This window comes from Phocoena phocoena, chromosome 6, assembly GCF_963924675.1.
Source record: "Phocoena phocoena chromosome 6, mPhoPho1.1, whole genome shotgun sequence".
Classification (NCBI taxonomy): domain Eukaryota; kingdom Metazoa; phylum Chordata; class Mammalia; order Artiodactyla; family Phocoenidae; genus Phocoena; species Phocoena phocoena.
This window is the reverse complement of record NC_089224.1, coordinates 73,545,185-73,689,363: the sequence shown is the minus strand read 5'-3', so window position 1 is coordinate 73,689,363 and position 144,179 is coordinate 73,545,185. Positions and strand designations below refer to the sequence as shown.

Below are 144,179 nucleotides of genomic sequence, written 5' to 3'. Positions count from 1 at the left end.
ATCTGTACATAACAGATCTCATTAAAGCTTTTTCTTTTTTAATCTCCTCCAGGGTTTGATTCCTGGCTTTGCCCTTATTTTGGCTGTGTGACCTTAAACAATTGCCTCAGTCTCTGAGATTGTTTTGCATCCATCAGATGGAGATAGTACCTACCTCTCAAGGTTGTTAGAGGAATCAAATAAGAACGTAAAATGCCTAGCACAGTACTTGGTACACAGTTGGTGCTTAATAAATGTGCATCTTCTTTCTTTACCAAATATATTGACATCAAATCCTTCTGGAAGAAGCAGGCATATCTCTAACCCCCACAATGCTGGCACGTGCTGTGTCCGTCATGGACTTGAAGTATTTGCTAAATGCACGGATGAATGAATCATCAATGCCCTGCTAGACCCCTGTCCCTGAGCCACACAAATCCAGGGTAGATGACCCATGACAATGGGACAGTCATAAAATGGGAAGAGTTCTGGCGCTTACAGCTCGATATCTAGAAGAATAATTTTCACCAAACCCCCCCAATAGATATTTAAAGGGCAAGGCAGGGAGATGTAAGTGTTCCTAATCTTTGCTTAAGGATACTGATGACATGATGTTGCTTTCCTAGTGCAGGCAGTTGGACGATCCTAACTCAGAAAGCATTAATGCAGAGAGAGCAACCAGTACACACAGAAAACCCAGCACTTGGACCTTGGAACGAGGCCACAGGGGTTTGAATCAGAGTCCGGTCAAGTGTGACCTTGACCTCCTCACCTCTCGGTTCCCCGTCTCAGCACCTACTTGTAGGGCTGCGGTGAGGATTCGAGTTAACAAATGAGACGTGCTCAGAGCAATGCTTAGATCATAGTAAGCAAGCAACAAATATGGACTGCTATTATACTCATGGTAATTGACACTTATTAATGCCTCATCATAAACCCTTTGCAGCCCTGTTCCAAAAGCCTTCTCTCATCTAACGGTCCTCTAATCTCACAGGTGAAACAGAAGAGACTCAGCCATGCAGGAGTTACTGAAGAAACCTTATTCACAGAACAAGTGTGAAAATGTTTTTTTATTGGTATTAAAAGGGAATTTTTTTTTTTTTTTTTTTTTTTTTGCGGTACGCGGGCCTCTCACCGCTGTGGCCTCTCCCGCTGCGGAGCACAGGCTCCGGACGCGCAGGCCCAGCGGCCATGGCTCACGGGCCCAGCCGCTCCGCGGCACATGGGATCCCCCCGGACCAGGGCACGAACCCGTGTCCCCTGCATAGGCAGGCGGACTCTCAACCACTGCGCCACCAGGGAAGCCCTAAAAGGGAATTTTAAGGCTGTAATACCAGCTCTTCATTCCTTAAAGGGAAGCAGTTACTATAATGATGTACTTGGAGCCACACGGCTAGTTAGCACCTTCCCTCTTCATTGGGGGACTATGAAATCTATTATGTTCCCTTAGGAGGGCAGTTTCCAATGAGAAATTGCTACATTTGTAAAGAACATACTGACCATGATGAAACGATTTTATCCACATCTACAGGATGATGACAAAATTGGACATGACTAAAAGGTTTGGGTAGCCCAATTCTCAGGAACAAAACCTAGGAACAAATGTCATGATACCCATAAAAATGCCTTGATGTGTCACAGGACACCAATCTAAGCCTTTAATTCACATTCCAGTGCAGATGGCCTCAAAGGTGTTTTGAATCAGCAGGTTTTTATTTTTTATTTTTTAAGCAGAACAGCCCTTTTCTCAAAATGTTACATGGAAACCAAATATGTAAACAAAAAAATATATTGCTGGGCCAGTCTAGGCTGAAAATCATAGGATGGCAGTTCTACCCAGCAGTGGTCCCTGAGCTCCTCAAAGAATTTTCCAGGCACCATTAGATCTCGTGAGCCCCCATGAGCCCCCCTCATAAACTCTGATACTAAATTGGAGAAGATCAGGAAATTGAAGGAGGGGGTATGGCAACAGAAGAGGCTGTGCAATTATCTCCCAAAGACTGATCACACTCTAAAGGGACTTTACAATTACTGAATCCTACCAAGTTCTAAACCACATTAGACTTCATAGCGTTCGTTTTTTTCCTTCAACCTGGTAAGTGGGGCTCTTGAGGAATATCAGACCAGCTCTAAGCAAATTTAAGAAACATCTTCTCTATAAATTTCAGTAGTAGTTTCAGTAAATTTACAACCTGTGTGCTAAGGATGTTCTCATTCTAGACCTGGCTTTCTCAGCCTCACCACTATCTGCACTTGGGGTTGGATAATTGGGGGGGGTCGGGGTAGGAGCTGTCCTCTTCATTCTAAGATGTGTACCTAGATGCCAGTAACAAGCCCCAAGTTATAACAACCTACAGCACTTCCATACGTTACCCAGTGTCCCTTGGGGGACACTATCCCCCCACCCCGTGAGGATTCTGTTCCGGACTCACCCCTTCCAGACCATTCCTCACAGTGGCAGGCAGGAGAAATTTAAAACGAATGTAATCAGGGGTCTCCCTGCTTTGAAGTCCTTCCTTTCGTTCCTTCAGCCACGTGGTAAACACTTGTGAGCACCTGCTGTGTGCACGAACTTGCGCTGCTCCACGTGGCCTGCAGAGGGCACCCTTCCCGACCTAAGCCTCCTCCACTGACACTTCCACCCGCAGCCCTCCACCACCCGGCCATCACGTAAACCTGGAGATCTGTTCATACTCCTGCGACTCTGTACTTGCTGTCCCCTGTGTCTGAAATTCCCTTTCTCAACACATCCACCTCCTTGGGAGTCTTTTTTTTAAACCACTGAACAAAGCTCCGTCTACGCGACGCTCCGGGGATAAAGTTAGTAACCCTACACAATCCCTGCTCTGCCAAGTCTTAGCCACCAAATACAATCAAACACCTCTCTGAACCTATTGCAGCTGAGGGCTGATCATCTGCCTCTTTCTAGAGACTGAAACTCCTTGAGGAGTTCCTATATGCTCAGCAACCATTGCAACTGTTAGAAGAGTAACTTTAGTAGGATAATAGTTTCCTGTAGTTCATCAAAAATTTGAGGGCCACTCCAACAGTGTTAAATGCCACTAGAGAGGATAAAAAGCAGAGAAACAATTCACAAAGGAATATTCAATAGGAAAAGACACTACGACTTTTTGTAATTCATTGTAAGGACAGCAAAACAGCAACAGATGTTTGAAGGGAAAAATGGGTAATCGACCAATTTCAATTCTACTGATTTCAAGATTGCTGGAGAAAGAGAACCCTGGTTGAAGCTAATTTTGAGCCCTCTTTTCAAAACCTTTGCACCAGCCAAAAGCTGTTTATTAGGCTAAATCTCCGCTGGCTTCTCTAAATTTGTGTCCAGACAAATTGGAAATATCACACCAGCCAGTGGTCACTGTGAGTCTGCTTTTCACAGGCTGATTGATTTTATAATGTTCCAGGCAATTTCAAGTTGTCAGTAAGAACTAATTCTGTCTCATTATTGCCTTCACTCTTGCCAGCTCCGTGACCGCTTATTGGTTTTTTTTTTTCCTTCATGTTCATTTTCTCCTGCTAACTCTAAAGCCTTGTGTTCCCTCTCTTGCCCCATTCATAGGTCTGAAGCTCTAATTATAGGGAGCTCCCCCAGCACAGTTACAGGTGAAAGCATCAGCCCTTCTCAGAGGCTCCAAAGTTGAACCCTAAAGCCCCATGAAACCTCCTGCCAAACCTATTACAGCCTGCAAAGCTGTATTACGTCATCAGTCCAACAATGCTGTAGCTAAAGCCCTCTCTCGAGGTGATATTAAACCAACTTGTCAGTCTGTATTCATGGAGTTACACACACTCAACTTACACAGCTGGGGAATAGAAACTGGCTCTGGCACGGCTCTCTGTGTATCATCATACAATCTAAAATAGGAATCATCTGTGAACTTCTTTACTCAGAATCCATATGGTGGGTGAAGCCTCAAAGTCATGAGATCTCAACCAGCACATTTCATAGTAGCCAAATTATTAAATATACTCCTAGTAGGGCGTACAGACTCGGAATCAAATTCTTGCCATTAAGCAGAAACATAGGCAATTACTTCCTTTGTATCACACATACTTCTTAGGCAGTGGAAACTGCTGGAAGACCTGTACTCAAAATAAACACTAGTTGCATAGCATGCCAAGTATTATAAATAAAATGCTCTATGCCTTTTCCCTAGTTGATGAGATCTCTGTTTTAGCAGGAAAGAACAAGTCTCTAACAACCTTATATACATATCTTACTCACATGATTACCAAGAACCAATCCTTTAGCCAGAACTAGTAAGATGAATAAAATATGCTTATGCCCTTGAGAAACTCAAAATCAACTGAGGCTCTAAAACTGAGGCAATGCCATAAAAGCAGCATAGGCTCTAGGAGTCCATGAATGAGAAAACCATGGATCCTCCTGGGTGTGAGTGTCAGGGAGAGTCCCACAGACAAGATGAGAAAAGAGCTTTGCCCTGCACAGGGAGGGCCCTGTGCAGAGAGGAGGAACGCGTAGGAAGAGGTAAGGCTGCGCAACACTTTCTAGAGTGGTCCAGACACAGCCAAGAGTGCTGGGGGTATCAGTAGGCCTCAGGAAGAGGCAGGGTGGATACAGGTGAGGCTATAGCAGACTAGGAAAGAGCCTTGATTATCCTGAAGATGTCAGAAATCTAATAGGAAGATGATGTATCTGTTTTAGAAACTGGCCAAGATGGCCTTAATCCCCTCAAGCTGACTAAACTTGAGATAGGATTCTCCCTGACGTTAGGTCCCTGACTTCCCTTTTCTTAAAGCATTTTCTTTAGAACACTTGTAAATTCTCTCTGCCCCCTTTAAAAAGTACCTACATCTTTTTTAAAGCCTCTTGGTTTTCAGCCCAGGACTGTCTTTCTCCAGGTCCTGGGAAACTTCTCTTGAAATACAATCCAAGGGGACAGCACGTTCATCACCCAGTTTCTATGAAAGGGTAGGAGCCTAACCTCAGTGGGCACCTTGCTCCAAGTTGTAAAACTCCCTCCTACCACTGAGATATGAGAAGTTTGCTTTTCCTTGTGGTAAAACCAATCAGCAAACATGGATGGCCTACAGCTCCCTCTCACTACAGCCCTTAGAACCCTACCACCCTCTGCTTCAGCTGAGTTGGGCTCAGACTAAGATCTGGCCTCTCTTCCCTATTGCAATAGCTTGAATAAAATCTTCCTTGCCCATTTAATTTTGCTCAGGATAATTTTTGCTGTGACAAAATCTTCTCTTGGACCCACCTTCCCCTTCAGCTACCTCCCCATTTGTCTTCCCTTTTACAGCAAAACTCCTTCCAGGATTGTCTAGACTCACTGTCCCTCTCCTCTGCTCCACTCTGACTTTTGCCCTCATCATTCCACCAAAACTTCCCTGTCAATCCCATAAGTGACCTCTCCTTGCTAAACCCCGGGTCACTTCTCAGTCCTCAGTGGCATGTGACCCAGCTGATCACTCCATCCTCCTGGAAATGTCTTCAGCTTCCACCATGTCTTATTCTTCCTCTTCCCTCTAGCTGCTCCTTCGCAGGCTCTTACTGACCCCTGATCTGTGAACTCTGGGGCATTCCAGGACTTAGTCCTTGTACCTCTTCTCTTCTCCACCTACCCTTAACTCCTAGGTGTTCTCAGCCAGTCTCACTGCACTTAGTATGACGGATTTGCTGACTACCTCTTCAGCCTGTAGGTCGACCAAGAACTCCAGATGTGCATTACGAGGGGTTATACGTAAGTGACTACTAAACATCTCCACTTACATGTCTAACAAGCATCTCAAGCTTGTCCAAGACTGAGCTCCTGTCTGCCCCCCCAACCTGCTCTTCCCAGAGTCTTCCCCATCATAATAAAAGGAAAGTCCATCCTTCTAGTCGCATAGTTTAAAAAAAGCTTACAATCACCCTTGATCCTACATTTTCACATAACTATGTCCAATTTGTCATGATATCCTGTCACTATCAAAATACAACTGGAGGGACTTCCCTGGTGGTCCAGTGGTTAAGAATCCGTCTTGCAATGCAGAGGACGTCGGTTTGATCCCTGGTCAGGGAACTGAGATCCCACATGCTACGGGGCAACTAAGCCCACACGTCACAACTAATGAGCCTGCGTGCCACAACTAAGACCCAATGCAGCCAATAAATAAATATTAAAAAAAAAATACATCTGAAATCCAGTCAATTCTCACTTCTCCCTCTGCAACCACCCAGGGTCCAAGCCATCATCTCTTGCCTGGACTGCTGCAGTGACCCGCGACTGGGTCTCCTCTACTTCCCTTCCAGCACCACCTCCATAATCGACTCTCACCGCAGCAAGCAGACACATCATTCTAAAATATATGTCCATTAACGTCACTCCCCTGCTCAGAACTTCCGTGACACGTCCCACCTCCATCAGCACAGCCACGTCCCTGCAGGGGTCCAGCAGCCATCACGTGGCTGGTCTCCAATCCTCAGCTGACCACAGGCCCCACTACTTCCTCTCCTCCCTCCACTCCACTGATGCCCTCCTTCTCATTTTTCCACAAATCTTCTCCCTTCAGAACCTTTATACATGCTGTTCTCTCTCCCTGGAGAGCTTTTCCTTGGGCCTCCACCTAAATGTTACGTTCACAGAAACGCCTGCCATGAAACTCTATTCAAAGTTGTACCTCTTCTCCCTTCCTTGTTTTTTCTCCAAAGCTCTAATTCTCTCCTATACTGCATATTTTTCTCTGTATTTTTTTTTTACTACTACATCGCTCCCTTGGCTAGAATATAAGCTCCATGAGGGCAGGATACTGCTGTATCCCCAGCAAGTAGAACAGAGCCAGCATCCAGCACGAGCTCAGCCATAAGTGAATGGAGGTAACATGTAAGATGAATCAAAGACAGTGGGGAATAAGGGGATGTGGGGATACCAGAAATAAGGCTACTGCAGAGGTCCAAACGAGTGAGAAAAGGGGTCCTGAACAAAAGCAGTGACAGATGGAATGGAACTATAGACACACAAACTGTTCCTCTGAGAGGGGGATGTCATAGGAGGGATTCCCAAACTTAATTGGGCATGGAACCCTTCTAGGTGGAAGTGACTTACAGGCCTCCAAGTTTCACTGAACCTAACGCAGGAAACCCAGGATTCGAAGTTCTCTAAAGTTGTTTCCCCAGCACTAAAGTCCAATGATCCTGTGTCAAAAGTCAGGTGACTCAGTACATTTAGGCCATGTGCTCTCTTGGTTACATAATAGTCACAATAATGGAAACCCATCTGTGATGGGGGCATCTAATCTCAAAGACGAGTATTAAAATGCTGCATCAGGGCTTCCCTGGTGGCACAGTGGTTGAGAGTCCACCTGCCGATGCAGGGGACACAGGTTCGTGCCCCGGTCCTGGAGGATCCCACGTGCTGCAGAGCGGCTGGGCCCGTGGGCCATGGCCGCTGAGCCTGCGCGTCCAGAGCCTGTGCTCCGCAATGGGAGAGGCCACAACAGTGAGAGGCCCGCGTACCGCAAAAAAAAAAAAAAAAAAAAAAAAAAACTATAAAATGCTGCATCAGTTAGAATCCCTCCATTCTCCAGTAACAGAACCAGAATAACACATGTGATAAATACATCTAATCGTCTCCTGGAACAGGAAATCTGGGAGCAGGCAGTCCAGTTTTGGTAACAGCCTGCCAGTCAGGCTTCACCTGGTTTCTCTGATTTTCATGTTTAAACTTAGGGTTGTAAATTGGCTGCTACTGCTCCAGATATTGTATCATCACAACAGCATTCCACCTTGGGAAGAAGGAGGGGCATAAGGCTACTTCATTACGTTCTGTCTTTACATGGGATTTTTTTTTTTTGGCTGCGTTGGGTCTTCGCTGCTGCGTGCGGGCTTTCTCTAGTTGCGGCGAGCAGGGGCTGCTCTTCGTTGCGGTGCGTAGGCTTCTCATCGCGGTGGCTTCTCTTGCTGTGGAGCATGGGCTCGAGGCGTGCGGGCTTCAGTAGATGTGGCACACGGGCTCAGTAGTTGTGGCACATGGGCTTAGTTGCTCTGCAGCATGTGGGATCCTCCTGGACCAGGGATCTTACCTGTGTCCCCTGCACTGGCAGGCGGATTCTTAATGTGCCACCAGGGAAGTCCTATATGGGAAATTTTTAAAAAATGTTTCCTAGAAACCACCAGACTCGTTGGCCAGTATCGCACTGCCACTTGAAGTTGTATAGGAGGATGGGTTTGGGTTTGGGAATGGGTTTATAATAACTGGCCCAGACCTCCATGCTTCATCCCTTAGGATTAAAAGAGGGGCCCCTGTTCCCTAAGATCAAGGGTTCTCCACCCTACCTGAACAAAAGAGCAGTCTCTTAAAAAGGGAAAGAAGTGGGGATAGCGGGTAATGAACAATGGGCCACGGCTGCTGGTGATTGTGTCTGTTAGCTTTAAGGCCACCACATCAGTCCCAGGAGTTTCTAACAGTACATGGGATGCCTATCACCCAACAACCTTGACTGACTAGCAGTGGCACCCTGGAAACGCTGTGTTGGGAAGTACCTACCAATGAAGTACTTGTAGGACCCCAGGAAAGAAGAGCCGTACTTTACAGCAACGGCTATGACCCAACTAGCCAAGGAGGTAGCAAGCAGCATGGTATCTGTACCGCAGATCTTTCCTTGTAGCTGGAAAGCCCCAGCCTGTGATGACAATTCCTGTTTTCTTCCCTCTAGAAGATCAGTCCCAACCGCATTACCCCTGCTTCTGCTTCCTCTGAGTCTGAATGTCATCTGCCCACACTGAGGAGGAAAGGAGGAAGCCCAGGAGAGGCGTAGGCAGGAGGAATCCCACATTCCTCCTGACATCTGATCGAAGCACAGGTAAAGTAAGTCTTATGCTGTCCTCACCGAGTTCTAAGTATGAGGGACTGTACTATACACACAACCCCAGAATAAGAACTGGAGGTCAACCAACTTACAAACTTTTATCTGAAAAATCGCCTCAAATCTGAAATCACCAGTATTTCTACACCATCTTTAGTATCTATTTTTATGAACCAGTTTTCAAAAGCACCATCAGAAACAGGTCTAGAGCGTTTATTTCCAAACCTGAATATTTTTAAGCCAACTTTTCGTCTTCCTTAGCTAGATGAGTTCAGGAAAAACATTTCATTTATTAAAAGGGCTGCATTACAAAGGTTCGCCCCAAGAGAACACAAGCTCCTCGAGAGCAGGGATTTGGGGCTGGTTTGCTCAGTGTCCCCAGCATCTACCCCAGGTGTCCTCACATCAAAGCATTCCATAAATATTTGTTGAAGTAATGCCATCAGATGACCGTCCTTCTTGTGCTGTACGATATGAACTGCATGACTTTCTCCCTGAGGATTAAGATACTGACGGAGCATCCTTCAAGATCCATGGCATGCCCTAGATGAGAGATAGGGATGTGTAGGAGGAAATCTCGCCAGTCAAAGCTATCTATCTATTCAGTCTTAAGTGGAAACTCAAAAGACATGCACCACGGGAGCTGGTTGTAGGCCCAAAGTCACAGCTCTCCTTAAAAGGAACTGCGTCATGCTAGGAAGTCACTTATCAATCCTAGCAGACACGTATATAAGTGTCAGGCCCTATTCCCAGTGCTTTATATAGATTACCTCACTTAATCTTCACAACAAGGAGATAAAGCAGATTCTGTTACCATCATGTCCCTTTAACAGATGAGCAAACTGAGGCACTGGGTTAAATCACTTGCCCAGTGTCACATACAGAGCATCAGAACCAAAATTTGAACCTAGCAATCCGGCTTAAGTATCCGTGTGAATAACACCTGCATTGTATGGCCACCTTGGCCTCCCAGGACCTCCGGGATTTCAGTTTCCTCGCTGTCTGGGGGGTCGGGTGCGGACAGTGAGGAATGATGGACACATCAGGAGGTTATCAAACCTTCTCAGCTGCTTGATTGCTTTTTTTTTTTTACATCTTTATTGGAGTATAATTGCTTTACAATGGTGTGCTAGTTTCTGCTTTATAACAAAGTGAATCAGTTATACATATACATATGTTCCCATATCTCTTCCCTCCTGCATCTCCCTCCCTCCCACCCTCCCTATCCCACCCCTCTAGGTGGTCACAAAACACCGAGCTGATCTCCCTGCGCTATGTGGCTGCTTGGCTAGTCAAATTCTTAGAAACAATGTAGGATGGTGGTTACCAAGGGCTGGAGGCAGGGGAAAGGGGGAGTTGTTATTTAAAGAGAATAGAGTTACAGTTTGCAAGAGGAAAAAGTCTGGAGATCTATTTAGCACCGAGTACACTTAACACTATTGAGCTGTACACTTAAAAACAGTTAACAAAATTTTCCATCTTATGTGTTAAACCACAGGAAGGGAGGAAAGGAGGAACGGATAGAGGAAATGGACGGATGAAAGGACTCTTACGTGGCCACTCAAGAAGTACAACAGAGGCGGAACTGCTAAATCAGTGGGAAAAGGAGCCTAAGGTCCCAGCCTCTCGGCTTCTCTCCCCAGATCCTCCCACCAGAACAGCCCCTCCGGGAGACCATCAAAGCAAAGGTTTAAAACCACTAGACAGGACAACTTCTCAATTCTCTTTAAGACAATTTCAAAAGCCTCAGGTCAAATCACAGCCTCAAAAGTCTCCAGTTGAAAAACCCTCCTGGCCCCTCAAGGCTGAATGGGTTCACACTCACCACCATGGTCCTTGAGATCGTCCACAATGGAGCCCCAGTGTGAGTGTCCAAGCTTACAGAGCACCGCCGTGGTCCCCTGTACTCAGAGTTACTCATCACGACGGTCTCTTGAGTCTCTGTGTGCTGCCTATTTCATCCTTGTTTGTGAAGTGAGAGCTGTGTGCGTACCCGCCACCCCAGCTCAGAAGGCTGTTTCTACTCCCACCTTAGTTATGGGTGAGGCGCTATATCTATGCCACTGTCACCTGCACAAGGTGCCCAATTCCCCCACCTTGCCTGTTCTGGGGGCTTAACAAGTATCCAGGACTCTCAGATGGAAGGGTGGAGAGGGAGGAATTCAGAAGAGACTTAGGCACAGGGGAGCATGATGACACCCCATCCCTCCCTATCCCTCAACCAGGGTGCTGAGCCATGGTTCACGATCAGGGAGAGAATGAACTCTGGGAAAGCAGCCAACGCCATAAGCAGCTTGTAGCAACGAGGGCCAGAGAGCTGAGACGAAAGTACGTGGGGGCCATTGGCGCATACTGGTCAGTTAAAAATTTAAAAAAGGGATGCTTACTGAAGGACAGAACGATTATTATCTTTGACTGTAAACCTCTCTCTGCATCATCCTTGGGCCCTAAAGCGACCTATTTCCATCACACATGCATTCCACCAGCAGCCGAAACTCGCCTCAGCACCCATGTTATATTCTGACCCAGTTTACACGGAGCTGACTGAAAGGCAAAGAATAAGAAAATGAGGCATTTGAAAGGGAAATCCATGCTTCCTCGTTTAGAGCTGCACGAACTCCTTTGCCCACCACAGGACGGGATTAGGCTACTCAAAGCGAGTAACCCGTTTGTTTGTTTGGGAACATGGTGATTATACTCAGACGGCATAAATAAAACAAGGGACCCACGCATGCTAGATTTTTCATTTGGCAAGCAGAATGAAAATCTGAACATATCCCTGTGGGAAAATAATTTTTCATAGACTTGTTATAGGCTTCACAAGATCTACTGCACACATATTTTTAAAAGAAAATGGCTTTTTAATGATACTTAAAATATATGGCATGGCAAAAATTATTTAAAATGTGTTTCTGAGGCCTGAAGTTTGGTACTGCCTGCTAAAATATAGATGATTTGGACAAGTCTGTCTTCTCGGGATAAACGTGAGACCCAAGGTCATCTTATTATAAAGCTAACAGGAAGGTTGGTATTCAGGCAGTTAAGTAATTGGTATAAATCCCCTGAACTCACAACAGTTAGCCGTTGTCCATTGGCCTGTGTGCATTAAATAACTCCTCTTAACCCAGAAGCCAGCAATACATTGTTCACATAAAGTCAACACAAAGCAGAGCAAGAGGAAGCAGAGCTGAATCCAGGAGAGATATGACCACGACTCACCCAACAGGTGTTTCCCGAGCAGCACGCCAAGCCTGGGAAAGTGGACACGTGATTCACGTGGTCTGGATGCCCAGTCCCCACCCACGCAGATTGGCTCCGGGCCTCTCACTGTTGTGGCCTCTCCCATTGCGGAGCACAGGCGCCGGACGCGCAGGCTCAGCGGCCATGGCTCACGGGCCCAGCCGCTCCGCGGCATATGGGATCCTCCCGGACCGGGGCACGAGCCCGTGTGCCCTGCATTGGCAGGCGGACTCTCAACCACTGCGCCACCAGGGAAGCCCGACCGGCTCCGTTTTTATGAGCCATCAGCTTGACTGACCACATTGGTGGGCACGCTTTTCGCAGGAACACATCTCGGTTCTGAGCTGAAGGCTATGCCTATACCTGGGACCACCCCTGGGTGAGCGTGTGTACGTGTATATGTGCGTGCGCGCGCATGCGTGATTGAATAAAGTTTTTTCTACATAAAGCAGATCTAATATATGAAGATCTCCGTTTACAAAAAGGCTTTCATTTTTTCATCACGCAAGTCACTGAAATGTTACACTATTTTGTGTCCAGCATCTCCCTTCAAGGAGCTATGAAAACATGAAGCATCACTCATGTCAGAAATCACAGCCTAGCTGAGAAGACAAGTGACAGACCCGAAAAAGAGACCACAGCAAATGTCTGACACCAAGTCTAAAAGCTTGAGGAGTTCACAAAATCCAAAATCGCTGAAAGCCCAAGTTGCTGAGAGGACTTGGAGCAGTGGGCATTAAGAAGGGCAGGAGGGCTTCCCTGGTGGCGCAGTGGTTGAGAGTCCGCCTGCCGATGCAGGGGACGCGGGTTCGTGCCCCAGTCTGGGAGGATCCCACTTGCCGCGGAGCGGCTGGGTCCGTGAGCCATGGCCGCTGAGCCTGTGCGTCCGGAGCCTGTGCTCCGCAGCGGGAGGGGCCACAACTGTGAGAGGCCCGTGTACCGCAAAAAAAAAAAAAAAAAAAAAAAAAAAAAAAAGGGCAGGAAAGATGGTAGGCTTTAGATTACTAAAGGGGCAGAGGTGGCATTTCACGGAGGTACAAAAAGCAGAAGCAATGACTTAGAAGCAAAAATAAGCTTTCTGTTTGCCGGTAGCAGTGACAGCACCTGCCCTGATCAGGGCCACGGGAAGCAGGGCTCATTACAGTGTGGGTACTCGTTATGAAGGGGTAACAAGCTGCCCAGACAAGTTGATTTGTTACATTAGGGAGTCATTTTAGGATCCTGAATAGGAGTAACCAGGTGTTCCTTCCGTATGGTGAGAACTCACCCCAGGATTCCTTTAAAGAGCACGCTCCCCTTGACATTGAGTTAGTGATTTCATTTTCACTCAGCTTTTCAATATCCCTTCTCAGTGGTTCCCAACTTATGGATCACAGAGTTATAGCAGAGGTCCCTGAAGTCAGATAAGCACTGCTTAGAAACGACTTGCTCCTGGTATATTGCCACTGTATCGTTCTACTATCTGTAGATACCGTGTGAGACACAAAACGCAAATTCACCCCAAAGCAACAGTCACCTGAGTTGCCCCAGGCGCCAGGGCTACACATGGAGTCATTTAAACAATAACCCAAATGTCACTAGCTCCAATCTCCTTGCTGTTCATGCAGGACTTCAGCCTCCAGTAAAATGCCCCTTAAGCATTCCTAGGAGTTGCCAGGAATTTGGTGTCTGTGCCTGCAAACAACGCCGTCATCCTCTCAGCGGCCACTGGGCGGCGCTGGGTCCACACATCTCCCTCTCGTGCGCCTTCAAGCACCCCGAGGCCTCCGCAGGCCAAACTGCAAGATGGTCCATATGGAGTGGAGGAAACATCTCATTCCTGCTGGGAGCTACCATTCCCAAAGCAGTCACACTGGTGCCATACACGATAACTTACCGAGGGTATTTTAGAAAAACAGCTCTTACGGTTTTTACTTACAGCCCTTAAGCTGTAAATGAAAACTATGTGAAGGTGAATCTAGCGCAGGTTGGGCAGGAAGAAAAATACCAGGGACAGAGCCCATGCTGTGCTCACAATCAACCTTCCCATAATGTGCTATCAAAATGCACATCCGGGCTTCCCTGGTGGCGCAGTGGTTGAGAGTCCGCCTGCCGATGCAGGGGACACGGGTTCGTGCCCCGGTCCGGGAAGATCCCACATGCCGCGGAGCGGCTGGGCCCGTGAGCCATGGCCTCTGAGTCTGCGCGTCCTGAGCCTGTGCTCCGCAACGAGGCCACAACAGTGAGAGACCCACATACCGCAAAAAAAAGAAAAAAAATGCACATCCTGTTTGATCCAGCAAATTAAACTTTTAAGCACACAAGGAAGTGAAAAGTGTAGGAGGATTTTCAATGCAGATTATTTCCAAGAGTGAAAAAGGAGAAACACACATCTCCTAGTACAGAATGGGTTAAATTATGACACACTGACAGGATAGAATATAGGCAGCTGTTAAAAACAATGATGTCAGCTTGTTAGTACCACTGGAGATCTCTGCGATGCATCCTTAAGTGACACAGTGCCAGTTAGAACAGGGGTCCACAGCCTGTTGGGAACCAGGGTGAGCGGCGGACAGGCCGGCGAAGCTTCATCTGCCGCTCCCCATTGCTTGCATGACCACCTGAGCCCCCAACCCCCCCTCCCCTGTGGAACCATTGTCTTCTGCGAAACCTGTCCCTGGTGCCGAAAATGTTGGGGACCGCTGAGTTAGAAGACATTAGGTCTGTGTCTTTATTCCTGTCTTACCCCTAGGTTCTTCATGACATTTTTTTCTTTTTTTTTTTTTTAATTTTTTTAAATTAATTTATTTTTAATTTATTTTATTTTTGGCTGCGTTGGGTCTTTGTTGCTGCGCGCAGGTTTTCTCTAGTTGTGGCGAGCGGGGGCTACTCTTCGTTGCAGTGCGCAGGCTTCTCACTGTGGTGGCTTCACTTGTAGAGCACAGGCTCTAGGCGTGTGGGCTTCAGTAGTTGTGGCACATGGGCTCAGTAGTTGTGGCTCACAGGCTCTAGAGCGTAGGCTCAGTAGCTGTGGCACACGGGCCTAGTTGCTCTGTGGCATGTGGGATCTTCCCGGACCAGGGCTCGAACCTGTGTCCCCTGCACTGGCAGGCGGATTCCTAGCCACTGCGCCACCAGGGAAGCCCTTTTTCTCTTCTTAAATTCCATATGGGGAGGGGAAAGGGTGAGCTGTGACAGGGCGAGAGAGAGTCATGGACATATACACACTAACAAACGTAAGGTAGATAGCTAGTGGGAAGCAGCTGCATGGCACAGGGACATCGGCCCGGTGCTTTGTGACCGCCTGGAGGGGTGGGATAGGGAGGGTGGGAGTGAGGGAGACGCAAGAGGGAAGAGATGGGAACATATGTATAACTGATTCACTTTGTTATAAAGCAGAAGCTAACACACCATTGTAAAACAATTATACCCCAATAAAGATGTTAAAAAAAAGAAGAAGAAGACATTAGGGACAGCGTGATCGCATTACAAAAATGTGGAGGAGGGGCAGGGGAGATGTACATATGGATATTATGTGTCAGGAACAAAACCTATGGAACTATTGACAACCTTTCTCCCTCACACCCATTCCTGAAGGGGAGCCATTTTTTTTTTTTTTTTTTTTTTTTTTACCACTCAGATCCCTTATGGAACTGATCTGGGAGACAGAGAGATACAAGTGTTAAGAGTCCTCAAATGGCCCAATTTGTCTTCTTGAGAAGAGATGGAAGAGAAAGTAGTGGATGAGAGAGGCAGGCAGCCAGCCAGCCAACCAGGAGATGGAAGAAAAGAAGTACCTGGAGTTTTTAAAGAGGGGGGAGGGGGAGGTCCTGGAGCAGCTACTGAAGACTTGGTGTACGAGAGGGAAAGCTGGGTGACATAGGTTCAGTATGTTTTGCCATATCATGTGCTGTGTGACCCCTCTAGAGCCTACAAATACACCCATGACAAAGATCTAGAACACGCATGAGGTTTTGAGATCAGACTGGTGTTTCTTCCCCATATTTCTGGGCTGCCCATGACGTGAGAACAAAAGCTAGTTTAAGGTTGTACATGTATGAAAAATGCCAGGAAAGACACCCCAGAAATTGTCCCAGTGGTAAGTAAGCTCTGCCAGGGTTAATTAGGTACAGGTGGACTTTGTTACAACAAAAGTGTATCACATGTGTAATTTTCATGGGCTTGTATTTTACTTTCACTCAGGACAGGGATTTGGGTGAGGCAAGCAGGGTGACTAGAGGGCAAAATTTAAGGAGTCCCTGACTCTCAGCGTCTTGCTGGTTCAGAGCCGCATGTAAACACCCCCGTGAGGGAGCGCCTCCTTCACTTAGCGCCCTGCCCACCCTGCTTGCCTCACCCCATCCTGGCTCTGCTTGCCTTGTTAATCACAGTTCTGAATCTCCTTGAAATTCAAACTGGGATGCTATCTGCCACACACACAGAGTACATCGCCATTCCGAAAGCACTTTCACTGGCTCTTCATGACAATCTCAGAGGAAAATGAGACTGCTATTATAATTCCCATTCTACAGATGGAGACCAGAAAGGTTAAAAGACGTCAGAGATCACTGCTAAGTGACAGCAAACTCAGCTCAGCTGACTCTAATGATTACCATCCCCAAGTATTTCCACGATACCACCCACATACAAAACAAAGCAAACAAAAATTATCACTCATACCTATCAGGAAAGCAATGAATCTCCAAAGTGAACCTAGCCCAGATATTCATGTCCCCCATCAAATAAGGCCCTGCATCTCCCACTTGCCCCCTTGGAAACCACGGAGACAGAGCCCACAGAAGATACAGGCAGCCTCTAGCCAAGATGGTGCCCCATTAGGAGCAGCTCCTCTGAAGTCTCTGTTAGCAGCAGGTTTTCAGGATTAGCAGCAGGCCTTCACGAGGGCCTACGGGCAGGTCCGTGGCTGCTGGCTGGCACCAGGTGTGAGCCATGGGAACTCTGGGAGCTTGGTGGGGGGGGGGGCATCTGCACAGGAGACATGAGCCTAAGAGAATCTCTCAGCATTGGACATCCCAGAAGGGGTGCATGCAGCTACTGGCGGTCAGCACTTCAGGGTTTTCCCCTTGAGGTGAGCGGAAAGGAATAACACGGCATCACTAGCCACTAGCCTGGAGCTCAACCAGCTGGCCTGGCAACCTAGAAATTTGCTTAGGGAGTTAATCCAGGCAGACCCTGAACTACCCTGTTCATCCAGCTGTGTTTTAGGGCACAGGACGGTTCCATGACCGCATTTAATAAAAATGAAGAATACCCCTCCCCCTGCCCTCTGCAGATTCGTTTTTCTCCGTTCCCACTGGTACTTTCTTTTAAAACTAAGTTTAAAAATAAAGAAATCAGCAAAGCACACTCACTTGCCAATTGTGCTTGTTTTCCTTCCTTCACAAACCTAAATCATACCTGGCAGAATTCACCCTGTTCTAATTTACCTGTTCCTCTAAGAATATGAATCCATTTCCCTCTAGCCTGGGTTTTAGGTACATTGTTTAGCCAAGCCTTTGCCTCCCTCTTCTGTTAAAAAGAGGAAAAACATACAGCAAACTCAAGTTCTATATTCCTGAAAACGTTAAAAGGAAACTACCCTAGGATGTTTACACAAGCTGTGTAAAGTGGCTTTAAAGAGGCTCTAGTATTCCAGTATTACCCATACTACATTCGAATTAATACTTCCCAGAAAAAGTAAACTTTAAATAAGATCAAATCAGGATCAATTGCACACCCACCTGAGTTGCTGAACAAAATCAATGGAGCAATTCTTTAGTCATCGGACTAAAAGATTCAAGATTGATTTTTTCCCCCCTTTTAGTAAAATATGAAACTCCCTGGTAACATGAAGTATTATTGGGTCCTGTATCTTGCAAGGACTTATGGGCAATTTATCTAAAAACTGTCTTTCAACAGCTACATGAATGGCTGAAATTGCTTGATCTCGTCAGGCAAAGATTTTTTAAAAATATTAACCTCACAAACAGAATATATATAAATATATATATATGTGTGTGTCTCCTGCTAAGTACCAGAGTTTTCAATCATAAAATTGAATATCCCTTCGCAAACTCAGCTATATCCTAAAACAGCCAATGATAACCTCTTGCAATACTCAGCATTCTGCGGAGAAGTGAGTTTCTAAAGGGCCTTATACCGTCCTGAACGTAATGGGAGATTCCTTTAAGGGAGTTTTTCCTTCTGAGGAAAACAGCTACACACCGTGGACTACTGAAAAGCCCTGCTGGGCCTGTCTTATTTAGGAGATGTCTCCACAGTGGGGTCTTCTGGGTTTACACGGCACTGCTCTTCTTACGGGGGTGACCACTACCGAGCATTGTATTAGGCTCTCAGCGTATATACACACACTGCCAACCGGGCACCGTTACCCTCATTTCTCAGCGGAGGAAACAGAGTTAAAAGTCATTTACCTGAGGTGGCGAAGTTTAGGGAGAAGCGGAGCTGGGATGCAGTCCTAGCATTGAGATCGCGAGGCCTGGGCCCTCCAAGGCAAACTGCCCCCAACCCTACCCCCACTGCCTCTTTTAAAACCTCCTCCTTAACTGGTAGGCAGGCACACCTGAGACCAGTAGTTCCCTGAGGATAAGAATCACCTGGGAAGCTTGTTTACTCTACCTTCCCAAAGCCCCTACCCTGGAGATTCTGACTCAGGGGTTCCAAGCTGGATCCAGAAATTGTCTTTTTAACCAATGATCCAGGTGATTCTTATCATCAGAGGACTATGGGAACGGTCTTAGATCGGGGGTGGCCAGGGCCAGGGAGTTATTTTTGGCTTTGTGGGCTGCTAGGTCTCTGTCGCAACTACTGAACGCAAAAGGAGCCAGAGAAAATTCATGAATGAACAGGCCTGGCTGTGGTCCAATAATTTATTTACAAAAACAGGCGGCTGGCTACAGTTTGCTGACCCTTCTCTTAGACCATTCATCATACCATTAAAAAAGAGACATTAATGCCTGCTATTTGTCACCTCACTAAGGCGATGTCTCAATCAGGCAATTGACCCAATGAAAATCTTCCCAACACCATGAAACATCACTCTCATCAAGGGATAAAGTCAAGGTTGTGTCTTCCCTCCCTCTTTAGGGAGCAGCACTTTTAATGTCAGATGCAGGCTTGTGACATCCTCTGTCACATAGGGGAGGACGTAAGTCAGGCACCAGCAGATGAGCAAAGCTTTCACTTTGGCACTGGTGAGTGCAGTAGGTGGAATTCTAAGATGGCCTCTAGGATCGCCATCCCCTGATGAATACACACCTTCCTCCAATGATCCAATCACACTAATTTAAGTGCTACTTTGCAGGGATTTTGCAGATGAAATTAAGGTCCCAAATCAGTTAACCTTAAAATAGGGGAATCACCCTGATGGACCTGATCAAATCAAGGGAGCCCTTTAAACCTGAGTCTGGAATTCAGAGGTAGAGAAGTCAGAGAGAATTAAAGTGAGAGGAGGATTCAACATGGAGGAAGAGTCTCCATTCCTGGAGTTAGGGAGGGGCCATGTGGCAAGGACGGTGGGTGACCTCTAGGAGCTGAGAGCACCCCTGCTGACAGCCAGCAAGGAAAGGGGTGCTCAGTCCTACAACCATAAGGAACTGAGTTCTTCCAACCAGTGTGAGCTTGGAAGCAGACACTGAGCCCCAGATTAGCACTGGAGCCCTGGCCAAGGCCTTGACATCAGCCGATGAGACTCCCAGCTCAGCAGAGAATTCGGCCATGCCATGCCTGGACTTCTGACCTATGGAGACTGTGAGATAATAAAGTTATATATGGCAAATTACTAAGCTTGTACTGATTTGTTACAAGGCAATAGAAAACTATTACAGAGATGCCCAGGACTTTGATGTCGGAATTAACTGCTGGGGACTTTTAAGTCCAATAACTTCTGGGTTTAAACATCGATGGATGTGTCCCTTTAAATCTATATTCATTCATTCTGTCTGAATTCCCATGTGGCTCAGGCCAGTGTGCACAGCCCACCTTTCAGGAATGTGATTATCAAGATACCAACTGCAATAACGTTTACCCAAAACCACCTTGCAGGCTTATTTCAACACGCCTGTCATATGCAAAGCATCAAACCGGATATTGGGGGTGGATGGGTGATAGGGGATGAAAAGATAAACACGTTTACACCTTGGAGGAGGGACAGACGTTTGGAAAATTAACTGCCAGGCAGGTATTATAATGGAAGTGTAAGAAAACCATATGGGAGCTCAGAAAGCAAGAATAGATGGAATTTACATGAGAGGATGCAGTCTAAGCCAGAGAGTAGAAGCACACTGTATTTTAAAGGACAGGAATGAGGTGGTAAGTATAAGTTGTTGGTGGAGATTGTGGAGGGTTTTCTTTATGCAACGGATCTTCGAGGGCCCCCAAAACTCTTCCTGCATCCTGGCAATTAGTAGCTCGGACCACCATACCTATTGTTATATTCTTTTTTTTACTCCCTCATGAGGATGACTGATGCTCAGCTGTATTCAGAGGAGTGTTTGATTTGCCTGCCATCCTCTGGGAATACCCCTGCTAAATGCATAAAAAGTCGCTCAACATGAAAGATCATTCAGCCACGGATGTGAGAGCTACTGTCACCTTATAAATCTTACAATAGCCAGTGTCCTCTTAAAATTTTCCCCAGTGCAAGCTACAGAGGTAGGGAGGGCTGGAGGGAGCACGGGTTAATACAGTGGAATTTCCTTTGGCACCAGCTCCAAGCAGTCTTTTAACAGAGATGTTTAATTGATCTTTATTGAGCAGAACCTTCCCTTCTGCTTATAAAAGAAATGATTGCTTTTCCCTCTGGTTCTATCTGGAGAAGTTAATAGCCCCAGTTTTCTCTTACAGCAGAGATAGTTAATGACTGGGAGACTATCATTAATAGAGTTTATTGTCCAAAATACAAACCCAGTTCTAAACAACCTTCACACTGAGATTGCCTTGCTTGTATCTGTTGATACTTGGAGGAGCTTTTCCCAACTGACGAGCACATTGTTCTTTCCACTCAGGGTCTGCTGTCCAATTAACAAATTGGACAGCGAAGTAATCTATAGGCCTTTGCCAAAGACTGCTGAGGATGCCCTAACGTGTATCAATTTGATCCTCACATGCAGTAGCTCCTAGATGAGGCCCGAGAGCGGAGCCATAATCATTTGTATACATGGTGCAGGAATATTTTGCAGGTGTGAAGACGATCTTTGCAATACTTCCAGGATACAGAGACACTTCTGGGATTCAGTACAAATAGAGCCGTTACTGCTTGGTAGCTATGAAGAGTGATGGAAAAACAAAAAAGAGTAATACTTACCGAGTTCCTTTAGCTCATTTATAAAGGGCTTTATTGATATTAGCATTACTTTTTGAAATAACTTCCAAACACAACAAGCAGGTATTAATATTTCCGTTTTACAGCTAGGGAACTTTGTATTAAATGTTCTGATGGCTGTGCTACTTGAGGACTAGATTTAGCAGTAAACTGGAGACTAGGACCTGCTGCTACAGCAAACTATTATTATTTGGGAATTTATTCTAGAGTTACGAATTTCCTGGGTCTTTTTCTTTGTTCTCTCCTCCTTCTGGCTGCTGGCTTTCCCCATCTGCCTCTGGCCATGCCCTCCCCATCCCTCCAAGTTGCCATCCCGGCATGGCAGGCACCATGACCATGACTTCTGAACCACATTTTGGAACCTGTGGTATGAAAAATACCAGCGTTCTTAGGTGGACAAGAGGACAGAATTTTTGAAACCACGATTGTTCAGAAAAATCTGAGATATGTGATCACTCTTACAGTGTAGCTCTAGCATATTCCCCAATGACGAGCAAAGGAAGGTGTGGAAGGGAAGCAGCTACCATTTACTGACACAGTTAATAGGAATATAATCAAGGCAGGTGTAAGGCCCGGGCCTGAGGTCTTCCCGGGAATGTGAAAGGGAAGGAGGAGGGAGGCTTTATACCTGAGGTATTGGATTCCTTTTTCCCCCCCGTTTTACTGAGATATAGTTGTCAGATAATATATTAATTTCAGGTGTACAACATAGTAATTTGATATGTGTATAAATTGCAAAATAATTACCACAATAAGTTTAGTTAACATTTATCGCCTCACATAGCTACAATTTTTTTCTTGTGATGAGAACTTTTAAGATCTACACTCTTAGCAACTTTCAAATTAAAAAACAGTATTGTTCGGTGCTTTGTGTCCACCTAGAGGGGTGGGATAGGGAGGGTGGGAGGGAGGGAGACGCAAGAGGGAGGAGATATGGGGATATACGTATATGTATAGCTGATTCACTTTGTTATAAAGCAGAAACTAACACACCATTGTAAAGCAATTATACCCCAATAACGATGTTAAAAAAAAAACAACAACAGTATTGTTAACTATAGTCATCACGCTGTACATTACATCCCCAGGAGTTGTTCCTCTTATAACTGCAAGTTTGTACCTTTTGACCATCTTTCTCATCACGCCCCACTCCCACCTCTGGCAACCACTAATCTGGTCTCTGTTTCTGTGAGCTCAGTTTTCTTCGATTCTTCATATATGTGAGATCATACAGTATTTGTCTCTCTCTAATTTCACTTAGAGTAATGGCCTCAAGGTCTGCCCTGGCTTTTTTTGCATCTGGTATTACAGTTAAACATTCAGGATCATGTTGGTGTTGTTACCAGGTCCTTGTCAGGTGTCATGGGCTGAGTTGTGTCCCCCGCAAAATTCACAGGATGAAGCCCTAACCCCCAGTACCTCAGCATGTGACTGTATTGGGAGATCGGGCCTTTAAAGAGGTAATTAAGTTAACATGAGGCCATTAGGGTGGATCGCAGTCCAATCTGCCTGGTGTCCTTATAAGGAATGGAGATTAGACATGCAGAGAGACACCAGACCTGCCCAGAGGGTAAAAACCACGTGAGGACACAGGAAGAAGGCAGCCCCTCTGCAAGCCAAGAAGAGAGGCCTGAAACAGGTCCTTCCCTCATGGGCCTCAGAGGAAACCAACCCTGCTGACACCTTGACCTTGGACTTCCAGCCTCCAGAACTGTGAGAAATAAATTTCTGTTGTTTAAGCTACCCACACTGTGGTGTTTTGTTATGACAGCCCTAGCAGACTAATACAGATACCAAAACATAACACAGAATGAGGCCTGGAACACCTACCACTTACATGTTGTTTGCTACATGCCAAATACATGCCAAATACTAACTCGATCCTCACCATAGCCCTATGAAGTGGGCACTATTATTCTCACCCCCATTTTACAGACAAGAAAACAGAGGCACAGAGAGGTTCAGTGAATTGCCTAAGGCCATACATCTGACATGTGGAAAAGCTGGACTTTGAACACAGTCACCAGTCTCAGAGTTCTCTGTCTTGTCTCAATTTTCTACCTGTTATCCCCCAATTGATCATCCACAAACCTTCCAAAATTGGTCCAGGAGGCAGCGTGGAAGGCAAACCTGAGGATACTGTGCCCCACTCTTGAGAGGCAAGGACTCACAACCTGGGAAGCTTAGGAGAGACAAGGAATGCTGGTTCATCTCAAAGGCCCATGGATGGAAGGAAGAGACACCTGGGTCTGGTGAACTGAAGGCCTGGAGGCAGGAAGGCTTTTCCCATGATGGCTGTCACCCTGATCCACAGCTCTGCAGGACACAGCTCTGCCATCAGGTAGCCTTGGGTTCCTCCAGGCACGTTGGCCCTATGTATACATGGTATACTACAGGCTGCTGGAGCATATTGGATGTAGAGTCAGAAATGGTTCACTCCCTCTCCAGCAGTCATTTCTCCAGAACAAGCAGGGAAAAGATACCAGAGACAGGGAGATTCACCTTCATCCTCTAGACCCGGGTTTCTCAGCCCCAGCTCTAGTGACATTTTGAGCTAGTTAATTCTTTTCTATGTGTGACTGCCATGTGTGCTGTAGGATGTTTAGCAGCATCCCTGTCCTTACCTACTAGATGCCAGTAACACATCAGCTACTTGTGAACACCAAAAATGTCTCCAGATATTGCCAAATATCCCTTAAGGGACAAAATCACCCCCACTGAGAAGCACTTCTCTAAGAGAAACAGAAAAAGGTACTTCCTCAAGACACTATTTCCATCTGTCGGAAAGTTGTCCTAATAATACATGCAAACGTTCTACATTTCTGGTGTTGTACAGTACACAACCTGCCCAACTGCCCATGGTCATCCACCTCCTTCCTCCCTCTCCTCAAGCTTCACAGGAAAATGGGGCTAATCTGCACTACACTTTATCATTCCTTTCTACTTTCCCATATTTCTGAGATAATATAAGGAACCCGAGGGCTTCCTGACCTAAACTTGGGGTTCAGTTTGGGATTGACCTTTCTCCACCCTGAGGTAAGGATGAAGAAAATAAAACCTGTGCTGACCCTTCTGATTTTCTCGTTCAGCCATTAATGTGACAGGCACGAGGTGCTGATAACATTTTTTTCTCCCTCATTGCTGAAGCAATATAGCTGTGTCCTCCTATCCCTAAAGCAGGCGGTATTAATTAGGAAATAAAGCAATGACAGGGTGTGCGTTAATGGGCTATTAATGCCTGCCGCGGGTGCCCGGCACGGTCTGAAGCCAAAGGCCAAGCGATTTCCACCACCTGGTGAGCACACTAATGGCCAATTAAAGTCAATCCTGAATCGGCTCTTTCCTCTTGGTCGGGAGTTTTTCCAATTTAAAAAGTACTGAAGTTTCCAAGTATGCATAGGTTTGTTTTAAGGCAAGAAGAGGTGAATCCGCCCACAGAGGATAAGGGGGAGAAATCAAAGAAAAGACTGGAGTGACAGGGACCGACACACTGGCCCTCAAGGCAGTCCCTTGACCCTGTTTGCTAGAGGCAAGAGGCGCCTAGTGTGGGCTTTTTCACTCCACCCATTTCCTTCCTGTGTGTTCAAGATGCAGGAGGGAAGGAGGCTGATCTTTCTGCAGGAGCTTTTGTTTTAGAGACTATTTAGTCTTGTTGGCACCGTATCTTCTAACAATACTGGTCTCCTAATAAAAATAAGCACGGAGGTAACACACACTGGGTGTCTCCCGTGTACCTGTGCATGCATCTATATCTCACTGAACCCCCATAACAGCCCGCAAGAGAGGGACCCTGAGTGTCCCCGTGCTGCTGGTGGAGAAAGAGGCACAGGAAGGTTCAATAATCTACCTAAGATCACACAGAGGGTGGGAGAGTCCGTTTTTAAACCATCTGCCTCCGATTCCAGGTGCCAGGGGGCAGACTCTCTTCTGCTCGCCTGGAGGTGAAACCATGTGTAATGATTAGTCAAATCCTGTCTTCACTCATCAAGGTAGCTTGAAGACTTGCATGTCCTCCAAGTAGCATGTAGCATAAGCAATAAGATGTTTGCCCCGGGTATTGTCCAGGAGCTTGGAGTCAGCTGTGTCTAGTTAGGCTGAGCTGGTTAAGACTGGAGAGGACCACCGACCCTCCAACTGGGCAAGTGCCTTTTGACCTCCTGCCATCAGAGGGCCGAAAACTCCAGCCTGAGAATGTGCTGAGCCCCGTAGCCTAGTTACGCCAGCTCAGAACAATGATGAGCACACCTTTTTCCAATCACCTTTCCTCATGCTCGCCACACCTCATGCTGCCCTGCTTCTTTATTCTTTACCCCATAGAAGCCCCAAGCCCCTTGCCTTCGGGGAGGCGGATTTGAGACCTCTTGTCCGGGCTCTTCCTCGCTTGGCTGCCTTGTGGATAAACCTCCTCTTTGCTGCAAACCTCAGCATGTCAGTGTTTTGGCTTGCTGCGCCTCAGACAAAATGGTAGGGAGCAGTGGTACAGGCCCCTTGCTTGTGAGGGAAGCTGGTTAACAGTAGTCACGTTGCGGATGTTTTCTCCTCCCGGGGGGCAGACGTCCTGCTCTACTAGAAAGAAGGGAGAAAGGCAGGAGCTGGGCCCTTGCTCTCAGGGTCACCATCACCTAGGGGCTTGTTAGAAGTACAGAATCCAGGCCCCACCCCAGAACTACTGAATAAGAACGTGCATTTAACAAGATCCACAAGAGAGGCATACCTATATTAACGTTGGAGAGGCACCAAGCTGGAGTCCTAGTAGCTCATCCCTAGGGTCATGTTCTTCTCCGCAGCTAATTAAAAGGAAGCAAAGATTCGTCCCGAGCCTACTCTGCCTCAGTCACTTGGGTATCCCATGAGCTCATTTAATCCTCCCCAGAACCTGCAAATGAGACTGAGGGTCAGAGCGGTCAAGCACCCAAGGTTCCATAAAATAACGTGACCGGGGCTTCCCTGGTGGTACAGTGGTTGAGAATCTGCCTGCCAATGCAGGGGACACGGGTTCGAGCCCTGGTCGGGGAAGATCCCACATACCGCGGAGCGGCTGGGCCCGTGAGCCATGGCCGCTGGGCCTGCGCGTCCAGAGCCTGTGCTCCGCAGCGGGAGAGGCCACGACAGTGAGAGGCCCGCGCACCGCGATGAAGAGTGGCCCCCGCTTGCTGCAACTAGAGAAAGCCCTTGCACAGAAATGAAGACCCAACACAGCCAAAAGAATAAATAAATTAATTTAAAATAAAAAAAGAACATGACCAAGGCTCACTGGAGCCCAGACCGCCAAAGAAGAAGGCCCCTTAGCACAGCGTGGCACCACAGCAGCCCAAACCGTGGGCCTGGAGGGTAGGCCAGGGTCCCCACCCAGAGTTCACACCATTCAACAGATGCCCACAGCAGACCACAAGGAAATGTGAGAAGTAAGTTCTTATTGTGGAATCTCTGAATTTTGAGATTTAAAGAAAAAAATCTGGTTTTCTGGGCTGGTTAAATCAGTTCTACTAAGGAGTAAAGAGAAGGCATCTCAAGTTCCCTTCTGGACTTAGGATTTAATGCCTATTTATTGAGAACCTCTCTGTGCATTTGCTCAGTCCTACATCCAGATGAAGTTGTTCTCTGTGCCCCGAAAGCTTACATTCTATAAAGGCCACAGAAATGGGTGAGACGTAAAAAATGCCAGAACAATGCAACAGCCTTAATCAGACTGTCTTTGCTTTGCTTTGCTTAGAAGTCATTGACTTTAAATTTAATATAGTGTCATGTCTTTATTTTTCTTGAAGTCTTTTTTTTTTAAAGATCATATAAAGATTTTCTTCCATGGTAAGACTTTTATATTGTATTTTTCTTAAAATGGAGTATGATACATTTACCCTTCATCAGATGATTACTTATAACTCACCTTGCTTTATTAAGAATACCGCTAGAGGCTTCTATGCCCCTAGTAATAAAAATGCATTTTCAGGCCCATTCAAACCAATGAAAATCCAAGTTTTCAGAGCACAAGATAATGAAAATTCTCTAGATCTGTGTCTTTTACTTCTTTTAATCTGTTAACAGACCCGAAGTGTCTCAGATGAAAGGTACTGTAGGGTGAACTGCCATCGTTAACAGCATTCCATATAGGGAACTCTTGATTATTCCAATTTCTCAAAACTTTGGGCACTTTTACTGCCTGTATAACATCTCTAGGGTGTGTGAAAGAAAAAAAGAGGCCTGTACAATTTAGTTCTCAAAATATACACAGAAATATTTTGCACATACAAACAGGGAAACCTTATAAATAATGTATGAGGAGCAATGTAATGTCGGTAACGGAACTACGTATTTCGAAAGACAACACTGTCACCAAGTGTCCCTTCACCAAAACTGATTGGGAATTTTTAGGGGCCGCCAAACCAGAGGTGGAGATTTATAGGAACCTGGGATGTTTGAAAAACGGTTTTGGACGACCTCCTCGAGGAAGGCACCAAGCGCCATCCCAAATTGCAAAAAGGGCTCCAGGTTGACTCCTTGGGTCCTCGCTCTTTCAATGTGACATTCCAACTTCTCCCATCAAGAAGTCGAGTTGATTTCCCCACCCTTGAACTTAGGTGACTTGCCATGGCCAATAGAAGGCAGCAGAAACGACGGTGTGCCAGTTCAGAGCTAGGTCCCAAGATGCTTCTACTCTCCCTCTCGGAGCCCTGGTACCCCCATGAGCACAAGCCCCAGTTACTAGCTGGGGCATAAGAGGCATGTGGCCCAGTCAGGCCCCCAGCCTGGCTGACAGCCAGCCCCCCGCTGACCCCACAGGTGTAGGAGCAATTCCAGCCATGATAAGCAGGGTTGTGAGGAAGAATTAAGAGCATAAGCATATGCTATAATTTATAAACCACTCTGTCAAGCTACGACACTTTTTATCATTGGTATAATTATTGGTATACCCTCATTGGTATAATTAACTCAGGGTGGGCTCATTCAGGCTGCCAAGTCACTTCCACCTGTCCATGGAGTTGACAGTTACTTGCTCACAGTGAACCAACCTCTCTGGACCTAACAGCTACTGCAGGAGGCGTTAGTGGAGAACAAGGTGACGACAACGACCAGATGCAAAGGAGGAAGAGACGCTCAGCGGACCGACTGGGTGGATTGACGGTGTGGGGTTAAGTCTGCAGAGCTAAAGGGGCCAGATGTAGAAAAGGGAAGGGGAACCATGAGGCTATAGTCAAGCCATATCGTATGGATATTTCATCCATATGTTGTATACAAATTCCATTAAATTTGCTCTGAATGAAAAAGAGAGAACAAAATTATCATTTAAACCATGTCAGTGATTTTATTTACCATATCCTTTAATGAGCTCATAGCCCAGGGTCAGAGGGAAATGGGAGCTGTGAGTCTGCCAACTCTCAGGAAGTCTCAGGCCTCAGACGCCCCTCATAGCCAAACTATCTCACCTTTTGCACTTTTCAAGCAACATTATTCCTAAGTGCGAGTCATCCTCTTCATAGGGTTCTCCAAGAAACAGCAATCTCTCCCAATGACAGAGGAAGAATGGGCTACTTTGGCTTTTTGAGAAACAATATGTAGTTCTCCAAAATGGTACCTGCCTGGGGGATTTTTCAAGAATATTAACCATCAGTAGTGATTTGTTTGTCTTCACAGAATGTATGACCCAGATGTGCTGAGAAATAAGAAAAGGACGAACGAATCAAGGGCAGCTGATCCAAGGAGGCAAGGGGCAACTTCCACAGCCTACGTGGAAAGCTAGAGGAAGGGAACCTCCAGCTGGTGGGAGCTGAAGACAGCGGCCAGTCCTCCTCGGGCTCGGGATGCCACCCCCTCTTCCTACATCGTCACGCTCTCCTTCTCTGTTGGCCCCTCCCAGCCATATTAAAGAGCCACAAGGAAATGCTCTCCTCCACTCCATTCTCCTGTCCTCCTATCCGTCCCTCCCTTCTTTCCCTTTGCCATCAATTTCTTGACTTGCCCCCCCCCACTGCTCCCCTCCCATCTACACTGCGACCTGGTTTCTGCCCCACTACTCTCATGAAACTGATTTCCTTGAAGCCCCTGATGATTTCTCCGTTGACAAGTCCAGGGGACTACTCAATCCTTATCTATGTGACCGCCAAGCCGAGTTATATCTTAAACTACGTCTCTGTCTTCAAAATCTCTTTCCTTGGCTTCTGCGCCACCCAACCCTCCTGACAGTTTTCTCTCTCTCGGCACCCTCCCAGTCTCTTTCTGAGCTGACCTTCCTAGGGGTATTTCTCGGGGCTCTGTATTAGGCTCTCTGCTCTTCATCTGCTATGCCACCTCCCTGCAGGACCTTATCCTCTCCCCTAGTTTCAATTACCAGCTAAGTCTGTCTCCATCTAAGACCACTCCCTGCACCTTTCAATCTATATATGACTTCCTACTAAACGTCTCCATTTAAATCTCATAAGGCACCTCCAATCCATCACATCCGTATTACTGAATGTCCACTCAGAAAAACAGCCCGTGACAGTTCAATACGACAAATTTCATATTGTGATGAAAAAGCTAAAAGCCCAAATGGGATGGTGAGACATCCCAGAGAGTCACAGCAGAGGAAATCACACCCACCCCACTGCTGGGCTGGGGGGCAAAGAAGGAAGTGGTATTGCCACAGCTGCCAGGCAGGAGCTGGAGGCACAGAGGGAGTGGCTTCCTGGTGGGGCTGCCACTCAGAGCAAAGCGGCCACCAGCCCCGCTGCAGCTGCCCGAACAGAGAGCGGAGGGCGACGGAAAAATACGTTGGCTTCCCCCAGCCCCCTGCCCTCCAAACTCCGGCCAATGCTTTCCATTGGCTGAACCTACCTGGAAAAGAGTTGGCGAGGAGATCTGGGCGATGGGGTTTGCAGGATCAGCCCTGTGACGCGGAGCAGAGCAGTGGAGAGGCAGGGAGCCAGTCTGAGGCAAACAGGCAAATGGCACTGCAGTACCCACTTCTCCCTACCTCTCCTGTCCCACTGAGTGTACCATCTTCATGCGCGACCTTTCTCTTCCCTCATCTCCCACATCTACCCATCCATCCTCTAAGTAGCTCATCCATTCCTCTCTCTTCCTCACAGCCACTGCCATCACTGACTATCGTTACTGCAGCAAGCACCGCTCTGCCTCCTCGTGTCTCCAGACTCCCTCTTCTAATCAGTCACTACACTCCAGCCAGAAGGATTTTTCTCAAATGCGTATCTTACATCACTCTGCCGCTTCAACTCCTACGATGGCTGGCCCGTTGTGCTTAGGATCCCGTCCACATTCCATGGCAGGACTTCATCGCGTCTCCAGTCTCCCCTTCCCTGACATACTCCTCCACCTTCCACATTCCCACATCCTGAACCTCAGGCCCCTGAATTTCCTGGGCCGGCTCTCAAGTCAGGGCCTTCACACGTGCTATTCTCTGTCTTCACAGAGCCCTCCCCTATCCTGCACCTCTGATGACTTAACCCCTCTCGTGTTGGCCTCAATGGCAGTGCTTCTAGGAAGACTTCCTTGGTCCTCCTCACCTGTGTTCCCTTGCACACAACACTTTCCCCGGTGGTAGGGTTATCAGATTGTTTTTTTTTTTTTTTTTTGCAGTACACCGGCCTCTCACTGTTGTGGCCTCTCCCATTGCGGAGCACAGGCTCCGGCCCAGCTGCTCTGTGGCACGTGGGATCCTCCTGGACTGGGGCACGAACCTGTGTCCCCTGCAACGGCAGGCGGACTCTCAACCACTGCGCCACCAGGGAAGCCCCGGGTTATCAGATTTAACAAATAAACCATGCAAGTTTAACCGGGTGTCCTGTATTTTATCTGCAACCCTACCTGATAGGCACTTGTCCCAGAGTATGACAATTGCATGTGGACATTTTAATCTCCCTTCTAGGCTCCGAATCGCGTAAGGATAATGATCTTGTCAATATGATTCCCCATTTTGCTAAACAAATAGGTAAAGTTGGATGAATGGATCGGTGACTTGTGGATGGGAGTTTTTACTTGAAATCGTATAGAACTAGACTTCAGTCCTAAACAGGAGATGCTTAAGAGACTAAAAGGAGGGTAATGACAATTACTCACCCAAGTGGAGTCTCCTAGGTTAGTTCTGGGCCAGCCTCTCAGGGTGTAAGAGAAGAACTTGGAGGTGGAAACTGTACACTCAAGGGAAATGACCAGAAGGTATGACTGGAAATGATTATTTAAAGCTTTCAGCCTGCACAAAGCTAACAGACTAACTTCAGCTGGTTTGGGCATTGCTCTGGCTCAGTTCTGAGTCCTTCACACAGCTGGAAAGTTTGTGCTGCTGGGGTTAAAACAGTGGAAAAGGCCAGAAGGGGGATGCCAAGGATCATCGTACTCTTTTTACCTTGCGATGGTTTTCTAATAGAAAGCTTAAATCTTGCTATTTTCAGACCCGGTACCCAAGGGCCAGTACCTAACAAATATGAAAACAGTGAGAAAGGTGGAAGAAAGGCAAATTAGAGCACACCATCTAAAGAGGCAGCCTCTACTGGCTGCAGACAAACCTCCATGCTGAAATGCAGGCCCAAATCTGCTCCCCCTTCAAGAAAAGACAGGAATCAGGATGTTAATGCTTCATCTCCTGATTTTTTTTTAACATGCCCATTAAGTTAATAAGTATTAAATGGTGCAAACAAAACACAACTATAAGTTTATTACTCCGTGCGGGCTTCCAACACTGTAGCGTGGAATCAACGTGTGTCTCCAGGCTGAGATTCCCCTCAACCTGCAAACCTCAGGCAGATGCTGATTCAAATCCCAGAAGCCTCTAGTTGAAAATCAACGTCTAAGATGCCCTGCGGAATCTAAGGAAGCATTTGCTAATTTGCTCTGGGGCGAAATCTTCTATCGATATCAATCAGGCATGAATGTAGATAATTTTCCCATGCTATCAATATAGTCATCTATATGTTTAGTCAACGTTTATTGAATATCGCATACCTTCCGCATACGGAAGGTTTGCTGGTCAGTAAATAGTGGAAAGAGGCCCAGAAGAACACGGTACAGTCAGGCTTGAAATCCAGCAGGGACACGTCCCTGCTGCCATACCAGTTATTTACATACTTATCTACTACTTCCATCCTAGTTGGTTAACAGTCTCTGCCCCATCCCTAGCCCTGTGGGCCTCAGACCCCAGCAGTGGGCCACTCATCTGTGGCCACCTACGGCGAGCTGGTGCTTTCCTGTAGTCATCCTCCTTTGGCCACTAGTAACTTTGGCCTCTCTAGGGTACCACACTAGTTGTTCAATATTTTGAGCAACACACACCAACTCTCTTAAGAGAAAGTAAAGTGATAAATGTCTCCCCAAATGCTCACGTGGCTTTTGTCTCTCCCTAACCTCTTTTCTTGATTGACTCCTGCTCGACCATTCAGATCTCAACTCAAATGTCACTTCCCACTTCTCCGTCTGGACTGTGTCCCCCTGACACTTAGTCTCACAGCTCTGTTCTTTTACTTCATATCTTGTATCCATTTGCTTATTTGTTTGCCTGCCTCCCTGACTAAGCTGTAAGCTCCATAAGGGCAACAAAAAGCAGAACTTATTTGGCAAACTGCACAGGCTTCTATATGGTTTAGGTGGGACTGGCCACCTACCCAGCTCCAAGGATGGGTCCTATTGTATTCCAGCCAGTTAACATGTCCCTTCTTCTGGGTCCTACTCATTGGCAAAGGAATGAGAAACTGACCTAAGGCAGCCCAAGCAGAGTGAGCCTGGACACTGGCGGGGAAAGCAGAGCTACGGACCTGTTCTGAAGAGGCAATGTCACCAATGTGGTTATCATGAAGCGTGACACGAAGGAGGACAAAGACGCAGAGTCCCAGAAAGGTGGTTCCAAAGAATACGCACCACGGGACTCTGGAGTAAACTAGACCTGGGCTGTCCCTCGTCTTTGGACTTTTCAGTTACGTCAACCAATAATTCTTTTTTTTTTTTTTTTTTGCTTTAGCCAGTTCGGACCAAGTTTTCTATGTACTGTGACTAACGAAATCCTAATTGATATATCTTGCCTCTGTATCCACAAGAACCTTGCTCATGGAGGACACCATATCTTGAACAATATGCCATTGGGAGAACTGGGGATGGCTTAATGGGGGAGGTGAATGGGTAACATCAGCTGGAGCCTCAATTTGAACATAGTTCTTCAGAAAATATGTTAGACTGCCCTCGATTTAAATGCATCAGAAATTCAGGAGTGTTTTCCCCGGTGTGTTTCACAGCAGAATAGTTGCTACCTGAGGTTATTAACCTGCTCACCTGTCATTTCCTAAGAACTCCTAAAGATTTCTGCTTCAATCTCTGGACTTTCAACCTAAAGAAACTATGGTTTTAAACTGGGGGAAGGGAACAGGAAAGAATGATTCAGCCTCTAGCCGCTTTTTACTCTGCTGGATAAGATCATTATTTTTTTCCCCCAGAATGACCTGTAACATTTCTTACGTTTCAACTTCATTTCTTACGTTTCAACTTCAAGTTTCATTTCTCGGGATGCCTACGGCTTTTCACCTGGCTAGATGGAAGCCAAGATTTTACATTTCTCTTGGGGGCTATTCTGCTAGGCTAGAGTCATTAGAAGCAATTTTAACTTTAGGTTGTTATATATAGCACATCTTTCAAAGCATAATCAGGCTCTGTGGTTCATGATCTGGTTATTAGATTAAAGGTCTGTGTGGCCAAAGGGTTGTACTTCTAAAACTATTGAGAAATAAACAAACTAGGCTAGAAAGGGAAGGAAAAGTCTACAAGTTGGTCCCTATATCCTGATCAGGGGATTCTTTTCCTCCTTCCCTGGTTCACCAAAAAGCACACTTGCCCATACTGTTCACATTCTCAAAATATGTTTGTTACTCTCAGGGCTCCTGGAATATATATCCTCCAACGGTTGCCTTTTGACTTCTCAATGACTGTTCTGCACACGCCTGCTTATATTTTAGGATTCTTTTTCCTTTGGGAGAGAGAAGAGTGGCTTGTAAAAATACTAGTGGAAAATAAGCATTAAGAATCACTTCACCTTCTCCATCAAATAAATCCACCTGAATTACTGGTTCTATGAACCAGTATGTAATTCAAAAGTTTGATGAAGAACAGAATACTCCAAGTCTCAAAATATCTCTCCATAAATTACTTATTAACTACCAAGGGACAAATAAAAACTTGACAGTGGAGAAAGTTCGTGGGCACCACCTTAACCAAGATGCTAATGAGACAGATGACCATGACGGGGCTCCTGTAAGGATGCACAGAGAGACACACCGTCACCTCTGTGGAACCCCATCCAAAGCACAGAACATGAAAGAACCATGAGGAAACAGAGGACAAACCCAGACCAAGGATCATTCCACACAACAACCAGACTATACTCGTCACAAACTCTCAATAATATGAAGAACAAAGAGGCTGGAGAATTATTTCATATTTAGACCAAAGTGACACGAGAACTAAGTGCAATGCATGATTGTAGACTGGTTCCTGGGCTGAAAAAATTAGCCATTAAGGATGTTACTGGAATAAGTGGCAAAATTTGAATATGGATGGTAGAACAGTATCAATGTTAAATTTCTGACTTAGACCACTGTGCTGTGGTTTGGTAAGAAAATGTTGTTTCACTTAGGAAGCAATCACTATTTCTAGGGAAAAGGGCACAATGTCTCCTTACCCTTAAAGGGTTCAGGAGAAAAAAACATGTATATATGGAGAGACAGTGAATGCCAAAGCAAATAAAGCTAAATATTAATAATTGGTGAATCTAGGTAAAGCATATACAAGAGTTCTTTGTACTAATCTTGCAACTTTTCTTTAAGTTTGAAATTGTATCTATAACTATATATCTACCTCTATATAGATATGTAAAATAAACACACACAATTTAAAATAAATACATCAACCTAAAATCCGCCTTATTCTTCAGGTATTGTTAGGCAAGCTGAAGAGAGACAAAGGCTAGGATACCAGCAGGGATTGGGTCAGTAGATTCATTCATTAGGACCCTGAGTACATGTCTACTAACTTAAATCACGCTTTCATTTGAATAAAACATTTTGGACTTCCTTAAACTCAGTGCCAATTACTTATACATTTAAACACTCAAAGTATGAATTCCATACTTTTCCCCAAGTGAGGCGCAAGGCTGTCAATTTTCTCGTGTGCTAACAAGGAAGCAAGGCCAATTTCTATAACCTAACTATAGAACCTCTGTGTAAGTAAACTTTTTCTAATATGCCCAGTTCCCTATTTTCTTAGAAAATCCAATTTGCTCTGGGATTTCAAATACCAGAGGCTCTTGTTTTTGTCACAACAAATGAACTATTTTATTCTTTAGCTTCTTAGAAAGAAATTCAATAAATCTTTGCTCACCGCTAGCTTTTCTAGCTCTCTCCCAGTATCTCTTTGATCAAGCTTTTCCACCCACTCTGGAATAATCCAGGGGTAATTAGAACCTCTTACCTTCTTTAGCCCAAAAGGAGACCATTTATCACAAACTGTCATGGATTCCGATTCTAACTTACCAAGAGCCCAATTACTAACAGAGGCAAGGAATCTTCTTTCCAATTAAAGTGATTGATTTCTTTGCAGACACGGTAGCATTTTGCTTTTTAATTATGTTCATTCTGGTCAAGTGTGAGAAAATTCTTCTTCATTTTATTTTCCTTCCAAAGAACACGATACAACAAACATTAATCACACAGTGATACAAGGCCAGACCTGCAAGTGCCTTTGGCAGAGCTGGGCATCTATCAACGGGTCTTGTCCATTTTACGGGGTCTTAGTGGCTCCTTAAGCTCTAAAGGGGAAAAAAGGGAATATTTGTTACATCACATAGTTCACCTGAGGGCTTGCCAAAACTTCCAGCATCTGCTAAGTTGTGACGAGACAGCATTAGATATTTAGATAAACACCGACTAGCACGGAACAGAACAATTCCAATTTTGTTTCTTGTGCAGGCAAAGAACAGAGCCGCAGTGCTGGGGATGAAGCAGTGTGTGCAGGTAAACATAAGCAACGTGGGAACAAATCTGTTTTTTCTCACTTGGGTGGTATTAACATGATTATGTGTTGTCAAATCTTGAAAGAGAAAAATAGTCAAAATCAGTTTGGGAGGAGGACACTTTGGAAGACCTAAAGGAAGATGAGGCCACCAAGCCTTACACAGATTTCCCAAGGCCTGAAAGACACCTGTCCGTCCACTTTGCTTTTAATCTTAAAGACTGGCCAGTTGTGGCTCCCGCAGCCTGTTGACCCGGGGCCTGCATCCTTATCTCCCCTTCCACCTCTCTCCACGTGGTCAGCAGACTGGCGTCCGTTCACTCACTTGAGACATTCAAAGGTCAAGGTTTTCGCTCAGTGAGTATCTTCCAGCGATCTGAGCTCCAGACAACAGCGACCACCCTTTTTCCTGGTATGAACGCAGTTGCTCACCGTTTTCCAAGCACTTTCACACAAATATAAAGAAGAGTCTGGGAGCCCTCCAATATTCTAAATTTTAGTAAAAAATGAAATTACATAGTAAGCTTTTGAAAAATTAAAATATCTACGTATGTGAGATTGTACCTCTACCTTTACTGCAGGCTGTTTGCGAAATTCAGGAAGCCCTGCCTTTCCATTCATTAAACGGACAGTCGTTGAGCTCCTCCTAAGGGCAAGGCAGGATGCCAGGTGATGGAGGTGGAGAAACAGCGCTTGTTCCTTGCTCTGACAGGGAAGGCACATAAGCAGACACCCTTGGCACAGGAAAACGCAGAATGGAGGTGCTGTGACGGGATAAAAGGGTCACGCTTATAAGAACAAAGGAAAAGCGCATCCTTGCAATGCAGGAGACACAAACAAGGTCAGGAGGTTGGCAGGTGTCTTGAAGGAACGTCAGTCTTGCTGAGCGGGGGCAGGAACTCCAGGCTTACCCGACGTAGCATGGGCATATATGCACGCCACATTCCAAGAGCCAGAAACACAAGAAAGAAGAAGCCAGACCAGACACCACAAAGCTGTGACCGCTGGGCTCAGAAGCCTGGGCTTTTTTATGAACCAAGGAGGAGCATGAAGGGGAAGTGATGGTCCAACGGGCTGTGCTGGTAGGGGCAGGTGGGAGCAGATGAGGCTGCTGAAGTGATCCGCTGAGGGCTGACAGAGCTGGCTGTGGCAATGGGAATGGAAATAAGTGGAGATTCAAGAGATCTGGGGCCGGTACAAACCACAGGGACTTGTCACCATCACATGAATGGATGAGGAAGGAGGGAAAATAGACTCTGAGAACTATTATATGTGAACACTTGGATGGCGTCCAAGCACTGGCTGGCTTTTGCCATTTAAAAATTTACTGTGGTTTTCAGTCACATCCTGCATTGAGCCCTCGTTTTAAGCTCTTCAAACATCCCTGAGATAAGTGGGGGAGTTATTTCAATCCTCCTTTTCACAGATGAGAGAACCGAGATTGGTAAGGCTTAGCCCTAAGCAGGAAACCCAACTAACCCAACTAATCGGTGCAGAGCTGGGACGAAAGACCAGGATAGTCCTCATTATACATCCAACGAAACACGAAGATAGCTCAGAACTGTCCTAGCGGCATGTTTCCAGCCTAAGGGGGACAAAGTTCATAGAACTTTATACCGTGCGCTGTGTTGTAAGGTGGTTTGTTGATACTGTCCATTCCAAAAGCCAACGGAAAGCTACCAGTATGCTGAATCATTAAAAACATGGATGTACAGGACTCGAGTCTTACCTTTTTGAAGAAAATACCCTTCACAGATGCTATTTTTAGACTCAAGTTTTCCCAACATAAAGTTTTTAAAAGAACAATCTGTCTAAAAAGCAGGTAAAGAAACTCATTGACAAAGGTTTAGATGTTTTAGGACTTTAATGTCCTTCGCACGGTCAACATAAAACACTGACAATGGATAAACAAGAGGGGAAAAGACTCTTCAGCAAAGATCTTCCCGAACTCATGGCATCACTGGTCAAACACCAGAAAGAGAACAGTCACGTGAAAAACAGTAAGGGAGTTTAACAGAGATTTTTAGTTTAACAGCATAACTGAAAAACAAAGAACCAACCAACCAACCAACCAACCAACCAACCAACCGTTCTTCTACCCACTGAAAGGAAAGTAAAAGTGAATCAGGGAGCTTCCAAATCTTGTGAAGCAGCTTAAAAAGGGAGAGGGGAGGAGGAAGGGGAGGCACACAGCTGTTGAGAACGTAACACTCTAATGCACAAGGTCAAGGATCCCAACAATTTCTCAAAGTCTCAACATATATCAACAAGAAACGTATTATTAGAAATATAAATGCACAGAGATATAAATGCATAGAGATATAAACTATTTGGTATTAAAAACAGACCTTGCTATATAAACATATAGTATGCCACTTTTATCTCTTTATGAGAATAACGGTATAAAGAACGATCTCCAGTTTGCCTCTTAGTCTGGAACATCACAACACGGTCGGTGGTGACCTGAATTAATAGCTGCAGAATCCGGAAGACCCCACTGCTGTCATCTTGCAAAGGATCAAAATTCAGCACCTAGAGGGCTCCACCCACCCTCCATGCTGTGTGTTTGTGTGTCTCTAAAAATAATAACCTGCAGTTTGCATATAATTAAACTCATAGGCAGCTTTGAATATGAGATCTAGGCAGAAAAAGTAGCAGCAAAGACAACAGTAGTTAGAATTTGGTAGAAAAGCAAGAGAAGACTTTTTAAAAGCTTCCAGCTCAAGTCAGAATTAAGGTTAAGTTTCAACAGCTTGGGATAGCTGTGGATGTTTGCTGTTCTCTGGAAAAAGAAGAAAATCTATCAGAAGCATGTTCATTCAAGAAAAATACTGTGTCTGTTTAGTTTTTTAGCCATGCCCAAGTGACTTTCAATTTTGTACATTGTTCAAGGGCAGAGTGTATATTGGTTAGGATGTGCTCATAGCTGGTGCATCTCCAAAAAATTCTTCATGAAGGCTGCCAGCTTCTGGACATCTTCGATGGTGACAGCATTATACAGAGAGGCCCGAATGCCTCCCACGGACCTAGAAGAACCACAGATGCAGCCGTTAAGAACAGGAGCATCTGGTTGAGCATCAAGACGACCCTCCTTCCCGTCACCAGCACCTGCGAGAGTCATGGCACCTGAGACTGTTGTGTCCAACCTCCCACCTGAAAGCCCCCGCGGGTGGCCAGGAGCTTCACACATCTCAGTCATTAAAAAATTCCTTTCCAATGCACTGGAGGACCGTCACGCTCACATGGAACCTAGGTTAGCTCAACTCTTTGATGAGCCTGCCATGCAGGGGGCAGGGAGCGGGCAGCTATTCTCATGCGTGAGAACATACATCTTCCATGGAGCTCACAGAATTAACTACTCTCTCTGACGTTCGGGGGAGCAGCAGTGTCTGTTCTTACACTGAACAGGCTGTGCCAGCTGCACCAGAGCTGGGATGGCACCCTTTGTGCTGTCAGAGCAGAGATTTTCAAAGGTAATTTTGACCAAAGCTCCTAGAAGATGTGCCCCGCCCCCCCCCATGCTCTTGGTCGTGGAATCATGCTAAGGGGTCCGTAGCAGCAGCAGGAGAACCCCCGTAACAAATGGTCTTTCCCAACTAGTTACAATAACTGCTACTCCAGGATGGGCAGACTCCTAGATGTGTCTCCTTCAGCGTCTGAAAACTAAATCAATTCTCTGACAAGCTTCTGGATGGGACAAGTACCCACCTATGCCCTTTCAGGGAGATCATATTGAGTTCAAGAGCTTTGTCGAGAAATCTTTTTTCTAAAGCCTCATCTCCTTTGATGTTGCCAATGCGGAATGGAATATTCATCCTGCTTCTATTCTGGGGCTCCACTGGACATCTGAAAAACATGTTTTTTGTTCCAGCTATTTTTCTGCAACGTGCAACTGCCATTAACAAGGCAACAGAAAAAAAAAAATTTTTTTAATCCAAATAAACCCATTTATATATTATATTTAAGCATTCAGTAAAATAAGAGTCACATAATTCCAGGAAAGTGAATATTATTTAATAAACAGAGAGGGATAATTGTAGTGCTGTATAGGGAAAATTGATTTAGATCTAAAACTTATACCCCACATGAACTCTATGTCAGTTATTTGGTTATAGAAATGCAAAAAGAAAAAAAAAGTAAAGCATTAGTTACAAAAAATTAAGTTATGCTAACATATGAAGAAACATCATAACATTGGATTACTTGGACATTTTTTGTATGTTTGAACTATTTCCTTAAATCAACTTCCCAGAGTAAAACTGTTGGCGTGCGCACACACACACACACACACACAAAACACACAACACACATCTACATGGTTCTTTTTTTTTTTTTTTTTTTTTTCATTTACATGGTTCTTGACAGGAGTTGGGAATCAAATTCAGAACATATGTTTTCAAAAAATATGAGAGTACATATTTAGAGATAGAATTAAACAAAATACCTGAACTAAAGCCCATCCAGAACATCATATATTCTGTAATTAATTACAACAGGTAAAGTTAGAAACGACCTACGTCCACCATAGAAATAAAATAAATTATAACATTTCTTTATAACTAAATATTAAGATGCCACATAAAAAGATAAAGATAAAGATTAGGCTGCAAAATGGAAGTGGTTTATGATCTAATAAGTGAACAATTTTAGATGTTATGGGTACTCTAGTTAGAGTATAAATGTGGATATAAAGATTCTAAGGAAGCATAGAGAATAGAAAATATTTGTGTTCAGGATGTGAGAATATGGGATGATTCTATGTTCCCTTTAATGTTCTTTTAATAGTATGTTATATATTTAAACATCATAATGGAATATACTGAAATGTACAGGTGATTAGAGTAAGATTGTTCCCATCAACTTGCAATTCTATTGCCACTAGTTAGGGTGAAAGTAGACTATGAAGTAAATGTAATAAATGTGAACTGGATGCCCTAAAGCACAGCTGCTATCTAATCCAGTTTTAATTGTCAGCAACAGAAAATTTTTTAAAACCATTTTCCACATGCAAACAAGAGATTAAAAAAAGATCTGCGCCAGGACATTTATAATTTACTTAGGGACATCACTCTTGCATATGGAACAGTGAGTTAACATTCTCTTATACGACTCATACTTAATTTCCAAGAGCCTCAGTTTCCTTATCTGAATATTGGGAATGATAATAATATCTCCATTTCATACTAGTTATGACAGTTCAGTGGTACAACATATATGAAGCTTCCAACCCATGGCAGCCACACAGCAATGTGAATGACCCTTTCTCTACAAGGCTGCAGAGAAAAAAACTTAAGTTGGTCCGAACAGTGGCTGTAAGATTTAAAAATAATGAGTAGCAGCTTTCAAAGCACTTTAAACACTGTACTGTCCCAAGCTGTGTGACCTTGAACAAGTTACTAAATCTCTCTGTTGTGCCTCTCTGATGTGAGGACTAAATGGCCACAAATTCTCTGCAGCCCTCCCAGCAAGAGGTGGGGTCTTGTGCTCCACACCTTTTGAATCTGGGCTGGCCTTGTGGACTTGCTTTGACCAAGAGACTGCAACAGGAGTGACGCTGTGCAACTTTCAAGCTGAGGCCTCACGGGGTATGCGGCTTCTATACCTGCCCTCTTAAAACATCACTGCCATGTAAGCAAGCCCGAGCTAGCCTGCTGGAAATAACAGGCCCAGCCAACAGCCAGCCAGCACCAGCTGCCAGACAGACGAGGGGGGCCATTTACACTCTAGGTGGATCACCAGATGACTTTGGTTGAATAAGTGATCTCAGATGAGACCAGCAGAAGAAACCACCCCACTGAGCCCCGCCCCACCTGCTGACTGAAAAGAATCCTGAGCCAAAGAAATGGCTGTGGTTTTCAGTCACTGTCTCGAAGTGTTCTATGATGCAGAAGTAGATAACTGATGGAATTCAGAACAGCGTCTGGAACACATTCAATGCTATGGAAATAACTATTGAAGTCAATACATTTGTCTTTTTATTCTCAGCACCTTACACAGGGCTCACAGACTCTCAAAAATGAATGAGTCAAGTTTCATCTAGGACACGTTAGTATTTGACTTCAGTTTCTGATTTGGAAAGTAAGCAAGCCAAAGTTATCTTCCATTGACAACCAAAGGAGACAAACAGAAGAAGAGATGACATACTACTCTGGATTACAAGGAAGGTATGTAATAACTCTCTCCATTTTCTCAAGCACATCCTATTTCATTCTTCCCCTTCTACAGGGTGGGATTCATTAAAATTAAACAGCAAATAAAAGCAGTGTGAGGATGCCCCCATTAAAAGCTATGCTCGCCCCTCAGGGCACACACATAATTCCTGTTAGAGTTAATAGGAGTCAAGTGCACATCGATGGACAGAAGAGACACAAGAAGGGAAACCAAGTATCTGGTAACAGGCTTTGAGCCTGAATTCTGGGCCCCCCTTTGCACAGGTAGTAGTTATCCTGGTTGACATTTAAATTAAAAATTTAGTGTCTACCCTCTTTGATATCCTGCTGCCTCAGGCTCCCCAGGCGAGAGTCCAATTATAGAGCTGGAGCAGCAAAAAGGACACGTGATTTAAGGGGAAAAAATATTAAACAGGGGGAAGAATTAAGAACCTGGATTTACAAAGAATCTGTATTTACAGTCGTCCCCCACACATTTACTCATCCTATTGTGAACGTAGATGGTATCGTGACAGCAACTATGTCATAACAACTAGAAATTGAACATTAAATTTGCACGGTGCCCGAGAGTGTCCCTGCTGTGGGGCTGAGGGAAGGAAGAAAAAGATGAAGGGGAATCAGCTGCTCCCAACCTAGCAAGATGGCTGTGGAGGGAATTCAAATTCCACAGGACAAGCGCTGTGGAAGCACAGAGCTGAGCAAGTAACTCTGCCCGAGGGAAGGTTGAAGGTTTCAGAGGAAGGGAGGTGGGAGGGGTTCAGGACAGGGGGAGACGAAGGAAGGGCATCTGGCAGAGAGCTGTGTCTGCCAAGGCACGGGGGACCCCAGCAAGTTCTCTGCAGCACCTGGGGTGCTGGGTGCCTGGCTGGGGGCAGGACTGCAGACCGCGGAGGGCCCTGCAGACACGCTTTCCTGGGAACTGGATCAATTGGATCCTGGAGCAAAGAGGAGTAATCAGGTCTGCGCAACGAGTTCCGTGTTTTAGAAAAAGCACTACGACATAGGGGCTGGAGGGTGGGGACACTGCGGGAGAGCCCTGCTAGAAAGCTCCCACAAAAACTTTCTAGGTCAACAGAATTAGGCCTGATGACCAAGACAGGGACACTGGGGAGTTTCAAGCATGGGCAGCAAATTCAAATGCCAATAGGGACCCAACGGTCATATAAATGAGTATAACAGGCCCAACATGACAGACTCAGCACAAACTCCCTACGTTACCTGTTAACTGTGAGGGCCTGTTCTTCCACAGAGAAACAGTCTCCCTTTTGCTTGAAACATACGGCCCCCCCAGTCTGTTTCTCCCACTTTCAGAGACACGGGGATTATGAAATAAGACATCTGGATTTAAATAATCTTCACATGTTCCAGTAAGGGCTCAAATTGTGTGTTTAAAACCCTGTGAGCCACACCGAGCACTGCCGTGAGCTGTGCTGTGCTGGGCCACCGCTCCCAGGCGTTATCACTAAATCCCACAGCGGGGGCAGGGAGAAGGTGCCAGACTGACAGAGCGCTAGCAGGGGGGGGGGGGGGGGCCGGGTGGGCGTGGAAGCAGCGGGTCATCCTCGGACTGCAAAGCTTCCAGGACAGAGTCTGAGCAGCGCTCCCCAGGGAGTCTATGACGGGAGCTGATAAGGATGGTTGTGACTGGAAAAGCGGTGCCACAGTCAGTCATAGAAATTTAGGAAATCCTGCATGAACAGGGCTACACGGGTTTCTTGACTCAACTTCCTAGAGTGTCTCAAGAGCTCTGGCGAATCGTGAACTCCCAAGAGGATAATTCATACAGGAACAGAGCTTTCCCCAAATGCACGTGGCTGAAAAACCCACTGCATCTCTTGGTTGAGTATTCTAGAATACCCACTGAGAAATCCCGGGACTTCCCAAGGTACCAGAGGGGCATGTGTGAGGGGAAAGGCACCACCTCAGCATGAAACAGCGTCTCACAAAGGTGGCGAGGGTTAGGAGGGCGCAAGAAAACCGCAGGCAGTTGGCAAGCGAAGACAAGACGCTCATTTCAGCGGTGTCTGCTCCAAAGACAAACCAGAAACAAGAAGGGCGAGAAGAGTGCATCCTGAGGTGAGAGAAGCCCACAAAAGAGTCACCAGGCCTCTCCTGACTGCCTTTTAAATAAAAAACTAATTCTAAATTTGCACACGATTAGGAAAACTAGAGTAAAAATATGAAGATCTATTCCCTTCCACAGAGGTGGCTGCCATTAACAGTCTTCGGCGCATTTTCAGGATCGGATACACAAATGTGTATACGTGTATATATGCGTGTTTCCATATGTACATATATACACATATCGTATTTACAAATACAAACACTGTGGGTTTCTAAGTGGAATAACAGACATGTCCTTTTCTACACCTGCTCTTTTTCCTTTTGACCTGATATCAGGTCATCTTCCCAGTTTGCTCACAGACCTTCCCCGCTCTCCACGTACACGTTACTCCATACTACGGGTGGATCTTAATTTCCTTCACCAGACCCCTCCTGAAGGACATCCGGGTTGTCTCTAGATTTTCTCCATTACGTAAGTATCCCTCATTGGACTTGCGGGTGCCTGATTTTATGCACACTTTTGTGCAAGGCAGAGTACCGGCAGAGGGCAGGTGCCTAGAAGTAAAAGGCTTTGGTCAAAGAGCAGCAGAGTTTTGGACTTTGATGGACGCTGCAAACCTCGCTCCAAAATTGAACACATTTTTTTACTTAACATACCCAAAGTGTGTTTGTTCCCCTGCCTACACCAGATGTTATCAGTCTTTAGAATTTCGGCTGATCAGAGGGGAAGAAAATCCCATGGTTTTAATCTGCATTTCCTAAAGAAGTTGGCCCCTCTTCATTCATCTATTAACCAGCTGTGTTTCTTCTGAGTTGTTTGCTCATACAGTTAGAAACCACCCCCTCTGCCTTTTTAACATTTGGTTATCCTTTTTCATTTATTTGTGGGTTCTTCTCTATATCAACAGTACCTTTATATGTTAATATGCTACCAAACTTTTGCGTCTGTCATTTTGTTTTGTTTATGTCTTGAACTGTAGAAAAGTTTTAAATTTTCATGTAATTAAATATCTTTTACTTTATGGCTTCTGAGTTTTATGGCTTATTTAGGAAGGCTTTACTCCCTGTACAGAAAGTCTCTCCTGTATTTTATATCTGCTACTTGCATTTAGTTGCATTTGCATCTTTTCGATGGACTAGAATTTGTGTATGCTGTGATGCAAATATCTAATTTCTGTTTCAATGAATTATCAATGCTTCAATCAGTCAATTAGACAAAAAGTCACGTTAGACTTTAAAACTGTCTAAGTTAAAATACAATTCTCAAGTAAACAGGGACCAGTTTCTGGACTTTTCCACCTATCTGTCTTTCCCTCTGCCAGTGGCTTTATATGTTAATAGATCATATGTTAGCATTTACATTTTATTAATGTTAACATGTATGTTTAAAATGTTTCATCTATCCTTTTGTACTAACTTTTTCAGGTGAACACTGAACTGACTTCTAGATACTTACTAATTTCTGTGACTACTGCGAATGGGATCTTTCCTTGCTTTTTATTGTTATTTCTGAAGTATGGGAAAGTAACTGACTTTTACATATTTAGACAGAACTGATCACAATTCTGAGCATGATCATTTCTAGTTTTTCCACTGATTCCTGCATTTTGAAATAAAAAGTCATTATCATTTGTGATTTTTGTTGTTTCCTTAGTAAAGGCTCTGGAACCAGCACCCCTGACTCTCCCCATGTTCCTATCCTGCCTGATCCCACTTCCCCGCTGCACCTGACCCTAACCTATCTGTGCTGCTGTAAAACACTGTCTGTTCACAGGGTTGTGATGACAATAAAATGTATTCATAGCTGTAAAGTGCCAAGGGCTCTGCCTGCTTTATTTTATCTTGGGGTTGTCACTAGACACATCACATGCTTCCCTCTCTTTCCTAAGGTCTGGACCCCACATGAAAGTGAGAAAAGGTGACCTCAGATGTAGATATGGATTTGATCACTTCAACAGCTTTATCATATTAAAATTAATATCTAATACACATTAAACACTATGTGTCAGGAACATCCTAGGTGCTTTCAAGAATAACCACAAATACTATTAAGAGCTAACCCTTAAGGAATGCTCCCTATGTGTCAAATACGGTTTCTGGTGCTTTACACAAATTACCCAGTGCAAGAGCCCATGTTCTTAACGTCTACATTACATACTCTTTATTCACATGCATTCTCATTTAACTGCTCACCTCCTCTTCGGGGCCATATTTCCATAGCAAAGAACTTCCTGAAAACCCAAGTGCACACAGAGACAACTAGTGAGCGTCCAACTGCTAACATAGAGGAGAGAGGGAGCAAAGCCTGCTACTGACCCTGGTAACAAGGTCCCAGAGGTACACCATGAGCCGGATGACCTTTTCTGGGCAGGCGGACCGGGGTGGGGGGGGTGAATGGAAGTTCCCAGAAAGAGGTTTATTCGGAAGAGGATGCAAGTTCGGGGTCAAGGCTGTTCATAAGTGAATGAGGAGTTTTGCATGGGAAGGTGATGAGATTCCTCAGGAGATGACCTGCCTGCCACATTGGCTTCAACAGGCTGCCTTCTGGGAAATGCCAGGTTGGGTGCTTGCAGTTAAAGGATCTCAAGTGCGGGGAGAGAATTCAGGGGACTCTTGATGTTCCTTCTATGCTTTATTTTGTTTTTAATTTCCTGGATTTCTTCTGGAGGCATCACCATGCTTCCTGCCCTCCCATTTTGTGCCTTCACATCTCCCGAGAAATATACAGAGCCAAAAGCTCATAGAAAATTGGTCTCCCCTCCACAATAGCTGCCGTGTGCTCTTACTCACGCTCAGATCCTGGTCACTCTTATGGAGCCAGGAAAGGTGACTTATTCTTCTGGGTATCCCCAGAGCCTGGAATAAGGCTAGCACAGAGGAGCGTTCAGGCGCCATTGGATGGATGGATGGACGGACGGACGGACGGACGGATGGACGGATGGATGGATGGATGGATGGGTGGGTGGATGGATGGGTAGATGGATGGGTGGGTGGATGGGTAGATAGACTAATGGATAAATGAGCTAGTGAATTAAACATGTCTTCAGACCTTTCCAGACTTTCTTTTCAATCCCAGCACGAGCCGCGCCCTTCAGGTAGCCCACTCTCTGCTCTCCAAACACACTACTTTCTTCCCTCAGTGCTTTGCAGAGGCCATTCCCTGCCTTCCTAAAAATTCCTAAAAGTACTTCCGCCTTCTTCTCTGCCTAATTCTTACTCCTGTCCAAGGCTCAAGCTCATGTAAAAGCCCTCCCTTCGCCTCCAGCCAAAGCAGTATCTCCCTGCCCCCAGCTCATGGCTCATTATTTAGCCCTTGGCCGTGAACTCCTTGGACCATCTCCTGCTGATCATGCATGTTACAACGGCTCCAGTAAGTGCTAGGGGAGTACCCTGGTCTCCTCTCTCACACGTCAGGCTCTAAAGTGGAAGATTCCCCAGGGCCAAGCCACAGAACCACAGAGCAGGCAGAAATGCACAGTGTGTACCCCTTCCCCCAGATGGCATGTGGAAGAAGACCCCAAAGGTCAAGTCGTTCAGCCAAGCCAGACTCCCTGAGGGCTTGTGGCTGGGGTGTCATCACAAGCCAAGAACTCATAGGAGCAGGCAGGCATTTAAGGGCAGAGGGGACAGCAGCAGTTAGGCTTGTCCCAAAAGTACAACCCCACCCATGGATGGTTATGGAGATGTGTTAGCAAATCTTGGGTAAAACATACAATTCTAAGGCAGGATTGAGGCACCATTTTTTTGTCCTACAAGGCCCACTAAATTCTTAAAAGAGTGAAAATTCCCTTGTTATTGTCAGTCAGATATTTTTTCTTACAACACACTGAACTCCAAAGAGTAAAGGCCGCTAAGATGGGGGTCCTGGCGTGGCAAATGAGTGTAAGTGTTTACGCACGTAAGTGTATAAACACACGTGCATACAGAGCATAAAGTCTGGTCCTCCCACAGCTGTCCCCACCTTGAAGGAGGGGAAAAGCAAATGAAAACATCATCTGTCAAGCTCCTTGTGTGCCAGGCACCGTACTAGGTACTTTATATCTGGCATTTTGGTGACAGGCCTGTTGTAGGGGGTTGAACGGTGGCTTCTGCAAAGGTTTACCCACGTGTTCACCTCCAGAACCTGCGAATGTGACCTAGAAAAAGGGTCTCTGCTGATGCAATTAAGCTAAGATCTCTAGATGAGCCCAATCATCCTGGATTATCTGGGTGGGCCCTAAATCCAATGTAAGAGACAGAAGACAAGACACACAAGAAAGGAGGAGGCCATGTGAAGGCCTCTCAGAGGCAGAGACTCGGGTGAGGCAGCCACAAGCCAAGGAATGCCTGAAGCCCCTGGAAGCTGGAAGAGGCAAGGAATGGATTCTTCCCTGAGTCTCTGAAGGGAGCAAAGCCTTGCTGACAGCTTGCCTTTGAACTCCTGGACTCCAGAACACTGAAAATAAATTTCTCTTGTTTTAAGCCACCAAGCTAGTGGTACTTTGCTCTGGCAGCCCTAGGAGATCAATACAAGGCCCATACGCTCTCTGGTGTTGGTCCAGCGGTCAACACATGTTCATGAATCAATTAGTCACAAAAACATTTACCTAGGAGTCAACTCATACCAGAGCCAATTCCATTCACCAACTGCAGGCCTGGGATGGGAATGTTTGTCCTGTAATAAGTGAAAGAGTATACTTTCCTAAAAGGGTAAATAACCCAGAGGAGGGGCCAGGAGTGGGTGTTTATACCAAGGGTCTCCAGTGAGTCCTGAGGTAAAGCTGAGAGCTTCCAGCAAGTATGTGTTTTGTCCCCAGGGGACATACAGAGGAGGTGAGGTTGGGGAGAGGGGTCTGCCCCGGGGTCTGTGGTGTGAGAAACGTTACCACCCATTGGGAGACAGGTCCCAAAGCCCGGGATTCCTGGGAATGGGAGGCAGGAGAGAAGACTTACCTAACTCATGCTCCTGAGGAGTTCGGTGTCTCAGCGAAAGGTGGCTGCATCCATGTTCCAAAAGGACATGGCATATACACATTCTTAAATTCACAAGAGGCAAAATGTGAGATAAAACCCCATCAACTTACACATAGAATCCTTGAGAATTATCAACAATATCATAAATCATTTGCGATTTGATGGAGCTAAGCTTCTCCATGGCTGCTGCACCGCCGTTGTTCTTAATCCACTCCAGGACCAAGCCCATGACATAGATGCTGAAATAAAGAGTAAAAAATACATATATCCACGTAGAGAATGGACTTGAGGATACGGGGAGGGGGAAGGGTAAGCTGGGACAAAGTGAGAGAGTGGCATGGACATATATACACTACCAAATGTAAAATAGCTAGCTAGTGGGAAGCAGCCGCATAGCACAGGGAGATCAGCTTGGTGCTTTGTGACCACCTAGAGGGGTGGGTTAGGGAGGGTGGGAGGGAGGGAGATGCAAGAGGGAAGAGATATGGGAACATATGTATATGTATAGCTGATTCACTTTGTTATAAAGCAGAAACTAACACACCATTGTAAAGCAATTATACTCCAATAAAGATCTTAAAATATAAATAAATAAATAAATAATTTTTTAAAAAATACATATATCCATTGAGTTCAGCTTTGCACAAGTGGAAAGACACCCAAGCAAACAGTCTGAAGTCGTACTAAAACAGACTTAAAGACACCATTAGACATAGACAAGATGAAAGTGGGCCATGTGTACACCAAGGACAGGAGCGTGTCACGGAGCAAAAACGAAGATCAACCCAAGTCTAGGCCCCTGGGGGCCATTCAGAAAAGAGGGTTAATTAGACTCTTCATTAGAGGTCACATCGGTGCCCACCAGTCCAGCCCAAGCCCGAACGCAAACTCTTCATGACACCTGGAACACAGCTCCCTGTCTCCACCCCTGCTGACATTTTATCCCTGCCACAAGCATCCTCAGACACCTAGCTCCCCACCCCCACCAGTTAACTCTTCGCTTTCTGAACGCCCAGAGCCCGCTGCCCACACTTCCCCTAGTTTTTACCACTGGCTCTTTATTCTCTATTCCTGGGCGCCCGTGTCTTGGACGCTGCAGCCCTGGAAGGCTGGAAGCACAGTGTTCACCTTTCCTCCCGCAAAGCCCCGGCGCATAGCCCACCACCGGGCGGAGGCAGGGTGGCAGAGTGCCCAAAAGCCTGGGCTCCAAGTCCTAGTCCTGACTCTAGAACCAGTGCTGCCCCAACAGATTACCCAGGATTAGTCACCCCAGGGATCCAAACCTCGACTTTCCCACCTGGAAACAGGGAGGCCTACCAACCGATGGTGGACACCCAGCATTTCAGCTGCCCTGCCCTTCCCAACTCCACCCAGCAGGAGGACCCAGCGGGGTCCCTTGCTTCCCTGGTTTCAGAGTTGAGCAGGGGACTTAACTGGACCAATCAGAGCCCTCCATAGGCTTTTCTGAATTGGGAATGAGAAGAGGCAGAATTGTGTGTTGGTGAAACGGTGAGTTATGAGGTAAGGGCGACAAGGAACATCTGAAGGAGGCTCATCTGAGACACAGGAGTGCAGACGGGGTGGGATGCGCTTCCAGGAGGACCCGCTGCACCTCGGCCCTTCATAGAGCTTGGGTGCATCGTTTACCGAGCCAGAATATCAACTCTGTCACTTAGAGACCTCAGTGCTCTTGGGGGGACTGCAGGAAATGGGTTGGGTGAAGGGCTTAGTGCAGGGCTGGCGTGTGGCAGGTGTACTATGTAGTATCTTTACTAGTTAAGTGCTCTAAACTAAGCCCAAAACACAAGACGTTGAAGAGCAGCGGATGGTTTTCCCAGTGATCTTCTGAAAGCCCCTCTGCTTAAAAAGGTGCTGAGGAGACTTCCCTGGTGGTGCAATGGTTAAGACTCCTCACTTCCACTGCAAGGGGCACAGGTTCGATCCCTGGTCAGTAAACGATGATCCCACATGCCACGCGGAACAGCCAAAAAAATAATAAAAAATAAAAAGGTGCTGAGAGCTCTCTGTGCACCTTACTGAAAGCCCACGGGACAGGAGCAGAGGTCTCCCGGGGAAAAGAGACCATCCTCCTCGAACTGGGAGCGTGGAAAACGTCTGTGCTCAGCTACGGCCTCTGTATGAGTGGGACAAAGGTCCCCCATAATAATCTGTGCAAACTTAGTTGCTGAGCATCAATGTCCCGCAAAGACCTGGGGTGGGGACCCCCAGGCACAGCTGCCTCCTCGTTTACTTACTAACATGACAGGGTGGGGAGGGGGAAACGCTCGAACACCAGAAGCTTGTCCCAGAGAAGCCCAAGATACCTGACTGGCTCGTTCACTGCCTCCAGGTGTGTGGAGAATCCCGGTGTTTCTACCCCAGAAGGTAGCAGAGCCCACACTGGGCTGCCCAGCGGGCACTGGGCAGGGAACAGCCAGCACCCAGAACCACGCAGTAGCCCCGGTGGAAGCTTCCCCAGCCTGGCTCCCCAGACAGCCCTGGGAGGAATGAGAAATGGCAGCTAGGGGCAGCGGCAAGGGAGCTCAAAGCAGAAAATCGCCTCTGAATAATTTACAGCCTCGGCTGGAGCTCTCTGTATAAGGACTGAGAAATCAGAGGAGCAAAGGAGAGAGAAGAAAGTAAGAGAGGGGAAGGACTGTTCAGCGGTCCAGGACTCTCCCTTATATTGATCAAAAAAATCCGAGGCCAGAGCTGCCATTATCCCACTTTACAGATGAGGAAACAGGCTCAGACAGCGTAACTTGGCTAAAGTCATCCAATAAGTGGCCGAGAAAGCCAGGATTCCAACCCGAGATGGTCTGACTCCAAAGCCCCAGCTCTTTCCACAGTAACAAAGGCCTCTGGTTTACTAGGGGCTCCAGGACCCTCACCCACTCTCTCACCTGCCAGCGGGGCAGCCAGGCTGGCACCAAGCCACAGACACAGCTGCTGAGAGCAGCCGCTACAGGGGCATCACAGCACACGTGCGCGTGTGTGGACGTGTAGGCATGTGTTCCAGATACGGTGCTGCCCTCCCACTTCTCTGTTCCGTAAGGTGCTCTCGAATTTCCATCTAACCCCAAACTGCTCACTCCCCCACAAACCACAGCAACACACCCCGCCACATGATCCAATCACAGCGAGCCACCTGCGGGTGGCTGCCGGTTCAACAGCACTTTCTGGAAGCCGAGCTTCACTTCTGCCTACAGCTCTGTTACCCCAGGGTTCCCAAGCTGCTGCTATTTGATTCATCAAATCAAGGCTGCAGCAAAGGCTCAGGCCAGATCCACAGTCCCAGCCAGACCTCAGCACCAACACACTTCCCTCTTGCTGTGTGACTCACCCCTATGCCCAGACTCACTGCCCACACTCTCTGGCTAATCTCGTGTGTGTGTGTGTGTGTGTGTGTGTGGTACGCGGGCCTCTCACTGTTGTGGCCTCTCCCGTCGCGGAGCACAGGCTCCGGACGCGCAGGCTCAGTGGCCATGGCTCACGGGCCCAGCCGCTCCGCAGCACGTGGGATCCTCCAGGACCGGGGCACGAACCCGTGTCCCCTGCATCGGCAGGCGGACTCTCAACCACTGTGCCACCAGGGAAGCCCAGGGTTAACTTTTAACTGAGTACGGCTTCACTTCTAAAATGTCCCCTGCCCCACACAGCGCAGGTACACTGTCTCAGCCTGCGCATTAAATGACTACATGAATCACAGCAGATCCATTCTCTGGAATATCACACAGCAATTCAAAGGGGTAAAAAAGGCAGGCGTCTGAGCTGACAAGGCAGTGTTCACAGTACGTTGCTGGATAGAAAAAAAGAATTCACAGAACAGCCTATATGGTAAAGTTCCATCTGCATAATTAAACAGACGGCTCTGTTTGCATATGCCCTACACAGCAAGCAGTTAACAATGGTTACCCCGCAGGCTCTGCTCGCCTCAGGAATCTTTGCCAAGACCATGTGTTAATTTTTTAAGGCAACAAGAAATACTCTGTGGGCACTAGGGATTAGAAAAGCACACCAGAAAGTTCCCCGGGAAACTCTCCCTGGCTGCTCTGAAGTACTAGGCCCCCTTGGCAGCCCACACTCCTATGCTGATAAGTAAGGCAGCCTGGGTCAGTAGGGTCATTTTGTTTCTTATTAGTTACTTTACCTCACACTACAGCTAGTTAGTCGTAGTAAGTAAAACTGTCTTGTGGGCTTAGAAGGGAAGTTTAGGCATTCGTTTGCTTGTCCATGAACTGGGCTTAGTGCCCAGGACGCCCACGCCGTCCTTTATTCCACCCCAATTCACTGCTCAGGGCTACAGGCAACCACAGGAAGGCTCAGTTCAAACCGCCCAGGGCCTGTGGTCACTTGGCTCCAAGTTTGAAAGAAAAAAAAGAGCTTCTTTTCAAACTTGGGACATTTTCAAGGGCTTCCATGTAATACAAAGTTGCAGTGTTCTGGGTGCCTTATCCCCTTACATCCAGGGCCGGGGGAGGGTGCTCTGCACAAAGCTTCCTCTCTCCATTCACTGCTTGTTCTCACTGCATGAACTACAATTTTCTAATCTTGAAAGCTGAAGTACCCCAAATGAAATCTAAGTTTTTCAAGTCATAGATTTAGGGTAACTACTCAATTATACAGACTTACTTTTTTCCTTTTCTCTTCTTTCGGGGTAAAAGAAAGCAAGACACCAAGGGGTGTCTTGGGTCAGAATACCTTTAACCCAATCTCTTTGGTCCTCCACGTTTATATGATTCTGATCAAATACTATTAGCGATCCTGCCCCGAGATGGTCTCAGCGTTCACTCTTCTGATCTGTCTGGAGAGGAAACTTCGCCCCTTTTCCACCCTTGTTTCTGGGTGTCTGGCTGAGCCCACTCTCCGGGCAGGAAGGCTCTGGGCGGGGAGTATCTGCCCTCCCCCAGCCTGTGCCCCAACCCCAGGTGCCCAGGTTGGCCAGCTGGCCCGACCGGTCAGGGCCTGGGGTGGAGGCCTGCACAGGGGCTGGTAGGGGAGTGACTCTCTTTGAGTCACTCACAGGAGGACTTTCTCTCAGCGCCCACCAGGTCTGACTCCAGACCTTTTTATCTCCCACTAGACAGACTGATCTGCTTTCTCACTGTTTCTGCTGAGTTTTCACTCTAATATTACCCGACTGCATCTTAACACATATCCATTGGAGTTTTTAAAAATGTGCTTCCCGGTCACTCATGGAGAAGGTGCCAGAGGGCGTGACAGCTCCCCCTGCTCTGATCAGAACTGCCAGCCCCATTTCAGGCCCCATTTCAGGGCCAGGGCTCTCCCTGCCTTCTCCCACCATCGCACTCGCGGAGCTGTGGTGGCCTCTGCCCGCCCCCCCGCCCCCAGGAAAGACTCACCTGCCTGCAAGCCAGGCCCTGGCTGCACGTTCTAACAGGTAAGGACAGACACCTCCCGCCACCTCCTGCCACCTCACAGCCTGGAGCCGAAGCTCCTTCTCCAGGGGCCCTGCACTCAGGCTCCCCAACTGTCCTGCACCGCTCAGCACGGCACTGCTCCTTTCCCAGTTGGCTGGTGGTCACCGGTTTTTCCACTGCCAGAAACCCCAGAGATAAGACGGGCAGGTGAGAGAGGTTCACCCCTGCCCACCAATCCCTACCAGGCACTTCAGAAGCACTTTCAACCGGGGTGAAACAGAGTGGGATTGACAGGTGACCAGGAAAGTAAGCACTGAAGCCCTCCATGCCCCGAGGAGAGCAGGGGACACAAAGTGAGAAGCTGCTCCGGCCCATGCGAGCCGCACAGAAAACCAGCAAAAATTTCCATCAGAATTCTAACTTTGGAAAAAGCTCCTTTCCTCCCCTGGTAAATTATGTGGAAGAAATTTCCTGCAGGCAGCGCCTCAGAGGGAGACCTCTCACAAAGCCCCAACCCCACGGAGGCGCAGCCTGTACCAGCCCGAGCCCCTCTTCGTACGCTCTTTCAAGAGAACTTCTACCATCCCTGGAAAACCCGGGAGACTCAGAGAGCTGGACTCCCAGGAGCCAACTGTTCTCCAGAGATGGGATCTTTCCAACACAAACCCACACTGAGAGTTTTGCCTGAGAAGAGCACAAAGATACAGGGTGTGCATATCTGGGCTCTCAAGCCAGACCGCCTGGGTTCAAACCCCGGCTATGCCACTTCTTGAAGTATGGCTTTGGCTTCTTCACTTGCAGAATGGGAATAATAATAATAAGAGTACCCACCTCCTAGGGTGCTTGGGAGATAAAGAGGGTCATACACATCACTATTTTACATCATAGCTGCCCTGGAAAGATAAGACAATCTATAGACTCTGGCTCTTTATCCCCGCTGCTAAGGCTGGGGATAAAACAGAAACCACAATAATAATACAGCAGCTAACATTTATAAGTCACTGAGAGCCAGGCACTCACCAAGCACATTTTATACATATGTATTAATCATTCAATCCTCACAGCAACCAATTACTCCTGGAGACACCTGCTGCACAGATAGGTTAAGCAACTTGCCCAAGGTCACACAGCTTGTTAGTAGTAAAATCTCTCAGGCAATTGTTAAATCCTAGGTGTCACAAAGATTTTCACAAACTACCTGAGTCTGGGAGTTAAAAGACTGTACGGTGGGGTAGCCTTACTCTCCCCAAAAGTGCTGTAATGCAGCCTCTCACTCGGATAAGGGGAAGCCAGGCTAACAGGACCCCTGCAGACTGGGTGAGAAACCAGAGAGGCGTTTGTTCCAGCCAGTGTGTTAGATGCCAGGCAGCCAGCTTCAAGCAGACCCAGTAAGGAAAGAAAAAGACCAGTAGCCCGGCCTCTGAAAGTCCTTCTCCAAAGCCGCACTGGTTGTTTGAGATGCAAGCATGACACTTCATGTGCAGAAAGCTTTCGGGTTAATGGTGAACCACCAAGGCTACCAAGATCAAACAAAAACACCCCAAAAGAAAGGCAAGGAAAGCTGATCAAACAGTGCACAGAGAGGGGACAAGGGAGAGGTGAACTGGGCAGAGAATCTTCTTTTGTTTGTTGTTTTTTTGCGGTACGCAGGCCTCTCACCGTTGTGGCCTCTCCCGTTGCGGAGCACAGCCTCCGGACGCGCAGGCTCAGCGGCCATGGCTCGCGGGCCCAGCCGCTCCACGGCATGTGGGATCTTCCTGGACCGGGGCACGAACCCGCGTCCCCTGCATCGGCAGGCGGACTCTCAACTGCTGTGCCACCAGGGAAGCCCTGGGCAGAGAATCTTAATAGGATATCTGGGCTATTAGATCACTGATTCGTGGCATTATGCCCTACTTTCAAAAGTCAACTAGTTTTGATGGGAAATACTGAGACCTCCTCACTGGTCCCCAAGCCATACCCCGGAGTTACCTGAAGCAGGGAGGTGTGTTATACAGGGAGTTATTTCCGGCCTGCACTTTGTAATCCAGAACCGAGGGGCACTCTCTGAGGGCGAACCCCAGCAGGTCATCTCGGACGATCACCACCGTGACCCCTGCAGAGCCAACGTTCTTCTGGGCACCAGCAAAAATTGCACCAAACTGCAAAAGAGAAAGCTTGCTGTTCTAGATGCACTGGGTCATTTTTCATAAATGTAGTCAAACTTCCCAATCTCCTTCCAAAGCACAATTTGTATGAGGAAGTGACTCTATTTTAATCCTGTTCGGAGTGCATTCCCTTCTCTAAAGGAATCTCTATCCGGGACAGCAAATCGATACTCAAGAGTTCAGAGCCCGCAGATTACAAATCTGTCTGATCCTTCTCTCCAGGGAGGGGCCAGCCCAAACCCATCACTGTGGAGGTCTCGTATCTATTCGTATTCACTCTAGTATACCTCTTTTCTACGTCCAAGCCCATATTTAAAATAAGGCTGCTGTCCTTGGTAACCTAAAGAAATCAATTTTTTTATCCATTTATATTTGTATAAAGGGATAATCAGAAGACACTGAGAAATAATGGGACAAGCTGCCTGAGAGAGAAGAAATTTTAGAAAAAAAGAGATGTTTAAAGATACTTTGGGAAATTTTTTCGTGTAAGATGTAGAGCCCTCTTCCACGTCTCCCCATGAAACCTGTAGGAAAATTCAGTGGCATCCCAAGTGGGAGGACGGGAGACAGTGTGGCTCGACAGGGAGTATTTTATAGCTGACATGGTTTAGAAATGCCAGTGCATGGTGAGTGAAAATAAAAAGCAGGCTATAAACAAAATGTGTACATCCATACAACAGAATACTACTCAGCCTTAAAAAGAAACAAAGTTCTGACATGCTACCACATGGGCGAACCCTGAGGACATTATGCTAAGTGAAATAAGCCAGACAGAAAAGGACAAATATTGCATGATTCCACTTACGTGATGTTATCTAGAACAGTTGAATTCACAGAGGCCAATAAAAAAAGTAGGATGGTGGTTGCCAGGGGCTGGGGGGAGGGAGGACCGTGGTTATTGTTTAATGGGGACAGAGTTTCAGTTTGGGAAGAAGAAGTTCTGCAGATGGATGGTGCTGACGGCTGCATGACAGCGTGTGTGTACTTAATGCCACTGAGCTGTACGCTTAAAACTGGTTAAAATGGTAAAGTTATGGTAAGTATATTTTACCACAACTTTTTAAAAGGCAGGCTACTTCTTAGTTTGTTTTAAATTCCTTACAGCTATCATACCCCCCATGGCATGCACCTGGGGAGCTGCTCAGAAATCTACACGTCACGTCCATGCTCTAGGAGCTGAGCTGGGTACAAAGCAAGGTGGGGCTCCTTCAAAGCCCCCCAAGCTTTCCTTGATGACAGCAAGTAACTCCCAAGATGCTGACAAAAGGATTTTCTAAGCGCCACTCTCAGAGGCAGATGAATTCCCCAAGGACTCAAGTGTGACCCCTGGGAGACAACGATTAACACAGGGCTGGGTGTGTCAGGACGTAAACATTCTGACAACCCACGCTGTCAGCCTTTCCTCATTCTGGTATATATGAAAATGTCCTCAGAGAAACCGAGAGGCTGGTTCCCCCCGACCCGCCCCCCGCTGGCGCAGGCCTCTTTTACACTCTACCTTGGAAACATCCACTGGTTTGGACAGGAAGTTTGAGGACATGTCGCAGACCAACACTGCTCCCTTCACATCAGGGATAAAGTCAAACTCCACTCCATGCACGGTCTCATTGGCGCAGTAATACACATAGGAGGCGTCCGGGCTGAGGTTCCAGGTGCTCGGATCTGGAATTTCTATCACAGGAGACAAGTTGGGGACTCCACACGTTTCCTCCCCTCTTTCCTTAGGGAGATAGGAGGCAACCAGGAATGACACCCCTCCCCTAGCAGGGGAAGACAGATCCCAGAGCATTCACAAGTGAAAGCACCCTATCCATCTTACATTACAATCACCACCAACATCCTAAAGAGATGACCCATCCCACCCCTTTGACTGTTACTGGGGGCAAATAATCTTCAAGAATGGCATGGGAGTATTTGGGTTTTTTCCTTGTTTCCCAGTATCCATCCATCCTATGTCCACTGACAGTTTCCTGTGTGCGTCAGCCTCCGCGACTCTCAGCCCATGCAGTTCCAGTAGAACCGGTTCCACCCACAGCCCCGAAGGTACAATGCAACTCAGGCAAGGCCGCTTGACTGATACAGAATGGGACACAGGAGACATGAGACTGTTACTGGGAATGCATGAGCGAAGGCATTGAAACGTGAGACAATATAAGGTCAGGAGCAGCTGCAGCCATCTTCTAAAAAGGAGGGGGCAGCTTTCCTGACTGTGGAGGAGACACGGAAAGACACCAGAACTGGGAGACATTGTAGGCGGCCCTTGATCAAGCCATACCTAAAGCCAAACCAGCCCCAGGGCTTTGCAGCTAAGTCAGCAGCCTAGGCATACTCTTTCTGCAGCAGCCCATTAGTAATCTTAACAGGAACAGACAGCCAATCTAAATGGTATCAGACTAACTACTGACAAGGGGATGAAAGAATGGCCCGGGGCAGGGGTGACCTGCTAGCTGAGGAGGGACCACCTGCCAGCCAGCATTTCACAGTCCAGCTCAGCTCCCAGCACTTACTTGTGTAACTCCCAAGTTTGGGGTGGACAATATTCACAGTCCCGAACTTCTTGGCTTCTTCCGAAGCCTTAGCTGACCAGGATCCCGTCACCACATAGTCGGCACACCTTCCTGCTTTCAGGCCAATCAGGTTTAAGGGGACAGCACTGAACTGGCCACACCCACCTCCTTGTACAAAAATCACCTTGTAGTTGTCTGGAATGGCTCTGGGCAGAAGCAGAGGTGACAGTAAACAGGGTCAAAAATTGAGAATGAGTGATGCCCTTCCAGCACTTTACCCTGGGGTGGGTACACTACAAGAACGATGGTCAAGCCCCATCTCTGCCTTCCCCAACCCAGTCATTTATCTACTCAATTCCTTGCACAGATATTTACTGGGCCCTGTGGTGGAAGCCTATGGTTACTTTTTGGACAGAGCTAGTAACACCCTGCTTGTTCCTTTAGGGAAGCATCGGCTGCCACTCTCAGTCCACCTGGTTCAAGGGTGGCCAATCCCAGCTCCAGGGGATGAGCACGTGACCCAAGCTGGCCAGTGTGGTTTGGTTCTGAGACCTGGATCCAAACTTCTAGAAAAGAGGAGCTGTTTCTATTGAGGGAAATAAAGAACTTGTAGGAGCTAAACCTGCAACCACTGGTGGCCATCTGGTGAAGCCAACATATAAAAAAGCAGAGCCAGGAGATGGAGAAAAAGACCTTCCTGACATCATGTGAGCTCCTAAATCACTCCTGCACTTTTCTGTTATATGAGATAATACATTCCTTTTTTTTTTTTTTTTTTTTTTGCGTAAGCCAAGAGCTGGGCTTCTGTCATTTGCAACTAAAAGTCCTAAAAGTATATATGTGCTGGTCCATGCTATGAACCAGGTGGACACTGGAGAAGGATCTTTGATAATCCTTTAGACTTAAGCCTGTATCACCTACCCAATATATATCAAGATTAACAGCAAAAATATTTGATTGCAACATGGAAAATTAAAATGGTGATTGGCATGGTTACAGGCAGTAGGGTAAGGCCAGGGAAACTGGACCCAAGCCTTTGAGCAATGTCAGAGCTTGGGAACAGGTTACACGGAAGGCAGACGGCCAAGGGACAGAGCTTCAGCACAGAGGTGTAAGGAAAGCACCAAAGGGCAGGGCAATGTGAGAGGGTCTTGGTCTCGCCAACATGAGGGATGGCGTGCATATATCTGGTTGTGAACCGTGCCTGCCTATATCCAGGGCTCAGGAGGCTAGCAAAGCACACAGACAGGTCTTAGGAGACTCTAACCATGTCAGCAGCTGGGAGGATGGCAGCCCAAGGCAGCGTTCCTGGTTTATGTTATTCAGATGCAGGGCAGTGAACAAGGCCAAGAAATGGATGGAAAGACACCAGACAGAGGTCTAGGTACAGGGGTACAAAGAAATTGGCCCATAAATCGAACCGGAAGTTCAAGCTGGAAAGGCTCACAAGCGTGTGGGTCAAATGCCATATCTCTTGGGCCAACATTCCAAGTACCCACCCCATGAAGGATGCGATTGTTCTGTGAACATGACAGGGACCCAGCAGGCATCCCTGGCATGCTAAGCCAAGCAGATGATTACCGGCTCCAAACACGGACATTAGCACGGGTTTCAAGGGCTCCTCACAAAAATGTCACCAAGCCCGCCCCATCTGAAGCATTTTATCAATGCAATTTAAAGGGAAAGTTATTAAATAATTAGTATAATTCCAATTTTGTTAATGAAATAATGCAAGGATGGACCCTAAAACGTTAACAGTGATTACCCCTGACTGGTGGGGTTATAGATAATTATGGTTGATTTTGTGAGTTTGCTTTTTCCCTAAACTTTCCACCATGAACATGCACTAGTTTTGTGAGCAGAAAAAAAAAACCAGAATGTTTTGTTTTCAAGATGACCGTATTCATATTTCTATGTGAATATATTTATATAATATATAAAACCTCTCCTTTAAGCAGCAATCTGTTTAAGAACACAGTTTCCTCTGGGTAAGAAGAGCAGTGCAGATAACTAGGAAAGTTCATTTGAGAAGCAGTTCCCAGAGTTCAGAACCCTTAAAATTGCCCAAAGAGCCTGTTAGAAATGAAGTTTGTAGAAAGGCTCTGATTCAACAGGTCTGGATGGGGCCCAGCACTTGAATTTTTTAATACTTCCCACACGAGTTGATTCTGACAGGTTGTATGAGGCAATACTTTAAGAGCCAGTGAACTAAGTTATAGTTAATTATGCTGACAAAGATGACCACTTCTTGGGCTTCCCTGGTGGCACAGTGGTTGAGAGTCCGCCTGCCGATGCAGGGGACGCGGGTTCGTGCCCCCGTCCGGGAGGATCCCACATGCCGCGGAGCGGCTGGGCCCGGGAGCCATGGCCGCTAAGCCTGAGCGTCCGGAGCCTGTGCTCCGCAACGGGAGAGGCCACAACAGTGAGAGGCCGGCGTACGGCAATACGGCAAAAAAAAAAAAAAAAAAAAAAAATTTGACCACTTCTTTGTCGTTTAAATCCCTTTTAAGCCCGTTTAACTTCCACAGTGCTAAAAAAAATCTTTCCCAGATAAAATGATTTCAAATCTTTGGAAAAACCACATAAAATAAAAATACAAACGCAGGATGAGGAACAAATAAAAAGCATTATATATACTGATCTAGTGAATTTGGAAGAATCTTAACAAGATTATTTGTAAGAATGGAATATTCTGAACACACAGCAGAGTCTAGAAAATAATGCAACAGACACCCACGTATATGGATTACCAAACAAGAGTAACACAATTTTGTCTTTAAAATTTTAAACTTACAATAATTCCCGCATAAGGTTCTCTGTGTTGTTAATAATCTTAGAGAAATCTGATGACCTGTGACTCATTTCTGTGGAAAGAAAAACAAGAAAAAAAATTCCAGTTCAAAACCAAAGCAACAAAAGTTAACTGTAGCTGTAACTACAAAATTTGCAAATCAAATAACAAAAGGAAGTGTCAGTTATTTTCCATTCAAATTGTGGGCCACACTTACTTTAAGGGACAATCCAAATTGATTTTCAAACTGCAAACATTTTAACCTTATTGTCACAGCACAATGATTTTTCAAAAGCGGCAATATTCACTGAGCGAGCCATGTACTAATTTATCCTTTGGTCTCTGATCACTCACATCTTTCTCACAAACAGGAATTGTATGCAAATAAATGCTGCCCTTAGGACATCAGCACAAAATTCCACACTGTGCTCTCACTTCACAGAAATCTAGGTGCATGTGCCAGACCCACAGGAACAAAATTTAACAGCAATGAGCACACAGTTAAACCTACAGTCTCTTAATAGTCTGTAGCCTTTGGAAATATCAAAAAAGAAAAAGAAAATTAAATTTTAAAAAAAGTAAATTTTAGAACTCAAAGAAACTTCATGAAATTATTAACAGGCAAGATCTTCAAAAAAAGGCTTGTGTACTTTTCAACATTAATGAGTTCATGTTTAAGAACAGCAAAAACTGTAAAATGAATGTGAAGCAATTTTACAAATGTTTGGGCACTGTTAATGGATCACTGTTAAAGGATCTTTTGATCTCAGATCCTATGCATAGCAAAAACCAATGATGCGACAGTAACTGAGACATATAAACCCCTCACCAGCATTTATGTTGCTTTCAAAATTGCTTTGATCAAACATGCTATGGAAGTTATTAAAATTTAAAAATATATCTACAAAGGCCTACAGGAAGACCCAGTAGAAATTCTAGGCTTGATGATGCATTTTAATTGGTTCCCTTTGAATCCTGGACATTCACAGAATCCAAAAGTAAATCTTACCAAGAACACTAATCCCAACTCCTTTGTAATCTAATAATTCTTTTTGTATCTCTGACAATACCTAGGAAAAAAATAAAAGAAAATTTAAGATGATTTCAATATGCTGTGCACAACTCTGGACATACAAACTGCAGTGGGGGAGGGACAGGGGAGAGGATCCACCCACCAGGCCTGTGAAGAAGCTTATGTCCCTGCCCACAGCCCCGATGATGCAACTTATACTCAAGTTGAGAGTGAAATTATGCAACGTGACTGATGCTAAGACAGTTTTTCCAAAGGTATGAATTTATTTAGAGATAAAAACTCACTTGGACTTAAAAAAAGATCAAGTATAGAAGTTTTCTGATAACAATTCTTTACCTGTCAACTTCAGACCTTTGGGAAAAGTCTAATTCCCTAGAAAAATGTCCCTTCCACAATTGCATTTGCACTCTGACAGCAAAGGCACAAAAAGCATAAAGTTGTGGGGGACAACAAAAAAATCAATTAGGCCCAAGTTAAACTGATAACTCAATTTTCCATCTTTTTGGTCTGCTGGGATGGGTGGGATGGGCAGGAATTAGGAAGCACCTGCTGTGAATTAAGGTTCGTCAGGGGTACTGATGTACTGCACTCTCCCCTCAACAACAGCCCTGAAGGTGATATTCTCATCCCCAATTTGCAGGTGAAGAATCTCAGCTGTGGCTCCAGAGGTGCTTAGCTGTATGCCCTAATCCAGCCCCTTGACCCATCTTGTAAGATCACTGCAATCCCATAACCACAGTCTGCCTTACAAGGACAACTGGACAGGTGGGACCCATCTTACGGCCAATCTTCCCGTGCCAGGAAACGGGTGGGGGGCAAGGCTCATTCCCTACCCCCACCCCCAAACACATAGCTCACTTTCTAGGGAGGTGCCTCATTGTTTTTTTCCCAAAGGCAATTAAATGTAAATTACTACACACTGAAAGAAAAACACCTATTTCATATATGTATCTACATAGATTTATGTGTATATATACATATATATATGTATATATACACACACACACACACTTCAGTAAGAAGAATAGAAAGCCCTTATCAGAGATGCATGCTGCATTGTTTACGAGTGAAATGACACGATATCTGTGATCAGCTTTAAAATTATCCAGGGGCAGAAGGGGAGAAAGAGGGTATGGGGCAGGGAGCGCTGAAACAAGATTGGCAAAATGTCCTTAGTTGTTAAATTTTGGATGGGTGCGTGAATTTAGTTATATTATTCCCTCTCTACCTTTGTGTATGAGCAATCTGCCATAAAGTAAAAAGAGAGAAAGAAATGCTCTAAAAATGTACACAAAATAGGTGAGATAAACCCTCTGTAGAAGCATCCTGCCATCAAAGGAGGTTCCCTTAAAAGATACAGGCTAAAGACCTCATAAAACATAATCCAGGGCTTCCCTGGTGGCGCAGTAGTTAAGAATCCGCCTGTCAATGCAGGGGACACGGGTTCGAGCCCTGGTCTGGGAAGATTCCCACATGCCGCGGAGCAACTAAGCCCGTGCGCCACAACTACTGAGCCTGCGCTCTTAGAGCCTGCGAGCCACACGTACAGAGCCTGCATGCCACAACTACTGAAGACCGCGCACCTGGAGCCTGTGCTCCGCAACAAGAGAAGCCACTGCAATGAGAAGTCCACACACCACAACGAAGAGCAGCCCCTGCTCACTGAAACTAGAGAAAAGCCTGCGTGCAGAAACAAAGACCCAATGCAGTGAAAAATTAAAATTAAAAAAAAAAACCCATAATCTAAACTGGATTGCAACTTGTCTGAAAAAACACCATTTTAAAAATAAAGAATGAAAAAAAATAAATAAATAAAGAATGAGACAAAAAAAAGAGGTTCAAGAATTTGTCATCGGGGCTTCCCTGGTGGCACAGTGGTTAAGAATCTGCCTGCCAATGCAGGGTACACGGGTTTGAGCCCTGGTCCGGGAAGATCCCACATGCCGCGGAGCAACTAAGCCCGTGTGCCACAACTACTGAGCCTGCGCTCTAGAGCCCGTGAGCCACAACTACTGAAGCCCACGTGCCACAACTACTGAAGTGCACGTGCCTAGATCCCGTGCTCCGCAACAAGAGAAGCCACCGCAATGAGAAGCCCGCACACCACAAGGAAGAGTAGCCCCCGCTCGCAGCAACCAGAGAATGCCCGCGTGCAGCAACGAAGATGCAACGCAGCCAAAAATAAATAAATAAAATTAAAAAAAAAAAAAGATTTTGTCATCGTTTTTGTTGGACACATTAGCAATGGCTGATCAAACAAACTTTTAGCAAATACTTGTCTTTAGTAAATACAAACTTCTGTCTCTGATAGAATCATCCTTGAACTTCTGTTCAGACTGTATTTCTCTCATAGATAGTATTCCTTGAAAAGACATCTATAAAAGTTTATAACCAAAATCATTATAAAAAGTTTTAAAATCTTCTACCCAAAAAGCATACCCCTCTAATCCAGTGGAGTTTATTTTTTTCAAGCTGCAGAATGCAACCACTTTTGTGGATCATAACTAATTTTTTAATGAACTAGAATAGACCAGAGCAGAATAGAATACAAAATTGTGCATGTTGTAGTCATTAGGCTAAATATTTCATAAGCCTTTTGTTTTAATTATGTGCAGGTACTTGGTCATTTTGTGAAATATATTTTTCATTGTGGTTACAGTCAAAAAAAGTTTGCAAATCTTCTCTAATCCTTATACTTCAATTAAATCGAGAAGACACATAAATAGCAACATCTGCCCCCCCCCCCCCCCAGCTTGGAGAGCACCCAGGAGGGCATAAATCCTCCCAGGAAAATAAATAATAAATAATTGTACTACTGATAACAACTGCCTTTATAATAAATGCAGAACAAATTACACAGGAAACAAATGCGCAGAAGACTCCAAAACACAGAGAGGGAAAAAACGGTGAGGGTAGAGGAAACAAACGTTTGCACAGCTCTGGCAGGGAATCTCACCTAAAACAGACCGCAATAACTAAGAAAAAACGAAGCCCTGTACTCTCAGCTCCTACTAGCGCTGCCCCCAGAAAAGCAAAATGTCCTTTCCCTTATACAATTGTAAGATTCTCTGCTCTTATCACAACACAGAGAAGTCTCTGTCCCAAGGAGATTCTACTCAGTTCAACAGCAGATAATTGTAAAACACTTGGCTATGCACCATGTTGCTACAACATATCATCAGTCATCCTGGTTAGAAACATAAAAATACAACAGCAGCGGCAGGGGTCAGTGCGTCCAAGGCGTAGTAGAGACTTGGCCCCCTTCACAGCTTGGGCGGTGGGAGGGGAGAATGGATGTGGAGGGAGTGGGTTTTGGAGGTTAGGGGAGGAGCCGGAACCCGGCTGGGGGCTGGGAAGGCAGGGATTAAGTTCCACTTGCACTTGAAAGGTCTGGTAATGGCCCAGGGGAGAATTTAGTCATTCATTTGCTCCAGAACAAAGTGAACCGAACTGGGCTAGCAGCCCAAGGCCTACCAGAATTTGAATATTAGCATGCCTTTAGGGGACACGCCAGTTGGGGAAAAAAAAAAAAAATCTACGCGTGAAACAGAGGAGAGAAAAAAGGCTTTGGGGACGGGTGGGGTATCTGAGAGATAAAGAGGGAAAGCCTGGGCTGGACTGAAGGCTTTTAAATTTACATTTCTGAAAAGCAATGTTTCCAAGTGCTGGCTAAAGGCAACACTGCTTCCGAGGGGGTCGTGCGCGGGCCTCCAGTTTGCAGTTCCCTCCAGTTAACGCAATCCTCATCCACCATTCATTCACAGTGTCCATTCACGCATCCACTCAACACTGCCTGGTTCGCAGCACTGCGGGGCGAGGCGAACGCAGAGTTGGGAGCTTTTTCTTTTCCGTCGCGCCCCCGGCCCGGCCGGATTGAAGGCACAGCGCCGGAGTTTGCAGGTGCCAGCGCAGCGAGCCAGCACTCCCGGGCGGGCAGGGTTCTGCATGCGGCGCACCCGTAGCCGGCGCCAGCCACAGCTTCACAAGCAAGCCTCGCCGAGTTCCTCCCCCAATGCATCCTTCTAGAGGCCCACCCACGATAGATCCTACACTGGGAGTGCACGCCAGTGCAGAGCGTTCGGGGAACTCCGGGCAGGAAGTGGGGATCCGGGAGCCCCGTGCAGGGATGCACAGCCACCCACGCGCCTGCTCCCGCCCGGACCGCACTGCCGGCGCGCGCTAGAGGGGACTTACCGAGCGCGGCAGTTTGGCGGGCCCGGGCCCGAAGTTGACCACCTGCATCAGGGAGTCCATGGTGCAGAAGCGGGAACTGGGAGTCGACTGGAAAGGACCGATCGCGTGGGCAGCGCAAGCCTGCAGCCGGCGCCGACTCTGTGCTCTCTTCCAGCGCCGAGCCGGCGCCCCCATTGGCCCGCGCTGTCGCTGGCCCTGCGCTGATTGGTTCGTGCAACGGGGCTCGCATCCCCATTGGTCGTGCTCCCCCGTCGAGATCGAGAGCAGTTGCTCCTCCTCGCGTTTACTGTTTCAACCCCTTTTTTGATCAATGCAAGGCGCGCGGGAGATTGCACCATCCAGGCGGCTCGGCTGCGCGCCCGCCGGAGAACCTTGGGCGGCGAGAGGAGGCTACCCCTGCCAACTTGCGTTGGTACTTCTGCACGCTTGATGAGGCGCTTTCCAGTCCTCCAACGCGGACCCTAGCCCCTCTCTCTGGGCTGCACTGGGAGATGGCGGAGTAAATCACCCCCTCACCCCCATCCAACCACATCTTCACCAGACCCTAGACTGGGCTCTGCTGCATTTGTTTGAACCAGCGGTCATTAATTCACTAAACTTTCCTAAGCACCCCCATGGGCGCCAGATACTCCAGGGGGGAGGAAGGGCCGCCAAGGATGGAATTGCAGGGTGAACTATGGGCCAGGGGTGGGTGGGTGGGGGATGAGGTTCTCTGCAAAACACCAAGGGGCCAAGGGTTAAAGCAGGATTAAAGGATGGAGGTGGCCAAGGACACTGAGAGAAGCCTTGGCCTGGGAAGCCTGGATGCTTCCCAGGCAAGTCCTTTTAAGCTGCTGATTCTCCATTTCCCCTCGGGAAAAGAGCGAGCTGGAACCTGGCAATACCTCTCAGGTTGTGTAGGCGCTGACAAGCTGTGAGTTTAGAAACGTGAGCAGATATTAACAAGAACGCGATATCCCTGAGGAGCCTCAGCCCAAGCCAGGGCAGAGGCCCAGAGCCAGGCCGGGCGCGGAGCCAGCGCGGCTCAAAGTCTTCCACAGAAGTGTTCTTCTCAGAAGAACTCCAGTGGAGATCCACATGGGGTTCTGAAACAGGGAGGTCCCCTTCCTGCAAGAAAAAAGTTCCTTTGAAGTCTGGAATTTCATCTTTTTTTTGAAATGTGAATTTTGCCCTTTACTCCTTAATTTAACCCAGTTTCTTATAAAAATATTTTCCCAAATCTTTGAGCAAAAGTGATGCGCCAGGAATACACACAGTGCCTGCCCTGGGGCTTTCCATCACACCAGCCAGCGTCAACCACCTCAGTGAAAAGATCTGTAAACTGACAGGGCTAGGACTTTTGTTTGCTTTTTTGTGGTATGTGGGAGGGATGGGGCTGGGATAGGAGGTACTGCTTTAGGTTTGGGAGGTGGAGGGCAAAGTTTCTAGAAAAAGCTGAAATGAACAAGGTAACCGCCTTCCTCAGCACCTTCATTTAGAAAATTGCAAAACTGAGTAGAGGGTATGAATGTCAGTCCATAAACTCAGGTGTGCAAGAATTGTCGCATATCCATTATTGTATATGACTTAGCAGCTAATCTACCAGGGGAGTGGGGGAGTTAGCCTTCCTCCTTCCTGGAGTCCTTAATCCCAGGGATTTACACAGTCTTGTGGTATGGAATAGGGAGGGAAGCACTCATCCATTTGGTCCTCCTTCCCCAGAAAATGTAGCTGAGTTTTCTCCACTGTTGAAGTCTATATGCTGCTTCAGTAAATTAGCTCTCTACCACTTTTATGACCCACTGAGGAACACAGGAAATTTGGGTGGGGTCAGGGTGGCTATCATCCCATCTGCCAAGACATGCCATGCAGTCATTCCTCTGAGGGCCTTGCAGTTTCCTAGATGATATTACAGGGAAGTAAGGCACACAGACCCTCTGCCCAGGGACATGCTGACCTCTGTCTCTCTCTCTCTTCCAACTGAAGGAAATATCTTTTGCATTCTAAGGAGAATCCATCTCTTTGTATGTTTCTCCCTCACATTCTGTCCACAGACACCTTAAGCCGGGGACTCTTAGGGATAGAAAGACGGTGGTTAAGATTGTGGTGAACTGAAACGCACATGCCCATTTGTGGCAGAGCTGCACCAGCCCACCATACATTTATGCCTCCCCTTCCATGGAATAGACTCTCTGTCAGGCTCCACATTTCACAGCTCCCCTTGCATCAAGGCAGGTCATGTGACTGGAACCCACCAATGGAATGAAACAGAGGATGTCACTTTCAGACCAAGGTGGCTGAGAATAGTGCGCTTCTCCACTGCCTTTTTCCCATTCCACAGGCTGAAATCAAAGAATCCAAGGCCCTTGGGGATGGTGGAGACACAGAAAGGAAGGAGCCCCAGTCTCTGAGTTACCTGCTCCGGGCTCGTTGTACCTGAGTGAGAAATCAACTTCTCCTGGGTTATGCCACTGAAATCTGAAGGGCTATGTTACCCTAACTAATACGCCATTCTAAATGCAACAGGTGCGGCTCAGATCCAGCTGGTTGTTGCCAGGTGAAGCAACCAAGGTTGCTCAAGCTATTTTCCCATATTTAAAGAGAAACCAGAAACCCAGATTTTTATGTGAAATTTCACAACTTTTAAATATCTACAGATTTCAGACAACACTGTACAGATCAATATTGTGAGAGGTCAGACCTAGCTTCCCTGCAGGCCTGATTCAGCCTGCTGACCACCAGCTCTCCTTCTAAGGACTGCTTTATAGTATTCTGCCATGTATTTCCCCTTATTCAACACGGAACACCCTCCTCGCCCTGCCTGAATAAGGGAACAGGAAAAGGGAAGACACTGTGGAAAATATAATCTTAAAATATTATCCTGTCACCCTTGCCTATTTTGCAGTGCAGGTGTATAAAGATAACTCAGGGAACCCCTGCATTTCACATGGGCCCCTCCTCTCCTAGTAGATTCTCCTGAAATGCAATATTTTGTAAATATCAGTCTTCACAGGGATTATTTATTGAGCCCTTACTATGTGTGAAAGGTGGACTTCGCTGCCATTTCCAGTCAGATTGGTGTCCTGTTTAGAGGGGAGTAGGAAGAGAAGAGAAGGCAACTCTGAGGAAGGAAGAAACCTATTTGAAATGAGGTGAGGTTATTTCTGCTGCCCTTTTGGTAGCTGGAGATGAAGATCCTTTTTCCTTATCATTATTTCCAGAGAAAATGGGGAATGGGGCGAGGGAGTCATCACAGTTTATGTAGCAAAAGAAATTAAAAGTCACAATCCTATTACACTCTTCATTCTGACCCCAACTGATAGGAAAATATATCTATCCTACTCACTGTATTACCTCAGTTTATTTCCTCACCCTACTTTCTTATTGTGATAAAATATACATAACATAATATATACCATTTAAACCATTTTTAAATGTACAGCTCAGTGGCATTCGTACATTCACAGGGTTGTGCAACCATCATCACCATCCATCTCCAGAACTTTTTCACCTTCCCAAACTGAAACTCTGTCTGTACCCATTAAACAATGTCCCCATTCCCCCTCTCCCAGCCCCTGCAAACCACCATTCAACTTTCTGTCTCTGAATTTGACTGCTCTAAGTGAAATGGAACAGGACCCTATGGGGCCTTCCTGGGGACAGACCCCTGTGTCCCCTGCCTCTTGTTTGTAGAAAAGCTTTAGGCACCTAGGCCTTCCCCGAGTTCCAAAGGGCAATTTTAATATCAGAGAAGTGAGAAAATGCAGAAACAAAAGAAAGCAGTCAAGCAAGACCAAATAGTTTATCCATAAAACAAAGTCAAGGACCTTTAGCCCCTCCTCAAGGGCTGTAGATAATATCCTGTCATATCCTTGAATTGTTTTGCAGGTACTAAAGCCCCCACCAGGTGGGAGAAGTTAACTGCATGCTGCCCACCAGCACATAGAGCCCAGACTGGTTGGAACCACAAGGTTGATGATTGACATTCCCGAAACATCACCCTGTTACCCCCCACCGCCCCATCAGTCAAGCAAGCTGATCGCCTATAACCCTCAGCCCTGATGTTGCCTTTAAAAACCCTTCCCTGAAAGCCATCTGGGAGTTCAGGTCTTTTGAACATTAGCTGCCTATTCTCCTTGCTTGACACTTTGCAATTAATGCTATACTTTCCTTCACCACAGATGGGTGTCAGTAAACTAGCTTCGCTGAGTGTCAGGCGATTGAACCCAAATTTGGTTTGGTGATAAAAGTATCTCCTATAAGTGGAACATACAGAATTTGTCTTTTGTGACCAGCTTATATCACTTAGCACAATGCCTTCAAGACTCACACATTTTGCTTTTTTTTTTTTTTTTTTTTTTTTTGCGATACGCAGGCCTCTCACTGTTGTGGCCTCTCCTGTTGCGGAGCACAGGCTCCGGACACGCAGGCTCAGCGGCCATGGCTCACGGGCCTAGCCGCTCCGCGGCACGTGGGATCTTCCTGGACCGTGGCACAAACCCATGTCCCCTGCATCGGCAGGCGGACTCTCAACCACTGCGCCACCAGGGAAGCCCACACCTTTTGCTTTTTTAAAAAAAATTTATTTAATAGACTATTTTTTAGAGCAGTTTTAGGTTTGCAGCAAAATTGAGAGGAAGGTACAGAGATTTCCCTCTACCTCCCACCTCTCCCTACACACACACAACCTCCCCCATAATCAATATCCCCTACTGGAGTGGTACATTTGTTACAACCGATGAACCTACATTGACACATCACTATCACCCGAAGTCCACAGCTTGCATTAGGGCTCACTCTTGGTGTTGCACATTCTGTAGGTTTGGACAAGTGTATAATGTATCCCTCATTATAGTATCATACAGAGTAGTTTCACTGCCTAAAAATCCTCTGTGCTCTGCCTTTTCATCCCTCAGTTTCCCCTTTTTGCTTCATTTCTAAATAATCAGTATAGAGAGCATTCCACCACAAGATTCACACAAGTAAAATCTCTAAGGGGATCTTTTTAAGAGAAGTGATGTCTATGGACCAGTGGGCAACATTACACAGGGAGCTGAATACTGCTTATATCTCCTGACATCCTAAAAAGATTCTGATATAGAAAAAGCATCAAGATTTTTTTAACCTGAAAATGTATTTATTTCACTACTTTTTTTTTTTTTAAAGGAAGGAACAAAACTCCTGGCACCATCTCTCTAGCTGTAGACACACTATTCATCACCCAGCATGCTGGCCCTGGTCATATACATATGCATTTTTTCGATCAGCATTACTCACCTGGGCTATCTCATTCATTCCAGGGTCCCACGTGGATGCATGAAAATGGACCACGGAACACTTGTTTAATCACCTGTCCAAAGTCTATGTGTGCCTACAATAGAAACCATCATCTCAGGGTTTTGTTTTTTTTTTTAAATAAATTTATCTATCTATGTATCTATCTATGTATCTATCTACCTATCTTTGGCTGCATTGGGTCTTCCTTGCTGTGCGTGTGCTTTCTCTAGTTGTGGCGAGCTGGGGCTACTCTTCGTTGTGGTGCACGGGCTTCTCGTTGCGGTGGCTTCTTTTGTTGTGGAGCACAGTCTCTAGGTGTGTGGGCTTCAGTAGTTGTGGCACACAGGCTCAGTAGTTGTGGCGCACGGGTTTAGTTGCTCCGCAGCAGGTGGGGTCTTCCCAGCCCAGGGATCGAACTCGTGTCCCCTGCATTGGCAGGAGGATTCTTAACCATTGCGTCACCAGGGAAGCCCCATCATCTCAGTTTTAAAATGACTTTTGTAGTGTTAATAATCTGGTGGTAGTTTTGTTCTTTCCTTTTCTTTCTGGGGGCTGATCAAATACTAAGACAAAGGAAGGAGACAGAGCAAAGCCAGGGATATTGGGGGGGTAGAGCCAGTGCAGGAGTTGGGTCTTCCTGCTTCTCCCCTTTTTCTCATACTCCAAACTCCGAAGGACCACACACACTGCCTCAGAAATAAACAGTGATTGTGATTTAATTTATTTTTTGGCTTGTGTTTGGTACAGGAAGGCAGCAAAGATTAATACAAAAATAACAAGAATTCAAATTCAAAGCTGCCATGGGTGAGAGCCATTTCTGTAATCACAGAAATGAAATGGAAGGAGAGCAAGGCAGGCACTGTGGCCGGAGGGGAGTGAATGGGAACAAGGGGAAGACTGGTTCAGTGTTTCATGGTTTATGTATATGGCGAACAGACTTTTTAATGACATAGAAATATTCCAGTATGAAAAATTAAAATAAAAACAAAGCTGTTCCCCACCACTGGAACAATTAACCATCTCTATTCACACACAGCCAAACATAACAATGATTCCCATACTAAAAAAAAAAAAAAAAAAAGCTCACCTCTTTGGAGTCACAATACTCAAATGTAGACAAATTTATAGCTCCTAACAAAACATTAACAAATGCATTCAGACTCATTCATTCATTCAACAAATACTGCATTCTTACCATGTATTACATATAATGCAGGCACAGTCCCTGCCCTCCTGGGAGCCTCTGGTGTTTGATATGTTTATATAGAATTCTTCTATATTTTATCAGGGCCATCTGCCCAAAGAGGCCTGCCCTGGACACCCTAATGTGAAAGCCTTCCCCTCCATGTCTGGTGCTCCTGAGATCTCTTACCCTGCTAACATCTCTCTTCTTTCCATAGCACAAATCACCTCTAACATGCTACATAATTGGTTCATTTATTATGTGTATTGTCTGTGTGGTAGCACGTAAGCTCTGTGAGGGCACAGCTTTTTTCTGGTTGGTTTACTAATACACCTAGAACAGTGCCTAGCCCAGGTAAACTCACAATAAAGATTTGTTGAGCGAAAGACTGAATTTATAAATACTGGATCTACTGTGATACATTTCCTAAAGCAAAGAAAGGTGTGTCCCAAAGTTGAAGTCTTCACCTCTAGAGACAGAAAACCGCTTGCCATAATTAATGAACTACCCCCACCCCATTCTGCAAGGGTTCAGAGGAGGTTTTATCTTTTCTCATTGTCTTATTCAGTCTCTTAGCAAGTCTATTCTACCTCCAAACTTTTCTCCAGTCCATCTACTTCTCTCTAACACCTGCCTAGTCCAGGCTCCCATGGGCTCTTCTAGATTCCTAGACCTGGTTTCCTTGCATTCACTTTGCCCCCCTTAGAATCCATTCTCCAAACAGCAGCAAGTCACCTTTTAAAAACATGCATGGGGCTTCCCTGGTGGCGCAGTGGTTGAGAGTCTGCCTGCCGATGCAGGGGACACGGGTTCGTGCCCCGGTCCGGGAAGATCCCACATGCCGCGGAGCGGCTGGGCCCGTGAGCCATGGCCGCTGAGCCTGCGCGTCTGGAGCCCATTGCTCCGCAACGGGAGAGGCCACAACAGTGAGAGGCCTATGTACCGCAAAAAAAAAAAAAAAAATTAAAAATAAATAAAAACATTCATGGAGTATGTCATGTAACTGCCCTGCTAAAGTCCTGTAACAGCTTGCCATTACATTTAGAACCGCACTCCTAATGGGCCCACAAAACCCCCCTGACCTGGTCCTTGGTCACCTCTCGGCTCAGCCCTTGACTTGCTCAATCTCCCAACTGCTCCTTCAGTCCCAGGACCCTCTCAGCCTCCTTCCCTCCCCAGCATTCTCTCCCTCTAACCTCCCCAAGGCTGGCTCTGCCCATCTCTGTCCATTTTAGGCTCCATCTTGGCAAGTCTCACCTGACGTCCTTATCGAAAGTACCCCCAGCCACACCTCCAGTCCCTCATCATTTTATTTCCTGGGCCATTTCTCTCATAACTTGCCAGTCTCTGAAATACTCATGTACTTATTCACTGTCTACCCTAGAATGTACTTACTTCCTCTGAGAGCTGAGACTTCGCCTGCCTTATGTACGGCTATACCCCAGCATGAGGTATGGTACTTCTAGAATGACTATAAAGGGCAGGAAGAAAGAAGAAATGACACTGCTGACGGTCTTTGTGGCTGGGAGAAAGGGATTATATTTATTATTTTTCTAGAACTTTCCATAGTGAATATTCAAAACTTAATCAACTTTTAAAAAGTTGGTAATTTTTAAATAGTGGGGTGAGGAGAGGCATAAGACCACCAAGAAGCCCTGGCGATCCTGGGATGCCACTTTGCAGCTTTTGAGAGCCTATGACTGCTCAGGCCCATCCTCCCACCAGGTGTTTCTGCTGAGGCTGAAAGGCTGGTCGCTGCATCAAGTACTAACACGTCGTCCTGCAGTTACAATTCTAGGTCAGTGTTTTCACTGACGATGGAATCCCTTCTATCCAACTGACACTGGATCCAATCCCAGTTCTCTGACTTTGCACAACTACCTAAAGTTTACGACGGGTCTTGGCGAGTTGCAGGCTGTTGAAGGGATGTGTTTTACGGGGGAAGAAGAGGTAGTTAGAGGAGCAGGGCTGGGGGGGTGGGGGTGGGTAGTGTACAACTGTTTCTCAAACTCACAGAGCTGGAAGGAATCTTGGAATGTGATCTAGAATCATCTATTCACATATTCTGAGAACCAGTCTCTCCCAGCGTTGTCCTGGAGTGGTGGGCAGGAAAATTACATTCCCCTATAAGTCAGCACAAAGCTATTCCCAGAGGATTGCCCAGAGATTGGGGTGGAGGCTTTCATAACTGGGGAATGGGATGAAATTATCACCATCTTTATATTAAGGCTGTCTACCTATATCAAAATATGAAGCATTTTCAGTGTGTCACACACGTTTTTGGGTATCTGTTATCAAATTCAAATTGTAGAGTTCAGGAAATTAGTGCAACTTCTTCACTTTATGATGAGGAAAATGGTCCAAGGGGTGAAGTGATGCTGTCGGGGTGGAAATGATGCTGTCTCTGTGACCTGCTTGTAATCTCTTCTCCCATTTCACAGAAGGAAAGGCTGAAACCCAGCTCACAGACCTGTCTAGGGTCACCAAGAATCTGGTGAATCAGACCAAGGAGAGGACACCAAACCATCGCCCTTCTATTCCAGAGAGTATGACCCTTCTACTTCCCCGCTTATTAAAATGATTTAAAGCTGTCAGGAAAGTCATTTAAATGCTCCCAGGAGAGAGCAAACTCAGAGAACTAGAACTGAACCTGAGCAACAGACAAGATCTAAAAAGTGAAGTGTGTGGGCAGAGGAAGCCGCCACACGGGCGCCCTGGAATGCGGCCACTCCCTCAGTAACAGGCTGCATCCTCTCAGGACAGCAGGCAAGGCTGCAGACAGCATTCCTGTGACTTTTAACCGGTGCTGCTTCCTAGTCTGCCAGCCCCAGAGTTGATCCATGATATCTCAAGCAGCCTTGGTTAAGCTTTTCCATTTTTCTCTGTAGATCTCTGGTCCCTTGTCACCCTAAGCTACTTCTCACCTCTTTTCATTCGTTTTTCTCCAAGTTAGCTGTTGCCATCTTGCTAGTCCTCAATCTTTCTGCAACCGCTCAGTGCCATGGGGACATTTTAAATCATCCTTAAGGGGATGGCTCGGAGGAGAAGCTTTCTGACCGGTTTGCAATATAATTTCTTTTGCAATATAAATTTTGAGACGCGTTTATATAGAAGGCCCAGCATTTGAGAGATTCTCTCTTCTTCCCTATTTTTTAAAAAAGTTTTTATTTATTTATCTATTGGCTGCTGTGTTGGGTCTTAGCTGCCCTGCAGCATGTGGGATCTTAGTTCCCCAACCAGGGATTGAAGCCGCATCCCCTGCACTGGAAGGCAGATTCTTTACCACTGGACCACCAGGGAAGTTCCTTCCCTATTTTTTGAACTTCACTTGTTTACACACTGTTTTGCTCCCTGGAGACACATATGGTACTTTGCCTTTGTTTTCCTAGATCTCCTTACATATGAAAAATGTGAATAGCATTTGTTGTTCTAAGGTTTTCTCCTTATTTTCAGTTTTCCCCTTATTTTCAGTTTTCCTGAGACAAATGTAACATACGAGCGCTTTAAAATACTCAAGCATTCTAGAAATTCAGAGTGTAGACAGAGAATGTCCAAACTTCAAGACAGTTTTAGTTTAGGTATATATTTTGAATTGATAATATATTCATATGATTCAAAAGTTGAACATACAGGGGCTTCCCTGGTGGCGCAGTGGTTGAGTCCGCCTGCCGATGCAGGGGACGTAGGTTCGTGCCCCGGTCCGGGAGGATCCCACATGCCGCGGAGCGGCTAGGCCCGTGAGCCATGGCCGCTAAGCCTGCGCGTCCGGAGCCTGTGCTCCGCAACGGGAGAGGCCGCAACAGTGAGAGGCCCACATACCACAAAAAAAAAAAAAAAAAAAGTTGAACATATAAAAGGTGTACAGGGAAAATGTCCTAGTCTAACCCTCCAGGTCCCACCCCGTCTCCACTCGTAGCCACTTTTATAAGTTGCTTTAGTATCTTTCCAGAGTTTCTTTAGCAAATATAAACAAATACAAATATATACTTACTCCCTCCCTCTCTTTTACACAAAAGGTAGCACACTACACGCACTTCTTTGCATCTTGCTTTTTAAATTTTACAGCAGAGCAAAATTTGGTATAGAATGTAAAGTAACCAGAAATAAGCAGGCTTCCCTGATAGCGTAGTGGTTAAGAATCTGCCTGCCGATGCAGGGGACACGGGTTTGAGCCCTGGTCTGGGAAGATCCCACATGCCGCGGAGCAACTAAGCCCATGCACCACAACTAGTGAGTCTGCACTCTAGAGCCCACGAGCCACAACTACTGAGGCCACGTGCCACAACTACTGAAGTCTGCATGCCTAGAGCCCGTGCTCCACAACAAGAGAAGCCACCGCAATGAGAAGCCCGTGCACCACAACGAAGAGTAGCCCCCACTCGCCGCAACCAGAGAAAGCTCGCACACAGCAACGAAGACCCAACACAGCCAATAAATAAATAAATAAATTTATTTTAAAAAAAAGAAACCAGTAATAAAAGGCCATATACACATGTGTGCATACACACACATGGACACACACACTTCTTTTTTGGTATAACTAAGCAGGACAAATTAATTGAGCCAGTAATTGTTCAGCCTGCTCCTCCTTATGGGCCTTAGGAGAAGGTCTGATGTTCCATTTCTGATGCAACACTTTTGGATGAGAAGATCCTGTTCGACAGATAACAGCAGAAGATGGGGGCAGGTGAGCCCATCTACGAGCCAGAACTGCTCAGGTTCATGTTTTGCTTATTCAGAGACACTGAGACTCAACTCTTTTCGGGCCAACCAAAACTGGGGATGCCTCTCTGAGCAGCTCTACCCTTTGCTTCTTTTTATCACCAGGAAAGAGAAATCACAGCACACGGAGAGACAGAAATTGGGAAATGGGCTGCTTCTTTATTCCCTGTAAATACAATGTCAGTACAATTACAGAACTCACCATCTGTCTGAGAGTGAAACTTTTCAACAGTCCAAACCATCCCAGGGTCCAGAGCTGGTGAAGTTCACTCCTTAGCATGTGGCCAACCAGGGATTATGCTGAGAAGTTCAGTCACGCCTCTGAAAACATAATTGTTCTGAGAAATCCTCCCATTTTGTTATTTCTCCCAACACAATAACTAAAATTTCATGGTGTCAGCCAATCACAATCTTCCTTAACTTCTTTTGGATGTGTGCGCGCACACACACACACACACACACACATATTTCAAAGGAACAACCAAGCCTATTTTTCCAGAGGGACTTAGCCCTTTCAAGAAACACTACATTATTCTCCTTCCTCACAACACAGGCAAGCTATTTCCTGAAAGGAACACAAAAACTCTAGTGCATTTTCTTAAGAACAATAGTCCCAGTTCTGTTAAAAACATCTTATATGTTTACGTTCAGACCTACACAGGGAATTTTCCCAAGAGTCTTCCATAATAGCAACTCAAACCACTCTTCAATCAGCAGAACTCAGCTTCTGGCTTCATATCTTTTCCATCTTTGGCCATTTCTACCCTGCAGCAAAACATCAGCCAGGGACAGCATCCGACCTTGGGACCAGAATATGTGGAGGACAGTTTGATATTCTTCTTTCTTTTGCATTCGTTATGCCCTACACTGTCAATGAATAGCTGGCTTTTCTTTACTAAGTCAATTTAACAGGGGAGATAGAGGGTATGCTATTTTTCTCTGTTTTACTTTCTCTAGCCAACTCAGGAAGAACAAAAGTTAAACCCTGTTAAAGAAGTGAGCAAGGGACTTCCCTGGTGGTCCAGTGGTAAAGAATTTGCCTTACCATGCAGGGGACCCAGGTTCGATCCCTGGTCAGGGAACTAAGAGCCCGCATGCCACGGGGCAACTAAGCCCACGTGCCTCAACTAGAGCCTGCACACCCTGGAGGCTGCATGCCACAACTAGGGAAGAGAAAAAAGCCATACACCACAACTAGAGAAAAGCCCGCCCACCACAACAAAGAGCACGTGCACTGCAACAAAAGACCCCGCATGCCTCAACGAGGATCCTGCGGGCGGCAACTAAGACCCAACACAGCCAAAAATAAATGAAATAAATAAATAAAGGGAGGCTGGTTCAAGATGGCGGAGTAGAAGGACATGCTCTCACTCCCTCTTGCGAGAACACCGGAATTACAACTAACTGCTGAACAATCACCGAGAGGAAGACACTGGAACTCACCAAAAAAGATACCCCACATCCAAAGACAATGGAGAAACCACAGTAAGACGGTAGGAGGGGCTTAATCACAATAATATCAAATCCCAAAGCTGCTGGGTGGGTGACTCACAAACTGGAGAACACTTAAACCACAAAAGTCCACCCACTGAAGTGAAGGTTCTGAGCCCCACATCAGGCTTCCCAACCTGGGGGTCTGGCAACGGGAGGAGGAATTCCTAGAGAATCAGACTTTGAAGGTTAGCAGGATTTGATTGCAGGACTTTGACTGGGGGAAACAGAGACTCTACTCTTGGAGGGCACATACAAAGTAGTGTGTGCATCGGGACCCAGGGGAAGGAGCAGTGACCCCATAGAGACTGAACCAGACCTACCTGCTAGTGTTGGGGGGTCTCCTGCAGAGGCAGGAGGTGGTTCTGTCTCACCCTGAGGACAAGGACACTGGCAGCAGAAGTTCTGGGAAGTACTCCTTAGCGTGAGCTCTCCCAGAGTCCACCCTGGTAGGCTCCAGTGTTGGGGCGCCTCAGGCCAAACAACCAACAGAGAGGGAACCCAGCCCCACGCATCAGCGAACAAGTGGATTACAGTTTTACTGAGCTCTGCCCAACACAGCAACACCCAGCTCTACCCACCACCAGTCCCTCCCATCAGGAAACTTGCACAAGACTCTTAGATAGCCTCATCCACCAGAGGGCAGACAGCAGAAGCAACAAAAACAACAATCCTGCAGCCTGTGGAACAAAAACCACATTCACAGAAAGACAGAAAAGATGAAAAGGCAGAAGGCTATGTACCAGATGAAAGAAAATTATAAAACCCCAGAAAAACAACTAAATGAAGTGGAGATAGACAACTTTCCAGAAAAAGAATTCAGAATAATGATAGTGAAGGTGATCCAGGACCTCGGAAAAAGATTGGAGGCAAAGATTGAGAAGATGCCAGAAAAGTTTAACAAAGCTCTAGAAGAATTAAGGAACAAACAAACAGAGATGAACAATACAATAACTGAAATGAAAAATACACTAGAAGGAATCAATAGCAGAATAACTGAGGCAGAAAAACAGATAAGTGACCTGCAAGACAGAATGGTAGAATTCACTGCTGTGGAACAGAATAAAGAAAAAAGAATGAAAAGAAATGAAGACACCCTAAGAGACCTCTGGGACAACATTAAATGCAACAACATTTGCATTATAGGGGTCCCAGAAGGAGAAGAGAGAGAGAAAGGACCCCAGAAAATATTTGAAGAGATTATAGTCGAAAACTTCCCTAACATGGGAAAGGAAATAGCCACCCAAGTCCAGGATGCACAGAGAATCCCATACAGGATAAACCAAAGGAGAAACACGCAGAGACACAGAGTAATCAAATTGGCAAAAATTAAAGACAAAGAAAAATTATTGAAATCAACAAGGGAAAAACAACAAATAACATACAAGGGAACTCCCATAAGGTTAACAGCTGATTTCCAGCAGAAACTTTACAAGCCAGAAGGGAGTGGCATGATATACTTAAAGTGATGAAAGGGAAGAACCTACTACCAAGATTACTCTACCCGACAAGGATCTCATTCAGATTCGATGGAGAAATCAAAAGCTTTACAGACAAACAAAAGCTAAGAGCATTCAGCACCACCAAACCAGCTCTACAACAAATGCTAAAGGAACTTCTCTAAGTGGGAAACACAAAAGAAGAAAAGGGCCTACAAAAACAAACCCAAAACAATTAAGAAAATGGTAATAGGAACATACATATCGATAATTACCTTAAACGTGAATGGATTAAATGCTCCAACCAAAAGATACAAGCTTGCTGAATGGATACAAAAACAAGACCCATGGGCTTCCCTAGTGGCGCAGTGGTTGAGAGTCCGCCTGCCGATGTAGGGGATGTGGGTTCATGCCCCGGTCCGGGAAGATCCCACATGCACCAGAGCAGCTAGGCCTGTGAGCCATGGCCACTGAGCCTGCGTGTCCAGAGCCTGTGCTCCGCAATAGGAGAGGCCACAACAGTGAGAGGCCCGCGTACCGCAAAAAAAAAAAAAAAAAAAAAAAAAAGAAAAGAAAGCTGGAGTAGCAATATTCATATCAGATAAAATAGACTTTGAAATAAAGAATGTTACAAGAGACATCATTACATAATGATCAACGGATCAATCCAAGAAGAAGATATGACAATTATAAATATATATGCACCCAACATAGGAGCACCTCAATACATAAGGCAACTGCTAAGAGCTATAAAAGAGGAAATCAACAGTAACACAATAAGAGTGGGGGATTTTAACACCTCACTTACACCAATGGACAGATCATCCAAACAGAAAATTAATAAGGAAACACAAATTTAAATGACACAATAGATCAGATACATTTAATTGATATTTACAGGACATTCTATCCAAAAACAGCAGATTACACTTCCTTCTCAAGTGTGCACGGAACATTCTCCAGGATAGATCACATCTTGGGTCACAAATCAAGCCTCAGCAAATTTAAGAAAATTGAAATCATATCAAGCATCTTTTCTGACCACAATGCTATGAGATTAGAAATCAATTACAGGGAAAAAAACCTAAAAAATACAAACACATGGAGGCTAAACAATACATTACTAAATAACGACGATCCAAAACCTATGAGATGTGGCAAAAGCAGTTCTAAGAGGGAAGTTTATAGCTATACAAGCCTACCTCAAGAAACAAGAAAAATCTCAAATAAACAATCTAACCTTGCACTTAAAGGAACTAGAGGAAGAAGAACAAACAAAACCCAAAGTTAGCAGAAGGAAAGAAATCATAAAGATCAGAGCAGAAATAAATGAAATAGAAACAAAGAAAACAATAGCAAAGATCAATAAAACTAAAAGCTGGTTCTTTGAGAAGATAAACAAAATTGAAAAACCATTAGCCAGACTCATCAAGAAAAAGAGGGAGAGGACTCAAATCAATAAAATTAGAAATGGAAAAGGAGAAGTTACAACATATACCGCAGAAATACAAATAATCCTAAGAGACTACTACAAACAACTCTATGCCAGTAAAATGGACTACCTGGAAGAAGTGGACAAATTCTTTCAAAGGTATAATCTTCCAAGACTGAACCAGGAAGAAATAGAAAATAGGAACAGACCAATCACAAGTAATGAAATTGAAACTGTGATTAAAAATCTTCCAACAAATAAAAGTCCAGGACCAGATGGCTTCACAGGCGAATTCTATCAAACATTTAGAGAAGAGCTAACACCCATCCTTCTCAAACTTTTCCAAAATATTTCAGAGGAAGGAACACTCCCAAACTCATTCTATGAGGCCACCATCACCAAGATACCAAAACCAGACAGAGATATTACAAAAAAAGAAAATTACAGACCAATATCACTGATGAATATAGATGCAAAAATCCTCAGCAAAATACTAGCAAACAGAATCCAACAACACATTACAAGGATCATACACCATGATCAAGTGGGATTTACCCCAGGGATGCAAGGATTCTTCAGTATATGCTGATCAATTGATGTGCTACACCATATTAAAAAATGGAAGGAGAAAAACCACATGATCATCTCAGTAGATGCAGAAAAAGCTTTTGACAATATTCAACACCCATTTATGATAAAAACTCTCCAGAAAGTGGGCATAGAGGGAACCTACCTCAACATAATAAAGGCCATATATGATAAACCCACAGCAAACATCATTCTCAATGGTGAAAAACTGAAAGCATTTCCTCTAAGATCAGGAACAAGACAAGGATGTCCACTCTCACCACTATTATTCAACATAGTTTTGGAAGTCATAGACACAGCAATCAGAGAAGAAAAAGAAATAAAAGGAATACAAAGTGGAAAAGAAGAGGTAAAACTGTAACTGTTTGCAGATGACATGATACTATACATAGAGAATCCTAAAGATGCCACCAGAAAAGTATTAGAGCTAATCAATCAATTTGGTAAAGTTGCAGGATACAAAATTAATGCACAGAAATCTCTTGCATTCCTATAAACTAATAATGAAAAATCTGAAAGAAAAATTAAGGAAACACTCCCATTTACCATTGCAACAAAACGAATAAAATATCTAGGAATAAATCTACCTAAGGAGACAAAAGACCTGTATGCAGAAAACTATAAGACACTGATGAAAGAAATTAAAGATGATACCAACAGATGGAGAGATATACCATGTTCTTGGATTGGAATAATCAATATTGTGAAAATGACTATAGTACCCAAAGCAATCTACAGATTCAATGCAATCCCTATCAAATTACCAATGGCATTTTTTACAGAACTAGAACAAAAGATCTTAAAATTTCTATGGAGATGCAAAAGACCCTGAATAGCCAAAGCAGTCTTGAGGGAAAAAAACGGAGCTGGAGGAACCAGACTCCCTGACTTCAGACTATACTACTAAGCTACAGTATTCAAGACAATATGGTACTGGCACAAAAACAGAAATATAGATCAATGGAACAAGAGAGAAAGCCCAGAGATAAACCCATGCACCTATGGTCAACTAATCTATAACCAAGGAGGCAAGGATATACAATGGAGAAAAGACAGTCTCCTCAATAAGTGGTGCTGGGAAAACTGGACAGGTACATGTAAAAGAATGAAATTAAAACACTCCCTAACACCATACACAAAAATAAACTCAAAATGGGTTAGAGACCTAAATGTAAGACCAGACACTCTAAATCTCTTAGAGGAAAACATAGGAAGAACACTCTTTGACATAAATTACAGCAAGATCTTTTTTGATCCACCTCCTAGAGTAATGGAAATAAAACCAAAAATAAACAAATGGGACCTAATGAAACTTAGAAGCTTTTGCACAGCAAAGGAAATCATAAACAAGATGAAAAGACAACCCTCAGAATGGGAGAAAATATTTGCCAACGAATCAACGGACAAAGGACTAATCTCCAAAATATATAAACAGCTCATGCAGCTCAATATTAAAAAAACAAACAACCCAATCCAAAAATGGGCAGAAGACCTAAATAGACATTTCTCCAAAGAAGACATAGATAGCCAAGAAGCACATGAAAAGCTGCTCAACATCACTAATTATTAGAGAAATGCAAATGAAAACTACAATGAGGTATCACCTCATACCACTTAGAATGGGCATCATCAGGAAATCTACAAACAAATGCTGGAGAGGGTGTAGAGAAAAGGGAACCCTGTTGCACTGTTGGTGGAAATGTAAACTGATACAGCCACTATGGAGAACAGTATGGAGTTTCCTTAAAAAACTAAAAATAAAATTACCATATGACCCAGCAATCCCACTACTGGGCATATACCCAGAGAAAACTATAATTCAAAAAGACACATGCACCCCAATGTTCATTGCAGCACTATTTACAATAGACAGGTCATGGAAGCAACCTAAATTCCCATCAACAGACGAATGGGTTAAGATAATGTGGTACATATATACAGTGGAATATTACTCAGCCATAAAAAGGAACGAAATTGGGTCATTTGTAGAGATGTGGATGGATCTAGAGACTGTCATACAGAGTGAAGTAAGTCAGCAAGGGAAAAACAAATATCGTATATTAACGCATATATGTGGAACCTAGAAAAATGGTACAGATGAACTGGTTTTCAGGGCAGAAATTGAGACAGATGTAGAGAACAAACGTATGGACACCAAGGGGGGAAAGCGGTGGGGGGGTGGGGTGGGATGAATTGGGAGATTGGAACTGACATGTATACACTGATGTGTATAAAACTGATGAGTAATAAGAACCTGCTGTATAAAAAAATAAATAAAATAAAATTCAAAAAAATAAATAATAAATCTAAAAAAAAAGAAGTGAGCAAAACTTGAGCAAAGAACTGAAAGGGGGTCAAAATCAAGAGAAGACTCAATAGTGATCCAAACACTGAAAAGCTGGAAGAAGGACCTCAGTTCTTGTCTTCTTTGAACAAAGAATTCAGCAAAGAGACCAAAATTGTGAAGAAAATACAAGTGTTTATTAGAAACAGAATGAGTGTGAAAGGACACACGGGTGGACTCGGAGTGAGTTATGCACCATAGGGGCAGCTTAGGTTGCTTATATAGGGGCAGTTTTCCAGGTTGTCTCTGGCCAATCATCTCCATATTTGGTACTGGTGTGCACGCACATCTCTCAGCCAAGGTGGATTCCAGCTGGCGTCTTCTTCCTCCTTTTTGTCCTTCCTGTAGACTGAGGGCCTTCTCTTCACACGTGTCAGGCCGGGAAATCCACAGGAATGCACCCCATCAGGGCCCAGTGCTCCCACTGGTATCCTATCTCAAAGCGTTATCAGGAGACCAGCTGCAGTTGCTCAGCCTGGTGCGTATCCCTCTCCTACCTATCTCCTACCTCTATAGCATGGATCAAATTGAGGGTTAGGTATTTGAAAGACTATAAGGGCTGAAAGTGCCCTTCAGATGGTGGTGTCTAGCCCCCCATCTTATAGCAGACTAGAAAGTAACTCATCCCAGATCACACAGCACATTAATGGCAGAGGCAGAAACCAGAATGCTCTCCTTTGCTCTTAGACCACTGTTCAAGGGACCATTTCCTGCTACTCCTCATTTCCTTATGGAGGGAAGGCAGTAGCCTAATCCTTTCGCTAGTCCATATTCAGAGGAACACTGGGTGGCCTGTGCTCAATTCACTTAACTACATCCCTGGACGCTACTAACTGCAATTGACACAAGTCCCGCTCCAACCATCAGAAGGGAAATGAATCCATTTGTTGAACCTGGAACCTCAGGGCAGGTGGGAGGGTAAGGCTTTGCTTCAGGGACAACCTAGACAAGAAACCCACGTGCTGGGACTCTCTTCCTTTGCTTCTGCTGTGAAAATCATCGTGGAAGGACTACAGGGCCCTTGGGTCTCACGCCCACTCCTGCACTCAGGGGTGCAGAGCAACAGGATTGGCAGCATCCACTGAATCACAATACTGAAGTGAGAGGGGCCTAGTTCAACCCCAAAAGGGGATGCTCTTGGTAGAAAAAAGGCTGAGGGCTGGGAAGGCAAACATGACATTTCCTCCTCAGCTTCCCCTCCTTTGCACAGCTGGGCCTGGTGACCTCACCCCAACTCGTGTCAGTGACCAGAATCCTGACATGTTCTGCTGATGTGCCCGGTCCTCCAGACATTCCGGTTCATCACCATGCAGGCAGACTCCTTAGAGTGAGATACTAGCCCAGCAGAAATCCAAGTTTCAACAGAAAATCAATAAATAATATTATATTCTGAACCAACGTTCTAAGTCATATTCCTAAAGAAAGACGTTTTTATTTTTAAATCACTAAGTCCTTATTGCTGCAAATTGCACATAAACTTAAATGGCTAAACTCAGAAGACCATACATCATTAGAAAATATTTATCACAGGCAAGGACACTTTATTTAACCCAAAGCTTCGGCAAAAAAAATCTGTCTTTCCTGCACTCCCTGTCCTGTCATTTCAGATTGAACTTCTGAGATTTATTAGTTTTATTCTTCTCCATTCTTCTCAAAAAGAAGAGAAATTTCACCCTTTCCTTTTGACTGGTTTAAAAAACTACAGAATTGTTTGTTCTGCCAAAATCTCGAAGACTCTTCAGTTCCACGTATGAACTTCTGTGCCACAGATATTTGTCAGTCACAGGATTCCAGAGCTTTCCAACGGCTCACTAGTTTAAAATGATAAGAAGGCCAGGAGTAGCAGACTCTTCCCTCCATGTGAGCGGAGGCTCAGATGTTCTGAGCTGACTCTGCCGTTGGCCACAATTGATTGCTGTACGAGTTATCCCCAGATCCAAGGGGCGTTCATCAGAAATCTCTTCCAGGGTTTTAAGCTGAGATACATATAACAAAAACTTTACCATCTTAACCATTTTTAAATGTACAGATCAACAATGTTAAGTACATGCACGTTGTTGTTGCATCTCCAGAACTCTCTTCAGCCCACAGAGCTGAAATTCCACACCCACTAAACAACACCCCCGTCCTCCCTTCCTCCAGCCCCTGGCAGCCACCTTTCTGCTTTCTGTTTCTGACTATGACTACTTCAGGTGCTTCATATAAGCACAATAATACAGTATTTGTCTTTTTGTGGCTATTTCACTTAGCATAGTGTCCTCAAGGTTCCTTTTCAGACTCCCTTCTTTAGCATATGTTGTAGCTTATGTCAGAACTTCCTTTCTCTTGAAGGCTGAAGGATATTCCATCATATGTACATACCACATTTTGTCTACACATTCATCAGTCAAGGGACACTTGGGTTGCTTCCACCTTTTGGCCATTGTGAATAATGCTGTTATGAATATGGGTGTACAGATACCTCCTTGAGACCCTGCTTTCAATTCTTTTGGGTACGTACCCAGAAGTGGAATTGCTGGATCACGTGGTAATTCTATTTTTAAGTTTTTTGAGGAACCGTCATACTATTTTCCATAGCACCTACCACATTTTACATTCCCACCAATAGTGCACAAGGATTCTAATTTCTCCACATCCTTGCCAAAGACTGTTACTTTCATTTTTTGTTCTTTGTTTTATAGTAGCCATCCTAATGGGTGTGATTTGGTTTCCCCAGGATTTTTAACTGGAACTAAGGCAGTCTCTTCCCATGACAGAAGCTATGGAGGTGAGACTCTTAATTGTCATGTTTCTTGACATGTGAAGGAAGACAGCCTGTATTGAGTCTTTAGGGCACTAATTAATCCTACCTCTTTCCCCTCCAAAGTTTGGAACCCAACTGAAATCTATTCAGAGAAGCCAAATAGACTCCAATAAGGATCAAAATAGCAGTGCCAGTACTTTTCAAGGAGGACTGGAGACGAGGACTGAAAGCCAAGTCCAGGCCAGTCTTCCCATTCCTCTTCCCCGACCAAGTGGAATTGACTTACCGGCAATGGCAGGCCTGCTCTGTCCACCTTGCGACAGAGACAGAGAAGGCCTGGTGGGTTTACTGCACAGAAACGCTGCATGCTGCCTGGGGACAGGCAGGGTCCGCAAGAGAGCCAGAGGGAGGGGCCATGCTTGTGTAACCACCCCTTTGCCGATCTCACCAGCCAGAATAAGCCACTCCTTCATCCTGGAAGCAAAAAGGGAGTTTGAAAAGAAGAATGGAAGCGTAGCCCCCAGAAGCTCTGAGAAGATGTACGCTCATCTCTGTGGGCTTCGGCAGACGCATGAAGGGAGGAGGAAATGTCCCCCCCCACAGCCTCCCTAGCAGTTCTAACATTGGGGTGTGCTTGTTTTTAACATCTTTATGGGAGCATAATTGCTTTACAATGTTGTTAGTTTCTGCTGTATAACAAAGTGAATCAGCTATACATATACATACATCCCCGTATCTCCTCCCTCTTGCGTCTCCCTCCCTATCCCACCCCTCTAGGTGGTCACAAAGCACTGAGCAGATCTCCTTGTGCTACGCGCCGCTGCTTCCCACTAGCTATCTATTTTACATTTGGTAGTGTGTATATGTCCATGCCACTCCCTCACTTCGTCCCAGCTTCCCCTTCCCCCTCCCCATGTCTTCAAGTCCATTCTCTACATCTGTGTCTTTATTCCTGTCCTGCCCCTAGGTTCTTCGGAACCTTTTTTTTTTTAGATTCCATATATATGTGTTAGCATACGGTATTTAACATTTGGATTTCTTAACAAGTAGGACTCAGCACTGCATAAATGCAGCTGTTCTTCCTGAGAAAGAATGCTGAGTGCATGGGAGCAGGGCTGCTCACCTCTTGTGAGGCTGCTCTCTGACATCATCATGACTTTTGTGAATCCCTCTAGGTCAGCTATGGGACCTGAAGGCTCTGAAGTGGGTCTGCACAAAACACCAATTAAATTTACTCGAGGCTATCCATGGCCTAGCCTGAAAATTCACTCCCCAGTCTGTCTTCCATTTCACATTCTCCCAGGGAGGACATTCAATAGAGCTCACTGGAGATTATGCAAGGAACTCAGATGAAGTCATGAAAACAACCCCAAATAATAAATGCCAGCAATATTAAAATGCCCTGATTTGAACTATATGAAATGCCTCACATTATTAAATTCTCAGGAAGGAATTAAAGTCCCTCCAAAATAAATATCCTTTCTCTTGAAGGTTGAGCTCTAGAGAAATTAAAAGTCCACAATTATTTCCTGCCCAATTCCTTTCTGGTTCAGGGTCAGTCAGAGGGTCTCATTCAGCGATGGCGGTAGAGTCTGGCTCCTTCCACAGCTGCTTGCACTGCAGAACAATCTTGGTTTCAGGCTCTCCAGCTGTCACTCCCTTGGCCAGTTTGTCTGGAGTCCGTAACTTATACTCAACTGGGAGAAACCCACTCTCACGGGGTTAGTCCTGCTGCCATGGGGCCCTCTCCTTGTCTGGCGGAAGTCCAAGGCAGGCTGAGGCCTGTGTGCCATGGTGGCAGCTCTCCTGAGAAGCCGCTTCTCCTGAAAACCATCAAGAGGAGACCCACTGCAAACAGGCGTCTCTGCCTGCTTGGAGGTAAGACTTGCCCAGCTCCAGCAAGCACCTTGCCTCTTCCACATGGGACTCTGCAGTCCCTGAAGAAATGAAGCTGTTTCTCATTTCTCCAAGAAGGGAGGCCTGTGGTGCTAACATCACTGGCAAGGCCTGTGACATGAAGAGCAGCCTGCAGGACAGGAGCAGCAATGAAAGCTGTCACAGACTTAGAAGGCAAACGACCTGCAAGACCAAGGCTCTGTAACCCAAGGCCAAAGGCATTCAACTCTCCTTCAAGGGAGAATGGGAGAGATGGAGAAATAGGTAAGAGGCATCTTTTCATTGTAGATAAGAATTATGGGTTTCAATAAATGCTGGAGAGGGTGTGAAGAAAAGGGAACCCTCTTGCACTGTTGGTGGGAATGTAAATTGATACAGCCACTGTGGAGAACAGTATGGAGGTTCCTTAAAAAACTACAAATAGAACTACCATATGACCCAGCAATCCCACTACTGGGCATATACCCTGAGAAAACCATAATTCAAAAAGAGTCATGTACCAAAATGTTCATTGCAGCTCTATTTACAATAGCCAGGACATGGAAGCAACATAAGTGTCCATCACCAGATGAATGGATAAAGAAGATGTGGCATATATATACAATGAAATATTACTCAGCCATAAAAAGAAACGAAATTGAGCTACTTGTAATGAGGTGGATAGACCTAGAGTCTGTCATACAGAGTGAAGTAAGTCAGAAAGAGAAAGACAAATACCATATGCTAACACATATATATGGAATTTAAGAAAAAAAAAATGTCATTAAGAACCTAGGGGTAAGACAGGAATAAAGACACAGACCTACTAGAGAATGGACTTGAGGCTATAGGGAGGGGGAAGGGTAAGGTGTGACAAAGTGAGAGAGTGGCATGGACATATATACACTACCAAACGTAAAATAGATAGCTAGTGGGAAGCAGCAGCATAGCACAGGGAGATCATCTCCGTGCTTTGTGACCGCCTAGAGGGGTGGGAGGGAGGGAGACGCAAGAGGGAGGAGATATGGGAACATATGTATATGTATAACTGATTCACTTTGTTATAAAGAAGAAACTAACACACCATTGTAAAGCAATTATACTCCAATAAAGATGTAAAAAAAAAAAAAGAATTATGGGTTTCAAGTCGAGAAGAAACCCTAAATAATTATAATGTCTCTGTAAGCTGTGGAGATTTACCTCAGGTTAGTGGAAAGTTCAATCCTTGTCCTGTTTGAAAGGAAATACTCAAAAGGCACGGACAACTGAGAGTCTTAGGCCTGACGCTTTAACCTAAAGTTAAAGGTTAACCTCCAGAGGATAAACAACAAGGTCCTACTGTATAGCACAGGGAACTATATTCAATATCCTGTGATAAACCATAATGGAAAAGAATATGAAAATGAATATATATATGTATAACTGAATCACTTTGCTGTACAGCAGAAATTAATGCAATGTACATCAACTATACATCAATAAAATTTTTTTAAAGAGATTTTGTGAAGGTTTGCTTTTTGTTTTCCTTTTTTTTTTTTTTTTAAGAGAGAAAAACTTCCTCTACATTTCAAGGACTTTGAGGACTATCTTTCTAAGACATTAAATAACCCAACTAATCCTCACTGATCTCTCAGGAACAAAGTTAATAATTATTTGGTCTATAGGTATCCTTACCTATGTCTAAACTGCTTGGTTTTTTGTTGTTTTTTGAATTCACACCGGTTTAAAACTTACAAACTGTACGAAGACAGCATGGGCCTTAGGTCAAGCCCTTTCAACCCTGTAGTACATGATGTGCAGGTGAGCAGCCAGCCACCCAAACCAAGTGGTTGCCTGAAGTCACCGGGCACTTGTCCTCTTGTTTTTTAAAACTCTTTGACCAAATTATATTTTAGACTTCTCCTGTAGATGTGTCAATTTGAAAACTCCAGCTTTCAGTATAACAAAAGGGCTTTTAAAAGGGGAATCTAATGTAAATTACCTTAAGACTACTGGGAGTTAAAGAGCTCAAAAAAGCTGGGCTTTGGAAGTAATAATGCACAAACGGAGAAGGACTTTCAGCCATAAAATAACAAAGCAAATGGGGGAAAGACTTGGGTTCTCCGTGCAGCAGTTTTGTCAGCAACAGACACAGCAAATGTTTGAAGCACTCTAGCCAGTGTTTTCAAACTTGTAGGACATGATCCATTAGTGAGTGGATTGTGAAACCCACTTAGCAGGTTGCAAACACAACTCTCTTTAAAGGAATGCAATAGAAAAGAACACAGAGTGAGTCACTAGAAGTACAGTAAGAACTGTCTGGTGAAATGTTCCCTTCATTATGTGTGCTCACAGGTAGGTTTGGGCCAGGACAATTACCCTTCCTTTTGCATGAAATACAATTTTTACTCTGGGTTGTGGCTTTAAAAAAAAAGTTCGAATGCACTATTACGTAGGAACACCTCAGGGGTCCAAAGCTCTGAGAGGAGGTTACATAGTGAAGCTCATTTTCTACAGAGATATTAGGAAAGACACATTTTGAAAAATAAGTGGACATAGGACATAGGTTATCAGAGATTATATATTTGCATTTTCCAAGTTTTCTGTGATAATGAAAATTACTTGTCATCCATAAAAATATACTTATTAAAAAAAACCAAATAACCTAGAAGTAAATGAAGTAAATTACGTAAAGGCCCCTTTCATTCCTTCTCTCCCAATCCTAGTGCCTTGGGCAGAGGAAACCGTCATCTTGATATGCATTACTACAGGTGTTTTTCTAGGCACGCACAGACACACACATGCCATATATATGTAAACGGGTTCGTAACCATATAAACGTAAACAGGAGTGTGTGATTCAGTATTATTGTGCAACTTGTTTTTCATATCACCATCTTACGAATTTTTTTTTTTTTAGGAATATTTTTATGTCCACACCATAGAGCTGTTTTTATCTGCTGCAGAGTATTGCACGGCAGAAGTTGGTATGTATTATTTCAACAATTTCTTCATTTATGTACAATCATGTTGTTTCAAATTTTTTATTATTTCAAAAAATGTTTCAATACACATGCTTATACCTGACTCCTAGGACTTGCGTGAAGATTTCTTCAGGTTGGATGCCTACAGTCAGAGCTGTTAAATCAGAGGCTAGACCCCTTTCAAGTATTGATATACACTGACAAATTGTCCACCTGAAAAGCTACATGGATTTATACCTTCTCCAACAATGACAGAGTGTTCATTATGTCCAGCACTAGTTATTACCAATCCTTTCATATCTGCCTTTTCAAGGGATGGGAAAATGGTATTCATTTTAATTTCTGACTGCTTATGAAGTTGGAAGTTTATACATGTTTGTTTATATTTCTTCTTTATAAAAATATTTTTATATCTTTTGTTCATCTTTTGTTTGGTTTCTAGGTGCTTTTATATTAAGGATCTTTAACTTCGTTATATTTCACATAATCCCCCAATCTTTTGTCTCCTATTTATAGTTGTGTACAGAAGGTTTTTTTTAAGGTAATCAAATCTATCAGTTTTTTTTTTTCTTTCATGGATATTGGGCTTTGTGTCTTGATTAGGAAGGCCTTCCTCACCCATTTATTAGAGATTTTTTCCAGTATTTCCTTCTTTTTTTTATGTTTCCATGTTTAATTCATCTGGATTTCATTTCTGGTTCATGGTATGAAAGAAGAAAATGTTTTCCAAGTAGTAAATAATCTCAACATCATTTACTGAATAGTTCAACTCTTCCCTACTTATTTATAATGCCATTTCCAAATATTAAATTCCCATATGGACATATACTGCTCTGTTCCTGGATTCTCTGTTCTGTGCCTTTAACCTATTTGATTATTCCTGTGCTTAGAGTGCACTATTTCATTTACTCTGGCTCCATGGATTGCTTTGATAGCAAAAATTGTTTCGTGCGTTGTCTTGTAGATGATCTTTATAATTATATTGTTATAGCCACTTAAAAACCTTGCTATGATTATATGAAATTGCTTTGAATTTATGTTAATTTGATAGAACTGCCTTTTTTTTTTTTTTTTTTTTTTTTTGCGGTACGCGGGCCTCTCACTGTTGTGGCCTCTCCCGTTGCGGAGCACAGGCTCCGGACGTGAAGGCTCAGCGGCCATGGCTCACGGGTCCAGCCACTCCGCGGCATGTGGGATCTTCCTGGACCGGGGCACGAACCCGCGTCCCCTGCATCGGCAGGCAGACTCTCAACCACTGCGCCACCAGGGAAGACCGAACTGGCATTTTTTATGTTAGGTTTTCTCATACAGAAATGTGGCATGCCTCTCCATTTTGGGGGCTTCCTTTTATACCGTTCAGTATAGATTTTTAAAATTCACATAGGCCTTAGATTTCTGCTGACCTTTTCTAGAGAATGCATTCTTTTCCACCATGCATTTCCTAATTGGTTACTGCCAGTGTATACAGAAGCTTCTGATATTGCAGTGTTGGTGGTGTGCCCTGCCTCTTTAACAAGCTTTCTCATTCGTTGCAACAGCATGCCAGTAGGTAACTACAAGGTTTCTTTTTGTCCAAAAAGACTTTACAATCATAGTTGTCTCACTTTCCATCGAGTTTACTTTTTAGTACTATTTTTGTCTTCTTTCTGAGTCAGCAAGATGGGATGATAAGAAAGTTTCCTTCTACTTCTAGATTGTTGAGTATCAGAGGATGCTGAATTTATCAAATGCTTTTTTTAGCATTGAAGATGATATGGTATTCTTTAATCTGTTAATTTAGTGAGCCACAGTGATTCTGCACTTCTGTTGAGACTGGCCTATAATTTTCCTTGTTTTATTTGTGCAGTCTTGGTATCAGGATTATGCTAACCACATGGGACGAATTAGGAAGTTTTATGTCTTTTTTCTATCCTCTGCAATGGTTTACAAATAAATGTGTTCCTTAAAGATGTGCCTAATAGTATTTGCCTTTTAAAAAGAAGTTTCAGGGACTTCCCTGGTGGCACAGTAGTTAAGAATCCACCTGCCAATGCAGGGGACACGGGTTAAATTCCTGGTCCGGGAAGGTCCCACATGCCCTGGAACAACTAAGCCTGTGAGCCACAACTACTGAGCCTGCGAGCCACAACTACTGAAGCCTGCGAGCCTAGAGCCTGTGCTCCACAACAAGAGAAGCCACCACAATGAGAAGCCCGCACACCACAACGAAGAGTAGCCCCTGCTCACCGCAACTAGAGAAAGCCTGAGCACATCAACGAAGACTGAACACAGTGAAAAATAAATAAATAAAATAAAATTATATTTAAAAAAAGTTTCATACTGCTCTTTCAATTTCTTCTAAGATGTTTGGTCTATTTACATTTTCTATCTTTTGCCAATTTTTAGAATCTCTTTTTTTTTTAAGTTAGCACATTTCATCTAGTCTTTCAAAATTATTGGAATGAAGTTATACAACCATATCAGGAGTAAATTATAAACAGTACTCCCTTGTAATTAAAAAGTCTATTTGTAGTTATCTTTCTAAAAATTATTCCTAATGCTAGCTATTTTTCTTTGCCATATTTTCCAAAGGTTTGCCTTTTATTGGTTTTTATTTTAAAAACCTTTTAGTTTCATTGATCAAAATTTTTTTGCTATTTTATTAATTTCTGCTTTTAACATTTAAAATTCCTCATGTCTTTCTTCTAGTTCATCATTTTTTCTAGCTTCTAAAGTTAAATTGTTATTTCACCTATTTTCAGTTTTCTTACTCCCTGAAAAATAATATCTATAAAATTTTCTCTAATTCCTGATTTGGCAGAATCCTGTAGGTTTTGAGAAGTAATTTTTTACTAATTCTAAATAGTTTGTAATTTGTTTTGAATTCCCCTATAAATGAGTTATTTAAAAGGTAATTTAAAAATTTCCAAGTGGACAAGCCTTTTATTATTAGTTTTATTGTATTATGAAAGCAAACAGGTCTGCATTCTGTACTTTTTTACCCTTATATGAATCCCTTCTATAAACAGTTCATAAGTTTTCCAAGAAAACATTTTGTATTCCTGATGGATAGAAAATATAAAGAATGTTTTGAATTCATGATGGATACAAAATATTTATGTATCTTCCCTCTCCTAACCTACTGATGGGAGGGGGGTGGGCCTGAGATTTTTGTTTTACAATTATTATACAGTAAAAATGATGCTTTTTTTGGGGGGGGGTACAGTTCCCTTAAATTAACTTAAGTATGGATTCATGTTACCACCAATACAACCAAAACAAGGAACAGCTCATCACTGAAAGAAACTCCCTTGCACAGCCTCTTTGTAACCAAACCTTCCAACCCCAACCCCTGACAGCCACTCACCTAGTCTCTTATCACCATCGTTTTGCCTTTTCAAGAGTATTACATAAATAGGACTTCCCTGGTGGTCCAGTGGTTAAGAATCCGCCTCCCAGTGCAGGGGACGCAGGTTCAATCCCTGGTCGGGGAACTAATATCTCACATGCCGTGGTGCAACTAAGCCCATGCACCACAACTAAACTAGAGAGCCCGTGTGCCGCAAACTACAGAGCCCATGCGCTCTGAAGCCCGCGCGCCCTTGCGAAAATCCCGCATCTTGCTACTAAGCCCCAATGCAGCCGAAAAAAAAGAATATTACATAAATGGAATCATAAAGTATGTACCTTTTGAGATTACATCAAGATGTAACCTTTTGGCTTCTTTCACTTAGCATGTGACTTTGAGATTCATCCAAGTTGACATATGTATTAATAATTTATTCTTTTTTATTGCTGAGTAGTATTCCATTGTGTGGACACACCATCATTTGTTTATCCATCCACCCTTAGGAAGACTTTTTGATGATGATAATAGAGCTGCTATAAACACCACATACATGTTTTTACATGAACATAAGTTTTCACGTAACTTGTGAAACTGCTGGTGTATTTGTTTAAAGACACTGCCAATCTGTTTTGAGGGACTACATCATTTTGTTTCCACCAGAATTTCAGTTACTTTGCATCCTCACCAGCCCTTGGTTCTGTCAGTATTTTCTTATTTAGTGAGTAGCAGTAGAGCCACTGATTTGGAGGAGAGATGTGTTAAAGTCTCTCTCATAATTGGTTTGCTCACTTTTCCTTGTATTTCTGTTTTTGCTCTATACATTTTGAAACTGAGTTTCTAGATTGCAGAACCGATTTCAAATAATCTTTCTGCAAAACTATACTTTTTATCAACCGAAGAGAAATGCTTTTACTTTCTCCCAGTTAATGGTTTTCATCGAGTCCTATTTATTGTTTATTCTGAGGTTAACATAGTCATATACACTTTTGTTAGCATCTGCCTGGTATGCTCATTTACTTCTTTATAATCCACGAAAGTCTTTTAGACATTTTTTTTGGCAAATAGTACATAGTTGGATTGTTTTTTTTACTCGAGCTTAAGGAATTCCAGAATTTAATTTACATTTATTGTGAGAAAAGCATTTGGTCTTGCTACCGTCTGTATGTGTGTGTGTGTGTGTGTGTTCCTATTTGTTTCTTCTTTCCTGCCTTTTCTTGGATTTTTAAATTCCATCCCCCCTTTCCTGGTGGTTTGGGGGCTATTAAAGTTGTTGACGTATATTTGCTTCTCTCTCTCCTTGTCTTGGCACACAGTAAGTCTGCACTTCCCTGCTCAGTTGAATTCAGCCGTGCCACGTGATTTTCTTTGGCCAATGAAATGTGAGAAGTGACATGCATTCCATCTAGGCAGAAGCTTTAAGTCAGGGTATGTTGCATCACAATCTAGTTTTGCTTGGGTATTGTAACAAGCAATGTTCCAAATAGTGATGCTTTGTCAGCTGGCTCCCAGGTTGAGGGGGATATGGAGTAGGGCTTCTAGCCAATCTGCCAAACGCATACAGAATGAGCACAAATAAACCAATGTTGCTTTAAGTCACTAAGATTTCAGGCTTGTGGCTGAAGTATCGTCACATAACCTATCCCCACTGATATGCCTTTCACTTCAAATATACTTAAATATATTTTTCTATCACACCTAGAGGTAAACACTATGTTCTTGCCTTGAATAAAACGAGATCCTGAACACTGTTCCACTTTCTATATCCTGCCCTGCCTCCATTCATGTTAAAGCCTAGAATTTTAGCTCACTTCATTTTTACATATGCATAATATTTACTTAGATTTTTCCTTATTATAAGCATCCATGGTGATTATAAAGGGGAAACACAGATCACATGGCATCATCAGTTCCTTTGATTTAAAATCTTCCATGGATTCATTGCTCATACTGATATCTGCACTATCTCATACAACAAATATTTGTGCACTTACTGTATGCCAACTCCCGTGTTCTTCTAGGAGTCTTTCTTTTTCATAACTTTTATCTTTCATCCCTTTGCAATGCATATTAAGGGGATCTCTCAATCAGATCTTCCATTTCATGAATTCAAGCTTCAACTGAATCTATTCTGCTATCTAGTCCATCTTCTGAATGTTCTGTTTTCACAATCGTATTTTTAATTTCCAAAAACGAAATACCTTTTTCCTAGCATCCTATTCTTTATGGATGCAACATCCCCATGACTCTTTGAAGATCCTAATTGTACTAATTTTTAAACTTCTTCTGTTTCTTCTAGTAACTACTTTCTTGAACAGGTTAATTTGTTTTAATTTGGTGTCTCCTTTTATGTTAGTGGTTTTCTTCAAATTTGATGGTTCTTGGCATATTTATAGATGAGGGCCTAAGACTAAGGTTTGAAGTGCTTTTCCTCAGCCAAATGAGAATTCTGGTTCACTTTCAATGAATACAAATTCTGATTATAGGCACTCTGGTGATTATAAAGGGAGTGGCAGGTCACCGTAACCGGAAGTGTGGCAGCTTATCTTCAGTTCCTGCTTGGAGTCATTTTGGATAATGCCCTTGTTCTCCAATCCCAGTGTTTCCTGTGTCAGGACCCCCACTTCAGAGAGCTGCTTTCTTAGCCTGAGCCTGGTGGCAAACTCCATAATTAGGTACTCCACAAAGAGGTGATTGGAATGGCTTAGCTGTTCCACTCTTCAATTAACTCATCTTTCAATAATCTGCTCTTTATCTTCTAGGAAGTCCACATTGTTCATTTTCTGGTTTTCCAACTCTGCTATTAATTTATTTTTGTTTTAATATTTCTCCAGTCATTTCAATGGGACTCTGGAAGAGTAAAAGAATGTGTTCAGTGATCCATGTTAAACCATAAGTTCTCGTATGTAGTTTATAATCAGGATCTTCTAAAAAATTAACCATCTTGCTGATCTTCTGAAAATCAAGTGTTACTATTTTGAGATTAGGGATTATTTTGTAAATATCCACTTGAAATTAGACTGATTCCTGGCCATAGTATTGGGAATGCATACAACAGTAATTTTTGACCAAAAGTAATTATGGCATATTTAGGGCAAGATGACGAGCTCTTTGCTACTGTATCACATCTGACACTGTTTAAAAAAAAAAACAGAATTCCTGTTTGCATAGATTGCATATGCTCTGGTAAACACTCAGCAAAGGTACACAGTAATTTCTCAGTAAAGGTACATGCTCATAAACTCTAACCCAAATGAAAATATTTAATTCCAATTAAGTGACATTGCTTTAGGTTGAGTATCGAAAGTTTAACGAAGTACTGAAACTGTACATATTAAGCAGCAAAGTATCCATATTTATAATTTTTAATGGAATCACTTCAAATGATCAATAAAACATGTAAATATGAAAGAATTTTAAAACTATAATTATGTATGTGTATATGTCTCTGAAAAATCTGTGTCAAAGAAAACTGAGGCTATCAGTATAAAGTCATTTAACTTCTATCTCTTCATACCTCTATTTCCTCCCAAACTTACCAGTATCCATCCAACTCGAAGGATATAAGTGCTTTTTATATACTGTGCAAGGTTTTTTTCTTTTTTTTTCTTTTTTTTTTTTTTTTTTTTGCGGTACGCGGGCCTCTCACTGTTGTGGCCTCTCCCGTTGCGGAGCACAGGCTCCGGACGCGCAGGCTCAGCGGCCATGGCTCACGGGCCCAGCCGCTCCGCGGCATGTGGGATCTTCCCAGACCGGGGCACGAACCCGTGTCCCCTGCATCGGCAGGTGGACTCTCAACCACTGCGCCACCAGGGAAGCCCAAGGTTTTTTTCTTATCCATATTTCCATGTTTCCCCAATTCTCTAAGTTACTTATCTACATCTTCAGGATCTTCTTTATCGGTTCCTTCGTTTCAACATATAAAATATAAGTCCTTCTCATTCTAAAAAATTCTTTTTTGCTAATTATTTTCTCTTTTCATCCAAACTCCTTCAGAGTAGCCTATTCCCACTGTCTTCACTAGCCCCGCCTGGGCCCCACTGGCAGCCCTACACCCTCAATTTATTGCAATCTGGCTTTCTTGTTCACCACTTCACTGAACTGCTCTAAGGTCACTGGGGACCTAACTGTCCAAATCCAATGGACACTTACAGTCTCTGAAGTATGACACTGTCATCTACTTCCTCCTTCTTGAAACTCTATCACCTCTCTCCTTCCCAGAATTCTTTCTCTGCTTATTACCTAAACTTTGACAGTACCCACAATTCTCTGAAATCTCATCCAGTTTCATGATTTTAATGACTGCTTATATGTGCTGATGACATTCAAATTTTTATCTTTCCATGTCTTCACATGCATATCCAGTTATCTACCAGTTTATCTCCTGAATTCTACAGGTGCTTTAAAATTCAACATGTCCAGAAGTAAAGTCTTTTCCCCAATTCAGTTCTTTATTCCCTATTTCCAAACTCAATGATACCACCACCCAACCTTAGTCACACAGATGGGGGTCCAGCCTCCGCCTCCTACTTCTTCCTTACTTCCCAAGACCAAGTCTTGCTTGTAATTTTCTAAATAGAATTAGAACTTATTTCTTCCCTCATCTATACCTTATTTCAGACCCCTTTCTTCTTGCTCTTACCTGGTCTAGAAGTTACCAAATTGCTGTTTGGTGGAACCAGTTGTTAGACACTTCTATTAAAAAAGGACTCTACAATCAAATATATTTGAGGATGGCTGTGTACCATACGCCTGCTGTGACGATCCAGAATGAACACTAGCCTACAGCAGCCCCGAGGAGCTGTACCGTAAAGAAACCTGATTAACTTTACTTAAGCCAGGTTCTCCCTTCTGCCGGCCTATAAACCTCTCAGTAGGGACAGGAGAGGAGGTGGCAGCGTGAAAGTCCCACTCGAAAATAGAAAACACTGCTCCTCAGAAGAGTGGGGCATAATTATCTCTAGGCTTCTTCAAATTCCTCATCCATACTGACGTCAGTGGTCTAAAATGCCACCTGAACTTGTCCTTTCCATTCTTAGCTACTTTCTGAGGAAACCAGCTCCACGTACATGGGTGCTTAAGACCCGCTCTCCTCCTTGCTGCCTCCTTTAGGGGCATTTGCCACTGCCTGGTGACACTGCACTGATCCTCCAGAGCCTGTGCCTGTGGCTCCATAACACACCCCTCGCACACTCACGGCTCTGGACTTCCGCTGTCCTCTTTGCCTTGAGTGTCCTTTCCCTTCACTGGCTGACTCACCAGTTTTTCACAAGTCCTTTAAGACTTAGCTTAGGGACTGCCTCTTTCGATGACTTTTCTTTGCGTCACAGCTCCCCCTCTTCTTCCACAAACACTGATCAAACGCCCTGAATATGCCCATCATAGCATGTCACGTGCAGGATAAGACATCTGCTGTGCGTCTTCCCCTCTCACTCCACTGCTAAAGGGCCAACACTACACCTTGGTCATTGTTTCACTCCTCTAACACTCAATCCATGACTAATGAACTGAACTGTAGTAGCCCTCTTAGTAACAATCAGGCAGGACCTTCTAGAAGAAATCTGACAATCCAGCTTTTCTCTGATCTCACCTTTCAGTCTGGCTGAACTAAAGACTTATCTGTGCATGTTTACCAGGGAGACATAATTTAATCCAGAGATGTGTCATCACATGCTCTTACATACTCTGCCGTTTAAAAATTCTGCTCACGATGGGGGAAGGAGACAGGTGTGCTTTCTGACAGCCCCACTGTTTTGCACTTCTAGTGCTCACTGGCTTCTCTCTCGGTGCCTTCCTTAAACCGTTCCTCTCTTAACAAGGAAACAGGATAACAAAGTAATTAAGAGCCTGGGTTCTGCCTATCTGTGAAACAGAAACAGAACCAGGGACATAGAGAATAGACTGGTGGTTGCCAAGGGGGAGGGGGTAGGAGAGGGTTGGATTGGGAGTTTGGGATCAGCACATGCAAACCGGTGTATATACAGGATGGATAAACAAAAAGGTTCTACATGGGCCTTCCCTGGTGGTGCAGTGGTTAAGAATACGCCTGCCAATACAGGGGACACAGGTTCGAGCCCTGGTCCAGGAAGACCCCACATGCCATGGAGCAACTAAGCCCGTGTGCCACAACTACAGAGCCTGTGCTCTAGAGTCCGTGAGTCACTACTGAAGCCTGCGTGCCACAACTACTGAAGTCCATGCACCTAGAGCCCGTGCTCCACAACTATAGAAGCCACGGCAATGAGAAGCCTGTGCACTGCAACGAAGAGTAGGCCCCGCTCACCGCAACTAGAGAAAGCCCGCATGCAGCAACGAAGACCCAATGCAGCCAAAAATGAAAAATAAATAAATACATTTATTTTTTAAAAAGTGGATATATTAGGGCTTCCCAGGTGGCGCAGTGGTTGAGAGTCTGCCTGCTAATGCAGGGGACATGGGTTCGAGCCCTGGTCTGGGAGGATCCCACATGCCGTGGAGCAACTAGGCCCGTGAGCCACAACTACTGAGCCTGCGCATCTGGAGCCTGTGCTCCGCAACAAGAGAGGCCGCGATGGTGAGAGGCCCGTGCACCGTGATGAAGAGTGGCCCCCGCTTGCCACAACTGGAGAAAGCCCTTGCACAGAAACGAAGACCCAACACAGCAAAAATAAATTAAATAAATTAATAAACTCCTAACCCCAACATTTAAAAAAAAAAAAAAAAGTGGATATATTAAAAAAAACCCAAAAAGGCCCTACTGTATAGCACAGGGAACTATATTCAATATCTTGTGATAAACCGTAATGGAAAAGAATATGAAAAAGAATGTATATAAGTGTATAACTGAGTCACTTTCCTGTACAGCAGTAATTAACACAACACTGTAATTCAACTATACGTCAATAAAAAATAAAATTTTTAAAAATTGCCATAAAAATAATCACATAAGGGGGACTTCCCTGGTGGTCCAGTGGTTAAGACTTCGCCTTCCAATGCAGGGGGTGAGGGTTCAATCCCTGGTCAGGGAGCTAAGATCCCACATGCCGCGCGGCCAAAAAAACCAAAACATAAAACAGAAGCAATACTGTAACAAATTCAATAAAGACTTTAAAAATGGTCGACATCAAAAAAAATCTTTAAAAAAAAATCACATAAATCAGAAACAAATGAAACATAATAAAGTCCATACATTAAAAAAAGAAGAGCATGGGTTCTGGTCACATCCCAGCTTCCCACTTACAGCTGTGTAATTCTGGGCAACTCACATAATGTCTCCTCAGTCTCCTCACCTGTAAATGGGGATGGTAACAGTTCCCTACCTCAGAGCGTTGCTGTAATCCATAAACACGGTTAAGTGCCTTGGTAAATTGTTTGATGCTCTCTAGTTATTGTGAATTAAAATATGTCAATGGCTTCTGGCCATACGATTTATAATAGTCTGACAGTTAACCAAATGGTAAAATTATTCCATTTATTATTCCCATCTCTTTTTACCCCTTACCCTGCTTTGTTGTTTATGTTTTCTCCCACCAGAGTGTTAGTTCCAGGAGAGTAAAGGCTCTTTTTTGTTCACTGCTGAAAGCAATAGCACCCAGAAAAGTACTGTACATATGAAGCCCTCAGTAAACACTAGCTGAAGAATGGTGCAAACTGTCACAAGGAAAAATACACCCAGACTTTCATTATAATAAAAAAGTATAGATAAATCTTTCTCTAATGGCTTCCAGTCAAGTATTTTAAAACACCATATGCTATACTAAAAACATAAGTAATTTATTAAAATTTGAAGGCAAAAACATAATTTTAAAAGATTTAGACTTATGTTAGGCGTGATAGAGTATGGATGCTTTCTTGAAATTCAAAATCAGATCCAAGAGTATCATTTTCAGAATGTTCTAGTAGACTGAGTTTACTTTTAGTTGTCTTTGATGAAACAGTCACTATTCTACTCTCTTTCTTAACAGAAATGGGTTTTTTCGAAGACTCACTTTTAATTGTTTTATTAACCAAAGAATTATTTTGCCCAATTTCTTTGTTTTTCTGCTTTACAGGTGAGTCGGAGCAGGAATGCAGGTCCTTCCCAGGTTGTTTCTTAGCAGAGTATTTTTTGGTATATTCACCTGCTTTGGTCATTTTCTCTGAAGAAGACCTGCTATTTATAGATAACTCCTCTTCTTTTCTTTGACTTCCAGTTCCAGAAATGACATCTGCTGAAGGAGGACATGTTCTAGCAATGAAATCTTCAAAAGACTCCTGCCGCTGCTCTGTGACTGGGAACCCCAGGTTATCTTTGGAAGTTTCTAAGGCCTCCTGAGTAGAGACTGGGACCTGGAAGGAGTCGAGAGACAAAGGAATCTTAGCATCACCTGTAATTTTCTGAAACTGGAAGGAAAAACAAAAGACAAGACAAAAATTCAGTGATGCACAAAGCCAACCATTAAAAAGTAGAGTTCAAAACTTCAATGTTACTCTGCGATATTATTATTAGGACAGTCAATTGATTATTCAGAAGATTTCAGAGCCAGTTTCTCTCTAATTATATCTTGCCAAGTGATTCTCAACTTAACCTAGCTATATCCAAGGCTATGTCCGCTATATTTTCAGACTTTGGTGATTGGGGTAGTTATTACCCATTTCCTGTCCCTCACTAAAAATAAACCCTACTCTGTAAAAAAATTAATTTCTTTTCTGTCCTCCAGGCACATGTAAATAGTATATAGCTTGTGACCAGACTGTGTTCTCAAGCTTTCAGTTCCCAAGACCAGTTTGAGATTGGCTGAGGTGGGAGAAGGGGGCTCCAAGTGAGGCTGGAGGAAGAGATGACAGGTTTCCCCTCCCATTCCCATGACCAGGGGAGTCACCATAATACATTACCTATTAGCTATGTCTGGATTACTTATTTTAAAAATTATCTATATCAGTACATGTACCTTCATTAGCGTTCCTTCATTGTAAGCTGATTGCATACAAATAGAAACCTAGATAAAATATGAATAGAATAGACATTTATACAATTTGGAATATGTTCTCTAATGTTTCCTTTCTTCATTAAGGATAGTTCGCTTTAACTCATAAATTTTCTAAAGAACTTCCAGTTTTCTTATTTACAACAATACAGTATCATGAAATGGGCACACATTTACTACTAATCTCAGATTTGGAAAGGATTCCAGAGTCTTCTAGTTCCCGAGCATGTGAACTATTAGAGACTGATCATTATTGTTTTCTCCCTGACCTGGTTATTTCCTTTTTGCTAATCACTCTTAGAATCATTAAGTGCTGTTCTGTCCACTTACTTGGATATTTTGCATTTGTCCTGGGGCACCCTGTTTTGATTCTGATTTTTCTTCTTCAAGTGCCTTCTTTTCTTCTTTAGGTGGACTACTAACAGTAGAATTCATCTGGGGACGACCTAGTAAATGAAAATCTGACTGATCTATACCAGCCATTGTGGCCAGCTGCCCAAGCCTGGACCAGAGGAGGAAAGGAGAAAAGACAAAGGTTATTAAAATCGCATAAGAGCAGTTTAGATTTCCCCAGACCTACAATCATGAAATACTTCTAAAATAGTAAAAGTCAACATCCTACTCCAGATTACAAGCCTCTCCCCCAAATTCTCAGCCCTTTCCAGATTCACCCTCTAGGACACATCCCATCTCCTTACCTATTACCCCTCCATTTTAAACACTGTCTCACTAGCAGCTTCAACATCTACCACGCACCTCGTCCACTGCCTGTCACACCTCCATTCCCACACCTCTTTACCACCTTTCCTCCAGTTTCCAAGAATGTGTTTGTTCCTTCCTTCCCAACACCAATTCATTCACTGACAAAACACTACTCCATCAACTATCAATCTCCACTTCCCTCTTTCAGCAAAATTGCTCCCAGTTGAGAACCACCGACCTATATCTTCTCTGCAGATTAACAGTAATTTTTATGTCTAAGACAAAAATAACTTTAATTTAAACTTATCAAACAAGCAAATAAGTGAAAGACAGGAAAATTCTTATGCAGTCCCGAATACTTTCACTGAAAATTGCCTTCAATTTAGTCTTTACAAAAAACTATACCTACTAATTACTCTGTCTACAGGTTACTCTTCTATAATGGGCTCCCCACTCTAACAAAGCAGGCTCCCCTATTTGCAGTTCTTAAAAAAATTTAATTCCTCATTTAAAAAAGTCAACTATATTACCTATAATTACACTAAATATGCCCATGGAAGTGAGGAACTGCTCCAGTTCCTCAGAAAACTTCCATTATAGTCACAAAGAGAAGAACGCCATGAAGAGAAATGAACTAACCCAGCATCTTTAAGGAGATCCAAGAAAGCGTGGAACTTCTGAAAAGAATTCTCAATGCTGCCCAAAACACCTTCATCATCCAGGATCATGCTTGTCAATGAGTGTGCATGAAGGGCTTCAGACAAAGAGAAATTTATATTTCTTAACTGGGCGTTTTCATGTTCCAGCTATAAAAGAAAACTGAAAATGTCTGACATGATTTTTTCTCATTGTCATCAAAAGTAGCCTTGTCTAGTTTCAAGGAACAAAACTAAAACACTCAAAATGTAATTAATTTGTAACTAACCTAACTCTCCACCAGTAAAGACAGAGACCACATCACATAATAATCAAAACCCACAGGCACCCAACAAACTTTCCTATATAACACTTAGGTGGTATATAAATAAACCAAAGTTATCATTTTATTAATGATCTTTCACAAAAGATCACATTTCTAACTGGTTAAAATCATATTGGAGCCTCATTCCACATTAGAAAATTACCTGCTTTAAGTTTCCCTTAAATTAGAAAATGAAATATAGAATCTGATTTGGACAAAACATATTACAACTCTGCTGAATGTTAAGAATTAACTTTAGTGAGCAAAATATCTAATGCTTACGTTTAAAGGCCTAAATCATACCCAACCCAATTTATTAAATGTAGGATCACCAATATTTTCTTTGGCTTCTTAAAAATATTCAACCCCATGCACTCTTCCCCTTCCGCTCATCATCTATGCACTTAAAAGCCCCTGTAAGCTCAAGTCTAGTATTTCTCAGAAAGACCGTTATGTTCATGATGCCCCTTTTGCCTTATATAAGCAGGTGCTCAACATTTATTGAATGAGTGTCCGCCAATCCAATGGATGCACTTTCAAAAATTCCTCCCGGGCTTCCCTGGTGGCGCAGTGGTTAAGAGTCCGCCTGCCAATGCAGGGGACACGGGTTCGTGCCCCGGTCCGGAAAGATCCCATATGCCGCGGAGCGGCTGGACCCGTGAGCCATGGCCGCTGAGCCTGCGCGTCCAGAGCCTGTGCTCCGCAACGGGAGAGGCCACAACAGTGAGAGGCCCGCGTACCGCAAAAAAAAAAAAAATTCCTCCCTACACTCACCCTGTGATAAATTATATTTAGATAGAACTTTTTAGATTATGCCCTGCTTTCATGTACATTACCTAATGTAATTATCATAGTATATATTTTTATCTTTCATTGCATTCTTAGAAGTTTTCCAATATCTTAAATTTATTTAAATGATTCCCTTTCCTAATTCATTGCCAGAAGAGTCTCATCATGTCTTTTATGTTACTGTATATACAGTATATGCACAAAAAGTGCTTTCTTGAATCAAAGAATCATGAACAGAAAATAAGCTAATGTCATATAAAAGCACACACACGGGCTTCCCTGGTGGCACAGTGGTTGAGAGTCCGCCTGCTGATGCAGGGGATGCGGGTTCGTGCCCCGGTCTGGGAAGATCCCACATGCTGCGGAATGGCTAGGCCCGTGAGCCATGGCCGCTGAGCCTGCGCGTCCAGAGCCTGTGCTCTGCAACGGGAGAGGCCACAACAGTGAGAGGCCCGCATACAACAACAAAAAAAAAGCGCACACACACACACACACACACAAAACCAAATTTTCACATTTTTAAAAATATGCTTTCTGGAATATAGATCATATGATCACTAAATACCAGTAAATGCAAAAGTCCATATGATACAACCAATTTGCAACATATTACAGTTTTATATACATATTACAACATATTACATACAAACTATGTGTATATGGCTTAAAATCTAATCAAAATAAAACCAAAACACTCTCAAAAGTATAAGAAGAAACTTGTTTACCTCACTGACTCGTTTATCAGCCTTCAGTCTTATTACTCTTTCCTCCTTTAACTGCTTTAGGCACTCCTCCAGTTTTTCCTAAACAAACAGAGTCAATATTATGATAATTCACAGTATAATATCCAAAAGCCTTTCCAGCTATAGGTCTCATCAGGATTTAGGGGCAGAGCCAGAAGTGAACTCAGATTTTAGTCTGCTACTGGTAATATCATACCATGCTAGTGAAATGAATTATCAAAATCTATCAAATTAGCGTAGTAAAGATTTATTTAAATTCCACTCTTTCCAACATAAATTTGTGGCAGCCCACCATAAAAGCCATATGCGTATAACATAGTAAGTCAGAAATAAAAAGTTAAGACCAAGAAAGAAAAATTCTATTTTTATTTGTGGGTCTCTTTATAGCAGGAAGTCCTATTAATGAACATGCTTAACATAACTGAATTGCATAATTGCAGATTCAAAAGCATTTTTTTTTAAAGTAATCACTTTTAAAGCAATTTACAGTCAAGCACTGTTCCTGGAGTTCTCTGGGCATTAAATAATCTAATCATCAAAACCCTAAGGGGGGCTTCCCTGGTGGCGCGGTGGTTAAGAATCCGCCTGCCAGTGCAGGGGACAAGGGATCGAGCCCTGGTCTGGGAAGATCCCACATGCCGCGGAGCAACTAAGCCCGTGTGCCATGACTACTGAGCCTACGCTCTAGAGCCCATGTGCCACAACTACTGAGCCCGTGTGCCTAGAGCCCGTGCTCCGCAAAGAGAGAAGACACCGCAGTGAGAAGCCTGTGCACTGCAACAAAGAGTAGCCCCCGCTCAATGCAACTGGAGAAAGCCCTCAAGCAGCCATGAAGACCCAGCACAGCCAAAAATAAATAAATAAAATAAATTTATATATATATAAAAAACAATAAAACCCTACGAGAAAAGAATGATCACTAACTCCATGTTATTTTACAGATGAGGAAAACAGAGGCAGAGAAGTAGGGTAACAGCCAAGGTCACACCACTAAGTAGCAGAGCCACACTGGGAACTCAGGAAGCTCGGTGCCATTCCCGTTCACGGAGGTAGTAGTCTTCCCATCACCAAGGTCAATAAAATAAAATGAACACTGATAAACTCTCTTATGAATTTTAAGAACTAAGACACTTAGGTCCTTGAAGTGGGGACACTGCTTGCAATAGGCAGAATTCTGTAAGAGTCCCTAAGACTCCTACTTACTGAAGTACACAAACCTTCCAATCAACCAATCAAACCCTAAATCTAGGTGCTGGGGTGAAGGGATTTTGCAGATGTAACTAAGGTTCAAAATAAGTTGATTTTTTAAGATAGGGAGGTTATTCTAGGTGGATGTGACCTAATCAGGCACTCCATAAAAAGGACCTGAGGGCTTCCCTGCTGGCGCAGTGGTTGAGAGAGTCCACCTGCCGATGCAGGGCACACAGGTTCGTGCCCTCGTCCGGGAAGATCCCACATGCCGCGGAGCGGCTAGGCCCGTGAGCCATGGCTGCTGAGCCTGGGCGTCCGGAGCCTGTGCTCCGCAACGGGAGAGGCCGCAACAGTGAGAGGCCTGCGTACCGAAAAAAAAAAAACAAAAGAGGACCTGAACTCTTCCTAAATTGAAGTACAAAAGGGACAAGAGGGAGACTCTCCATTGCCGGCTCTGAAGAAGTCCAATGTTGCAGCAGGGAAGGCAAGCGAGAGGCCTCTAGGAGCTGAGACTGTCCCCCGACTGACAGCCAGCAAGGAAATGGGGACCTCTGTCCTGCAACTGCAGAATCTGAATTATGCCAACAAGCCGAAGAAGCTTGGAGGCATTCTTTCCCAGAGCCTCTGGATGCTAACACAGCCAGACTGACATCTTGATTTCAGCTCTGTGACCCACACAAACTATGGTGAACATCCATTGTTTGGGGCTCAATGTCTTATAATTAAATTTCACGTGCTTTAACACTCTCAGGAAGGAACCCACATGTTCCCGTGAGTATCTGAGCAGGAAACCCAGTCACGCTGTGCCTGGACTTCTGACCTACGGAACTGTGAGCTAGTCAAATAGGTACTGTTTGCAGTCAGTAGGAGTGTAGTAAAAGAATTAATATTCTACTCAACCTCCAGGTTCATGAACAAAATAAATGACTGTCATTGTTTTAGGCCACTGTTTCGGGGTGGTTTCTTATGCAGCGATAAACAATCAGAATACCTGTACTTATGAAAACAGTACGGTATATTTATACATTTTAACTGCTTTGAACAATCACTTAAAGAATGAGGAACTCTATTATATGCCATCATTGGGAGAGGAACTGGTATCAGTTTCTGGAGAGTAGCTTTTGGTACCTAACAACAATCCTACATCAGGAGTTTACCCTAAGGAAATCAAAGATGTGGGCAAAGATTTATGTACCAACATGATGTCATAAGATTGTTTATAACCAAACCCTAGAAGAAAGCTAAGAGCCTCCAAATTGGGATTGGTTTAAATAAAAATAGCTCACCGTCTGAAGGAATGCGCTATGAAGGCACTAAGAAAAGAATGACAAGAGGTCTCAACCAGAGTTAATGAATGGGCTTCAGGAGTTCCACATTCAAAATGTATCTGTGCGCTTTTCCTGGGAGATGGTGCATAAGCTTAACCAAATTCTCTGATGCAGAGGAGTATTTAGTGACATGACAAAATATTTTTGATACTTTTTTAAGACAAAAGAGCAGATTAGGTGTGTGTACATGCAGAGGTGGCTTTTATTTCCCTCAATAAGTTGTTCATTGTTTTCAAAAATTTGCTCAATGAACATATATTTTTTTTTTTTTTTTTTTTTCTTTGCGGTACGCGGGCCTCTCACTGTTGTGGCCTCTCCCGTTGCGGAGCACAGGCTCCGGACGCGCAGGCTCAGTGGCCATGGCTCACGGGCCCAGCCGCTCCGCGGCATGTGGGATCTTCCCGGACCGGGGCACGAACCCGTGTCCCCTGCATCGGCAGGCGGACTCTTAACCACTGCGCCACCAGGGAAGCCCCATATATTTTTATATTTAGAACATATTTAAAAAATTGACAGTCCAATAACTTCAAATTCTTTAATGTTTCATTACTAAAGCCAGCCAAGTTTTCAATGGCGAAAAAGGGAAAAAAAATTGCAAAATTCCTCTGCTTTTAATATAATGGTTTAATAAATTTTCTGAAACTGATTTCAAAGAAATTCTAAACAAATAAGCAAACAAACAAAAAAACCTCACCACAGTCAGAGGAAAGTAGACTAAAAATTCCTGACTGGTTCTAAATAGCACATCAAAGTGCAATTACATGAAATAGTTTCTCCCTCTAGTGGAGGGAATTAGAACACAGTGTTAAATTTTTGTGAAAAAGTGTACCCTCCTCCTACAAAGTATTCATAATTCATGTCCCTTACATGGAAATATGGAACCAAAAAAGTTACAAAGTAAAATTGCTTGATATTCTATTACTTAAGTAAGACTAATGATAAGGCTTTGGAATAATTTTCCTTCCTGTCATCTGCTCTCCTTCCTCCCTTCTGTACACCGGCTAGGGTGATTTTTCTGGGACAAAGCTCCCATCATATTGCATATTAAATTCTATGTTCAACTTTTTTCCATTTAACATTGAAATAAATCATTTCTCATATAATCAGGGGATTCATAACCTTGATTTTTTTTGTGGGCTACAAAATATTCCACTGAGTGGGTTTACTGGTTAACCATTTTACACATTTAAATTCTCTCCAACTTTTCAATATTATAAGACAAAATAACCGTTTTTATGCATGAAGGCTTTGTTCCATATTGAGAATGACGTTCTTGCAATAAATCCATAAAAATGAGTTTGAGATCAAAGCAAATGAACATTTTTAAGGCTCTGAGGTACCTATCTCCAAACTTCTTTCCAAAAGATTTCTAAGATTTTATACTGCCATCAGTGATGTATCACTTGGTATATAACCTCTACTATAACTGTTGGCTTACCTCCTCACTTAGAGTGCAAGTTATTTGAAGAAAGGAGTGTATTTTATTAAGTGTTTATCCCCAGCACCTGTGCCTAGCACAAAGTAGACGGTCAATAAATTATTGCTTAATAAGGAAAATCCCTGCCAATACAAGATGTATGTGTGTGAAAGATAGACTGTATGTTTTTTTCTAACTGGATAGATGAAAACTTGTCATCTTCTTTAATGTACAATTTTTTTGCTTATAATTAGTAATTAAATTCTCTTTTAGATTATATTTAAAAAATTCAGATTCTCTGAGGCAAACGGGCCTGGCCCTACCCATTAGCTATATAACCTTGGACAAATTCTGTAACTCTAGGTCTCAACTTCCTCATCTATAAAATGGAGATAAGCTCCCATATCACAGAGCTCTCGTGAGGATTACATGAATTAAAACACATATAAAATTAGAAGAGTGCTTGGTACATAGAATATGTTCAATTAATGCTGAATGAATGAACATGCGAATGCAAACAGTAGTGAAAGGCTTAAAATGAAATGGTCTCATCCCACTCCCACATCCAGCACTCAAGCGACCGATTCTTTAAACAGATTTTTAACTGTAAAATACGATATGCGTACTGAGAAGCGCACAGGAAAAAACTGTCAATGTGACAAATAAAAAGATAATCCTTACATAACCACTACTCAAATCTCAAAGTATTGACACTTGTCAGCATCTCAAAAACCCCCCATACCCTTTTCTCATCACAAGCTCCTTCCCTCTTCCCAGTTAAACACCATCCTCACTTCTTGACAATCACTTCCTTTAACCTGCATGCATCCCTAACAAAATAGTTTAGTTTTGTCAACATCTAACTTTATGTAGAGGATCATAGTATAGGAAGTCTTTTCTATCTTATTTCTTTCACTCAACATTGGTTTAAAAATTCATCCACATTGCTGCCTGTAGCTCTAGTTCATTCAATTTTATTGCTTGATAGTTTTCTCACTGTATGAATACACATAATTTATTTAATTTTTTTTTTTTCCTTTTTTTTTTTGTGGTATGCGGGCCTCTCACTGTTGTGGCCTCTCCCGTTGCGGAGCACAGGCTCCGGACGCGCAGGCTCAGTGGCCATGGCTCACGGGCCCAGCCGCTCCGCGGCATGTGGGATCTTCCCAGACCAGGGCACGAACCCGTGTCCCCTGCATCGGCAGGCGGACCCTCAACCACTGCGCCACCAGGGAAGCCCTTATTTAATTTTTGACTCTTAATAGACATTTGTATTGTTTTCAGTTTGTGCTAATGCAAATAATGCACACGAATCCTGCTGTACCGGTTATCCTGGTGCATTTATACAGGGCGGGGGTGAGGGCTGCTGGGTCACGGGGTTATTTATATACCTTCAGTTGGTGGAGAGTGCTAAATGCTTTCCAAAGTAGTTGTGTTGATTTATACTCCAGTATAAGCAGGGTAGAAGATTCCCATAGTACTCCAGGTCTACAATACCTGATACTACCACACTTTATTTATGTATTTGTCAATCTGATTGGCATGTAGTTTCACTGGTTTTGACTCACTTTTCCCTTATTACTTAATGAAGTCATACGCTTTTCCGTGTTTACTGGCTGTTTGGATTTCCTTTTTTTATGAGGTTTAAGTCAACTATTGTTATTTTTAAATTTTTAAATTATTATTTATTTATTTTTGGCTGTGTTGGGTCTTCATTGCTGTCTGCAGGCTTTCTCTAGTTGCGGTGAGCAGGGGCTACTCTTCGTTGCGGTGCGTGGGCTTCTCATTGCGGTGGCTTCTCTTGTTGTGGAGCACAGGCTCTAGGCGCACAGGCTTCAGTAGGTGTGGCTCGCAGGCTCCGTAGTTGTGGCACACGGGCTTCGCTGCTCTGCAGCATGTGGGATCTTCCCGGACCAGGGCTCAAACCCATGTCCCCTGCATTGGCAGGTGGATTCTTAACCACTGCGCCACCAGGGAAGTCCAACTATTGTTATTTTGAATTCTTCTCCATTTCCAAGTAATACTCTTACATAACTATATTCTCACTAAATTTGAGGCATTGTCTGTTAACTTTCTAATTTACTAAGTAAGGGTTTAGTTCCTTTGCACTCTTTCCTATGTCCACACTGCTCAGTAAAGTTATGTCATCATTAGTTATTCCACTGCTCATGATCTCTTTGACTTGTAGTGATATACTTAAAAACCTACATTGTTGATCAACTATAAACTCTCTCAACGTCAGGCTTTGTAAAATGAGGACATTCATACCATCTTCCCTTTTTTCTACCTCCTGTCTACCTTCCAAACCTAGCTTTTACGTTGTCAAAGTTGAAATTTATATTCTGTTCTATGTGCAGTTAAGTCTTCCGTTATTTGAGAGTCAGTACGGAGTAACGTTTAAGAGAACAGGCAGAGCGCCGAAACTCGAAGCCTCAATCCAGCCCTAAATTAGGTACAGTCTGGGCAAGTTCCTTCCCTGTCTTAGCTTCCTTTTCTGAAAAGTGGGAATGATATTAGCACCAACCTCATAAGGCTATTCAGAGGATTAAATGAGTTAATATATGCAAAGACACTTAGAGCATAATATATACTAAGTACATACTAGTACACAATACATTTCAGTACATACCAAGTTAATACTAATACATACTAAGTATAGTTTAGGTTAGTTATTCGTTATTACATGCAAGTTGACAATAAAAGCTGCAAACCAAGATAGTATTTCCATTATTACAATTAAATTAATATTGCCCACTGCAGATGTATTGTGTCTCTGTGTATAGACTATACCTCCTTCTATACTGTTTCAGTGTCACTGCCCTTGTGTAGGGTGACCACATACCCCAAGCTGCCTTGGGCTGTTCCAGTTTATACCTGTTGTCCTGATGTTACAGCATTAGAGCGCCTCCTTACACTATTGAAGTGTTCTGGTTTGGACCACAAATTAGATAGGTGGTCATTACCCCCGTGTGTCACTGAAAAGGGGGACATCTATAGTGTCAAGTCTAAGTGGATTCTTCTCTTGCTCACCAATGGTAGGTTAAAAATCAACCATAGTTTAGTTTGCTTCATGTTTATGTCAGTATAGCCTTTCCTCCTCTGGAGTTCAAGTTCCTTCTCCTCTTCCTCTCCCTCCTCCCTTCCAACAGTGCCTAATACCTAGTAAGTACAATATGTCTCAAGGTGTTTCTAAGCTCTCAATCACACAATCTCAATAGAAGCCTCTCAAATCTAAACTAGCTGCTCTCTACACTGAATCCCCTATTACCTTCCTTCTTGGTTTATTCCCTCATTTTGCTGGATTATTTCTATAAATAGCTTAAGGTGTAGCACAGGAGGTAAAATTTTCAAATTACGTACAAAATATCTTATTCAGCCTTCACTTATGACTGATAGTTTGGCTGGATACAAAACCTTAGGGCGAAAATTATGTGCCTGAAAAACTTTGGAGGTATCTTTCTAATGCCTTCCAGGATCCATGGTGCTGATGACAACTATGATAAAGTCAGATTTTAACTTTCTTTTTTAGGTGACCAGTATTTTTCTCTCTGGAATGGATGTATCCTCTCAGTAGTTTATTCTATTTTATTTTTTCAGTATTTTAACATTTCACAATGAAGGGTGTCTAGGTGTGAGTCTATTTTTGTTCATCTTGCAGCTATTTTCAATCTGAGGCCTGATGTTTACTTTCAGCTGTGGGGAATTTTCTTGCCCTTTGACAGCTTCCCTCCATTTTTTTTGTGGGTCTAAAGTTTCTAATAGTAACATGTTGGATCTCCTAGATGCAGCCTCTCTAACATATTTCTATCACATTTTCCATTATGTCTTACTTTTTTATATACTGAGAAATTTTTTAAATTCCTACTGAATTTATTTCAGCAACCATATTTTCATTTCCAAGAGACCTCTTTTGCTTTCTGACCATTCTCTTTTTAATTAACCCCCAGTCTTATTTTATAGTTGCTAGCTCTTTTTTTTTTTTTTTTTTTTTTGCGGTATGCAGGCCTCTCACTGTTGTGGCCTCTCCCGTTGTGAAGCACAGGCTCCGGACACGCAGACTCAGCAGCCATGGCTCACGGGCCCAGCCGCTGTGGGCATGTGGGATCTTCCCAAACCGGGGCACGAACCCGGGTCCCCTGCATCGGCAGGCGGACTCTCAACCACTGCGCCACCAGGGAAGCCCGCTAGCTCTTTTTAAACCTCTCTCAGGATACTAATTAGGGGTTTTTATTAAATTATTTTGTTCCCTAAATTGTCCCTGGTCCTACTAGGATATGTTTTCACTCTTTTTCCCCCTCTCTCATGTTGTAAGCTTTACTCAAATATCAGGCAAATGACAGTTATTTTCTATTTAAGAATGAGTGCAGAAAGCTCCCTGAAGTCAACAGCTGATTGGCTTCTTATGCAGGAAGAACCTGGGAGTAACTGTAATAGCATCCCCCCGAAACACTCATTTCTAGGGTGTAAAAAACTCACACTAGCTGCCTTAGTTCTCCCCAGTTTCACTGTTTTCAAAATGAAATCATCTCATTTCAGGAGCGTGAGGGCGGGGCTGGGAGTCCACGCCTCCAAACACAACCCTTCAATGAGCTCCCCTATTTGAGTCACGCTTTTAACTAACTCCACCCTCTCTCCTACACGTGCATCTGAGCACGGAGCTGCTTCTGCAGGTGGGGTCAGATTCCTCCTCAGTTGAAGGTGGTCCGTGTGCATATTCTAGGTGATGGTTTTCCTCTGTTCTACTGCTTCAGTTTCACACTCTTCCACTTGTCTTCCGTCTTTCAAAACTATGTTGAAGTCTCTTGATTGTTGTGGGCTTATATACTTAAACACTTTGGTGCCATCATTTTAGGGTATTGTCAAAACAGACAAGAGCTGAAAGGGCTCTCAGTGCATATTCTGAATCTGCTATTCTGTGGTCCCAGTGTTTAAACTTCTTGGTCTTCCCCAGTGTCTATAATTGCTTTTAGAAATACAATCTCCTGGTCTACTCGTGAAGGAAATGGACACAACACATCTAAAATGACAAGGAACGTGGGTTAGATGCTCTAGGGTCTTGTCGTATTCTGCAACTTACTAATAAACCACTTACGTGCTACAAATTTTAGATGCTCATTTATAAAACAAAAGGGGGTAACTCTAAATGAACTATAGATTACTCCTCTAACATTTCATAATTTTCTAAGTTCTTTTCTTAAAATTTCTCTATATTATCATTAATTTTAATTAAAAAAATAAAAATCTAACTTTCCCTTTTGAAAATCAAATAGTAATTTCCATAGTCCTACAATAATGGGATAATTAGTTCTGAAACCTGTCAAGTTTCATGTTTCATATGAAAAGAAAATCATATTAAATAATTTTTTAAAATTAAACATGGACTTTGTAGCACAAAGACAAGGTCCCCCTAAATGGTGTTCCCTTATTTACTAGAAATTTTCAGCTCTGCATTAAAGTTGAAATAAAATAAATGTATTATTTTTGAGGTTCAAAAATTTGTTATGAAAATCAATTTTTCTTTTCTGTCCATACAAACAAAAGTATGGAATGACATTAGATATCAGGTTTATTAGGTAATATAGCTTCTTGATATTTTTTATTTTAGGAAAGGAGAATATCAACATTAAAACTTTTTTCAACTTTACTTTTATTTCAAATGAGGTCGTATTTTCCTCTTATAAAAAGAGAGTTGAACTAGAACTGCCAATTTTCTCATCTGTAAAACAAGAGCACTGAATCAGCTGACTATTTTCATTCAGAACTCAATTTCCTTATCGTATGATCACTAAGGTTCTCCCTAAATCTAATATCCTAAGGTTCTAAGGAAAGAAAAATATATTACTAACGACATGTTTTGATTTTTATTTCTTACAGTTCAAATGTCCACCATTCACCTTGGTCTAAGCTTAAGGAACCATTCAAGGGGATACAATGCAGATGGGAGGGGAAAAGAGAACCCTCACACAAGCTATGCAGTGTTGCAATCAGGTTTCCACTTGAAAAATAATCTTCTCTATAGCTTTAAAGTGATAACTTTGTACCTGCAATGCTTCTTGTTTAAAACTGATTTTCTCTGGCTCTTCCTGAACACTTTCTGAGGAATCATCGACCTCTTCGATTTCTGAGGAGGAAGGACTCTCTACTGTCACAGTCACAGGAAATTCTGACTGCTTGAAGAAAGAAGACAAGATTGTATAAAAGATAACACAAGCAGATACCAAATATCCAAATATTAGAGGACATTTAACAAAAGTGACCTGAGGTATCATTATTTATAAATGTCTCTCACTGCTCCTTAGTCTAAAACAGGCAATGACTAAGTAAAATTACAGGAACTTATTTTTGCTATGTTACTGTACAGACCTCTGTTGTACATGGTTAGGATTAGTAATGGGAATTGCCCATATTATTTTATTAAGTTTCTTTCGCAGAAGCCAAGTGAAGAGCCAAGGTAAACATTTTTTCTCAGATCAACTTTATACTGCAAATGAAAAATTTATTCTTCACCATCAGACAAAAACAGTCTGGAAGAAAATGTAGTTTTTCGGAGGAGAATTCATCAGTAAGGGGACTGATAAAGAATCAGAAGAATAATCAGAAAGTCAATATATCTAAGCTGTGAATAATAAACATTAGAATTTTAAAAAATAAATCACATACACAACTAAAACTGACCCATCAAAAATTTCATCTTCTCATCACCCTTAAGCCAAAACTAGTGTAATAGTAATACAATTCTCCTGTCAAGCTTCACTGCCACTGCAATGTTGTTCAATATGACATTTCCAAACATTTAAAAACTGACCTGGTCACAACCCCATAAAAGTCTACAGATCATAAAGAAGTGTGCTAGGATTATATAACTATGCAGAAGACAAGTCGCTAGGACATCATTCTGACAAGCAGCAAACCCTGCAGCACAGGAAAATCCCAACAGGAGAACGAGGCGCACACCCCTCCCTCTGGGCATGCAAGGGCAGGACTGACACCCAAGGTGCTCTTCTCTCAGTCTCAGCAGTGTTGTCTTTCACAGAGCAACTATGCAGTCTCCCAAGACCACTGGGAAGGAGATTCTGATACTGACAGTATTAGCTTGTCATGAGGCCAGAAGAGAGGGAATGTGTGTGGCCTTGGTGAGAGAGCAGAGGTTTGGTATATGTTGCTTTATATTGGCTTTAAGATCAGGAATTTGTACATATAGCCCGCAAACAAACAACATTTCTTGAAAACATATGAACATTATTGAGTATGACAGCTCCATGTGAGGGGTCAGAAACGGCAGTCAAGTTCGTTTCACTGGGTAACAGCTGATTTGCGGACTGGAGAACAGGCTTCCTTGTTTACAGACATAACCACAAGGCTGCCAGTTGTGTGCCAAATCCACACAACTACACAGTTGCATTGGGAGAGCGACCAGACAAGTTTTAAACTACACAGTTGCATTGGGAGAGCGACCAGACAAGTTTTAAATCGATTTATTTCAGAGAGGGAAATGCTTCTTGTAAGGCTCTGTCAGTTTAAAAAGCAAAAAGAATGACCATCCACCTTTCCCAATTCAACCCCCTCTATATTATAAATATGATAGCTACATACCTGCAACTGACTAGATACATCACGAGCTCTGATGAATGGAAAACCCCTAAAAATATATCAACAAAATGAAGTTATATCTTGATGTAAATACATCACCAGTTAAACCCAGTTAATACAACTATTTAGTATTATGTACAGTATCCATACAGAATTGTGTATGAAAATAAGCTCAAAAGAAGGACCTGGAGGGCTCTGCTACGGAGAAAACTGAACAGAATTCAGCCGACTGGCTTGGTAATAACTCTCTGAACTGCTGAGAGGCCCCTTCAGTTCCTATGTTCAGGATGGTTGAGATTTCAGGCTCACTTCTTTAACTGGTGATATTAATCATTCTCTAATTTACCACTCCATGTGACAAGGATGGACCTGAGATGAAGTGTCTCAGAAAGAAGACAGGAAACCACAGGGTTGTTAAACTCAAGTGCAAAGACTGGGGATTCAACACTACAGTTTATGCAACAGCAATTCACATTACCATTTGCAAAAAAGTAGTCGGTTGTCCAATGGGGATTATAAACATCCATTTAACATGAGCAACTGAACAGATATTTTACACAGTAACTACTTCAAGTACTATTTAAAATCAATTCTCTTTGTTTTCTTAAGCAATTGTTAACCTCCAATTTCGTGAATACTACCAGGTAAGTCACTTGAAGATCATCTAGAGCCATCTATTTCACTTAGCAAGCCTAAAGCGATAGTTCAACCATTTTATTTACAGTTCTATGACAAAAATTACTCTGAACAGCTATCCCCTGGATAAGTAATCAGCTAAAGCTAGTTTGACTCACTAAAGCTGATTTACTGAGTTAAGCCAGTTGGTTTAGAATAGATCTACTCCATATTTCTCATCCATTCTGCATTAAACTATTTCCCATGCCTAAAATGTCTTTTTTCCCATTCGTACATATCCAAATTCCTACTTCTGTGCTGTAGGGCTTGGCTCAACTACACCTGCCTTTAGTGAAACTTTTCTCACCTGCACAATTGGAGATAATTTTAGTCTCCTCAGGACGCCCACGGGTTACCTCTGTTGTGACACTTGAGAAACAAGCTGAAACTCCCAATTATTTTTTGTTTTTCTTCCTTAGAGGGCTCATTAGGCCGAAGTCATGTGTGAGTTATCTTTTTTGCTCTATAGAAAGCACCAGAGACCGCCCACATAATAGAAGTTCCAAAACAAAGAATTCTGAATGACTGAAAAAGACAGGGAATGCAAGCACGTTACCTGTTCCTTTTTGCACGTTCTGCAGTACGCCACGGCAGGAAACCAGACACACCAGGTGGTAGAGGTTCAGGAGCATAACATTCTTTACCAGCAGAGTGTTTCCTTCCATTACTTACAGGTTTCTTTGTGGCCAAGCCTATGTTTGACAAAGCATGATAAGAAGGAATCAAGATGCACCAAAGGTCTACAGAGCAACTGTCACACGTGTACACTTTGAAAGGAATCAAACAGGCACTTGACAATGGTGCCAAGGCCATTAAAAAGAGGATTGTTTTGTAAAAAGGTTTTACATAAGCCAGCATTTTTAAAAAATATAAGTTCTCTACAGTAACAAGTTATTTTAACTAAAACAAAAGTACTGAGATGTGCAGAAATGCAAAAATAAATTTTTCAAAAATCCCAAAGAATGATACATTTTATGTATCATGCAGAGACACTCAAGTTTATTGACTCTTAGAACACGTTTGGCATTTCTGAATCTCCAGGATAGAGAAACACACCCATGACTTCTGCCAAACAGAATCTTTAGAATTAGACCAAAATTTCAATTCAAGATGAATTTTTCTATGTAAAAACAATACAAGTTATAAGACTACAAGTGGTAGGTGAGTCAACGTTACCCTCCTATAAGCCTGTCAACATTCACTGCTCATTTGATTTCATATAGAAAACACACAAAAAAACAAATGAAACCCACTGGATAAAAGAGTGAAATGTGGAGACATCCTATATTTCAGTAGTAGAGAGTCAAGTATCTTTATATGAAATATTTGGTAGCAAAAACTAGACCTACGTGTTAATATTTTATTTAGAACAAGCCACATATTAAAATTCACATTTAAATATTTAATTTGTATTTACTGAAAACAAACATCATAGGTTAAAATGGTTATATTTATCCTTCAAATCTACTATATTTTATGTTATTTTATTTATTTATTTTAATAGATCTTTATTGGAGTATAATTGCTTCACAATTCTGTGTTAGTTTCTGTTGCACAACAAAGTAAATCAGCCATATGCATACACATGTCCCCATATCCCCTCCCTCTTGAGCCTCCCTCCCACCCTCCCTATCCCACCCCTCTAGGTCATTGCAAAGCACCAAGCTGATCTCCCTGTGCTATGCTGCTGCTTTCTACTATATTTTAGCAGCATTAGGATGGAGTGCAAAACAGAGTGCATGTGGTAATACAGGACAAATATTTCATAGAGTGTAGCTTATTGATAATCACCACATGATCCTGTGTGACTTACATGTCTCTTAAAAATATACAGGAGCTCAGTTCATTTTGTGCTATTCTATTTTGTTTAACTTAATTACCCTCAAAAAAAAATGTTTATATGCATGTGGTTTGTATGTGTATACCCTTCCTTTACTTTCAGAAACGAATGAAAATATATTTGTAATAAAATTTTTTAAAATTACACTTTTCTTGTTAGGAGCTAAAAAAAATTTCTAATAAAAGTTCCCATCTTTTTTTAGGCATACATAATTACAATATAAATGTGACACAATTCACACCATTATTTCACCCCTATACTCACCTACCTGGATCTAACTATATACCCAGTCATTGATTTGGCTTACCTCTATGTCTCCAAATAACTGAGGCAAATACAAAAAAAAGCCCAAGAAATAAAATTACTCTTAAAATAGCTCAATGAGCTTGTATACTTCAGTTACATTTCCACTTTGTTTAATCATGCTAAATAAAAAAAAAATTTAATTGTTTTATTCTCATTCCATGATGCCCTATTATATACCACCAGGTACTAATATTATAAAATTCCTAATATGTTTTACATATACATGTTTTATTTATATATATATTTATTTCTAATATTATAGCAAAAGTCAACTTAGCTGTTTTAAGAATGCTTTACATATGATATAAATTTTTAATAATAATATGTAATTAGTGTGATATCACAAATCTTCTTTGTATGTACTATTTGATTAAAATATCACTGTCTTGAAATAACTGGCAGACAAGTCATAAGCTTTTTTTTTCATTTAATAAACACTCTTAACAACTTCTATTTAATACACTATTGTCCGAGCAAGTTGATTAATGGAGAATCAAAAACATACATCTTTAAGTAGAAAAAAAAAAAGGCTGTATTTATGAAGATGTTTACAATAGTTTATTTTCGGTTATTTCTCACCAATTTAAAAAATTGACCAACTCAATGAAAACTTGTGAATACAATGTTAAAAAGTATAACTATGAATCATAAAATTTAAATTTAATATGAAAAGATAAGAATGGCAAATTATATTTAAGAATGGCAAATATATATTATATATTTAAGCAAATAAATATATATATTATATATATAAGCAAATTATATTATATTATATTTAATGGCAAATATATTAAATTATATTCCACATAATTCCATAATGTGGAATTATGTTTATAGACAACAGGAAGAGAAAACAAAAATGTAAATATTGCTTGATAGGATAATGAGACTAGAGGTAGTCTTTTAAATTTTTCATTCTTATGCTAATACAATACCTTTATAAAACCTAAAAATCTTCAAACAACATGTTTTTTAAAAATTGTGGTAAAATACACAAAACAGAAAATTTATCATTTTAACCATTTTAAAGTGGACAGTTCAGTGATATTAAGTCAACAAATTTTTAAAACTTTCAGATGGCACCTAAATAAAAGATGTGTTGTCCATTGGTGATTTTTAATGTATCTGGTGTATAACTAAAGTCACCACAAAACTTTTTTTGGGAAATTGGCAGATCATAAACATAAAAAATTTATTTTGCTTTATATTAAACCTTACTGTTTTACTGTTTCAAAATTCAAATTTACTCACAAGAAAGAGTCAGTTTCATATTAGATTTGGTTTCACAAATGCTGCTCCTGCTATTCATTCTTATCAACAACAAAAAAAGACTATTTGTGACTAAAGATAATATGTTCCAGAAAATAAAAAGTTAAGGTCTCTTAGAAATACAAATGTTATCAGTAGAAGTGAATTACACCACATTTATATATTCAGGAGAAATGTGAAACTTATTCCATTGATTGTTAAAGGGTTTTAAAAGCTTTTTATTACATTTGGTAACAAAATTATAGGCTTAGTTGTAAAATCTATCATTTTAGATTTTATGGGTTAACTATCATTTGGAAAATTAAATACACATTACAGTAAACATTTAGAAAATGTTTTTCTAAAATGTTCCATCTAGGTCAATAAACTTGTCTGTAGAAGTCTTTTATAAGGATAATACATATTTCAAGTTTTTGTTATCATTGAGAGAAACAAGATATTACCTGAATCAAAAATTTAGGTAAGAATTTCTAAGAAAGAAGAAGGGAACAATGGGAAGGTTGGAACTGGGAAGAAATTTTGTTTCTTATAGCGCAAAAGGTAATTCTGCATTAAAAAAAAAAAAATCATCCCTCAAAAGCACCACTACTAAAATTATCATCAAAGTGCACCCCAAATTTCAATTGCAAAGTATTAGAAGTAATCATCAACCAGGAAATATTTTCAAAATAATGAACTTTTTATGAAATCCAAACAATAATGTTGGTTAATATTAATATCTCTTTAAATTCATTTATTATATCTACATTCTATAAATTCTCATAAGTATCAAAATAATTATAGTCCTCCTAATATGCATGTGATTAATATTGGCTGTTTTAATTTTAGCACACTGGAAAACATAAGGGGTATAAATTCTAGTAACATTAAAAACAAGAAAAAGTTACCAATTCTAATAGTAGCTTTTCCTTTTCGACCACTTCCCAAAATTATAGTTCTCTTTTTCTGTCTAGCAGCTTTGGATGGTTCCTTCACAGATGGAGAAGTTATCCACTGGTACTGAGAAATAATAAATATGCCATTTAAGTTCCAGGTAATTTATGAGGGTTTGATCTTAACCGGAAATTAAGGTATTTTAAGTTAATAAAAGGTTTTCAATCTGCATTTCTCAGAACCTAAGTTAAAGAATCACACAACATTTTCAAAGACAGAAAAGCCATTTGATTTGACTAAAAACTTAGTTTTAAGATGGCAGAAAGTACCCTGATAATTTTCTTTTAAGGAAGAAAGAAAAACAAACCATTAAAGAGAAATTATTCCAAGAGAACTAAAACACATTATATACCTCTGACTTGGCACTCCTTCCATTCTGGAGAACTTTTTTGATAACTGATTTCATCACAGAATGATCTAAAGTAAAATAAATTGAAATTAGAATAATTATTTCCCAATGAGTAGCTATTTCCATTTAAAACCAAAAGCCAACTAATTATTGCTCTTCCCATAAATTTAAATATGAAATCTACATTACGTAATTATACACTTATTTCCCCCTTTGTGTATTCTAGTTTCTTCCTCAGAAACCTAAGATGCCACCTTGCAGACTGCCCCCTTTGGCAGCAGCAAAGGTCAACTTTAAACATTTTGCATCTAAAGCGGCTTTGGATACCTTTGGATAGAAAGTACAGTCTGAGCACCGTCCAGACACTTAGATACCTAAAGGGCATCTAAGATATCAAACCAAAGTCCTGATATTCCCTCAAAAGCCGCTCCTCCCATCAGCTCCCTTCTTCTATGTGATACCACCCAGTTGCACACATAATCATCAACGACTTGTCTCCTTGTTACTATTCCCTTCATACCCCACATCTAATCTATCGGCAAGCCTTGTTAGCTACACCCTCAAAACACAACCTGAATTCAACCACTTTTCACTTGCTCCAAACTTCCAGCCTAAGCTAAGCCATAAACATCTCTTATTTGGACCACTGTGATAGTCTCCTAACTGGTCTCCCTGTTTCTCTTCTTTATCCCCCCAAGTCTATTCTCTATACCAGGTCATCTTATTGAGATACTATTTGGATCATGCCTTTTTCCAGTTCAAAACCGTCTACTCATTTAGAATAATCCACATCTTTACTCTGGCCTTCAAGACTTTACAAGAGCAGACCCCTGGCTAGCTCCTTGACCTCATGTCATACCACACTCTTCTTCACTCAGTACTCTGGCCATGTCGGCCTCCTTGCTTTTCCTTAAATACTCCACCCACCTACATGCCTGCATACGCATTGTCTCCTTGTCCTGGAATGTGCTTACCGCATATCTTCCATGGCTTGCTCCTCTCTTCATTCAGGTAGGTCTCCGTTCAAATACCACTTCTCCAGTGAAGCTGTCCCCTAACAAACCTATCCAATGGAGTCCTACCTGCCCCCCGCCACTCTCCTTACATTAAGATATTTCTGCACTTCCCTCTATCTAAAATTATATTACTTATCTGTTTACTCATTTCTATCTGAACTCCTTCACTAGAATGTAAGCGCCATGAGGGCAAGGCTTTTTGTCTGTCTGATTCACTGCTTTTTCCCTAGTGCCTAAACCCATACCTGGCACACAGAAGGTATTAAAAATATTGTTAAACTGACAAATGAATAAAGTACTCCTTGCAAGAATTCAGAGGTTGCACAAGAAGGAAATAATGCTCTTGGTGGAAGCAGGCTTAGTATCTAGGTTCACCTCTATTCAGAGTAGAGATAAGAAAAATTTACAAGTATAACTCACTTTAACTGGTAAATTATCTGCTAAAAATGTACAGGAAGTGCAACATTAGAAAAGTACAGTTGACGCTTGAACAACATGGGTTTGAACCTCGCGGGTCCACTGACACACAGATATTTTTCAATAAATATGTACTATCGTCCTACACGATCCAAGGCTGGTTGAATCCACAGATGTGCAACCACTGACTATAAACTTATACCCAGATTTTCAACTGCTTGGGGGGCGGCATCCCTGACCCCCACGTCGTTCAAGGACCAACTGTATACGATCAGGAAAGTTAAACACATGAAGTTTTAAAAACTGTCAATACGTGAAAAAATTCTTTTTGTTTTGCTATGTGTTAATCAATTAAAAAAAAAAAGTGACCACATACCGACAAGTGGGTTTTTTCTTATATCCAAAACGACCAGAGTTCTGTTGGTTTCAAGGGCCTTTAGTAAAGCCTTTGCTCCTTCACTGGTGAGGCCACACTGCTGCAGGTCAAGTGCTTTAGATGAAAGACAAAAGGTCACTTGCTAACTCTATACAGATTTGACATATAGACAACTCTCATTTTCTCACGTGTGGAAGAGTCCTGCACAAGACCAGTCATGGCAGGTTTGTAATTTTGGGTATGGAAAAAAACAGAAACGTATACACACACACATAATGCATGATCCAATTTAAAAACCTCTTCTTGGATGTGCAATGATAACACTGCCTTTAGTGCCAATAAATCATCCAACATATTTTACAATTAAAGAACTGAAGAATAACTGTATATAACCTATGAGCAAAAAACATCACAAAATGAATCTCAGTTCATAATTAGCAAGGGCGGCAGTGGCATGTAAACCTCACAAGCAAAAACTGGTGGAGCTCAGAAATGCACCGCATTCTTTTGATCATGATCTTGAGCTCCAAATCACACTTGAAACTAGTTAAAAGGGGAAAACAAAATAGAAGAAATGTAACAACTTTTCCATTGTTCTGTTAGTTTTAGAACAAAAAGACAAGTCTAAGAGGATACAAATAATAACAAATTCAAAGAATGTGTGAATAGAGAATACATACTAAAAACCTATCTTGAAAGTATCATGGTCAAGAACTCTCTCAGTAAAAGGTCAGACAAAAACCAGAACAAATGATCATGAATTCTAGTAGTTCTGGGGCTGAACAACCTACTCATTTAAACCAAAGGGATCATCACAAAAGCACAGGTATTAAAAAATATTACATGAAAGGAAACTATCATGAGTCTTTTTTTTAAGTGCTGTGTGTACCAGTGTCTTTCAACACCCCACGACACACAGAAATAGCAAGTCAGACATATGGATCTGACAGGATATGATACAACCCTTACAAACTCTCACTACAGAAGAATGGACACACGGTGTAATTAACCAACTAGCCAAATTAATACAAACAGCCAGTAAACCTCTCTAGTAAATCAAATGAATACAAAATAAAATGTGGTTATTCTCCTATCAGAGTAAGCCAAGATTCTGTAAGAAAAGCCTTTAAAATGTCTATACCCTTTTGATCCAACAACTCTCTTTCTAAGAATTTAACCAAAATAAATAGAGATATAGGTAAGGATATATATCAGAGTACTATTTGTAACTGAAAAACTGGACATAGCTTATATACAAGAATGGATAAGCTATGTGTACTGTGGCATATTCATATAATGAAACACTGAACAGTCACAAAAAATGATGTAGTAAATGCAAATTTACTGACTTGCTAAAATGCTCATACTAAATTAACTGAAAAAAGTTATAAAATTTGGAGTAATCCTACTTGCATAAAAAAGGGAGAGGTACTCATTTTTGTAGTTTTACAGTTTTTTAAAAGTGCTACAAGCCAGTGTTTGTGAGAGGGAGGCTTCACATCCACTGTTGGGGTGGACTACAAATTGGCATAGCATTTCTGGATGGTAAGCTGGCAATGTGTATCAAAAGTCTTAAAAATATGTCACACTTAGTCATTCCACTTCTAGTAACTTATTCTACAGAAGTAATCCCGATGGACACAGAGATGTACATACAACGTATTCACATTGTTTCTGACAGGGAAAAGCAAACTAAATCTAATTGCAAAGAATTGATTAAACTATGGGACATCAATACGATGGAATACTACATGATACATCACTAAGTGAAAAAAGCAGGAATATGAAATAGCAAGTATACTACAATTCTATTTTTGTAATCCCTAAGTGTACAAATATATTTATAGAAAAAAAAAGACTGAAAGTATATACACCAAAATGAACAGTGATTATGTCTGGGTATTCAGATTATAGGTAATTGTTCTCTTGTTACTCTGTATTTTCTATAAAGGATATATGCAACTCTTAGACAAAGCTTAAAAGCAAAATAAAAGCTGTCAGAGAGATGAGGCTTTAAAAAAAATCCTATCACAACGTATCATGCCAAAAGCTAAGCACATATAATATTAAAAACTCAATATTTTCAATTTTAGAATTTACCTCTAAGCCATAAATCCTCACTAAGAGATTCTGCAAAAGCACTTGCACCCAGGTCACCAATAAGCGTGTTGCAGTTCAGAGTGATGCGCCTCAAACCAGCCATACAGTCAAGATCAGGTCTCCTGTAACGAAGACTCTCAGCCCAGGTTTCTTCATGCCTTCTGATAGTCTGATACTTCAAAGATTTAATGGGATGAAATTAAGATGCTTGAATAAGGAAACACGGTGTGCCTACTGAGTATGGCTTATTATGTCAGAGATTTACACACACACACATCAAGCATATATGCCAGGAGAATCAACCTGAGAAATTAAACAGTCAGTTCTGCTTTACGAGTCCAGTGACCCAGATTCTAGTCGGTCAGTGATTAGATTCCAGCCACTAGATGACCTGTTCTTGAACACTTATGTAAAGTTGGACAACTCAATTACAGTCTATGAATTATTTTCCTTATCTTCTAAGTCAGGAAATTGGTTCTAAATTCTATCATTGCTGAGGTTCTAAATTTCATCATTCTGTCCTACGGTCTCCAAACATCTGACTGAGCAACCCATAAGAAAACTTTTTAATATGCATCTTATTTATTAACAAATAATATACATGAAGTTCTATACATATAATTTATGTACATTATAAACTACACAGATATTTTTAAGTGATACAAAGGTAAACAGGTTCTAATATTTTCTTTTCCTAACTCCTAAGGCATTATTTTATTTATTTTTTTAAAAATATTTATTTATTTATTTGGCTGTGCCAGGTCTTTAGTTGCGGTATGCCAGATCTTTTAGTTGTGTAATGTGGGCTCTTAGTTACAGCATGCATGTGGGATCTAGTTCCTTGAGCAGGGATCGAAACCACGCCTCCTGCATTGGGAGCACAGAGTGTTAACTGCTGGACCGCCAGGAAAGTCCCAGGCATTATTTTAAAAACTATATTTACAAAAATGGATCTCACATGCTCCCTAGGGTATGCACACAAACTTCAGAGGCCTGGACTATGCAGAGCCAGTTTGATGTGCCTTGGGAAAATAATGGTTTGACATTTAACCACAAGTATTGTCTTAAAGACATTCAATTCTTTATATTTATAAAATAAATTTTGGTAACAGGGAACACTGACTCTAAATGAAAAAAGTCTTATTACATTCTTGAAAAAATAAGACTCAAAGTGCCTTTGACACTCTAAAAGGAAAATCATTAGTGTCATTTTTTTTTTTTTTTTTTTTTTTTTTTTTTGCGGTACGCGGGCCTCTCACCGTTGTGACCTCTCCCGTCGCGGAGCACAGGCTCCGGACGCGCAGGCTCAGCAGCCATGGCTCACAGGCCCAGCCGCTCCGCGGCATGTGGGATCTTCCCGGACCGGGGCACGAACCCGTGTCCCCTGCATCGGCAGGCAGACTCTCAACCACTGCGCCACCAGGGAAGCCCCATTAGTGTCATTTTTCTATTAACAATAACTTATAAAAGCTACAAGCAGAAATAACAGCAATCACTTACACAGTGCTTAGTATGTGCCAGGCACTATTTATACAAATTAGTTCATTTAAACCTCATAATGAGGCATAGAGGTTAAGTGATTTGTCCATGGTCACTAGCTATGAAATGGGAGAAAGGGAATTTGAACCTAGGCCATTTGGCTTTGGCACCCAAGTTCTTGACTGCTTTCTATCCCAGGGGTCAATGGACTTGCCCTGTATGGGCTCAAAGAATTTTCCAATTTTTAAAATCTAAATTTAAAAATTTCCAGCTTTGTGGGCTATACAGTTTCTGTTGCAACTACTCAACCCCACTGGTGTAGGGTAAAAGTAGCCACAGCTACCATGTAAACAATGGGTGCGACTATGTTCCAAAAAACCTTTCTTTACAAAACCAGGCGACGGGCTGGATCTGGCCCACCAGCCATAGTTTACCTATCCCTGATCTGCACCAGCAAACTATTAAAAAGGCTTCATGTAAAATTATTAAATAACTTTAAGCCTAAATACAGTAATTATAACCACTGTAAAGTTGTTAAGGCATTATTTTAAAAACTGTATTTACAAATTGCTGATGTAATGATTTTTATTAGTTTGTAAACTACATCAGCTAATAAACACTGGATTCATTTAAGTCTTGAAGACTATAATGGCATAGTTTCTGCACAGCATCACAATCAATGTTTTCAGTAACTAAAAATACATGAAAGTATTATTATGTATTATATATTAAATGGCTGATTTCTAAAATTAAGTGGACTAACTTTACTAAATGGTAGAATCCCAAACTGAAAACTGGTCATATTCTTTCAACAAAACTACAGCTGCACTCACATGTATCAAAACACAATAATGAACTGCCATCTGTATCAATATATTAATGTGCTTCAATCACATATGTTTTCATGAAAGTTTAAACATAAAATCACCTTTAAGATCTTGGCCATGTGATCTGCTCCCTGCCATGTCAGATTACACCCGGTGAAGTTTACTGTCTTAAGAGTGATAGAGTTCTTTATACCTTGACAAATAACTAAAAGGGAAAAAAAAACCACACACACAATAAGATGAAAAGCCTATACATTTGTCAGTCTTGACTTATTTGCTTTTCTTGAGTCAATTGGACGTTTATAGCCACATTCTTGAAATCATTAACTACAATCTTCCCAAACAGGTAATTGACGAACCGATACATTCTAAAACTTGTCAGTAACAAAATGTTATTCTAGTTTACAGCAACAGTTTAATTCTATTTAGATACTAAAACTGGATACACTGGATACTGCAAACTTTATTCCCAACCACTAAAGTACTACATACCTTTTGAGACATAGGAAGAAAAAGAAAAACCTAAAAAGCATAAGACTTCGATTTTCATTTCCAATGATACATCCCAATCTTGATTATCAATCAACGATTTAAATGTCAAATATAAATCCAGTATTTTATTAGGTGCTATGCAATATACTAGAGCAATAAAAGATAGAGGACATCAAACCCTCTGTTCCCTCAAATTGAAAGGCAGGCTTCCTGACCCCTCCAGACCACTACTGGACACAGGGAACACACACAAATGTTTCAGGACCCCAACCAACAGTCACCTGCTTTGTGATTACTTCCATGATACACCCCCGCCAACACCACTGAGTTTGCTGCTCCTATGGGACGTTACATATATTTCCTATTTTAACACATACCACAGTGCATTATAATTATGATTGCAGATAGATGTTTTAACAATTTAAAGATAATGATGACTTCTTTGCTCTTTACATCTTGCTATTTCCCTTCCCATAATATTTCTTGAAGAGAAACCATAAAAATATAAACAAACACAAAAGACAGAAAATATACAAAATGTGTGGTTTGTGGCTTAACACAAACTTAAGTAAAATTAGTTCTGACAGTATCCAGCATGACAAACTTCCATGGTACAAATGAGAATGGACCAAGGTTTGAGCAGGTACAGGAGACAATCCAGGCATGAACAGCAAGAAAAGGTGGACAGGAAGTAACATGGTGTGTAGGAAATCATGAGACCAGTCTGATGGGAAGAGACTTAAACAAGACTGAAACTCACTTTCTAAACCTCCATCTCCAATTGGACAATTCGCAAGACACAGGTGCACCAAAGTGGCCGATTTATTCAATCCCTTTAATGGGGAGAAAAAGTTTAAAATTTTATTGGTTTAGTATGCCCCAAAAGCAGCTATCAAATGTTGGCAGGACACAATGAAGGCTTACCTTTGTTAACATAGTTAAGTCTCTCTCTCTCAGAACTAGCCCATTTAGCTCCAGGTTCCTTAGCGCACCTGACGCACTTACACAGCATTTAAGAGCTTTACACAACTGGAAGGTCACATCTTTATTTCTTATCGCAGGAACACGACTTCTGTAAACTTTATTTCTGTCAGAACCTAAAGCAAAATTATTGTAAGATGAGTGATTTAAACCATACATTTTATCATCATTAAAAAGCACCTAAAAAAAAAAAAGCATCTGCTCTGTGCTAAGGTTTAGAAACGACTCCTGCCCTTAAAGCCTTCATTAAGGAGGGACATGTGTAAACTCAAAATTTCAATCACATGAGATAAAGAAACATAACCTTTATGCACAGAGATTCCTTTGGAGGCAAAAAGTTATATCTAAGTGATGGCTTCATGATAACCCTGAAGTAGAATCTAGAAAGATGAGACTATGCAGAGTTGCAGTAGGAGGTGCATTAACTGCAGAGAGAGCACCTGTGCAAAGACACTCAAGCCTGACACCTGCTGGGCACTGTAAATACTGCAGGTGGGGATGACTAAAGGCCAGGGGTCCAAGTGTGAGAAGAGACAGAAATTAAAATAGAGATGTTGGCCGAAGCAGGCCTGGGAGAGAGCATGGCTTGCATCCCACAGGTGATGAGGCCTGGGGCTACCACTGGCTGAGTAAGGGTGCCTCCGCTAATTAGAAAAAGGCGCCCCGCTGCTGAAGGACCGATTAGATAAAGGGAGTGATCACAGAAAGCTCCCCTTTCTCAGGGCCAAATAGTCCCATGAGGCTTGGAAGAGCACAGTTCAGACTACACGCCTCTGTGCAGAGCACACGCTGGGCAGCTAGTATGCACTAAATCTGTGTGGGCAAGCCATTAGCAGCGTTGTTTTAAGTGTATCTTTTTATTGTAGAAGATCGCTCAACCCAGTAGGCAGATGAACTTAGAGGAACTGAGCCCAGGGGCCGCGAAATCACCTAGGAGCTTCTGCCATAGTCCTGGCAAAATGTAATATGGATGAAGAAGCAAATTTAGGAGGAGGCCAAAATCTACGAGCTAGACCCACTGGATGCAAGACATAAAGAAAGTTCAGTGAAGGAGCTCTGAAGAGAATGGGCTCGGCAATAAATTTTTCTTATATTCAATGTAAAATATTAGGCAAAATTAAGTACAGTGGCCTTTACGGTCCCTTCCAGCTATAATTTCTTTTGATTTCTAAGGTAGTACTCTGGTTAAGTAAAGTCCCTTCAGAGGTACAGAACAGTTCCTACACCTGAGTGGGATGCAAAGAATAATCTGACTTCTCTTCACCAGGGGATGAGTTGAACTGTCCTTGAAGAAGAGATAACAGATGGTGTGAACCCCAGATCCTAGAAAAGGGCCAGGCAAATGACAAGTATTCAGGTTTTTGAAAACAAATGAACAATCATTTCCTCTCCTAGATCTTCACACTCTTCCTCTGCTGGCTACTTTTTCTCAGCTTATAAACATCCTCAAATTTACCCACCTAAAAAACTCTCAGACCTATGACTCTTTGGATCTTCTTGTGGGTAACCTAAGTCTCTCCCATGCCTTCAAACACCTGTCCTCCCAAAAAGCCCAGATCTGTACCCTGGGCCCAGACCCGTCTACCAGGCCCCTCTAAAGCACTGAAGATGAAGTAAGATCCTCTCCCCATCCCCAATCCCTTCCTACTGTGCTCTGTATCTCACACAAAGATGCAGCTGTAAACTGTCACCCACACTTGCTGCCCTCCCTTTTCTAACTGGTCACCAGGCCCCACCCAATCTCTCTTGGATCTCCAAAATCCAGTCCCACCTTTTATAACTTAAGTGGGACCCTTAGATTACAATTCACCCTGCACCCAATCAACTGCCTTCCATACGGAGGTCCGAGTGAGCCTCTAAACTAGAAGTCCATCTCACTGTTCTTTAGTGTTTCCCTCAGCCTTCAGGATAAACATCCAAACTTCTGACAGGACAAACAAGGCCCCTTTCTGTTGGGCCCCACTAGGTTTCCAGTATCAACTCTCATTTCTTTCCCAAACCCTGAGTTCCACTCCTGTACCTTAGTTTTGCCATTTTTTCTTATATTTCTCAAACTTTGACACACACTTCTCCCTCCTACTACCCCAGGAGCTTCTACATATCCTTAGAAAGGATGGCACCTCCTCCAAGAATCCTACCCTGAACTTTCCCTTCCAAGATTCTGTGCTCTGCAAAGGGGAAAGGTGGGGGGGAGGGATAAATTAGGAATTTGGGATTAACATATACACACGACTATATATAAAATAGGTAATCAACAAGGACCTACTGCATAGCACAGGGAACTCTACTCCATATCCTATAACAACCTGTATGGGAAAAGAATCTGAAAAAGAATGGATATATGTATAAATGAATCACTTTGCTGTACACCTGAAACTAACACAATATTGTAAATCAACTGTCCTCCAATATAAAATAAAAATTAAAAAAAAAAAAAGATTCTGTGCTCTTTAGCACCAGCTTCCAGAGCACTGACTACTGTGCTTGTGTTTACCTGCCGCCCAGTAGAAGGGAAGATTTCCTACGGCAGAAGCATCGTCTCCAGCAGCCCTTGGTTCTGACAACTCATTCAAGTGCCAGGATACTTTACCCACATAACCTACTTCATTAATTCTAAGAACCCACAGAAAGAGTGGTTTTTAATGTCATTTTACAAGTGTGGGGAATGTAGTTCAAAAGTAACCTGCCCAGGCCACAGAGAGCATAAGCCCTAGAACTCAAACCCTAAGCTACCTTCACACCTGTGCTCTTCCCACTATATGATACGACTATTTAAAAAAAAATTTTTTTTTTCCTGAGCCCTGTTTTAATGGAAAGGAAATGAAGCTGGGATATATCAATTTCCTAATCGCTTTGGTCTGTACGGGACAAAGTCATTCAACAGACCAAGTAACATCTGTGGAACAATTAACGATGCTCCAAACTGTGCTACATTGTAGAGTCTACAAGCATTAACAAAGTGCCTCCTTGTAACCGCCACAGAGAGTGGGTCCTGTTAAGCCCATACTACAGATGAGAACACTGAGACCTAGAAGCCTTAAGGCACTCCGCAGGAGTCCTAGGCCGCACGCCCCGTCTAGTGCACGCACACTCGGGCACTGGGCACCGGTTCTAGTGCCCACCCTCCACCTTGCACCATCAAACCCCGCTTCGCAGCGCCGACACCAGAGCCCCTGGAAGCGGGAACTACAAACCTGTCTCGCCAAGCCATGGCTGGAAGAAGCTCTTGATACAGATCAGGGGCAGATCTTTATTAATCTTGAGGGTGCTCAGAAGCGGCGCCCAGTCCAGCCCGCGGAGGCGGTCGGCGTTGAAGTCCAGCACGCCCTCCCGCAGAGAAGCGCGCACGGCGGGCAGAGGCACCGAGTCCTGCAGCGCGCACAGGTACTCATAGTGCGAGACGAAGTCGGCCGCGCTGTCGCGGCGCAGCTTCACCGAGTGGATCATGGCCCCAGCGCGGCCTCGGGGGACGCTGCCTGCGGGCACGATGCCCACACCCGCCTGGGGACCCCGGCTCGCCTCCCGGTCCCTCCGGCGCCCACCGCCCGGCGGCTGCGGCCACGCAGCGTGCGCAGGACCTGCGTACCAGCCAGAAGACGGAGGGCTACGGGCCCCAGCTAGGCCGGCCCCTCGATGCCGCGCTCCCACGCCGCTTCCCGCGCCGCAGAGCAGGCAGTTGGCGCCAGCCTCATCGCCCTCCGCGCCGCGGGGCTGCGGTTCAAGCCGGTTGGCGGCGCCGTGGGGGCGGGGCTAGAAGACGTCAGTGAGCTCGTCGTGCGTCAGCACGCAGCCCCGCCTCCCATGGGGACCCGGCCTGAGGAGCAGGGGAGGGAGCTTCGAGACTAGGGCAGCGCGAAAAGTAGGTGGTTTGGAGAATTGGGGGTTTCCAGAAGGCGTTTACTGACTGATCCAAATAAAAGTGAGATATGGTTGTATCAATGCATTTTATTTATTTTTTATTCTTATTTTTTTTTGCGGTACGCGGGCCTCTCACTGTTGTGGCCTCTCCCGTTGCGGAGCACAGGCTCCGGACGCGCAGGCTCAGTGGCCATGGCTCACGGGCCCAGCTGCTCCGCGGCATGCGGGATCTTCCCGGACCGGGGCACGAACCCGTGCCCCCTGCATTGGCAGGCGGACTCTCAAACACTGCGCCACCAGGGATGCCCTCAATGCATTTTAAAAGTAGTTAAACTCCCGATAAGTGTCTGTGTTCGCCCCGCCCAAGAGAAAGCGTGCACTCCGTGAGGGACACATGAAAAGCTGAGTGCCTGTGGTCCCTTACCTCGTGCACGGGTGTGTAAATTTCTGCGGAGAGCTCTTAATTTCTGTAATTTCTTTTGACTTGACAAGGTGGTTGGCAAATGGTCACGTGTTCCATGCATTCAGGACATGATCGTGGTTACTAATAATCACTTTGTTTTGTACTGATAATGATGGCTAACTCTGGTAACTAGTACTTTCTGTCTCCTAGGCATTATTTTAAGCACTGTTTCAGTATGAAATCATTCAGTTTTCCTAACAACTCCACAGAGAATTTACTACTGAATATCCACTTTACAAAGGAGAAACTGAGGCGTAGGAAGTGAAATAACTAAGTAAGAGGAAGAACTCAGACAATTGGTGTTAATAAATTAACCCTGCAAGGAGGCCGTTAGATTAGTGATGTGGCCGCCTGCATAAACCAACCAAAATCTAAGCCTGTAAATGCCTCAAGATTACGAAAACCGCTAAGGACAACCAGTCACAAACCACCAACTAGGCTTTACAGCCATAGCAAGTCAGTAATTTACTTGCTTTGCTTCTGCCCTTTTAAAATAAAAACCTCTGCAGCTCCTGTGGCTGGAGTGCTCCTCACCACTTTCAGTTTGGTGCTGCCTGAATTGAATCTATTTTTGCTCAAATAAACTCTTAAAATTTTAAATATGCCTCAGTTTGTCTTTTAACATTGGCCGTAGAAGTTGGATGCTCCAAACCTTATCCAGTGTCTAGAACAGCGGTCGTCCTCTGGTCAGGCCTTAGGCGTTACGTGTACAACGTTCCTCTTCTACCACCACCTTCTGGATGCCTCCACCCACTACCATCTCCTGCGCATCAAATCCCTTAGATGTGGTCAACAATGGCTTTCACATGCAGCGTGCTCACATTATAACATCGCAGACACTCCTCCGTCCTCCAGCCAGTGTGTGAAGTGAAACATTACCATTCCTGTTGAAGAGTCTGGTGTGACCACTTTCCCAAACACAGCCACTCCCCAGCTGACCCTGGGTAACCACTCTTCTGAACTTGGTCTCCAACACTGCCATGGATGTCTTTAGATTTATGCTATATTTTTAGGTATTCTTAAACAGCATATAGTATTCTACTGTGTTTTCTCTTGTTACTTGCTTTATTTAGTGTTATCTTTGCTAGGTTCATCCATGCTGACACATAAAGATCTGTCTAGTTCATGTACTTTCCTCGCTATGTAAGATTCCCATGTAGGGAAATAGAATAATTTATATGTGTATTTTCCTGTTGATGGACATTTAAATTGTTTCCAATTTTCAGTATGATTTCTTTTTTAAAAAAATTTTATACAATCTTTAAAGGTTGCTTTACATTACAGTTATTACAAAATATTGGCTATATTCTCTGTGTTGTACAATACATCCTTGAGCCTATCTTACACCCAGTAGTTTATATCTCTCACTTCCCCACCCCTGTATTGCCCCCTCCTCCCCCTCCACACTGGCAACCATTAGTGTGTTCTCTATACCTGTGAGTCTCCCTCTTTTTTGTTATATTCACTAGTTTGTTGTATTTTTTAGATTTCACATATAGGTGATATCATACAGTATTTGTTTTTGTTTGACTTATTTCACTTAGCATAATGCCCTCCAAGTCCATCTATGTTGCTACAAATGGCAAAATTTTGTTCTTTTTTATGGATGAGTAGTATGCCATTGGTTACATGTACCACATCTTCTTTATCCATTCATCTCTTGATGGACACTTAGGTTGCTTCCATATCTCGGCAATTGTAAATAATGCTGCTATGAACACTGGGGTACGTGTATGTTTTCAAATTAGTGTTTTTGTTTTTTTCGGATATATACCCAGGAGTGGAGTTGCAGGGTCATATGGTAGTTCTATTTTTATTTTTTTGAGAACCCTCCATACTGTTTTCCACAGTGGCTGCACCAATTTACATTCCTACCAACAGTGTACCAGGGTTCCCTTTTCTCTACATCCTTGCCAGCATTTGTTGTTTGTGCTCTTTTTGATGCTAGCCATTCTGACAGGAGTGAGGTGATACCCCAGTGTAGTTTTGATTTACATTTACCTGATGATTAACAATGTTGAGCACCTTTTCATGTGCCTGTTGGCCATCTGCATTTCCTCTTTGGAAAAATGTCGATTCAGTTCTTCTGCCCATTTTTTAATTGGGTTGTTAGTTTTTTTGATGTTGAGTTTTATGAGCTGTTTATATATGTTGGATATTAATCCCTTATTGGGCATATCCATTGCAAATATTTTCTCCCATTCAGTAGGTAGTCTTTTCATTTTGTTGATCACTTCCTTTGCTTGCAAAAGCTTTTAAGTTTAATTAGGTCCCATTTGTTTATTTTTGCTTTTATTTCCTTTACTTTAGGAAATGGATCCAAAAAAATATTGCTGTGTTTGTGTCAAAGAGTGTTCTGCCTATGTTATTTTCTAAGAGTTTTATAGTATCCAGTCTTACATTTAGCTCTTTAATCCATTTTGAGTTTCTTTTTGTATATGGTGTTAGAGAATGTTCTAATTTCATTCTTTTACATGTAGCTGTCCAGTTTTCCCAGCACCACTTATTGAAGAGACTGTCTTTTCTCCATTGCATAATCTTGCCCGCTTTGTCATAGATTGGCATAAGTGCATGGGTTTATTTCTGGGCTTTCTAACCTGTTCCATTGATCTATATTTCTGTTTTTGTGCCAGGACCATACTGTTTGGATAACTGTAGCTTTGTAGTATAGTCTGAAGTCACAGAGCGTGATTCCTCCAGCTCTGTTCTTTTTTCTCAAGATCGTTTTGGCTATTCAGGGTCTTTGGTGTTTCCATACAAATTAAAAATTTTTTTTGTTCTAGTTCTGTGAAAAAATGCCATTGGCATTTTTATAAGGATTGCATTGAATCTATAGATTGCCTTGGGTAGTATGGTCATTTTAACATTATTGATTCTTCCAATCCAAGAACATGGAATATCTTTCCATCTGTTTGTGTTATCTTCAATTTCTTTTATCAGTGTCTTATAGTTTTTGGAGTTCTGGTCTTTTGCCTCCTTAGGTAGGTTTATTCCTAGGTATTTTATTCTTTTTGATGCAATGGTAAGTGGGATTGTTTCCTTAATTTCTCTTTCTGATAGTTCATTGTTATTGTATAGAAATTCAGCAGATTTCTGAGTATTAATTTTGTATCCTGCAACAAATTCATTGATGAGCTCTAGTAGTTTGCTGGTGGCTCTTTGGGATTTTCTTTGTGTAGTATCATGTCATCTACAAATAGGGGCAGTTTTACTTCTTCCTTTCCTATTTAGATTCCTTTTATTTCTTTTTCTTCTCTGATTGCTGCAGCTGGGACTTCCAAAACTATGTTGAATGTAAGTGGTGAGAGTGGGAATCCTTGTCAGTATGATTTCTGTGTCGCTACATCCATTTTTTTTAGTCTCCAGCATCATTTAATGTAGTTGTCTCCTGTCTTCTTAAAGCTCCCTCTTCTGTGTTTTCCATCAAGCCACTTGATTTTTTTTATCCCTCTCTAATTCCTTCTTCACAGTCTCACTCTTGGGTGTCTCTTGCTTACCCAGTTTCAATGTAGGTGTTCTTTAGGTTCCCATCCTCAGTGTCCACCCCTTCGGACATTTCACAGTTTCTCTGGGTGATCTTATTTCCTGTTCAGGCTTAACTTTCCCCTCCAGGGTGATGTCTTTATTATTTTTTTTTTGCGGTACGCGGGCCTCTCACTGTTGTGGCCTCTCCCGTTGCAGAGCACAGGCTCCGGACGTGCAGGCTCAGCGGCCATGGCACATGGGCCTAGCCGCTTAGTGGCATGTGGGATCCTCCCAGACCGGGGCACGAATCCGTGTCCCCTTCCTGGAAAGCCGCATATTTCTCATTGTCCTCAGCATCAGATCTGTGTTCCTTAGCTTGGCATATAAGCTCCTTCACGATTTGACTACCTCTTTTGTCTTACTTCTGGCTACACTCCTTCCTGAATGTCTTCTCTAGACATGTGGACCAGCTTGTAGTTTCTGATGTTCTATCATTCCTTCCTGGGCCTTTACAGATGTTGCTTCTTTACTTAAGACCCTCCTCTTCTGCTTGCTCTTCAGAAAGCTGACACCCGCCTGTTTCCCAGCCTCAGGTTGGGGGCCAGCTTCCCTGGGAAGCTTTCTTTCCCTGACCCTCATCTCTCCTCCCCTGCTTGTTTAGTGCCTCACTACTGTGCTCCCTGACATCCCTGTATCATAATACTTAGTGTCTCCAATGATAAGCATCTTTTTAGATAGTTTTCCTTCCATAGACTATAAGCCCTTTGAAGGCAGGGAAAGTGTCTCATTCATCCTTGTATTCCCTATGCCTAGCACAGTGTTGGTACAGAGGAAGTGCTGATTAATGACTACTGGGACTTTCTCATCTATTCTCCATATAAGTCATTACTAGCACCTTGTGGCTACTGCCTACAGATGAACTTCAGGGAAGCTTCATCATATTAATTAATCATCTAACATATTAATTTAAAATGTGTTTTCCTCGAGCTTCCCTATTTTCTGTCTGGCAGTCAAGGCTTGCCTGATCATCTCTTCCCTCCTTAACATTTAGTTATGGCTTAATAGTGGCTTTGGTTTTCTTTTCAGCATCTGGTGTGTTCCAGCTTCCCTGAACATGGTGAGCAACAGCTGCCTCCCCATAGCACCTCTGGGATCCTCTGACAAGCCAGATCCATGCCTGGCCCAAGACAAGCTGCCTTGGCTTCCCTGCAGGTACCTGCCCTGGGAGGGACATGGCTACTGGGCAGTACAAGATGTGGACTCTCCTCCTTCAGGGCTCTGGTGAGAGTAAGTTTGACTAGAATACAGTTTATCATTTTACCTCTGATTCCCTGTAGTTGACTGCTGGTCCATCATGACAACATTATACCCAGACTGCCAAGCCATTTTACCTTCCCATGGAACCTCACTGCAGATGCATTCTGCTCATCTCTAACATTCATCTTCTCTGGACCTGCTTTCAGAGCAATGCGTTTGTTAGATCCAGTCACAGAGCTATGGCAACAACACAGGCTGTCTTATTTTAACTGACATGTGGTCCCCATTTCTTTTTTCTACTCCCTTACTTATGGCTGTTAACAATGACTCTTTCTCCACTCTTTTCATGTCCCACTAGACTCTGTTGTGTGTCCTTGTTCTCTCACCTGAAGAGGATACCTCTTATTTCACCAAGAAAGTAAGGTTTCAGACACAAACTTCATCATCTTCTTTCTGCTGACTCTGGCTGCCTTCCAATCCATGTTCCATGACACAGCCACCACCAACTCCTCTTCAAATCCTTCTGTGACTTTCCATTGCTCTTAGGATAAAGACAGACCTCCTCACAGTGGTCTAAAATGTAGATTCACAGGCTGGCTGCCAGTTGAGAACTGTTGCCATTCTGTAAGATAAGGCCCTTGCTTCAGAATGTAAATCATACCTCCACTAGATATATACTGTTTAGTTTAACAGGCAAGACTTTCTTGATGAAAGAAACAGTGTGTTGACTTGCATTCTAGAGCAAGCTTCTCATCTTGTTGTGCACTGGCACTCTGGGTGCACTAGTCCGCAGGGCAGGGCATCCCCTTGGCAGGATGGAGCATGATCTCTGCAGCCTCGTCTTGCACCTCCTTCCTTTCATTCTCAATCATCCAGCCCACAGTGGCCTCCTTTCAGGCCTGCATACTTACAACGGCACATTGCCCATTCTGCCCCTCTGCATGAAAAGTCCTTCTGTTTAGTTTGCAACTGATTGATGCCTCCTCATCCTTCTCATCTTTTCTCATGTGTCACTTTGTCAAGAAAGTACCCCCTACCTACTCAACTCATCACATCCCCCTACCGTAGCTCACATAACACCACGTACCTCTCGCTTATAGCCTTCATCACATTTCACATCCAGTTTTAGATAGGTGTTTACCATATGGTCCGAGAGGAAGAAATCATGTCTGTTTTGCTTACTCTTGCATCGCCAGTGACTAGCACAGTTACTGATAACCTTTGTTAAATGGATAAATGAATGTATCCAATCAATGACCAAGCCCTGACAGTTTTTCTTTATAGGGTCTCTCATACTCCTCCCTTCCATCTGTGTTGCCATTACTCCAGTTCTACCATTTATTATTTTATACCTGGATTGCGATGATTGCTTCGGAGAATAGCATGTCTTCCTATCTTCCTCCCTACAACCTCTATTACACCTCCTAAGGTTCTCGGATTATGCCATTGCCCTGTTCCAAA

General features: G+C 43.2%; 2 protein-coding genes across 3 annotated transcripts; both read right to left on the bottom strand.

Moving 5' to 3' along the window:
- Window positions 1–38,194: 38,194 nt before the first annotated feature.
- Window positions 38,195–67,722, bottom strand: PSAT1 (phosphoserine aminotransferase 1). 2 transcript variants are annotated; one of them, XM_065879147.1, is made up of 9 exons: window positions 67,590–67,722; window positions 63,372–63,432; window positions 62,366–62,435; window positions 59,572–59,777; window positions 58,563–58,735; window positions 56,889–57,058; window positions 49,647–49,775; window positions 40,058–40,195; window positions 38,195–39,375 (listed from the first exon to the last, which is right to left on the bottom strand). In XM_065879147.1, exons 1-9 carry the CDS (start codon window positions 67,647–67,649, stop codon window positions 39,270–39,272), a joined length of 1,113 nt encoding a protein of 370 aa, XP_065735219.1. In that variant the 5' UTR covers window positions 67,650–67,722; the 3' UTR covers window positions 38,195–39,269. The 2 variants fall into 2 exon arrangements, with proteins under 2 accessions (XP_065735219.1, XP_065735220.1); XM_065879148.1 differs by lacking the exon at window positions 40,058–40,195 and having other exon boundaries at window positions 39,270–39,375; window positions 67,590–67,649.
- Window positions 67,723–68,181: 459 nt separating this feature from the next.
- On the bottom strand, window positions 68,182–137,122 carry CEP78 (centrosomal protein 78). The gene is made up of 17 exons (XM_065879900.1): window positions 136,870–137,122; window positions 133,619–133,791; window positions 133,455–133,527; window positions 132,304–132,407; window positions 129,897–130,071; window positions 127,797–127,910; window positions 125,991–126,055; window positions 125,593–125,704; window positions 121,847–121,982; window positions 120,619–120,664; window positions 119,067–119,195; window positions 109,072–109,149; window positions 107,236–107,402; window positions 106,225–106,396; window positions 105,859–105,906; window positions 104,978–105,310; window positions 68,182–68,301 (listed from the first exon to the last, which is right to left on the bottom strand). The coding sequence occupies exons 1-17, from the start codon at window positions 137,120–137,122 to the stop codon at window positions 68,182–68,184; spliced, it is 2,298 nt and encodes a 765-aa protein (XP_065735972.1).
- Window positions 137,123–144,179: the final 7,057 nt, after the last annotated feature.

Coding starts and splice junctions, on each gene's coding strand:
- CEP78 (XM_065879900.1), bottom strand. CDS start 137,122: ATGATCCACTCGGTGAAGCTGCGCCGCGACAGCGCGGCCGACTTCGTC. Junction 120,665..121,846: donor GAACGTGCAAAAAGGAACAG/GTAACGTGCTTG, acceptor ATATATTTTTAG/GGGTTTTCCATTCATCAGAG. Junction 106,397..107,235: donor GATCTCCTTAAAGATGCTGG/GTTAGTTCATTT, acceptor CCTCTGGTCCAG/GCTTGGGCAGCTGGCCACAA.
- PSAT1 (XM_065879147.1), bottom strand. CDS start 67,649: ATGGACTCCCTGATGCAGGTGGTCAACTTCGGGCCCGGGCCCGCCAAA. Junction 40,196..49,646: donor AATTCTCAAGGATTCTATGT/GTAAGTTGATGG, acceptor CATGTTTTTCAG/ATGTCCAGTGGAGCCCCAGA. Junction 39,376..40,057: donor ATCTCCCTGAAAGGGCATAG/GTGGGTACTTGT, acceptor TGGTTCTTCTAG/GTCCGTGGGAGGCATTCGGG.